This window comes from Danio rerio, chromosome 14, assembly GCF_052040795.2.
Source record: "Danio rerio strain M-AB ecotype USA chromosome 14, GRCz13ab, whole genome shotgun sequence".
In the NCBI taxonomy this organism is placed as follows: domain Eukaryota; kingdom Metazoa; phylum Chordata; class Actinopteri; order Cypriniformes; family Danionidae; genus Danio; species Danio rerio.
In genome coordinates, this window is record NC_141034.1 from 39,537,406 (window position 1) to 39,659,301 (window position 121,896).

General features: G+C 34.6%; 5 protein-coding genes and 3 long non-coding RNA genes across 11 annotated transcripts; 5 read left to right on the plus strand and 3 right to left on the minus strand.

Annotated features, from left to right (window-relative positions):
* Positions 1-53,738: 53,738 nt before the first annotated feature.
* On the plus strand, positions 53,739-75,806 carry clint1a (clathrin interactor 1a). The gene is given in 12 exon segments (NM_001003412.1): positions 53,739-53,876; positions 62,084-62,188; positions 62,283-62,379; positions 62,739-62,847; positions 62,961-63,125; positions 64,281-64,464; positions 64,651-64,870; positions 65,037-65,127; positions 67,395-67,472; positions 70,042-70,322; positions 71,934-72,114; positions 75,092-75,806. Coding segments are annotated over 12 exon segments (1,902 nt in total). The 5' UTR covers positions 53,739-53,835; the 3' UTR covers positions 75,442-75,806.
* A 5,174-nt stretch (positions 75,807-80,980) lies between these two features.
* Positions 80,981-88,945, minus strand: lsm11 (LSM11, U7 small nuclear RNA associated). Its single transcript, XM_087281817.1, has 4 exons — positions 88,474-88,945; positions 85,049-85,188; positions 84,863-84,946; positions 80,981-81,397 (listed from the first exon to the last, which is right to left on the minus strand). The coding sequence occupies exons 1-4, from the start codon at positions 88,922-88,924 to the stop codon at positions 81,086-81,088; spliced, it is 987 nt and encodes a 328-aa protein (XP_087137943.1). The 5' UTR covers positions 88,925-88,945; the 3' UTR covers positions 80,981-81,085.
* Positions 88,946-91,150: 2,205 nt separating this feature from the next.
* On the plus strand, positions 91,151-98,950 carry LOC147840855 (uncharacterized). Of its 2 annotated transcripts, none has more exons than XR_015507743.1 (12): positions 91,151-91,203; positions 91,483-91,625; positions 92,601-92,925; positions 93,088-93,117; positions 93,209-93,278; positions 93,365-93,398; positions 93,687-93,756; positions 94,117-94,161; positions 95,133-95,266; positions 95,345-95,476; positions 97,747-98,277; positions 98,446-98,950. It is a non-coding gene; the product is annotated as an uncharacterized LOC147840855 (long non-coding RNA). The 2 variants fall into 2 exon arrangements; XR_015507742.1 differs by having other exon boundaries at positions 92,892-92,925; positions 93,365-93,392.
* Positions 98,951-98,970: 20 nt separating this feature from the next.
* LOC147840856 (uncharacterized) lies at positions 98,971-99,850 on the plus strand. 3 transcript variants are annotated; one of them, XR_015507750.2, is made up of 4 exons: positions 98,971-99,036; positions 99,148-99,224; positions 99,382-99,431; positions 99,732-99,850. It is a non-coding gene; the product is annotated as an uncharacterized LOC147840856 (long non-coding RNA). The 3 variants fall into 3 exon arrangements; XR_015507751.2 differs by having other exon boundaries at positions 99,019-99,074; XR_015507749.2 differs by lacking the exon at positions 98,971-99,036 and having other exon boundaries at positions 99,091-99,224.
* Positions 99,851-102,235: 2,385 nt separating this feature from the next.
* On the plus strand, positions 102,236-105,494 carry zbtb3 (zinc finger and BTB domain containing 3). Its single transcript, XM_087281812.1, has 2 exons — positions 102,236-102,595; positions 102,745-105,494. Exon 2 carries the CDS (start codon positions 102,752-102,754, stop codon positions 104,396-104,398), a length of 1,647 nt encoding a protein of 548 aa, XP_087137938.1. The 5' UTR covers positions 102,236-102,595; positions 102,745-102,751; the 3' UTR covers positions 104,399-105,494.
* Positions 105,495-107,129: 1,635 nt separating this feature from the next.
* rnaseh2c (ribonuclease H2, subunit C) lies at positions 107,130-112,357 on the minus strand. Its single transcript, NM_001161377.1, is given in 5 exon segments — positions 107,130-108,056; positions 108,348-108,467; positions 108,553-108,665; positions 108,750-108,903; positions 112,068-112,357. Coding segments are annotated over 5 exon segments (414 nt in total). The 5' UTR covers positions 112,071-112,357; the 3' UTR covers positions 107,130-108,032.
* A 52-nt stretch (positions 112,358-112,409) lies between these two features.
* Positions 112,410-114,088, minus strand: LOC147840857 (uncharacterized). Its single transcript, XR_015507760.1, has 2 exons — positions 113,160-114,088; positions 112,410-113,046 (listed from the first exon to the last, which is right to left on the minus strand). It is a non-coding gene; the product is annotated as an uncharacterized LOC147840857 (long non-coding RNA).
* Positions 112,435-120,770, plus strand: tyw2 (tRNA wybutosine-synthesizing protein 2). The gene is given in 7 exon segments (NM_001077164.1): positions 112,435-112,561; positions 113,506-113,674; positions 113,757-113,952; positions 114,352-114,502; positions 116,074-116,183; positions 116,261-116,418; positions 120,246-120,770. Coding segments are annotated over 7 exon segments (1,227 nt in total). The 5' UTR covers positions 112,435-112,508; the 3' UTR covers positions 120,636-120,770.
* Positions 120,771-121,896: the final 1,126 nt, after the last annotated feature.

Genomic DNA, 121,896 nt, shown 5'->3' on the forward strand with positions numbered 1-121,896 from the left:
ATGTTATCAAGCTACGAGAATACTTTTTTTTTGCACATAAAACAAAAATAATGGCTTTATTTAATCGTTTTTTTTTTCTCCTGAGTGTCAGTATATTGTGCGCATTTACTGTATGAGCAATATGCACTGATGTCTTGCTCCTGAAAATCTGCACGCAATTTCCTTTGTTTGAAACAAAGCGCAGGAGTATCCAATACTTCAGCAGACAGCACTCTCATTAATGTTTTCCTATTACTATAAGGGGAAGAATATGCTAAATAAAGTCATTATTTTTGTTTTATGTGCACACAGAAGAATTATCATAGCTTGAATATATTGATTGAACCACTGAAGGAAGGTGGACACCAGAAGCACCAAAAGTACCACCCAAGTTGTACGAATATTTCTGTCTGTATACTACTGATTTGGTATATTAAGTTATTATTATATTCTTATATTGTGTAATAAATCCCAAATTTTAGTATGTGGCTGAATTTAAAAATGTAGAATACAGCATTGGCGGTCCATTAGAATCCAAATTGAAAATGTCAACCCAGCCTCATTATGAAAACGTACCCCTATATACATTTCTGGAGAGCACTAAATACGTCCCAGGAGCTACATTTTGTTTTGTTTTTTACAGTTTTTGTTTTGTAAATCTCACAGTGAACGCTTTTTGAGATCTCAAATTTCTTTTGCGAGCACCATTTGCACCTGCTGTTCTTGCAATAATCCATCAGAGGCTGCCCTCCACTCAACAAATAGTTTTTTTTTTATATAACACCGATTGACTCACCTACCCCCTTTCCTAAACCCAAAAAAACTGTTTCAAAAAGCAATGCAGAAAAAGAAAAGCCCTCGCCTGTTTTTTACCACGTTTTCAGATTTGACCACATTCTCACCCTGTTATTTACTTGTTTATTTTATTTTATGGATTCTGCTTTTGTTGTTTTTTTGGAACCATTTTTCACCAGACTCGTCATCGTGGTCAACTCCTCTTTGCATCTCAAGTCCACCGACATACATGGCAAGCTAACTGGAAAAACTGGTAACATCGGGAAAGCCATCCATAAAAAGTTAAGCAGCTGATAAGCGTAAAAAATGGCATCATGCCTCTTCGTAGTATTCATTTTAAAGATGAAATGCAGCCATACGTAGCTTTGGCTACATAATTCAAGACCTCCAGAAATGTATATAGGGCTAAGTTTTCAGAAAGAGCCTATTTTGGGAAATGTTGACGTAAATGCAGGTTGCCAGATTAAGGACACCAAAAGGAGCAAACATGCCTGACAATCAAACTTTAAAATGTGCTGCTTAGCTAATGTTTATGATTATAATATTTAAATTATTTGCTAATTAAAATCCACCTTTGGATTTTCTATAACTCATTATATGTGTGTCATTTTCGGAGGCTGTTACTGTCCTCAGGAGACCGCATTTTCAGCCATGCCAACATACATTGAGTCAGCCTTCATTCATTAATGTTCCTTCAGCTTAGTCCCTTAATTGTCAGGGGTCACCACAGCAGAATGAACCTGCTGCAACCCAGTACTGGAAAACACTCATACACTCACATTCTCACACACACTTATGTACTATGGGCAACTTTGTTTATCCAGTTCACCTGTACCGCATGTCTTTGGACTGTGGGGGAAACCAGAGCACCTGGAGGAAACCCACGCCAACATGGGGAGAACATGCAAACTCCACACAGAAATGCCAACTGGCCCAGTCCGGACTCGAACCAGCGACCTTTTTGCTGTGAGGTGACAGTGCTAACCACTGAGCCACCATTCCACCCTGAGCCTTGAAGTCTGAAATAAAATCTGCTGTTTTCCACCAAGGGAACCCAGGGTGCCGATATATAATTGGGTAAACTAGCAGTGGGCTGGTTATAGAGGCCAAAACAAGACAGACATTCTTACACACAACGCACATTTTTAGGAGAATAACTGATTTTAGCATTGTTTTTCATATATATCAGCACATTCACTCATGTTTCTTAAATATATGCAAACATATTATGGTATTTTTATGCTTTAGAGAAGTCAAAAACGTGCATACAGCATCTTCAGGATGCGTACCAAAGAAAGTGTGTGCTACAGGCTCACTATAGTCCAGTCATTCTACTGCGTTCTGAATCATTAGGGGTTGTTTGCACATTAAGGATGTTTAGCCAGAAGAGCATTGCAATAGGGGCATCTGTTGTGAAACTTGTGTTAAATGGCAGAATTCAACTTGAAATCAGCAAATTTGCTTCTGTTCATTCATGTTCAGCATCCTGTTAGGTGTGGCATATGCAATCCAGATTAAAGTAAAAGTGCCAGCCTTTCAGTTCATAAATTCAGTATTTTGCTCATCCCTCACAAACATGATCCCCTGTTACCAAGCACTGAGATAGCAGCAAGTAAGGGGAGGGAGAGGAAAAGGTGTAGTTCATTAAACCTTGAACTCCAGTTGGTGCTTCGGAGTTGTGAGTCTTCCTGACGGAGCATGGTAAGAAACATGTAAATGAGAGGGTAATGGTTGTCAGGTCCTGACAGCTTAAACAGCCTTTTAGTTCGCTGCGCTTATCTGTCATAAGAGGAAAAAAAACATTTAGAGAGCTCGCACAGACAGCCGAGGAAGCGCGGCACATCATTATCAGAAAATGGTGGGATTCTCTCTCCGCATTTGCAGGCTTGTCTGAGTCGGGCCGCGCATCTGAGACTCACCCCCGGCCGTGCAAACAGTGCTCTGCCTGTCAGGAGAACAAGACATGCACTGACACAACCACGTTTTTTTATTGCCAATCACATACTCGCTACATCACCTCCACCCAGGGAGCATGTGTTAAGACTGAGGATGATTTGTACTTATGCAACACACAATCATACAGCCGCGTTATGAGAATGTGATGTGTGTCAGCGCTGTTTTATCTCCTCCTTTGTGTGATTAACATCTTCATTCTGTTTTATTTTTCTCTCTCTCACACACATCTGTTTTCCCTTTTCCTCCCTACGACTTGTAGCTTTATTGGAAATGTGCTGTTTGCGAGGGGAGGGTTGGTAAATTAAATGAAAATTTAAGAAAGCTGTAATCTGTTACGTTCTGTACGCTGTCAGATTTGTTTGTCATTATTTTCGGGTTTCTTTGATTTTTATTAGCTGTTAGGAGATAATACAGTTGTAGGTTAGGGAATTAAAATAAACATAATTCAGACCAAGTTTATAATAGAAAAACAAATGTTGGTGATTTTTCTGTACTTAGGGTGTGTGGAATAATGCACTGTACAGAAAATAACTCTTCATCTAAACATTTAATTGTCATAAATTAAACAAATAGCCAATCTTCTGCTGCTTTAATGATTCAGAATAATTTGTAGACAATAAAAAGGTCAAAATATGTTTGAAATAATGTTCAGTCATGCAGACAAATAAGTCAAATCCTTTGGTACAGTATCGAAAATGACATTTAGTTATTATTTTAACATTTAAACACTTTAACATGTAATCAGATGATTCTTGTTTGAAATTTGACAACATTTTGGCATAACCTATTGTTACACTGAATAACTTTTTTTAAGCACAGGAAAAAATGTAATAAATTATGTGTAGGATGTACACTATCTGACAAAAGTCTTGTCGTCTATCTTATTTTTTGAAAGAGCAACAAATAATGACTTCTAGCTGATCATTTGGATTCTCCCAAAAGTGGCAGAAATTAATCATCTGTTGGGCTGCATTCCAATCGTCACAGATACTGCAGAAGACCTATTGGAACCCACATGGACCCAAGATTCTCACAGAAATCAGTCAAGTTTGGTGAAGGAAAAATCATGGTTTGGGTTTTCCTTCAGCGTGTGAGAGATCTGCAGAGTGGATGGCAATATCAACAGCCTGAGGTATCAAGACATTTGTTCTGCCCATTACATTACAAACCACAGAAGAGGGCAAAATCTTCAGCAGGATAACGTTCTTCTCATACTTCAGCCTCCACATCAAAGTTCCTGAAAGCAAAGGAGGTCAAGGATTAGCCAACCCAGTCACCAGACATGATTTTGCAAAAATAATATGGGGTAAGATGAAGGAGAAGGCGTTGAAGATAAATCTAAAGAATCTTGATGAGCTCTGGGAGTCCTGCAAGAACACTATCTTTTCCATTCCAGAAAACTTTATTACAGTTTTTTACAGATGCTAGGATACATTTCTCAATACTTTGGTAACTTTTGCAAAACTCTTCACACAATTCAGTTCAACAGTTCATTTCACATTCAAAATGCACTACAACTACCAAAACACTTTATTCATGTCTCAAATAAAGTCATTCTTCCAGAACAATAGGCAAAGGTTGACAGCCGACAAACACTTTGGCCCAATCCCAATTCTATTTTTGTATCCCTACCCCTTCCCCCTTAAAAATGAGTGTGAAGGGGACGGGCTTCAAAATTTACCCCTAAGAAATGGGACAGCACTACAGCACCTGCACATGCCATCATATGGCATCGCGATCTCTTGCTTCATATGAGATCAGATGATGGAGGCTGCTGTAGTGATTCCAGGTGTGTTATTTTTTTTTTTGGTATTTATCTTGAGGAAATCACTGAAGGCATATATCATGTTATCATAACAATTAATTGTGGCAATAAGATGGTAACTGTACTGTGCATTTATACAGTGGCCAAATTCATTTACTTAAACACACCAAAATCAACATTAACATTATAGCAGACAGTGTAAAAAGCTCATTTCCAGCCACTAGACTTTTCTGACAGGGTAAATGAGTGTCAGAATGGTGTGGGACTACTATACAGGAGTTATTATTGGGGATTATAGATCACACAATTGAGATTTTATTTTTGTGTTTTTTTATTTATATAAAAGCATGACGGTAAAACACAAACGCAGTTATAAATATATTAAAACGTGTTTGTTTTTTGTAAAAAGTCATAATAATGACAAAAAATACTAATTTGTGGTTCTCCTTACTTCCGGGTGTTGTAGCTTATGCCTTCTGGGAAATTTTCTTACCCCTTGGTTTTGAGTGTGGTCCTGAAAAATCCTTGTTCGAAGGGGTATTTACCCCTTTCGCCTTAGCCCTACACCTTCAAGCAAAAGAGAATTGGGACAAGGGGAAGGGCTAAGGTGTAGAATTGGGATTGGACATTTGTCACCCACAAAACAATGAACTAAAAACCCTAACAACATGTAGCATTACACAGTGTTTTCTTGTCTAAAACAATGACACATCTCTGTTTATAATTGCAATATATATTGCTTATAACTGCAATATATGTTACTGGAATGAATCAGACATTATGCAGAATTCATCAATATTTTATGTCATTTATTTATTTATTTATTTTGCACTAAGTAATTCCAAAATACAAGAATTTTTATACACACCATCCATTGATAGAGATACAATAGTAATGCTAATCTGGCTGGTTAAACTGCATTTTTAGATTTTAAATATGTTTCAATAAAATATTGCTGTTGCATTTATCTGTCTTATTCAGTTAAACATAAGTTTAACAGTTTTGAAAACAGTATAAGCACGTGCAAAATTTTCTTTATGTACAAAGATCTTTTGTCTGTTGTTGTGTCTGAGTGAGAAAAGAATTCATAAAATTTGAGAGATGTAGTCATTGAATGCATTTTGTGCCAAAGCAACTATAATTGATCCTCAGTTTAGCCCACATAGACTTCTGTTGTGCTCACTGTTTGAAGAGTTTTGCAAAAGTGACCTAAGTATTGAGAAATGTGTCCTAGCGTCTGTAAAAAAAAAACTGTAATAAGTTACTTGATTCATTGCAGAAATGTATGGATGCAATCGTCCAAGATCACGGGAGTCATACATAATATTATTTCTTTTTCCACTGCACCATGACTTTATAATCTATACTGTACATTATTTCTATTAGGTGACAAGACTTGTCTGAACAAAGTCAGACCTTACTGTTCTAGTTAAATAACTAAAAATCAAGGCTTGATCATATTTTATTTTAGTAAAATAAGTGTAATCTGGAGGCTTTTGCCTTTTATATAAGCCACTTCTGTCAAATGATCAACTAGACGTCAAGTTATTATTTGTTCCCAAAACTTTGATAGAGGACAAGACTTTTGTCAGGTAGTGTAGATTAGGGTTAGACTTAATGAATTCTTTAGCATGTGCTCATTTAGATAAAAAATATGCAGATTTTAATACGTGTATGTTTTGTTTGTGTATACACAATCTCAAAGTCTGCTAATGATGCTCCAAAACAAGTAACAAACAAGTGCCGAGACATGACATTTTCCCATTTTCTTTTCCTGCCGGTGTCGAACTCTCACACACAAACTAGTTACTAACTGGCTAAAGTTCAAAATGAGTTTAATGTGTTTGCAATTGTGCCTTAAGCATAATGTGATCAGTACCATCTAATAGCCTGCATTGCTTCAGTTCCACGGGCCCGACAACTTCAATACCAGGCGCGCAGAAAACTCCCCCGGGTCCCCGAGGTCCAGCTCTGTAAGACGCAGGTTGTTGTGCTCTCTAAGGTCACTGCAGTTAACCTCTGTTCACTGTCTAGTCTGCAGAATCCAGCTGCCCTCCTGGGACAAAACAGGAAAGAGGCAGAAGAGACAGAAGTTGTTTGTGACACCTGTCCATAACTCCTCGGGCTCTGGCCAATGAAAACTCTGGGTGAACGTCCCACATTAATGAGAAACTGGCTGATGGAATCGAAAGTGAGTGAATGACAAGGAGGCACCTGAATAAACTTTGTCAGGTCATTTTAACTGCTTTGTTTCTGTAACAAAAAAGTCCCAATTTACAGCAGTCACAGCTGTAGTTGCTGCAAATCAAACACTGGGAATGTAAGACTTGGGAACAAGGAGTTAGTGGAAACAAAGACTATTTGTTTTAGTTCATACGTGCACTGTGTTTTACAGAATACACTCAGAGTGTTTCATGAAAGACACTGTCTATTTTTTTGTCTGGCGTTTTTTACGCTTCTTTCAAATGCCGATTACAGTTTGATGTTTAAACCATATAAATGGTTATTGTTTTGACAGTCTATCTGTATCTATATACAGGTTATGTCTAGTAAAGAGGGTGAACTAATCAGAGCTTATTAATTATTCCAATTTCAGATTGTTTGTTTATTTGTTCTGAAATTACCAGGAAATTGATAATGACAGAGAAAGGAATTACTGATTAGCATTATATATACAATCGTGATAAAAGATTAATAGTTTTTATGTTATAGGACAAAACATAAGTACAGGTCTTAAAATTTACAAGATGAAAAGTCATATAAGCAACATCAGATGATGTCACACCATGTTATTATGTATTATATTGATATCTTAGGAAACCCTATGATTTTGATGCCTGAAGATCAACTTTTGGAGTTTTTTGCACAGCTTTCACCACAGCATTTTAGTCAGGATGTGGTCTGGGATCTGACTGGACTATTGCACACCTTATTGGATATTGGACACCTTGATTTTCTTTTTTTCTTTACTTTTTGGCTTCAGTTCAGTTGTGGATTTGCTGGTGTACTTGGGATCATTGTCTTGTTTAACCAAGGCTCATTTTGATTACATACTCCTATATACATTTCTGGAGAGTGCCAAATACGTCCCAGAAGCCACGGCCGCTGTGTATGCTTTTTAAAATCTCAAACTTTTCTTGCAAGTGCTATTCGCGCCTGCTCTTCCCACGTAAATACAACTGACCAACTGACAGATCCACCACCCCCTCCTTTCTCTAAACCCTACTGATAGTGTTTTCAAAAGCAATCCAGAAAAAGAAAAGCCCTCGCTGCAGCCTGATTTTTACCACGTTTTCAGAATTTACCACATTCTTACCCTGTTAATTACTTGTTTGATTCATTTTTTGGCTTTTGTTTTCGTTTTACCTGCTTTATGGAACTGTTCTACGCCGAACTTGAACACAGTTGTCATGGTCAACTCTGCTCTGCGTCTCAAATCCTCCGTCATATGCAACGAGCCACTGAACAAACTGGTAACAGCAGAAAAGCCGTCCATACAGAGGTGAGCGGTCAGCTGGTAAGCGCGAAAAACAGTGCTGCTAGACCACCCGTATCATAATTCACGGTTTCCAGAAATGTATATAGATTTTCAAAATAAGCCTATGTTGGCTCCAGATTAACAAACTGCTACAACTTCTGATGATGATCAGTTTGATTAGCCAGCCTCATCTCATGAGGAAACGTAACTATTTTACATTTTGTCACTTTGGTAGTACAAAAATGTATGATTTTTAAAAGGAGACAAGGCACCAAACACCACCCCTAAACCCAACCATCAATGGGAGATGAGAAAATCATACCAAACTGTATGAATGAAAATATGAATTAGCCGCTAAATCAAAAAGTTACGAATTGCAGTCAGATAGTATTGGATTTGCAGTGCATAAATTATTTTTGTTACTATGTATTGTTGTTCATATGTTATGGGTATGGTGATGGTATGGTGGCTCAGTGGTTAGCATTTTTTACCTCACAGCAAGAAGGTCACTGGTTCGAGTCCCAGCTAGGTCAGTTGGCGTTTTTGTGTGGAGTTTGTATGTTCTCCCCGTGTTTGCGTGGGTTTCCTTCGGATACTCCGGTATTTCCCACAGTCCCCAGACATGCTGTATAAGTGAATTGGGTAAACTAAATTGTCTGTAGTGTTTTTTAGAGTTGCTGCTAGAAGGGCATATGCTGCATGAAACTTATGCTGGAATAGTTGTTAGTTCATTCCACTGTGGTGACCCCTAAAAAATAATGGACTCAGCTGAAGGAAAATAAATAAATCAATAAATGAATGATCAAATACCTTTTTTATGTGCTAATGAAAAAAAAATGGAATTTAATAGGGTCTCCTAATTTTTTTCACATGACTATCTGTCTGATCTAACTTTGTCAGGTCATTTAAACTGCTTTGTTTCTTTACAAAAGTCCCAATTTACAGGAATCACAGCTGTAGTTTCTGCAAGTCAGCCATGCAGAATGAGAGACTTGGGAAAAAGAAGTCAGTGGAAACACAGACAGTGCAGAGGGGGGAGAGAGAAAATGGAGAAAAAGACAGATTTGACTTTAATGGAAAGAATTCAACCAGGCTATTTTCTCTCTTTGTATTAGTTTCAATTCATCATACGTGCACTTTGTTTTACAGAATACATCCAGGTTGTTTTAATGAAAGATGCTGTGTCTAATTTCATCTGTTGGTCTTCAGAATGCTGATTGCCGTTTGATGAATGTTTAAACTGTTTAAACCGTATTGAAGTACCCAGAGTTAAGGGCTTTAAAATAATAGAAGCACTCGGGTGCGTTTTGCGAGGCCCTCCATTAAATAAACATCTGGCTCCTCCGTTCGGCAGCATTATTCATGCCATCGGACAGAATTGAGATCTTCCTCTTGCTGTTCTGCCATGGGCTGCGTACTGTATCACCGCACAATGAAGTCATGTACGTTTCTACCATTCAAACACCACGCAGCGTGTGCCAGAGGCTCACTGCCACAGTAACAAGAGAAATAGGCATTACTCCAGTTTGCGAAGGGACCATAAATTGGCTGCTTAAGAGCTTTGTTTTTACAGGAAGCTCTTGCCCGAGATGTTGTAAAATCCACTACTGGCCCTGTCACCACATTATAGTGCAGACCTCACCTTAACAATACATCACTGTATCAGCACTGTCAGGCAGAGTTACATAAATGCCCACATGACCCCCAACTCTCTGCCAACAGAGACAGACATATATATCCAGAGATTCATACCACAAGCTTACAGTGTTATTCTCCAGCGGCTTCATCAAATGTGCATGCAAGAAGCAAACCTGGAGTGGAGAAGCGGAGCAGGTAAACTATAGCCAGAGTTGTGCCAAATTTAGACAAATGAGTGACATTTGCAATTGAATTTGCACAGAAAGTTGTATTTTAAAGACAGAAATAGAAAAGTACTGATAGTACTCTCTGACTGATTGTCTATCTATCTATCTATTAGGGGTGTAACGGATCATGGTTGATCCATGATTTGTTTGGATCACAATCCATGGTTCAGAACACACGTGATCTGAGAAATAATACTTTTTTTTGTACATTATTCCTAAATTTGTAAGAATCGCAGAGAGATTGCCAATCACATCATTTAAAGCACATGTATAAAAGCATTTAGGCTTTCCTGTAAAATGTAATGATGACAGAAGAAGTTGTGGTGGGTTATTCGAGATGTGCTGGGTTTCTTAGGTTATTAAAGGTGTTTTCTGTCACTACTTGTTTAGCCTGCATTAATGCATAAAGTGTGAACTGCATGATTATTCATTAAAAGATTGGGATCTCAACACCCACGCAACATAAATTACAAATAATGTTTTTTTGCATATGTTTATTAATCCTTCGAATTGTTTGAAAAATGCAAAAATCAATAAAAAGTCTTTAGTCTTTTGAGTTACAGTCAAATGACACAGAAGTACAGTTTTAAAGTTTATATATAACTACTGATGTTCATGGTAAAGATTAAAATCGCCATTATCAAACATTAACTTGATGCTCAAAGTCAGAGTTGTAGGCAGCAATTACATTATTTAACCAATAGGTGGCTGTCAAAAATACGCCCCTGAATAATTCTTCAAAAATGACACATCTAGCATTGAAACATGAAGTTTTATCAGTGAATAACTGAATCATTTATTAAAAATGAGTCTAGAAATAAATATGAATTATAATGTTAGATTTCTACATTTAGTGTATCAGCAGAAGTAGTAGTAACTAGTAGTAGTAATTTTAGTAGTTGAAGTAATTTTTCACAGTACTGAATTTTTTACTATTTATTTTCATTTAGCTGATTATTTCTTCATTTTATTAGTAATAAATTTACAGGTTTTAAGTTATGTTTGTTAAAACCAAAAGTTTCTTGGAGTACAGAGTTTTTGTAATAAATAGAAAGCAAATTCCATTTGTCTCCTCCACTTTTTGGTCGATCCGAATAACTTATTCATGTCTAAAAACACTATAATGAGACTGCTTCAATGTCACCTTTAAAAAGAGTTTTCCTCTATATGTGTGGTTCATGTAATTTTAATTTAAACATAAAAACAGGGTGGGACATCATGTGTCTCCTGTCCATTAAAAAAATAAATTTTGAAAATGCTTTTAAAATATTGCTTTTAAACCAATTAGTTGACTTTACTCTCTAAAAAGTGAGTAAACCCTCTCTTACTCACTCTCTCGCTCACTCACCTTCCTTCGCCTTATTCCCTGCTTTATCAAGGGTCACCGCAGTGAGTGAACCCATTGTCTTAAGTCAATTGTCAAGTAAATTGTGTAGTAAATAAACTGTTCATTTTTACAAAAAAAAAAAAAATATATATATATATATATATAAATATTTAGGTCACCTGAACACTTCCAAGTAACAAGTGATTTACTCCATTTGATTAAAGTAAAGTCAGCTTGCTGTTAAGGCCATGGGTTTACTTTTTTAAGTGATAAATTGCTTGTTACAGTGCAATAGCTTTTGGTTTCAATTGCAAGTTTTTCTATCAGGGCCATTGCGATATTATGCATCTGCCCCATGACAGTCACTGTCTATAATAGTAATGCTGGGGCTGCAATTACACTAGTGCATTTTTGTTGTAAACAACAGTTTAGAATGAAAACAAAAACAAGTTTGGTCCAAATATACAGCCTAAAATCTAGGATTTGTGACCTTTTATGCCCACTGGGCATGCGTGCATTTTACCAGCATCTGCACATGCAATCTACTGCATGCATAAGCTTGCATATTTGAGAAAACAATACACAATAGTCCCGAAGACCAATCAGAGGGTGATTGTGGATAGACACATCTGTTTTCAAAAGTCTGTTTCAAAAGTCCATCCAGTGAAAAAGAAAACCCTCATTTCCAAACTAAACTAAAACGGCCATTATTAAAAAAAAAAAAAATGCTCCTGATTTGTTGGTTAAAGAAGCTGGGTGGAGACCAGCAATAACCAAAAAAAAAATTATCATCAAGTGTATTCAGTGTATACACTCTTACTTGTGAATAAGTAAGTTATTTCAGCCTTGTCTTGTATTGTACGGGAAGCTTCAGATAATAGACAGAATTTGAATTAGAAGAATGGATAAAAAGCTGAAATGCACAGAGATGTCATAAAAATGTTGATTCTTATTGATGGAGTTAAGACACTGTAGGTTTTCAAAGCATACATCTTCTAAATCCATATTTTGGTACTTTTATTTTCTTGAAGAAAACTAGCTTGACACTGTCTTTAAGAATAGCACATTGATACTAACGCTTTCATTTAGATTTCAGAGGAATAATTGTTGGTTTGAAGAAAACTAACAATCTACAGTATAGAGCTGGATGGATATGGAGGATGGATGCTAATGTTTTTCACTAATCCATTGATTTCAGACAAACAACTTTTATTTTGAAGATAGCAGTAGTAGACAATTTGATGAAGTTTTATTTAGTACAAATATTTTTGGGTAAATGTAATTCTAATGGGTTTAACCCCATCCCATGGTGCCAGGCCTCTGCTTGGCGTGTTTTTTTTTTTTTCCTTGCGGTGGCATTAGAGACAGCTGCTTTGAAGCACGTCATGATGACATTGGCTGTCAGACCTGAACTATGGAGGCTTTTGGGTAATGTCTTTGTCATGATGGCTCAGTCACCACTTGCACATAGTTTGTCAGTGGCGCGGAGACACATGTGGCCCGACTACTCCAAACAAAGTTTTAAAAAGAGCGCTTCTTGATGGCCGGCTCACCGTGAGGGCACAAATGAAGGGGGAGCTCAGCTAAATTCTTCTCTGACTGACAGGTGAATAGCCGGCCTGTCAAATACTGCGAAACCCTGTACCAAGGGACATCTGCTGGCAGCAGGAGAACAAACAACTGTTGAGCAAATATGTCTCAATTAGCCTGATAGGTGCATTAGGACTGGCCTCATTTTGGCCTGCTTAGACACTGTACAGTCACATCAGCTCACAAATGTTATGAGTAGACTGAATGGGTTGAGATGATTAGAAAATGTGCACATTGCAATCATTTGTTAATGAAAATAAGCTTAATAATATTAATATGTTATATTTAAAAATATAATAATAATATTTAGAATTGTATAAAGATATTTTATTTATGTTTAGGAGTTGTTAATCCATCAAAATATACATTTTTGCATAAAAATATGCAATCAGATTATTTTCTAAATTATTTTATGAATAAACTGGGTTTGGCTTACATATTATAGACTAAATAAAATAAAATAAAATAAAATAAATGTATATTCTATATAAATTCATTGTTCATTCATTAATTTTCCTTTAGCTTAGTCTCATCATTTATCAGGGCTCACTAAAGCGGAATGAACCGCCAACTTATCCAGCATATGTTTTACAAACCGGATGCTCTTCCAGCTGCGATCCAGTACTGGGAAACACCATAAACACTCATATTCACCACAACCATTTAGTTTATTCAGTTCACCGATACCGATCTTTGGACTGTGGGGGAAACTAGAGCACCTGGAGGAAACCCACACACATTGACCGTATGAGTCCTTTGAACTTATATTATGTTAAACTGACTTAAAACAGCTTGTGAAACTTATACAATTAAGTCAAAGCATGATTACCTTAGTTTAATAAACTACAATGAACTAAAAACATGTGCTGTCATGACTAATTGATCATATCATTTTTACAGTGCATGCGAACACGGGGAGAATATGCAAACTCCACACAGAAATGCCCACTGGCCCAGCCAGGACTTCAAAAGAACGTCCTTCTTGCTGTGAGGTAACGGTGCTAACCACTGAGCCACTGTGTCATCCTTAATATGCAAATATTTGCATAAAAAATACATAATCTGCTTTTTTATTATTTTATTATGAAACATACTGTGGCTTACATATTATAGACTAAAATAAAATAATAAATGTACATTTTATTTAAGTTCAGTATAAACATCTAATTAAATTATTATAAAATATGAACTTACTTTTTTAAATCCTCCAAAACATTGTTAATTATATAATTTAGGCCTAAAGTAATGCAAATTGATATTTTATAAACATTTATCATAATTTATAATTTTTGTAAATTATATCCAATTTGATTAATTTTACTAGTAATTGCTTTAATTTTACAAATGACTATTTGCACTTCAAAACTACTTTAGTAAGGATATTTGTCATTTTCATTCATTCATCTCTGAGCGTATTCTCTGATATCAGAGGACGCCTCAGCGGAATGAACCGTCAATTATTCCAGCATTTGTTTTATGCAGTGGACTTTCCAACTGCAAGCCAGTACTCAGAAACACCCATACACTTTCACATGGCCAAATTAATTAAGCCAATTCACCTATAGTGCATGTCTTTGGATTGTGGGAAACCCACGTGAACACAAGGAGAACATGCAAACTCCACACAGAAATGCCAACTGACCCAGCCAGGACTTAAACTAGTGACCTTCTTGCTGTGAGGCGACAGTGCTAATCACTGAGCCACTGTGTCACCTGTGAGGCAAGTTCTTCTCATAAGGTTCATACTTAGAGAGGAAAAGGTGCTTAAAACAACATAGAGCTCGAAGGATCAAAATCGGCACTCAGATTTAACTGATGACCATGACAAAGAATTAGTACTCTGTATCAGCTGCAAAAATCCTGATTGGAGCATCTCTACTATTTTCTCTTTAAAACCACTTTAGTAAGAGTGTTTGTCATTTTATTTTAAATAATGACTATTTAATTGTGCATATTTAATGTGCATAATCCTCTTCTGCTGTTCTGGGTGACATACAGTGCTTAGCATATATGAGTACACCCCTCACAAATCTCTCATTTAAATTGATATTTTCTATAAGATGCTTCCAAAATGAGCCTGGGTTGGATGCTTTAGAATATTATATTTGTGCATATACATTAAATTAGTCAGTACTAAAGCCAAATCTGAAAAACAAAATAACTTACAATAACAGTCCAAAAATTTGTAGCCCAAATTTATGTTAGGAAAAACATATTAAATACAATTTTTAAAAATAGCAAAAATCAAAAGAAACAAAAAATATATTCAATTTTGTGGAAATTTTGTAGTTTTATCACTTTTCGCAATATTTTGCATGAATTTAGTTGTATTATCCTTTCATTTCCAAAGATGTTCTGTGACTAAAACATTATTTTAATAAATATATCTGTTTAATAAATCTGTTTTGTTTAAATTCCTTAAAACACATTGCCTATATTCACTTTCAAAATAGGGTGTACTCATACATCAAATCAAAGTTTATTTCTAGAGCACGCGTAATTACAACCTTTGGTCGGCCAAGGTGCTGCACAATAGCAGTAGCAGGTAAAAAAAACAGCAACACACGACAATAAAAACAACAATATAAAACAATAGTAACAACAGTAAAAGTTTCCAAGAAAGAAGCAATTTAGTATAGCCTGGAATTGCCATTAGGGAATATTAAACACATTTTAAAAAGATGAGTCTCTAACATTGATTTAAAAATAGAAAGAGTGGGTGCCACTCTGACTTTTAATAGTAACTTATTCCATAGTTTCTGACCCACAACTGCAAAGGCTCTATCACCCCTGCATTTGAGACGAGATCGAGGTATTGATCTAAGCGATTAGGTTTGGGCCTTTGTAGTGATCAGATCAGAAAGATATGATGGCACTAGGTTATGCAAGGTTTTCTAAACAAAGAGTAAAATTTTATAGTCTATTCAGAAATGAACCGGCAACCAATGTTGTGACTGCAATATTGTGATATGGTCATTCTTGTGGCTTCTTGTGAGCAAACGGGCTGCCACATTTTGGACCATTTGAAGTCTAGAAATAGAAGATGAAGGTAGACTAATATATAAAGTATTACAATAGTCTAATCGCTTGGGGGAAAAAAGCATGAATAGTCCTTTGCTTAGGAAGAGTTTCCCTTTGGCTAGTCGTCGTAGATGATAAAAACTTGAACTTACTATTTTACTTATTACTTATATTTGCTGAGCACTGTATAATATTCCAAAATAAACATCTATAAAAACATTGTTTACTTAAAAACAGCCCTATTTTAATATAAATAACACACTTCTACAATATACATATTGCCTTTTCATTTATTTATTCAGTTTAATATGCATATTTAATTTCCCTCTTTCTGTGCATCGATAACACGCATAATATAGACTCTTTAAAAGCCATTTTAATTCTTCCAACCACACAGCATGCTCATATATGCATTGTTACCACACAAGTAAATGCAGGTGGGCTTCAGGGACACACTAGTAAGGGCATATCAAATGAATTAGTAAGCATTAATACATTATGAGCGCTGTTCTGGCTCGCTACAGCATGTCGGGGCAGGGAGCTAATGGGCGTAAATGATTTCCATGTCTCAGCGAGGGTACACAAGCTCTCCTCCTTGTCAACTGGGAGCGATTTTGTAACCCATACTGTTGCAGAGCCGTAATGGAAGATGGCTGGGTGAAACCTTGGGGTCCGCATTAACCTTTAAAGTGTTGGCCCAAAGCTGAAGAGAGGCCGTACAGGACCAGAGTTTAATGTCCAGGCCTGGGGAGGGGGTGCTGCTGAAAGACCGTACACACCAGCTGCCCCCTGCTATTTTTGAAGGGGCATTTGTCCCATCCTTATCCCTTGCTGGCTGAGTCAACTGAAAAACACGAGTTCATAACTGAGCCGAGTTCAGCCCGTATATACCTGTGCCTCTCACACGCCACCTGAACCGGTTAACCCTGTTAGCCTTCGCTCAGAGCAGAGAAATACTCACTTCTGGAAACTCTTTTCACTGGAGTTTGTGTTACAGATGACAAAAGCTGTTTGCGAACGTCTGTATTTCACATTATTACTTTTGCAAAGGTGGAGTCTGTTACTGTTGACATTGTTTTTAGGCCTGCTTAATGGAAATATGCTTGTGTTTTATGTAGATTATCTTGTTTGTTTGTTTGCTTTATTAATATTTTTGGTCACACTATATTTTAATGGACAACTTACACTATTAACAAAACCTTAACTAAGACTTATAGCATAATAAACAAGTAATTAGATGCTTATTAATAGTTAGTTATTGTGTTTAGGCCTGCTAAATGGAAATATGCTTGTCTTTTAGGTAGATTATCTTTGTTTGTTTGTTTTATTAGTATTTTTGACCACACTTTTTAATGTATATTTTGCACCATTAACAAACCCTTAACTATAGCTTAATAAACTAATTAGCTACTTATTAATACTAAGATGTTGGGTTTAGGTATTGGTAGGTTTAGGGATGTAAAATAAGAGCATACTTAATAAGTGCTAATAAACAGTTAATATCCTAATAATAGGCAGGTGATAAGCCAGTAGAAAATGGTGTGAATTGCTTCTTAAACCAAAATGTTATCATATATATATATATATATATATATATATATATATATATATATATATATATATATATATATATATATATATATATACTATTAATAAGAAGCTAATTACTAGTTTATTAAACTATAAGTCATAATTTTATATATATTAGTGTAGTTTACCTAATACTGTAATTTCTAAATATTTTGTAATAATAATAATAATAATAATATATGTTCAGTAATGTAATTTATTTTGTTGTAATAAAATGTTTTATTTATAAATAAATACTTTTCACACATTTAGAGTTTCTAAAAAATATGTAATATATTTTTTTGAAAACATTATGTTAGTATTATTAATGATAAAAAAATATTGATAGCATTGAAAAGTGAATACAGCTTTACTTTGTATGACCATGTTTATTATAGATACTAGCATTATTCATCATAAATAAATACATAAATAATCTTCATCAAGTAATTAGTTTGTTTGTTATTGAGTTAATTGTTTATAATTTGTATAATAATGTAATTTATTAATAGCACAAATGTATAATATAATAAATAACAAATGACGAATTATATATAAAATTATAATTATAAACAAATAAAGCAAGCTTATTGTTATGAGATCCTTCTCTTTCATTATAATTTTTTATCTTTAAGTTTCACCTTAACAGTGAAAGAATACAAGTAGCACAATACTATTTGACAGAGTAAATAATTAACATGAATATAACTGCAAAGTAGAATGATGCAAACTTATATTTAGCTGTTTTGTGATTAACTTTTTAAACCAAGTGAACCATTTAAATTCATGTGAGAAGAAGTGTTGCAATAAATGCAAGGCCTTGTCTTTCAGATGTGAATATAAAACATAAGTGAAGTATGTTTTAAAAGTGCATTGTTTTAAATACAAGAAGCTATTTAATGTTTAAATGCTTGATGTGAGACCAGATGAGAATAGACATATGGCACGATATAAAGAAAATGTTAACAATTTCAACTCTGACTCTGCACCATTCTCGCATCTTCCCCAATTTTAGGCATGTACAAACAACAAACAAACCACAATTTGCACTACAGCACATCAGATCTGTCAGCGTTTTGAAATGCCAGCGATTATGCCATGGCATGATTGCGCCATTTTTCAACTTAAAAACGGGGTCCGTCGCGCGTAAATAAATAGCAGAGCCCTGGCTGGAATTGTAAAAATGTCACCACAAACCAACAAGTGCCGCTGATGCATATAAAGCCGCTTCGTTTGGAGAAGAATGGGGAGGAAAATGCGATACTTAAGGGTCATTAAAGTTGTATGATGTTGTGCTGCACGCAAGTCAAATATGACTTCTCCGTTCGCTGCAGAGCGGGAACATAAACAATGCCGAGCGTCCATAAATGTCTGCAGAATAATGTTTACATCTCCAGTGATCTGTCATCTGCAGGAGCCCCCCTGAACCATCATCTGCCCCACATGCCCTCATAACTAAAGATGCTGACAGAGGAGACTTTGTCAACCAAATATTCTCTTGCTTTTATTAAAAGTGCTGATCAAAACATGAGGAGAATTTGTGTCTCTATTTGAATGACTGCATATTTCAGACTAGCAGGTCACATTATTGCTCTAACAAACAAACATTTTATATATTTTTTTCTCATATATTGCATAAACGATCGTTTATTTTGGTTTATTTCAGTGCTTGTTTGTAATAAACTCTCGACTCCAGTTAGTTTAGTGGAAAAGAATGGAAATGCAGTGCTGGGGATATTGTTTATCGCCAATACACTTGTAAACTGCTTTTATTGGCTGTTATGGGACGATAATATTAAACACAAAAATGTGCATAATGGGATATTAAATGTGGCTAAACTGTAGATCAAAAACATTGCAAATGTTAATCTGGAATTATTTTGTTTATTTGAATAAAACGTGTTTGTTAGTTAAAGGTGATCATTAGGCAGAGTGTGTTCTGGTGTGTGTGTGTGTGTGTGTGTGTGTGTGTGTGTGTGTGTGTGTGTGTGTGTGTGTGTGTGTGTGTGTGTGTGTGTGTGTGCGTGTGTGTGTGTGTGAGTGTGTTAGTACGTTTTGTCAACATTGTTTATTTAGGCGATTCGTTTTATTTTGATTATTCGTTTTATTTTGATTATTCGTTTTATTGATTATTAGCAATTCACTTGCACATTTTTGTGGCGGTAAGCTGTCAAGCGTCAGATACACTCACAATTCACTGTAGTGTGTGCAGTAAAATCCATTGATGAACTACCGCAATTTTACCCGAGCGCTCGATTGAAGGCGCACGGGCTGATCAGGGGATGACAGACGGAGTCAATACAGCACTGCCCGGAAAGCTCTATGCTGCCCTCTTTTGGCTTCATCTGGTCATGTCGTACCAATTTCACAGAAATAGTTTGGTCCACTGTAAATTCCAACAGTCAAATTTATCAAATGAAATGAGTGTAGTTAACTCAAAATTTACTGAAAGTTAATTCTACTCATTTGAAATTCTGCTTATTAATTAAATAGCTCATTACTTTAACTTAAATGTAGTTAGTTCACAGTACTCATAGATTAGGGATTTTTTTTTAAACTAACTTAGTATTAGTTTTTGAACTTAAAGGGTTTGTTGCAATCAGTTTGCTCAAATGGTTTGAGTTACCCTAACCTTTTGGGTTTTACAGTGTATTATTAATAATATAATAATGGCATATTTATTATTTATTAAAATGACTTATTCAACGAATAAAACAGCAGCTCACATCTTTTTGTCTGACCTCATTTTATTTGTTCTAAATTATTTCTAAACAAAACAAACAAATAAGTAATGCTCAGTGTTTATTGCTGACTCTTGGCTGATTATTCATTTATTTGTTTGTATGTTGATTAGTTGAATTTATTATAAAGAAGTAAATAAAGCAAGTTATTTTATTATAGATTAATTACATCATTTATTTTAATATGATTGTGTGATAGAAATTTCCTAGTATTGAGTTTCAGTCAGGCATCTGCTGTGTAAAACATGCTTGATAAGTTGCCTGTTCATTCCGCTGTGGTGACCCCTGATTAATAAAGGGAGTAAGCCGGAAAGAAAATGAATGAATGTTTGATATAAAATTATATTTATTTATTTGTTTGTTTAAACACTTTTTAAATAAAACGAAATATACAAAATATAAAACCCATTATAACTAATATAACTATTAATGTTATAAATCAATGCAATCCTCAAACAATGCAAGAGTCTTCAATTTAATGAGTCTTTTAAATAGACTAGTGCTTAACAATTGGAAATCACCTTTACCCTCCTCATTCCAGAACTTAATTTCTGACATGATATTTGTTATTCAGATGGAGAGACAACATAAGAACATTTTTGGCTTCCTGGAGTCAATTTCTTGATTCATTTGTCAAATCTATATCTCAAGAGCAATTCCAGTGACCCCTCTGAGGTTTTTGTTATATGCCCTTTCTAGTTTTGATTGTATGTTTTGTGACAGATTTTTTGTCTCTTTTCTTTTTTGTTTTCTAGTTGCTATGTCTACAGTATGAGCCAATGTTTGTTCTTGTTCTGTGTGTATATACAGTGCTCAGCATAATTGAGTCCACCACATTTCGAAAATGAATATATGTATCCATTTCTCAGTGAATATAGGCAATGTATTTTGGTGCATTTAAACTAAACAGATTTACTAAACAGATATATTTATTAAAATTATATTTTAGCCACCAAACATATTTAGAAATTAAAAGATAATACTATTAAATTTAAGCAAAATATCGGGGAGGGGGGGTGGTGATTACAACCTTCTAAATTACAACAATTTTATTATTATTATTTTTTTTTTTTTGCTTCTCTTAAATTTTCATGTTTTGTAAATTTGTATTATTGTATTGTTAATATTTTTCTATGACATATAAATTTGGTTGTACTAGTTTTTGGACCATTATCGTAAGTTTTAGTAGTAAATAAAAGTAATAAAAAAGGAAGTAATTATGTTCAAGTTTTTATATTTTGTGTGATCTAATACGTTTATAATATATTTTAATATGTTTATAAAATAGATACATACATTTTTAAAAACATGTCCACCGTTCATCAACATATAAGGCGCTTCTTATTTGTTTATTAATGAGTTTCTTAATAAAAATAGATTTTGTGTAATAATAGAATATACAGTGCTCAGTATATTTAGGTACACCCCTTACAAATTTATCTTTTAAATTCATATTTTTAATAGGAAGCTATACACTATTATATTTGTCCATATACATTAGAATAATCAGTACTGAAGACAAAACTGGAGCTTATCTAACAAAATAACTTACAATAACTAGTCTAAAAACTAGTAAACCCAAATTTACAGTTATAGAAAAATATTAAATACAAATTTAGAATAGAGGAAAAATCTTTTGAAATTTTGGAGGTTGTAATTTTGTAATTTTGTAATTTTTTTTTTTTTTTTTTGTAAATTTTTTTTTTTGCAATAATTTGCTTACATTTAAATTCTATTATCCTTAAATGTATAAATATTTTTGGTGACTAAAATATTATTTTAATAAATATATCTGTTTAATAAATCAGTTTAGTTTAATGCACCAAAATACATTGCCTTTATTCACTGAGAAATGGATACAAATATTCATTTTCAAAACAGGGTGTATACAATGATGCTGAGCACTGTATTATATTCAAATATCTTGTATATAAAATTATAAAATACATACACTCACATTGCTTTTAATACAGTAGTTATAAATATTGTAAGTATTTATTCATTTGTAAATAAATAAATAAAGTATATATATAATAACTTATATTTGATTGTAACTTTACCTTAATTTGATTGTAATTCAATAGTGTGCACCTTTTGAAAAGCTGCTTTGAAAGAATTAACAATCATTTTTGTATAAAGAGGGCCAAACAGTGGTGCGGTGGGTAGCACAACCGCCTCACAGCAAGAAGGTCGTTGGTTTTAGCCTTGGCTGGATCAGTTGGCATTTCTGTGTTGAGTTTGCATGTTCTCCCCATGTTTGCGTAGGTTTTCTCCGGGTGCTCCGGTTTCCCCGACAATTCCAAAGATTGAAGGGTGAATTGGGTAAGCTAAATTGAGTGTAGTGTATGTGTGTTTGAATAAATGTGTATGGGTGTTTCCCAGTGAAGGCTTGCAGCTGGAAGGGCATCCGCTGCGTAAAACATATGCTGGATAAGTTGGCGGTTCATTCTGCTGTGGCGACCCCAGATTAAAAAGGGGACTAAGAAAATGAACGGATGAGTTTTGTATAAAGCTCTATACAAATAAACTTAAGTTGAATTGAATCGAATTGAATTAAACATCTTTCTCTGAGATCATTTTCATTCATTCCTGATTGAGTTTCTGATGAAAGAATCCTTTTTTTGACAATGTTTGTGCCTGAAAAACCATATTTTACATCCGATTCAAGCAAAAGTAAACATACAAATAAAGTGCTGTATGTATTGCTTTACATATTGTCCCTGCAGTTTTGCACACATGAGCTTGTGTGGGCTTTCAGAGCAAGATTTAATCACACACATTACCCTCCTCACTCATCTAAGTGGTCTTTCTCCAGCGTCAACAGCCCTAATCTGTGCAGCTTTGTGAAACAGCGGCCATTCATTCACTCTCAGGGGTCGAAATCTGGCCTAGTCGCCCTTCTTTGAGCGCTGACAACCAGCGAGCTCCTTGCCACCCGGGAGGGACGGCACTTGTTTGGAGGCCCCGAGTCCCGCTGAGGACGCAAAGAAGAGAAAGAAAGAGACTCCATGTGTGTGAGAGAGGAGCTGATCCGATTTTGCTTTCGTATACTTATCAGTGGCATTTAGGGGCCAGTAATACAGACGCACAAAAACAGCATTAGCCGGGCTGCTGTTTTGGGAGGAGAAGCAGAATAGCTAATCATGACTGGGCAGCTTCTCCTTGTGTGTTCTCCAAAGACCCGACACAGACGGCCCTCGCAGCAACAATGCCGTTTGTCCTGCTAGCATATGGGTGCAATGGGTGAATTATGTAAATAGAGATGGAGCAGCTTGTGAGGCTGTTTTTTTTTTTCAACCAGTGTTCAGACACACATGCGTGGCAGGTCAGCACCTCTCGCTCACGTTCTCAATCTCTCCATTAGTGGCACAACAAAGGGCTGGCACAGATAGTAATGGACGCCGAGTGATCTTTGATCAAGTGTCTGTCATTTGAGTGCATTAGATGTTTGACAGAAGAAAAAAGTTGATTAGTAATCAGTTTGCGTGATATACAGTTCAAAGTTTGGGTTGGAAAGAGTTTCTGTAAATCTCTTTATCTCACCAAGACTCCATTCATATAATCAAAAATACTGCAAGAACAGTAGCATTGTGAAATACTCTTAGTGAAATAAGTTTCTATTGTAATATATTAAGAAATACTATTTATTTCTGTGATGGCAAAGCTACATTTTCAGTATTCATTCTGTATGCTTTGTGGCTTTATTCACCTGTTTGCTGTGTGTGTCTCTCTTTCTGTCTCATCTATTTATCTATCAACTATCTGTCTGTCTGTCCATCCGTCAGCCTATGTCTCAAACATGCTGAAGTAGTGATAATATTCACTGTGAAAAATAATCACTAAATTAGCAGTTTTTTTCACCATTTATTAATGATTTTGAATTGCATTATGGAACCTTGATCTTTTTACCAATAATTTTTACCCTTAAAAAGTTTTTAAAAAGGGACGTTTATTACAATTTTTAATAGTTTAAAGGGAAAATACAAGGGCTTGGTGTTGCTTATTACACTACAAGAACCTTGTAATAAGCCACGGTACATCTTCTGTTTTTATCTTATTTTTATTTTTTCCTTCGTCAATTGGTGATGTTTTTCTCCTCGTCACTGTTGTCACTGGCTTGCTTGGTTTGGGACTTGTGGAGCTTTGCATCAATTGATTTGATCTTCAGTGTTTGGACTTTCAGCAGTGACATTTAATCTACACTGAACTGCACTAAACTGAACTTTAACTCTGAAAACTGGACTGACCCAATTTACTAGAACTTCTATGTAAAGCTGCTTTGACACAATCTACATTGTAAAATTGCTATAGAAATATAGATGAATTGAATCTAATTGAATATTCTAAAGACTTATTTCTCTATATATTATTTCAAAGTACTTACCTATCAATAAATGTCACTTTGTTAAACTGTAGAGGTGAATTTTCAACATTAGAAGTCGACTGAGCATAGATCAACATCCCATAATGCAATTCACAATCATAAATAAATGAAAAACACTTGTAAGTCACAAAATACAGAAACTGTAAATCACCAGTCACATTGACCAATTACATTGATGTTAGTTCATACTTATTCCCTACCCCTGAACCCAACCATAACAGTAAATTATTCTCAAAATCAGAGGAGAATAATAGTTAACAATCATGTAGAATTGTATAAACTTAACCTTAAGTCTAAACTTAACATAATCGCGAAATGAATCCCTTCATTCTGATTGGCTGATTGGAATGTTGTTCCAGGAACATGTCCTACTTGTTGAAATCAGCTTGGCGATACTGGCAACTACACCAAATAACCTAGTAACCAATCCACCCTACACTCACAAAAAAAGGTACACGGTGGTACAAATAATGTTCCTTAAGGAGCAGTCTTGTACCTTTGTAAAAAATTGCACCTTATATGGTATAGAAAAGACCTCTTATGGTGCTGTTCTGTACCTTTTATGGTACAACTATAGGGAAGGTACACAATTGTTCTCATAAAAAAGGTACAAAAGTGTAGGACAACTCCTTTATTACAATATCTATGAAAATATGACTGGAAAGGCAAAGTGATTTTACTAATAATTTCCATATTAAAACATAAATCATTTAAAAGCATATGTTTTAAAGAAACTCATAAACATTAATTATTAAGTTCAAAACTAATTTAAAACAAAACAAACGGTAAAACAAAACTATAGACATAATCTAAACATTTAAGGCATTTTTAATAAACATTTGGTGAGCATATTCTGATAAATACATTTTCATTTTTGATATCGGCACCTTTTGGTGTTTATTTTCCACTAAGTAAATGTAAATTGTAAATGTAAAAAGGTGCATTTACACAAAAAATAAAAAAACTTCTTTAAAATCTTTGTTTAAAATGTATTTGATGTTTTATGTATACTGAAAATAAATTGACACATTTTGGATATAGAAAATGCCTATAAATTGTTCTTGTAGAAACACATTTGACACTGTTAAGGTAAAGTGTCTTGTAACTGTAGTGGTACCTTCATAGATCAGATTTGTACCTTTGATGAAGGTACAATATTTTCTCTGAAGATTTTGGTTTCCCATGGTACAAATAATGTCCCTAAAAGTACAAATGGTACAAATTTGTTTCTTTGTTTTAAGGTACAATTCTGTTCCATTGAAAGGTACTGCCCCAGTGACAAGGGTTTGTACCTTCTTTGGTATAACATTATACCATTTTCTTTTTTTTTTTGAGAGTGTAGGAAATACAAAAAACTCAGCCTTATATGTTGTGAAATAATATCAGAATTTAAAGTGTAATTTATTCCTGTGATGGCAAAGCAACATTTTAACATCCATTATTCTTATTATTTATAACTCTTCTTTGTATCTTTGTGTTAATCGTGATACATTTCTTTCAGGATTGTTTGAAAAGCATAATTTAGTTGTTTTTTTTTTATCTTCCCATCTATATACTTATTTATGAAACATGCTAAAATAGCAATAATACATGTTAGCTACTGCATTATCAACACACTGGCAACTATACAGAACAGAGTAACCACCACACTTAACCTATCAACACTCTAGAAACTGTATAGCAACACTGGCAACCCCTTAAATTGTCCCAGCAGCACTATAGCAACCACATACAATACAATTCCTATTGTAATGTATAGTTGTGCCATATTTTTTAAGCTAGTGCATGCCTACAAAGTCTGAATGAAAGATAATATTGAAAAAGGTTGTACCAAGCAAGTATCACTTATTTCTATAAAAATGCAACACTGTATACTGCAAAAAAGTTTTTATATTTTCCTGTAGAAATGTGTACATTGTAGAAAGATTTGCAGAAAATATAAAAAATAAATAAATAAATAAAATAAAATAATAATAATAATAATAATAATAATACAAACTTGTATCCAACTTTAAAAAGATTATTATATTGTCTGGATTTGTATCTATTTAATTATTAGATTAAAAAATAATCCATTTATTGTCATTTTAAACAATTTGTTGACACTTAATATACATCCTACTTGTAATCATGCCCTAGCAACACTAGCAACTGCCCAGAAAACATTTCTATTTCATTCAGATTTTTGTAATATTTTTCAATGCCAGTTTATGTGTCAGCACCTGTAATTTCCCAAAAGGACATATTTGTTTATCCCAACAATCCAAAACAATATGAAGGAAAAAAAAACTAAGTCTTTAGGGTTTCCTAAAACAATAATAAAAAAAGATAATCCGATCCTATCATAAATATTCAGGTTCGGTGGTCATTGAGGCGTAGACGTCTCTCGGATGTCTTCTCCATTGCTAAGTGTTAAAAATGCCCAGAAGACAGATGACTTGATTGAATTTCCCTTGGATGTCAACTCTAGCGGAGTGTTGCGTTCACGGATGCGCGGTGCGTTCGCATAATTGTTTGTGATGGGTTTTGTACTAATTACCACTATGCCGGTTAATCTCCCAAGATTACAGCAACCTGTCACAAACGCCTCTCTGCTCAGACTGCACAGTGTCATGGGAGAGAGTTTTGTCATTTTTTTCTGGCGTGGTTCTGTGTGACGATGATTAAATATGAGGTTAATTCCTCCTGCCCCTCACATTTCGTTGCGTCCCCATACATACAATATTCATTCACCTTATGCTAATTGAAATCAGTTTTGTTTATTCACCAGCTGCTTAAGCGTATTTTGGAGCAGAACTATTTGGATACGATTTCTTGAAATGTACAGGTGAGTTATAATACTGATAATGAAGGTTTAGTTTAATAGTTGTATTGCTTCCATGTGCAAAAGCAGCTGAAAACACCATTAGGAGTTTAGATGTTAGCGTCTTTATTTGTGTTTAAGATTTTTTCCGTCTTACTGCTAGCAGACAAAGCGTAGGTACTGAAGTAAACAAATAGACAAGGTGAAGACGAAAGCAGAGTGTGTTTGTTCTGTTACAATTTTCCAGAGACAGCAGAATATATAACAAACAAATCCATCCACTAATGGGGAGTGAAACTCAGAGCTCAGAGTCTATTGACATAAAGTCTGGATTTGTAAAAGTCTTAGATCTTCCCGATGTTCGCAGAATGTGTTTTAATAGCTGTAATATGATTGAGCTGGGAGATGAGAAAAATGCTTACATGCTTTGGACAAAAGATAACATTGAAAATCTTTGCACCAAGCAAAAGCCAGTGACACAACACTTGTTTATAGGCAAAAAAAATGCAACACCATTTACTGAAAAAAATAGTGAAGAAATATGTACGTACAATTTGTATGTTGTAGATTTTTTTTGTGTGTGTGTAGTCTCAGATTTTTATATATTTTGACTCTTAATTAACCCCAAGTCAATATAGTCATTTAATTTATATATTTTTTATTTTAATTTCTGTTTTTTACATTTATTCTAAAAACATCTTGAAGTTTTTACATTATCCTGACATAAAGTTAAGTTTAACCTTTAAAAATTGCGTTCATACAACAGTTTGACGGCATAAGTGGATGTATAAAAAAATCAAACACGGAGAGTCTCAAAACCCTTTTGTAAGAGTTCTTCCGCTGTTCATACACACCTGCACCTGACATCAGAACAGCAAAAACCGTTGCTCATTAACCAACGTCACTTTAGAGCTAGTATTTGAATGATTCTCTAGCGTAATTTCTAGGTGATTTTGCTCACATTTTAAGATTATAAGGCTGAACGGCATGAAATTTCCCAGTATTTCTCTGTTGCAATTGAGAGATCACAATATTACTATGGGGTGAAGCAGTGGCGCAGTAGGTATTGCTGTTGCCTCACAGCAAGAAAGTCACTGGCTCAGTTGGCGTTTCTGTGTGGAGTTTACATGTTCTCCCTGCGTTCGCGGGGGTTTCTCTGGGTGTTCCGGTTTACTCCACAGTGCAAAGACATGCGGTAGAAAGTCATTTACTTGTTTATTAATGATTTAACCAGCTGTAGTTTAAAAGTACGCTGGTTTTCTTTTAGGGCTTATAATGCGTCACTGTTGCCATCTTGTGGATGGGTGCTCCGGTGGTGGGTGATGGGTGGGTGATGGGTGCAAAGTTGCAATCTAAACCACTAAATTCTCGACTAAAAAAGCCTCAAAAGTACATTATGTTGTCCAACAGCTGCAATATTTATCCAACTGCAGTGTTCCCCTGCTGTATGCGGGCGGAGTAATACACAAGGGTGAAGGGTTAAGAGGCTAAACGAGTGCTGTTATTTGCAGAATATCACACAGCTATCAGCCAATCAGATTCAAGAACCAGACAGAACTGTTGTATAAATATATATATATATATATATATATATATATATATATATATATATATATATATATATATATATATATATATATATATATTCATCTTTCTATCATACACCCAAAATTGCTTTAATTCATTGCAGGGTACAGATAACAAAATGTGTCCAGCATTAAAAGAACGCATGATGTATTTTGTACAAACCCTAATCTAGACGGTCCCCTTTAAACATGTTAGTGACTATCTACAAGAACGTCTTATTCTACCAACCCTAAACCCTAATCAGTCCTTACATACTCCATAAGAGAGCAAGTTAATATATACTGTAGCTGCGCAGTTACTTAAAGTCAACACAATGTAAAACAGACCCCATCAAAATAAACGGTGACCACATTTTTCATTACTGCTGCACTAAAACTAAAAGTGACTCCAGAAGTCGAACAACTTGTGAATCAGCGCGCATGCCATATTGAGCTGGGAGAAAATTTATATGCAGACACAAAGGCCCGGACCTCTGCTTGTACTTTAACACTCCACGGGATCATAATATGTTGTCTTGCCACATACGTAATTACATACCTTTTTACCCCCCACCCGGGACAGCTGTACATTTCTCCGCTGTCCCAGCACGTCACCACCCATCTGTGCTTGAGCGAGGCATACAGTGTGCTTAAAACGAGGCTGTTTAACATCAGTGTTCCTCAGGTCTGACCTTGGCTTTGACTGTTAGACTGACTCACAGCTTCATTGTGACTACTGGAAAACAATAAGCGTGCAGAGACAATGGCGTGCTCCACAAAGACTCCCCCTGTTTACCACCTCGCCAATAGGCCCTTAATTCCTCTTTTGTTTGCAAAATGGGAAATGTGCGAGGATCTTCTTAACGAAAGGCACAGGATGAATGCATTCATGGCTAGGGGTCTCTTGTGGAACGCAGACGAGCCCTTTTCTGTCTTTGGCCCTGACACTTCTCTTTAATACACAAAAAGCTATTACGGCCTGGTTTCCCCAAATGACAGGCTTCTGTAAGCTGCTGTCCCAAAGGCAGACGCGCTGAGAGCTGTAACTTATTTCCCACATCTCCCTAGTATCTCTTGCTGCAAATCAGGATTAACCGAATGACTGCCAAATGCGAATTCAGATAACGGTGGTAGACTGTGGTATGTGGTGGTACTGTGGTATGTGTGTGTTTAGTAGTTAAATATCACTCTGTTTTTAAATAATGTTATTTATTAAAAATATTAATTATCTTTTGAAGATTTGTGGCATTTTTTGGGTTTTGACTGTATATGTGTGCATGCATGTATACAGCTGTCACTCCTCCATGCTAGCCGGGTCTATTAAGAGGAGCAATTAAACAGAGAATATCTTTCTGTAAGCAGTTAATGAGGTTTGGTCCCTGGAGGAGGCGGCTGATTGGCTGAGACTGTGGACTGGGGGAAGTCAAGGGCACCGTGCTAAGCAATGCATTGTGGGAGACGATGACATTATGCACCAAGGGACTGAAGGACTTAAACAATATCATTCTCTTGCCTTATTTCCCAGACACCGATTCTTATAATAAAGGGACTGAAAGTATGTCAGTTGAAATCAGGTTTTTGCTGTTTTTGTGAGCTTGTAACAATGCAGACACCCTGTAAAAAGGCTGGTTTCTTTAACAATATCTTCATTTATTTTTTACAGTAATGGAAAAAGTACTGGAAAATCATACCTAAGTAAAGGTACCATTACTTGCCTAAAAATGTAGTGCGAGTAAAAGTTTCTGTTGTGAATATTATTCAAAGTATGAGTGAAAAGTAGACCATTCAGAAGTACTCAAGAGTGAGTAGTGAGTATTGCGCTGTAAAAAGCTGATGCATTTACATGTAATTTATGCATGTGTGTGTGAACGTAACATTTTGTAGTGCATTTAGTTATTGCCCAGCAGGCACACAACGTCATATGACGTTAATATTAGATTAGCTTTAGGTCGTGACATCAGGTGACCAAAATTTTATGCCTAGCCAAAGTGAAGTTTACTATAACAGGTATGACAACCAAAATACAACATCTGATAGACGCCATAGTGGTAACATCCACACAACGTCAACATTATTAGGCGTTGAGTTTAGGTTGGATGTTAGACGTTGATTTCATTCCATAACAAAATGCAACATCCCCATGAGGTTGGGGTACAGAATAGAACATGTGTATTTTGGCATGCTGTCCGGGGAGATGGCTGTGAGCTCAAAAAGACACCCTTACTCGTGTTATTCCCCTTATCAGGATAGAGAAAAAGATAGGGTCCAAGCGCGGTGTCTAGCTTGGCTCCAGAACGCTCCCCCCACGATTTAAGTAGGTATTGGGTTTAATAGAGTGAAGTTGGGGTGATGGAGAGATGCTGAAGTGGAGAGAAAACAGAGATATGGTTGTTTGACTATTTATAGGGGTTTGGTCTTGAGCTGATTGGATAATAGAATGATTGTCTATAATGATTGTCTAAGATGAATTAGCCTCCCAATATTTGTTTATAAAACTAAATTTATAAACACTAAATTTCTTGGTCAGGAGCCAGTGGTTTTAATTTTTCTTGACTTTTACTTTTTTACTTTCATTTTATGAAACACCAAGGACCATATTTTTAGCTAAAATGGCTTGAAGGTGAGCAATTTAACAGCAAATTTAGATTTTTACGGTGACATATTCACCTAATGCATTGATTCAAACATCTGCTAAAAAGATATTCCAGCCTCCACTGCTGAGACTGCAGCTCTGCACAAGACTTTTGGCCAGCGAAGAAATTAAAATGGTCGTGCCGAACTGACTCTGGTTCTCTCAAGGTTTTTTTCTTCACTCTCCTATTGGTGAAGTTTTTTTTCCCTCTCCGCTGTCGCCACTGGCTTGCATGGTTCAGGATCTGAAAAGCTACTCATCGATGAATTTGCTCTTCAGTGTTTGGACTCTCATAATGACTTCAAACCACACTGAACTGAGCTAAACTGAACTGAACTTAAACACTAAAAACTGAACTACCCTGATATAGTTACTATGACCATTTTTGTGAAGCTGCTTTGACACAATCTACATTGTAAAAGCGCTATACAAATAAAGCTGAATTAAATTGAATATTCCAGGGACATTCTGCCAGAAATTTACATTTTCACTGATAAAAAATGTGACAGGGCCAGACTTAAACTTGTCTTTCTCCAAAAAATCATACAAAAACAAGCATAGATTCATACAATTCAATGACAGAACACATCCTTGATCACGGTCAGCTTCCTCTCAGTCAAATGATGTCACTTCTAAGTCATGGCTTTAAATGTGTAATGCATGTATTTTATGTTAAATTTAATACAAAGGACAGGACGGACGGAAACATGGGGACAATTGTACATTTATTTGTATTATATATTTGTAGTATTTATTTATTTTTAATTTTATGTTTTTAATCATTTGATGTGAGTGATAACAACTTGAACTTGCTATTTCTGAAGAATTTTTTTCTAAATAAAAGTTTTTAGCATAACAAAACTATCAAAGCTTTATGTTCAATTGGGCTGAGGAGAAGGACAATGACAGGGCTTGTACATTTGTGAAGTGGTTTTAATAAAGAGAAAAGATCTGAGAACCAAATAAAGACATTTTCCTTTACAGAATAATTCTAAGAAATCCACTTTCAGTTAATTTAAGTAATGTTTAGAATAAAATACTTTTCATTCACTGTATTTGTTTTATTTCAGGGACAAATTATGTACGTTTCTGGTAGAATGTCCCTCCAATTTTATTGTAAAACTCATGCATTTAAATGAATAGTAATGTAAAATTATTCACCTGTAATTTCAACAAACGCAAGAATATAATGTGCCAATAGAAAAAAAAATTAATCTGAAAAATGTACTGTAAAAAAACAGCAGCTGTGGTTGCTGAAATTTTACCATTAAAAACATGGAAGGGTTGCAAAAGAAATGACAATATTTTATAGTATATTACTATTTCATAAATTTATAGACGTATTCATGTTTTGAATTTCTAACATTTGCAAAACGTAACTTTGTTACACTGACAAAAAAACAACCATGAGCATATGTGGGTGAGAAAGTCATATGATGAACCAAAGCTCATCACAAACAACTTTTACAAGCAGAGAAGCATTCTAATTTATAGGGGCACACACGTAACACTAAAGTATAACAATAAACAGTACAGTTAAAGTCAGAATTATTAGCTCCCCTGAATTATTAGCCCCGCTGTTTATTTTTTCCCAGTTTTTAACGGATAGAAGATTTTTTTCAACACATTTCTAATCATAATAGTTTAAACAACTCATTAATAACTGATTTATTTTATCTTTGCCATGATGACAGTACATAATATTTGACTAGATATTTTTCAAGACACTTCTATACAGCTTAAAGTGACATTTAAAGGCTTAACTAGGTTAATTAGGTTAACTAGGCAGGGTAGGGTAATTAGGCAAGTTATTGTATAACAAAGTTTTGTTCTGTAGACTATCAAAAAAAATATATAGCTTAAAGGGGCTAATAATTTTGACCTTAAAATGGCTTTTTAAAAAAATAAAAACTGCTTTTATTCTAGCCGAAATAAAAGAAATAAGACTTTCTCCAGAAGAAACAATATTATCAGACATACTGTGAAAATTTCCTTGCTGTACCGCATGTCTTTGGACTTGTGGGGAAACTCACATGAACGGGGGTGACCATGCAAACTCCACACAGAAATGCCAACTGACTCAGCCAAGGCTCGAACCAGCGACCCTCTTGCTGTGAGGCGACAGCACACCAATTGAGCCACCACGTTGCCGTTCAGAAGACATATATTTGTCAAATCAAACTTGGAATTCTAAATTATTAAAAATCAGACTTGTTCCATTTCCGCTCATGATTATAAAAACATTAAAAATTGTGAATATTCATTCATTCATTCATTACCTTTATTCTTTGTCATGAATGTTGACTGATGAAAGGTGCTAAAAGGTGTTAGGGAAGCAGTGCATGATCACTTTCAGAAACGTTAGACTGTTCCGATTGTACGCATGTACAGCTCAGTTTCAGAAAAAGGAGACATAATATTAGGCTTGTATCAGACATGCTACAATGAGGAGTTGAGAAATCAAGTGTTTTATTGGTTTGTGTTTGATTAAACCTTGATTTTTGTTTTTATTTTGTAAGCTACTGATGACATTTCTTTCAAATTTAACATAAAAAATGTTTTCATTTAGAACATAAGATAACAATCGGTGCTCATGAATGTCAGCATTCATTTTTAGAAAACTTAATACCAATATTTTCATTTCAAAAGAATTTTAAAAATCCATATTTGTTAAAACTTAGACCAGAAATTATGAGGCTTTTTGAAAAAAATCTGACATTTGTTCCGTTTCTGCTCATGATTATATAAACATCAATTAAACTGTGTATGTGGATATACGTTTATTCTTTGTAATGAATGTTGACTGGTAAAAGGTGCTAAAAGGTGAATGGAAAAGTAGTGTATGATCACATTCAGACATGTAACACTGTTCCCATTGTAAGCAGACCCTCTCAGGTTTCAGAAAAAGGGGACATTAGGGTTGTTTTAGCCATGCTACAATGAAAAGCCCCCGCCAATATCCAAGACCTACTACTATTACAGGCTCTAGCAGAGAGCAGGGCAATTACAGGGGCAATTAAACTCAAACCTGGAGATGGGAGATTGGTGGGACCCCCAAACGCTGCAAGCATCAAACGAGAATGAATGCTGGAGGTCAGCAGTCTACCTAGGTCAAATTGCTCATGTAAACATGAATGTTGGTTTTAGAGGGGGGAAACGAAAGGAAAATCTAAATGTTTGGGAATGCGATAATATAGAAGAGTTTCAGAATTAAACTCAGAATTAAACTCTAAAAGAGATGCAGAATTACTGTTACTTTAATATGTATGAATTCACTTAATTATAAAACATTTATAGAATGACTTGAACCCAACCAAACCCAAATAAATACTTTCAATATGTGCTTGAAAGCATAAACACATTTACCCGGGGGTGTTCTTATAAATAAGTTAATAACTTTTTAATAATTTCTTTAAAAAAAACTTGCATTGTGGTTTTAACAAGAATGTCTTCTGTTTTTGTTTATTCCAAACAGATTGTAGGTATGTGCATAAGTGGTGGGCAGATCTGACTGAATCCTTCAATCAACAGATTTGTTAATAAATAAATAAATAAATAAATAAATAAATAAATAAATAAATTTCTTTAAAGGGCACCTATTTTACCCTTTTTAAAGATGTGAGATAGGCCTTTGGTGTCTCAGGAATGTGTCTGTATAGTTTAAGCTCAAAATACCTATCAGATTATTTATTATAGCCCCCAGAATCTGCCCATTTTGGTGTTTAAGTACATTGTAGCTGTTTTTGTATCCTGGGGCTTCAAATTCAAATGAGCTGCTTCTCCCTGCCCACCCTTTTCACATGCGTGTCTGCTTCTCAACATGCATTACGTCAGATAAACAGCACAGTGACAGAGACAGACTCAAATAAAGCTGCTCATTAGTCAAAAATAGTCCAAAAAAGTGTATTTAATGTATTTGTGGTGATGTTTATTCAAGCCTTTCTGAAATGATGAGTCTTACACAAATGCCTTTTTTAGTGCACACACAGACACATAGTAGCATTTACTGACACCATGTGGCCGTGGTGATTATAGCGGTTAAGAATTACATAGTAATTTTACTTTATTACAAACATGCTCTGTTTTTATATTTTAAACTTATAAATCTTATAAAAATCACAGAGAGTTGTAACAAATATTTCAATCCCAGTTTATTTACAAAAAATAAATGCTCTCTGGACATATGTATACATGTTATTATAGAAACATGGCACCTGTCAATTAATTTGGTGGGCGGGGAAACCGCACTCATACGTCACTTTGTGTTGTACCTCAAAATCACTGAGATTTGGGTCCTATTGTAACATCAGGAAATAAAAAAAAAATCAGGACTTATTGTGTTTATGTCACTCCAATATGACTGTGGACACACTATACCTACACACAGTTCTTTCCAAACAGCTTACAAAAGTTGATTTTCATCTTAGGTGCCCTTTAGGCAATGAAACTAGCTTTTTTCTATGGATCACTGAATTAATCACCATTTTTTATTTAATCACCAAAGTGCTGATCAATGTGGAAAATTACTGTCACTGATTGAAAGAGATCTATATTTAGTTTTTCATAACCAATTATATTGTACTAACAAATATATTGCTTAAAAATAAGCTAACATTTAGAAAACTGATATATTATCTGTTAAAAATGTTGCTGATTTAAAAGGAAAAACTAAAAAATGCTACTTTAAAAACTCTTAACTTGGTTAACAGTACATTTCCTTAATTAAGCTATTATCACCATGTAGGACTTTCCAACGCATTTTGCGTCAGGATACTCCACACAGATGGCTGTTTGACACTATTATCTACTACCGAGTCAATAAATGACCACAGACAGACACATTGTGAAATGTGGAGAATCAAATTCCATTAAAACAACACTCTTTCACCAGTCCTTACATCATTCTTACATCCAATACCTCAGTTTGTCACGAGGGCATTGGGAAATGTTCCTGAATAAAAGTCAAACTGCCAAACTGCAGTTAAACGTAGGAAACATAGCATGGTGACACAGTGGCGTTCATTGAATTATGTGCTATAACATGTAAAAAGGGATCATGAAAGTAACATTCAAAAAGCAACTCATGTAAACACCTTAATCATATTATTTTCTTATTCAGATTAAGGCAAATTATTCAATTACTGATGTACATGTAAACATAGCATAGCTAAGACAAGCCTACTGTCTCCTTTCCTGAAACTGAGCTGTACATGCGTACATTCGGCGTCTGAAAGTGATCGCTGCTTTCCCATTCACCTTTTAGCACCTTCCACCAGTCAACGTTGTCATTACAAAGACTAAATGAGTATCCACATTACCGAAGTACATTAAACTGAATTAATGTTTTTTATAATCACAAGCAGAAATGGAACGATAGTTTGCCTCATTATCTCATTTTTCACAAAGCTTTGTAATTTTGGCCCAAGTTCAACAAATTACTTCTTTTTTCTTTTTTTTTACTTCTCGTTCCCACTTCTTCCATGCACTCGGAATTCCCAAATCCCTTCCCTCTCTGATTACCATATCATCTCAACCCCTTCTCACCCACCCTCTTCCTCCCCTTCCTCTTCTCTGTCAGTAAAGCTGCCCCATTAGCCCCTTTGCAGGAGTGTTAAGAGTAATGGCCCTGCCAATGTGAGAGCCAACACAGGGGAAATAACGCTTCCCTCGCCTGGCCTGGAAATCTCAGAGCAGGGTAATGAATCCTTATGAGAGCAAGGCAGGGGTATATTGTTCCCTTGTATGGGGGAGGGAGGTGGGCAACGGCAAATTGAAGAAACTCACAAGCCGTTGTTGTTTTTGCAGGTCATTAAGTCTGTGTTAATCATCTCGGAGCATTTTCATAAGTTTGCGGGGGGAAATGAAGACCAATGAAGAGATGTGCTGATAATGGGAGAAAGAAAAGTTGGGGAGAGAGCGAGAGCGGGTGGTATTGATCAAAGTCACCGTGGCCTTAGGTAACTTCTGAACAGTGCTGGGTGAAATACACAAATCGAGTACTTGAGGGAAAAGTACAAATATAATAATAAATAAAATATTACAGCTGTAAAAGTATAAAAATTCTAATAGTACATTTAATTTTATGTAGTAGGGGCGAAATGGTGGCTCAGTGGTTGCCTCACAGCAAGAAGGTCACTGGTTCAAGCCTCGGCTGGTCCAGTTGGCATTTCTGTGTAGAGTTTGCATGTTCTCCCTGTGTTTTTGTGGGTTTCCTCCGGGTGCTCCGGTTTTCCCCACAGTTCAAACAGATGTGCTATAGATAAAGGGCATGCACTGCGTAAAACCTATGCTGAATAAATTGATTCATTCTGCTGTGGACTAAGCCAAAGGAAAATAAATGAATGAGTTTTATGTAGTGCATTTAAAATTTGCATCTCAAAGTATTTTACGTAAAGTATAGGTAAAGATGCATATTCATAAAAACAACCAATTCATTTTTGAAAACATTTTATAACTAATTACATTTTAAGTAATAATTTAAAAGCATTCTGTATATCAGAGGGCTGAGAATTCAACAATTCAGGTGACAATGAAGAGATTGCTCGATCCTCTATAGATTTTAGCCGTGTTAACAGTTAAAAGCCTGGAAACAAATCAGCATAAAGCACTTGGAGGTGTGTAAGGTTTTAAAAGCTCAGACCAGTATATTAGTGCGAGACCATGCAAGGTCTCATAAGTTAGCAGAGGAAATTTTAAATTATTTCAAAAGGTGACAGGCGGCTAGTGCAATTTTTCCAAAATAATACTGATAACTAATGATAATTAATACTAATTTAAGTCTGTAAACAAGTAAAAATGGGCGACGCAGTGGGTAGCACGTTCGCCTCACAGCAAGAAGGACACTGGTTTGAGCCCCGGCTGGGTTAATTTCTGTGTGGAGTTTGTTCTGCCCGTGTTCGAGTGGGTTTCCTCCTGGTGCTCTGGTTTCCCCCACAAGCCCAAAGATGTGCTACAGATGAATTGGGAATGCTAAATAAACCGTAGTCTATAAGTGTGTGTGTGAATGAGTGTGTATGGATGTTTCTCAGTGATGGGTTGCGGCTGGAAGGGCATGCGCTGCGTAAAACACTTGCTGAATAAGTTGGTGGTTCAATCCGCTGTGGTGACAACGGATTAATAGAGAGACTAAGCCAAAAAGTAAATGAATGAATGAATGAATGAATGAACAAGTAAAAATAACAAACTATTCTGTGTAGCCTATAGTATGTTTAATAAATTGTAGTACTATAGCCCCTTTCACACAGTGATAGCAGTAAATATCCGGAAAAGTACCGGAACAACTTTACCAGTAACTTAAAATCAAAAAAGCGCTGTTCCAACAGGCGATAATGTTTCCGGGTTTTTCTGGAAAAGATCGTTCATACATCCATTCCAAAATACTGGTAAGTTTTGACATCATCAACCAGATGACCTCTAAAGGCTCCTCTTGTATTTGTAATTATTGAAGGGGTCTTTTGTTGATGATTTCATTTTTTTTTGCGCGAACCACAGTTAAATGTTTACACATTTGACTACATTACAAAGTCTGTGGATGGATAAGTATTGTGAACAACTTTGATGAAAACATATGGAGGAACACTTTCACATGTATAGATGTACATAATGTGTGTTATGGCAACACAGTCTCACGGCAATTCGTAACTTTTTTTATTTAGTGGCTAATTCGTATGAATTCGTACAATCTAATTCGTACAATTTAGTACGATTTGCTTATCCCCCAATGACGGTTGGGGTTAGGGGTGGGGTTAGGTGCCACGCCTCCTTTTTAAAATCGTATCATTTCGTACGACTGAAATCGTACGAATTTGTACAAATTAGCCACTAAACTGGGAAAATTACGTTTTCTCGTGAGATCAGGCTGGTTCTGGTGCTCACCGGCTGCTTCACATGCACACACGTCAAGCAATTGGGCCTGTTCACACATACTGACCTTTCCAGCATTTTTCTGGTAATTTAATAGAATAGGTCTGTATTTGTGAAAGGGGCTTATGAAAGCAGAAAAGATGCCTGATTATTAATTTGTGTTATTTCACTATTTGAATCAGGAAATGGTTTACGGGAGTCTTTTTCAGACTGTATCATTTGAATCAGTGAATCAGTAACTGAGACTAACTGACTAAATCATTTAAATCAGTCAATCATTACCTGAAAATTTGGTCTGACTGTATCATTTGTATCTTTGAATCAGTAACTGGAGATTCACTGTGTCCATATAATCGAATTAGTCACTCGCTTGCTTTGACTGCTTCATTTGAATCAGGATATCAGTATCTGGAGACTTACTGTGACCAGAAAATTGAAACAGTCAGTCGCTGACCAGAGGTTTGCTCTGAATGTTTCATTTTGATTGGTGAATCAAAAACTGTGACTCACTGTGACCAGGTCATTCGAACCAGTCAGTGGTTAAATGGAGACTCACTCGGTTTGTATCATTTGTATCAGTGAATCAGTAACTGGAGACTTAAGCCCTGGTCAGATCACACTATTTTTATTGTCGATTTCGAAAGTTACTATGTCAGATTATGCAATTTTTTTTATATATATTTATTTATTGTAAACCTTGTCTTGTCATGGGTAACAATAGTGCCAGACTACATGTTCGTTCACGATCAGTCATCCCGTGCATCTACGACGAGCGTTATTTCCCAAAGCAGTCACAAGTGTCACTATAACAATATTTCTTAATTTAATTTTTTTACATTTGTTGCAAATATTTCAATCTCAATAAACACTGATGCTTGCAGACAATTAATAACTACGTTATTTAAGGGCATACCTTACAACATGGATAGGATCAAACTTATGATTCCTTTTTAATATAAGATATAAATGTATATGTATATTTTCCTGCCATGGGTTTCTTATTAAACACTCACTCGCCTGAACTTGCCGCAAGTGAAATGGAGAAAATTAAAGCACATAAGCAGCAGCAAGGAAAAAAATCAAATACTCGATATAATCTTTAAGATAACAACATATTTTAAAAAATTGCAAATAAATAACTGAGATTTGTGATACAATCAAAGTGAAGCAGTCATTAAAGCCTTATTTTCTGAAGTTGAGTAGTGAAGGGCCACAAACAAAAATAAAATACATATATTTTTTTTTTTTAATAATTTTTTTAAACAATTTTCATTTGCTACAATTTTTATCTTAACTTTAATGTATCTTTTGTTGGTCGATTATCTATCTATAACATTTAAGGTGAAGCACTTCAAAACAAGTTCGCTATATGTGCCAAAACACAAATTGCCGTGAGATTGTGTTGGTTTGTTAAATATAATAATAATTTAGCCTAAATAAAATTAAAGTAATAAATTCTCTATTTTATAAGCCTATATTAAAATGTTTTCACTATTAATGACAAATTTGAATAAGCAGCACAGGCTTTTGCAATGTAGTCGCAGCACTAAACATTTTCCCAGATTACCTCGGAAGAATAAACTATGTTGGAAGGATGAGAGAACTCAGAAATTCATTGTGAGAATGAAGATGTCTGCATATTTGCCAGTCTGTCAAATAAAATAGTTTAAAACACTTTAATATTATAGAAAAGATAGTTAAAGTTTGCATAAGCAATGATTGATTGTATCCACCGGTGACCCATAAGTAAATATTCAGCCTGTTTTTTGATTACCTGACTCGTGCATTATCGCCAACACCCGCTGAGATAACAGAAATGATGTGCTCTTATTGCACAGTCACCCATATGACGAAACTCGTCATGAAGGACGAGGAAAAAATTAAACATGTTAGACTTTCTGCGATGGTGTCGTGAGGCGTCGCAGACATGGTATCAGTTGTCGTGAAATATGCCTCATTACTTGTGTCAGGACGCCCATTTGTGGTTTATGAATCCCTACGACACCCCACGTCAAATAAATCGTACCAAAATTGTGTGATCTGACTTGGGCTTTACTGTGACAGAATCATTTGAATCAGTGAGTAGTTGACTCAAGAACAGATTCAATCAGACCTGTCCAGTTTACAAACAAATTGCTCAGTGTGACTTGAAACAACTGTTAAACATTCAAGATACAATTATGGATCAAAACTTTGGTGTAAAACAACTGTAGCAACACAAAAGTGTCAAATTTAGTCAAGTGCCATTCTTTTTTGAGACCCAAATAGTTAATGACAGTGGCAAGGAATAAAGTCTGACAAGAAAAATCACAAAAAAAAAACAGATGTAAACCGAAGGGAAAAAAAATAGCAACATAACAATGGCAACATATAAAGATCTGTTTTATATACTTATTAGCAGCTGCATTACAAATTGAAGGCCTGATTTATGGTGCCAACAATGAGGAAAGTGGATATGGTATTCAGAATAAACTAAGCCTTCCAACACCACTTTTTATATGCGAATTCATACTAAATAAACATAATCTATTCATGAATATAGCCCCCCATGTACGTTTGCGCTTGCTTTTAAATATTTTCCGTGTCGAGAGCATGTCTAATTGTAGCCTGGCACCGCGTCTCTAGTAAACCTTGCTCAGTGAACCCATGCTTCCTAACCGCAACTCACTATCTTTATTTCTCTGGCTCAATAAAACACTGCCGTTTATGTGAAACCAACAAGATTCGAGTGACATCATTCACACTTTTCACTGTGTGTTTTTTAACTCTATACTTACCACAAAGCATTGCATAACATGACAGGGTTCTAATTTGTGCTCTGTTTTCCTTTTGTTCTCAGATCCATTTGTGTAATGCTCTAGGATGATAGAGATTATGCATGCATTGTCAAATAGGTGTAATATCACCTCATGGACTAATTAAGTAATGGTTGTGGGTGTAGATGAATCGCTCCCCATCCTCTCTGGAGTCTCGCCAATGATACCTTTCCACAGCTGGGTCTTGTTTGCTTGTCTTATCTCAATTCCCCTTAGTTTTTCTACTATGGAATCTTTCCTTCTCCTCACGCCAACAATACCACAGTCTGTTGTGTGTGTTTTTTTTTGTTTTAGTGAATCGGGGCATTTGGGGGTGTGAGAATAGAAATGATTTCACATCCAAACCCCATGCACCCATACGCTTTCCTTTTTTTTCCCTCCTCCGAAGTCTTTCAAAGTGCATTCTTCTGCGAGGTCCCTATAAACATGACATCTCCCATTTTAACCCTTTCTGCAGCTGGATAAACTTGACATGCCATGAAGTATCTCTGAGCCAAACGTCCTTGAACATTTTACACGCGCCATATTTTCCTATCATACCTTTTCCCAGTTTATCGCATTAACATGTAACGGCTCCAGATGTTGACTCCTCTTTTTTTATTCAGCTTAATTACTAATTGAATTTGCCCATAAAAGAGCAGATGCTTTCTGCTTCAGAACACAATGTGTCAGGGGCACAAAAATGACAGGAACATGTTGGGAATTGGACTCAAGCTTTGAGTGGATTTTAACTCTTTCTGTGCCAAGACTCTTTCGTCATGCTGTGTGGGAAAGTGATTTTAAAAGACCCGAAATAATGTGTTTGTTTAGTGCAATACGAAGAATAGTGATGCTTATTAAGGCAAGGCATTTCAAAATTACTAGTATTTATTTTCTAGTCAGTTAAAACTAATATCTACTAATAAATACTAGTATCTAATGATTAAAAGGTGTCTATTTAATAGGCACTATCTAACAAATACCTTCTGTAGTATTTAATATTTAAAACCAAAGTCTAATGGAAAAGTAATATATTTGACCTACAATCAAAATGATAAGCTCTAATGTATTATGCCTTTTTGTAATATAATATTGTAATTTTTTTGTTGTGTCTTTATTATTTTTATTATTATAAGTGTTATTATTATTTATTTGTTTATTTAATAACAATTAAATTTTATTTAATACTATTTTTATTTTATTTTTATTTTTCATGTGGGGGTCAGAACTCAAATTACATATAAGACAGATACTATCTTTCTACTCAATGTAATTTTCTGACATGTTTTTGCACTAAAAATGTTTAATAAAAATATATTTGAAAAAAAAAATAATAAGCTCTTGGAGCGAATACATTTTAATTTTCATGTAAAAAAAATATCCGTACTAGGGCTGCACGATATTGGAAAAAAAAAAAATCAGATTTTGCGATATTTTATTTTTTCTGCAATAAATATTGCGATGAATACGGTTTCATAAGATGCTTGAATGCTCTATTTGACAGTTTCCTGGGGAGTATTCAAGTACAGAAATGGAAAAAATTACAATGCAAAAAAAAAAAAGGCTTTTCTAACTTTACCTCATCTTGAATCTGATTGGCTGATAGCCGTGATATATTTAAGTAATATCAGCACCTGTACAGCCTTTTTACCCTTTGTGTAAAACTTCGCCCACATACAGCCAGCAAAAAGCAGACACTACAGATCTTAAGTTTAAAAGATGCTTGCTCAACTGTTTAACTGTCAGCTTATGATTTGAATCTAACTCTGAAGAAAGTAGTTCCTTATACAATAGGGTTTTTGAGACTCTCCATGTTTGATTTTGTTTTTATATATACAATTATGCCGACAAACTGTTGTATAAACGCAATATCATCACAATTACTTTGGACAACCAAATGCATTTGTTTAAGTGTTTTTGCAGACTTGCTAATTTTCAACACCTGTCCACGGGGGGCTTGACAAAATGAAAATAAACTAGATACTTATACACAACATTATAATTCTCTACATAAAATTAGCAAAGGCGGCATGATCGAACAAACTAATAGTAGACTATTTGTGCAAAAGCTGCTGTTTTGTTTTTAACACTACTAAAAACATTTATATTATTTTATAATTTTAGGCTAACAGATAAATTATTCCAAAATTTGGTTTCCTTTAGAGAAAAAAAAAACTGATTGACCTATAGAGGTCTTACACTATGGCACTAAGCAGTCACCATTAGCAGTTGCTCGTGTGACTCTTTGAGTAGATTGATGCCTACTGATTAGATCTGAAAACAGCATGGGAACATGATTATAATAATTTCATAATTTTAATCTGTCCTTAATTAATTTATTTTATTAAGTAATAATATAATAATTTTCACCCTCAGAAGAAAGATGTCAAATTAAGGGTTTTTTCTTTAAAACAAAGCAAAGGTATCTGAAAATGGGATGAGTAAAATATTCAGATTTTCACTGTGAAATGTAGATATTTGGACTAGAAATAAGAGAAAAACTTTTAATAAGAATTTTTTTATATATAAATCGTGTAAATACTAATCTTTGTTATACCTCCAAACATCATTTTTTGGACCTAAATATTTTACTCCCTCTTGAAATGCTCAGTCACAGGCCTTAAAAACACGCACTAATGATAAACTTTCACTCTTATATGGTAAAACACAGCAGGGACTTTACAAGTCAGATGTGTTTTGTAGCAACTACTCTGATCAACTATATTCACACTCAACATTGCATATCTTGCAATATGACTTTGTGGACGTGCACATTGCAATGCTAAAATGATATATTGTGCAACCCTATCTGTTCACTTCATTTCATGATTCATGAGTGTTTTGCATTTATTTGCAGTTATGAATTACATTATGAGACCTTTATCTCTGCTCGGTCATGAAGTTTAACAAAGTGACTTTTATTGACATTTTATTAATATATTGTATATGAAATAATATAGAGAAAAATATGTACAGGGCTCAGCATAATTGAGTACACCTCATTTTGATAATGAATGTTTTCATCCAATTTTCTGTGAATATAGGCAAGGTATTTTGGTGCATTTAAACAAAACAGATTTAATAAACATATATTTATTAAAATAATATTTTGTCACCAAACATATTTAGAAATTGAAAGATAATATAAACAATAAAAAAATTACAACCTACAAATTTTCAACTAAGTTTTTCACTTTTTTTTGCTTCTCTTGATTTTTCCTCTTTTTAAAATTTTTATTTATTATTTTTCTATAAAAAATAAATTAGGGTGTACAAGTTGGATCGTTACCGTAAGTTATTTTGTTAGATAAGCTTCACATTTGGCTTCTGTACTGACTAATTTAATGTACATGCACAAATATAATATAGCATCCTATTAAAAATATCAATTTAAAAGAGAGATTGTTTTGACAGGTGTACTTATATACGCTGAGCACTCTATGTAAAATAACAAAGTAAGTAAAATAACATAAAAAGTACTGGGTGTTTAATATTAGATTTTTGTACTGTAATTTACAAAACTATATATATATATATATATATATATATATATATATATACACACACACACACACACACACACACACACACTGTATATATTCAGAAACTGTTAATTTGCAGACCTTTTACAGTTCAGTACTTTAAAAAGTACAATCTAAAAAAGAAGTACTAGCATAGCATGAAAATAGATAGAATAATAAATGTTGAGACACTTGCCATACACATTTAAAAATTATTCTTATTTAATACACTGGAAAAAAAAGACAATTCCTTGGATTTACTAAAATTTTTAGGCTAAGTGATTGTAAACAATTTATTTGGGCTGAATTTAAACAAACAAGTTAAGTTGAACATTACTAAGTTTAATTTGTTGTTTAAATTTAACCCATATAAATTGTTTGCAACAATTTTGCAGAAATCTTTTTTTTTTCTTTTTAGTATAAATGCCCAACGGCAACATTTGAGCATTTTTATTCAGTGGTTTTTACTGAACGTACATTGACTGTAAAAACATCCACTAATAATAACATATCAAGTGCAAAAATATCTAAGCTGAACTGAATTCTTGCCTGCAGTTAGTATGCAAGACATTATATAAAGGCTGGCCAAATTTATTTTTAAAACATTCAACGAAGGGTTATTTTCAATTCCAGTCAACAAGCTGATGTTGACTGGACTAATAAACACAAAGTTGAAGTCAAGCTTGGGTCAGCTAGCAAAAAAAAAGAACAATTCAAGTAGGAATATTTTGAAAAGAGAATTTGAGCGGATATGAACGGTTTGTACTAATTATTAAATAATCATTAGAACTGAAATGTATTATTGACAAGCAGCATTCTGTTAGAATCATTAAAGAAAAACAGCCTCGAGAGGCCTGTGAAAATGGCCTTAAATAAAAGAAGACCATGGGACAATGATCACCAGTTAATTTCGGCCGTTTATGCTCTAGCGTTTCCCATGAAAATGTGGTCAGCACATCATTTCAGAGTGGGAGTGGGAAATCTGACATTTTTATTTATTTATTTTATTCCCCACACATGTTTCCAATCTGCAGAAACTCGGGATACTTGGGTTTTTCCCCTTTTTACAATGCCATTACGAAACAATGTTCATTGTTTGTGGCATTCGCTCTAATTTTACAGCTCTTGCTCCATTTTGTACCCATTGCTTAAGTCTTGCTCTGGACTGGCGATGGGATACGGGGACTCTTTTCATGCTGTTTTATTTAAGGATGTTATTGTTGGCCCTTGCACAGGCCACAGTCAGCCCTTGGGTCTTTTTCCCAAGCGATAGAACCACCCACACGTCATCCATCATCTGACCTCTCTCTGCATGACAGGTCACTTCTGCTTTTCCACCAGGATGCACTGTGTTTGTGTATGTATGTGTGCATGTATGTGTGTGTGTGTGCGTGCGTTTATGTGCTGCGAGGCAGTTTTGGGACAGTAATTATAAGATGAAGTAGAGACAGAGCTCATAATGCAGATATGAAACTCTATGTGGTTTATATGGAGCTGTAAAACCTCGTCTAAATACGGTCCAGTGGAGCGGCCTGCCAAGAACATTGTGCTAATTATATGCTATTATCTATAATTACAAATAGGTTGGCTATTATTGCACCTATTCACCAACTATTATTGCATCATCACAGCTCGGGTTGTTTATAATGATAACAAACTGAAACGTACAGAATGAAATATGATTATGGCGTTTCTTACGATGATGATGGGGATGATGATAAGAAGGAATTGGGAGCATATATTTATGTAGTTAGACAGTGCCCCCTATCGAAAGGTTTGGGTGGTGTTTTGATTAATCATATTTCCTGTGCTATTTTACTCCCATCGTTCATTTCTAGCAAAATGTGAGACCTTGTACTTTCAAAACATTCTTTTGAACATGAATGCTGATTTTTGGATTTGATATCAAATATCATAGTAAGAAGGGCTAAAAATATTCTACTTTATTTCATGGACCATTTTAGACAATTGGGCCTTTATAGATCTCCCTTGTAGATTTCACTTTTGAAGTCTGTGCAGTTTACATTTCCCCTGTTTGAACTTGTCTCAATCATTTTATTTTATTAGTGTTGCTTTGCTTATATCTAAAGCCAAACCGGATAACCAAAAATATTTTCCCACCTACATGTTTTAGAACCTACATAGTCTAATTTTAATGCTAACACATTTAATTTAAAACAAACCTGAACATTACATTTTAAAAATCATTTACATCTTCATAACACGAGCTTTGACTACAGTTGTTGACAACATGACTGCATGTAGCAGGAGTTTTGCGGCAAAATTAAGGTCCGATTTCTCAAACCAGAATAGAAAGACTTAATTTCAAGTCTTAAAGTTGTGGCAGTAAATGTTGCACACACACAAATAATAATAAAAACAGCCAACATTATCAAATGACGTAAGTGTAGTCAAAACTCAAAAATGAAGTGAATTCTACTGTATGAGTTCTACTTCTATATGAGTTAAATAAATACATTGCTTCATCTTAAATGGAGTAAGTTCACAGTACTCATATAGATTTTTTTTAACTCAAATGGTTTGTAGCAAACGGTTTCTTCAAACGGTTAGAGTTGCCTTAGTTGGTTTGAGTTTTCTTCATTTATTGGTTTTACTGTGCTCAAACTGCTTCATTTACTCAAATGGATTAAGTTCACATTACTAATTAGGTTTAGTTTTTGAACTTAAATCATTTGTTGCAATCAGTTTCCTCAAATGGTTTGAGTTACCTTCATTTATTGGGTTTTACAGTTTAAGAAGAAGAATGGAAAAACATTGTCTTCATATTTCCAATTATTCATTCATTTTCTTGTCGGGTTTTGTCCCTTTATTAATCCGGGGTCGCCACAGCGGAATAAACCGCCAACTTATCCAGCAAGTTTTTACGCAGCAGATGCCCTTCCAGCCGCAACCCATCTCTGGGAAACATCCACACTCACATTCACACCCACTCATACACTATACGGTCAATTTAGCCTACCCTATTCACTTGTACCGCATGTCTTTGGACTGTGGGGGAAACCCCCACAAAATAGCACATTATTCAATTAATGTCCTTGCGTCACAGCAATATCCACATTTTCTTCAGACTTTCATGTAATTTCGTGAGTGTCATTTTAAATTTGTCGATGTTAAATGTAGTTTAGCACTTTCACTTTCATTCAGGAACATTTCATGCATGCCCCTTTAACAAACTAAAGTATTGAATGTGAGGACGAATTAAGGACTGGTGGAAGAGCGTAGTTTTAATGGAATTTAATACAGCATGCCGAATGAGAGAAAAAAAAATTGCAAAATGCAGGGAAAAGTCTTACACGATGGTAATAGTTTGATTCAGGTTCGATTAATGTGTTTACATGTCTGTACTGCACTTCAATAGTGTGACTAAAATCAGCATACTCCGCATGTCTTAATCTAATTGGTCACACTTTACAATAAGGTTCATTAGTTAATGTTAATTAATGCATTTACTAACATGAACAAACAATGAACAATACATCTACTACTGTATATGTTGATGTTAGTTAATGTTAGTTAATGAAAATAGAGTTGTTCATTGTTAGTTCATGTTAACTCATGGTGCATTAACTAATGTTAACAAGGATGGACTTGGATGGTAATAATGCATTAGTAAATGTTCAATTATGATTAATAAATGCTGTACAAGTGTTGTTCATGATTAGTTCATGTTAGTAAATGCATTAACTAATGAACCTTATTGTAAAGTGTTACCATCTAATTTCTGTTTAGTTCAATTATGACATTAGTCGGATTAAATGAATCAAAAATCACTGTTTACATAGCAGACTCTTAATCAGAGTATTGCCTTAATCGTATTAAACTGGAATTATTGGGGTCCATGTGAACATACTCAAAGAATATACCAACAACTAAAGTGTAAGATGATTTTTTTATTTTATGGTTGATCAAAGCATAAAAATCACTGCTTGTGGTAAGTCTGTATATTCTTCTGTAGCTTTTTCTTTTGTTAATAAAAAATTATCTAGCAAAGACACGTGATTGTGTCCAAAGGAAAATGTTTTCTGAAAGATTCCTTCTGCATTTCCCTCACAGTCGCGATCTTCACAGTCAGACTGTCTATGGTTTTCTTCAGTGAACTTGCAGCAGTAATTGAAGCAGTTCCCATGGGTGTAGTGCATTTGGGGACGTTAAGTGCTGTCTCTTGTCATGCTATGTTTTTGTAAAATAGGTTCTTTTTGTCAGTTTCCTGTGATGTTCTTTGTTGTTTTTTCCCCCATTTATTTATTTATTTTGTGCAAGAAGCCCCTAATGCTTGTTTTCCATAAGAGGTTCTCCTCTTTCCCAGGGGGCTGTCATTTGTGGAAGGGCCTCCATTTTCACCCGTCAGTGAGATGGCCCATCTACCAAAACACAAAGTCTTGGCATCTCAGATCCTGAGAAATGGACTACCTATTGGAGCTGACACCCAGAAACTTTCTGCTTTTCCACCATGTTAATGTCTCCTACTCGTCTTCAGCAGATGTGACTGATAAGACTTGGCAGTGTCATACAGTGCCTTGAGTTTGTCTGAACAAACTTTATATGTTTTCTATGTATATATAGATCTTTATATATACTTTCACTTTCATCTTTTTCAGTTATTCTAAAATAATGATTATTTTCTGTATACAAGTTATGTATGGTCATTGAATCATTTAGTTTTGTTTACATTATATTTTTAAAGCTTTCCAGTATTTCACTTGTATTATATGTTGGATAAAACAAAGATAAGCTCATTGAACACAAATTATATTTTGCACTTTAAAAGTGACCTACGTATGTAATTTCAGCCATTAAAAAGTAAGATAATGAAAAACACATAAAAATATATATAAAGTACCAAAAGATTTGTATTTTTCATGTGCACTAAACCCAACAGTCAACTTTATCAAATGAAATGAGTGTAGTTAACTCAAAATTTACTGAAAGTTAATTCTACTCATTTGAAAAGAGTTTAGAACTCAGTGTTGAAGGTGAGTTAATTAAATACCTCATTACTTCAACGTAAATGGAGTAAGTTCACAGTACTCATAGATTAGGTTTTAACTCAAATGGTTTGTAGCAATCAGTTTCCTCAAATGGTTTGAGTTGCCTTAACTTTTTGTGTTTTACAGTACTCTGTTGATTTGAGTTCTCTTCATTTATCAGGTTTTACTCAAATTGCTTTGCTTACTCAAATGTTCACAGTTAAAGTCCACAGTACTCATTAGGATTAGTTTTTGAATCTAAATGGTTTGTTGCAATTGGTTTCCTCAAACGGTTTGAGTTACCTTTTTGGGTTTTACAGTGTATATAAATGATTCACATGAAAATTACAATTCTGTTGGTACTTTAATTAAGCTGGAAGTATATAAAAAGTTGCACAGCAAGTGTTTTAACTAATATTAATTTATAAAATGAATTTGCCATTGTAGTAAATATTATTTTCTGGCATGAAGTTGTAAATAATGTGTTTAATTATTAAATTATTATTTATTGTATTTAATTATTATTAATTATTTAATGTATTTAATCACATCTAAAACACTTATAGCTTGTTAATTTTACTTTTGCCCCTTTAAATTAAAAAAATGGAGTTCTGCTAGGTGTTTTAATTAAAATTAAGTAACTAATAAAAACTAAGTTGTCTCAAAATAAGTTGTCCAAAAAAAAGTGTTGTCCAAAAATGTTGCCAAAGTGTATTATGATTAATATTGGTTTATGATTTAAAGTCTCTCAGAAATAAAGATACAGGAGCTGTAACTGGGCCAGTCAAAAGTTTCAAAAGGTATACATATTTTTACCTGAAGGGTCCATAATTGTACTTAAAAGGTATGTTTTAGGTACATTTAGCACTAATATGCACCATTGAGGTACCACTGTGGACTCTTTGAATACGAATGTGTATCTTTTGAAAAGGTACCGTCCCAGTGAAAGCTCCTGTACCTTTATTTCTGCAGTTTATATATTCTGTTTATGAAGGCAGCATTCAATGTAAAAAAATGTTAAATTGTTAAATATTTTTTACAATTTTAAATAGCTTTCTTATTGTATGTAGTTTCAAATGAAATTATTACTCCAGTCATTGTTGCTTTTATTACTAGTATTATTGTAAATAATAATAATAATAATTATTATTATTATTATTAATAATAATAATAATATATAAATTATTCAATTAAATTATAAACTACTTTTGAACAGTTAATTTATAGTGCAATAACATTTCACAATTTTGCAATTTGTACTGTATTTTTGATTAAATAAATGCAGCCTTGGTGAGCAGGAGAAGCTTATTTTAAAACATCTGACAATCCAACTGACCCTAATCTTTTGACTTTTGATATATATATATATATATATATATATATATATATATATATATATATATATATATATATATATATATATATATATATATATATTTATCAAAAGTCAAAAGATTAGGCTCAGTTGGAGATTGCAGGTTCTCCCCGTGCTGGCGTGGGTTTCCTCCAGGTGCTCTGGTTTCCCCCAGGAGGTATAAGGGAATTAAGTTGGCTTAATTGTCTGTAGTGTATGAGTGTGTATGGATGTTTCCCAGGGTTGCAGCTGAAAGGGCATCTGCTGTGTAAAATATATGCTGGTTAAGTTGGCAGTTCATTCCGCTGTGGCGATCCCAGATTAATAAAGGGACTAAGCCAAAAAGAAAATCAATGAATAATATATTATAATTATTATATATTAATTTATGATAGGGCGAAACAGTGGCGCAGTGGGTAGCACGTTCGCCTTACAGCAATAAGGTCAGTGGGTTGCTTGTTTGAACCTCGTCTCAGTTGGCGTTTCTGTGTGAAGTTTGCATGTTCTCCCTGCCTTCGCGTGGGTTTCCTCCGGGTGCTCCGGTTTCCCCCACAGTCCAAAGACATGCAGAACAGGTGAATTGGGTTGGCTAAATTGTCCGTAGTGTATGAGAGTGTGTGTGAATGTGTGTGTGGATGTTTCCCAGAGATGGGTTGCGGCTGGAATGGGCATCCGCTGCGTAAAAACTTGCTGGATAAGTTGGCGGTTCATTCTGCTGTGGCGACCCCAGATTAATAAAGGGGCTAAGCCAAAAAGAAAATGAATGAATAAATAATTTATGATATCATCAGTAATTCATTTAACAAGTGAAAAATTGTGAAAGCTTACCCCCTTTAATTTCACCTCTTTACATTTACACTAAAATATCAAATCTGTTTGGTATTACAGTTAAAGTCTGGTAACTTAACTGGAATTAAATTTCATTTAAATTCAATTATTACGTGACAACTACACAAACGTATTCTTATTGTATCTTTGTCTGAGCTGTTTTGTTGTTTCCCAATTAAAGTTTTTGTCAAATAAACCCATCACTTTACTTTAATCTTCTTCTCTACATACGTTTTTATTAATGCATATAACATACAAAACAATGCCAGAGGTGTACTAAAAATATGAATGAAGTAAAAATGAAATGAAAATATGAAATAAAATAAAATAACACACATACAAGTGGTTTCTGACTGCTAAATTTACAAGGATGGAAATGAAACATGGTAAGTATAATCAAAAGATTAATAACAGAAGATTCATTTTCTAACTTCTAGTTAAAAAAACAAACAAAAAAATATAATCATACAGTAAAAGAAATTTTGACTGCACTTTATCTTTTTTTTTAAATTTAGATAGACTACCTTCTTCCACCATAAACTTTTTGTATACAATGGTAGAAAATATGAGGTACTGTTTCTGGGTAGGCTAATGAACAGAACGAAGAATTGACATCAATTTCTTCAATGAATCTGGTTAAAAAATGCTTAACAGGGTAAAGTTTATGTAGTATCTTAAGTAAGATTTCTTTGATTTTCTTTGAAATTATATATTTAATAGATACCCAGAGTTTCCTTCAATTAATATTCCTTCTCTACCATTTTCTGCAAGGTTACTTTAAAGTATATTATGTCATATCCTCATCTTGAAAGGATGTAGTGTTTCTGCTGAAGCAGCCTACGAAATTTCCGTAAGTGACGGAGCATTTCCGTAGAAACCTGTGTGGCCTGCGCTCCTCCGCCGTAACTTTAGAGTTCATGCTTCGGCTTTCGTGACAGCTCTACTGGCACGACCAGCGGATTTCAAGGGCTGGAACACCTGTTTACTCGACCGAGAGCCACAGCGACACGGCCAAGATGTTGAATATGTGGAAAGTGCGGGAGCTGGTTGATAAAGCGTGAGTATTTTGGATGTTTTCGAAAGTATTTCGGCGTCTTGCCTCGTACCTGTTGAAAATGAGACACGTACGCACTCATTGACGTCACATCGCACTCTCGAGACTGGAGCTAAGTTAGCACAGCGGCTAACAACAGCTTTGTGTTCCCCTTAAAAGTCTTGTATTTCACCAGTGCAGATTTTTCAATCGGTTTTGTTACTTTACAAGAGGTCTAAACTTGTTTATTAACGCCCTAATATTGCACAGGGATCCTTAATATCAACACATTGGCTAATTTTATGACACTTGCTAAACTTGTGCTGGCTGTCAAAACACGGCGCTTGTGTATCAAAGTGCTTTCCACATAAACTAACCTTGCGATTGTTTATCTTTTTAAGTGAGAAAACTGTTGTTTAAAACAGGAGTATGCGTTTAAATTTATATATGAAGTGACTTAAACTTTTTGTAACGTTCGGGAGTCATTTGTTCAAGCTAACTAGTTAGCCTAATATGAACAACAGCTCATTGTTCATATTTGTGTGCTGTGTGTTTACTGCCGATTATTCAACAAACTGTTTACATTTTTCAAAGCCATGGATGTGTCGGTGATTATACAGTAATAGAGGCCACTGAGTTTCATGAAAACTGCAGCAGTTAAACAGAAACTTGTGTTTTTACCCCTAAAACGAGAGGGACATCAAACACTTCAGAAATATAGTTTCTGCTATGCTTTAGTACAAACCAAACTAATACACATTTGTTCAGAAGAAGAAAATGTATCTCCAATGAAAATAACATTTTAAACAAACATAAACAACATTATACTCAAAGGTCAAAGAAATGTTTTACATGAATTGGTTTATATTTAGTATTTTGAACTAAATTTCAGCTGGGACCCACTTTTAACATGTTTCCAAACCATTTAAATCTTGCATGAGGTGTAAGTTCCTATAAAATTAACATGGTATTGTGACATTTTTCTATCTGAATTTGAATAAAGGGCATTGTTTTATTAAAGTATTCCTTCTCACAAACTTTTGTGCACAGCAAACTAACAGTTGTAGAGAAATGGCTTATGGTGTTTTACTTGAGCTGTCTAACAGCCTTACAGAAGGATAGACATTGAAGAGTGGAAACAAATTTGATTAAAGATTACCAAAATTTCTTGCAAAGAGTAATCATTCACCTCAAGAAGAGCAATGTGAGCCATTAAAATCTATTTATTTTGGTTTGTTGCAGACTTTAAGAGTTTTGTTTTTGGCTGTGCTATCTAAAATCAAACTGTCAGTTACTGTTTAATGAATAATTTACGAGTTTGTTTATTATGAAAGGATTGCAATTTAGAATTAAATGTGCCAGTCAGAGATAACTCAAATCTGTAGCTGGTCACCCCTTATTAAACAGAAACTTTGTGACATAAATGGGTCAGTGACAAAACAGGTTTGGCAAGATGGGAAATTTAAAAATCTTTTACAAAGTTGATTTAAAAGCATCCGTCAGATATTTTAAAATGTACAGATTGTATTCATGTTGATTTTATGTAATTAAAAATAACATTTACACCATTTTTTACAGACATTAAGACTGAATGCAACTGAAAATGTCAAATGGTGTAACTGCCAAAAATTGTGAAATATTAAAAAATGTACTCCTCCTAGATGATATGCAAGTGTACACACTGAAATAAATACTTCATTTTAAAATACCACAATAACATTTATTGTATTCGCATTATCTCTAAATGTACATTTTAATGAGTTTTTGCAATATTCGGCCAGACACATGCTAAAAACACTTCTGGTTTCTAAATAATCTTTGACAAATTATGTAAAAAATGTTAAAAACTATTTTATTACACTAAACTAAGTGTTTTAATTTTAATTTCACATTATTTCCATGTACATAATTATATTTTTATGTAAAATACTGGTTACACCAATTGACAAAAACCAGTTACACCACCTGACAGTGTTGCTTCTACAGCCAAAGATTTTGAAATTGACAATTAAAATCAATTCAAATTAAGAATGATAGTCAACAATTTCAGTGGGATTGTCATTGACAAATGTGTTTAGAACAATGAAACCAGGTTGCTGAACTTTAATACACCAAGTAATAACATCCTTTACATTAAATGTGTGGCCCTCATCAATAGAATATTAACAAACTAAAGAAACATGTTTAACATTTAACACCTTTTCCATCACTGTTTCTTTTCAGTTGGCTTAATTAAAATAAAAATAAGTAGATGATATTAGAAAAAAATCCACTATTTTACTTTTAAGCTATTTAGAAACAATTTGCCAAACACTGTACGTAAATCACTAGTACGTAAGAACTGCTGCTTACTCGTTGTTGCCTTGGTGCTGGGATTAAAGGCCAATTTTTGTAAGCATACACGACTGACTGACAACAAATAATTTCATGAGTGTATCCACAACTTATCCACAAACTATTTATTTTATACAGTTAACTTCAGAATTATGCAGAATTATTATTAGTCCCCCTGAGCTATTAGCTCCCCTGTTATTTTTTCCCCAATTTCGGTTTAACAGAGAGAAGATTTTTTCAACACATTTTCAACACATAATAGTTTTAATAACTCATCTCTAATAACTGATTTATTTTCTCTTTGCCATGATGACAGTAAATAATATTAGACTAGATATTCTTCAAGACACTTCTATACAGCTTAAAGTAGCATTTAAAGGCTTAATTAGGTTAACTAGGCAGGTTAGAGTAATTAGATAAGTTATTGTATATCCATGGTTTGTTCTGTAGACTATCGCGGGGAAAAAGCTTAAAAGGGCCAATAATTTTTACCTCAAAATGGCTTTTAAAAATTGCTTTTATTCTAGCCTAAGTAAAACAAATAAGACTTTCTCCAGAAGAAAATTTTTTATCAGACATGCTGTAAAAAAACCCAAACAAAACTGATTTCAACTGCAATTCATTTGTTTAGCAACTTCTGACTTGTTCTTCACAACTTTTCATCATTAAAGTTCCTCCGAGTCACCTCCAGTTGTTAATAATAATAGTACAACAGCAAGCGCATCAAGTATGAAAACCTCCAAAACTTAAGGCTGTGTGCACTCAGTCTATAGAGGCTTGTCAACCTTGTTTCATTTCCCATGTAAATTTTTTCTTTTATTTAAAAAAGAAATTCCCAAGTGCTCTTTAACAGAGAGAATATTATTGTCAACACATTTCTAAACAAAATAGTTTAAATGACTAAATTCTAATAACTGATTTCTTCCGTAATCTTTGCCATGATGACAGCACATAATATTTGACTAGATAATTTGTAAGACATTAGTATTCAGCCTAAAGTGACATTTAAAAATGTAATTAGGTTAATTAGGCAAGTAAGATCTATTGGCCAAGTCATTGGGTAACTGTGGTTTGTTCTGTATTTAAGAAGGCTAACAATATTGACCTTAAAAACTGCTTAAACATTTTAAAAACTGCTTTCATTCTATCCAAACTAAAAGAAATAAGACTTTCTCAAGAAGAAAAAAAATACTTACAACATTTCAAAGGAGGGTGATACAGTGGCTAATGTGGTTAGCACAGTTGTCTCACAGCAACAAGGTTGCTGGTTTGAGTCCAAGATGGACCAGGATGGCTTACTGTGTGGAGTTGACATGGGTTTTCTCTGGGAGCTCCAGTTTCCCCCACAGTCCAAAGACTTGCGGTATAGGTGAATTAGAAAAACTAAATTGACTGTAGTGTATGAATGTGTGTGTGAATGAGAGAGTGTGTACATTATATTGTGTGAATATAAACATGGATTAACATAAACAAAAAAAAAAAATTTATGTTGTGCAGTAAAATAATTTTATCCTATGTTTACAAAGCTTTAATAGTAAGGTTGTGGATTAAGCACCTATTTCTCAAACAAAAATAAATAAATAATCTACACTATGAACACAAATAGTAGTTTAATTTATGTCGCATTTTTGATCAGCATCATGAACTAATGATATTTGACTAAATTTACCCCTGACAGAAAGACTCCTGCTATATGAGTCAAATGGTGTAACCAGTTACACCCCTTGACATTTCAACTTAAAATGAAATTTGACAGGCATTATCAATAACATCTATGTAAGCACATGGGCTTGGTGGGAATATTTCAAATTTAACTTTTAAATATAATACTTATTTTTATAATTATGAACAATTATCAGTGCATTTCTGGGGTCTTACCATTTGACATGCATATCTAAGAATAGCTGACCATACCTTAAAAAGGTCAAAGTATCTCACATTTTAAAAAGAGTTACTAACCTTTGCATGCAGCAATTAGTCTTATCAAGAGTTCTTCTCTGTGATTCAATTTCCTGTCTAACTGTCTTGTGCACAATATTAACAAAATGGCTCAATAAATGGTGGTTACACCATCTTGACATTTCAGAAATTTGAGGTGACAGAAAAAATTCCCCAAATGAATTATAATATTTAAAACAATTGTGCTATATTTACCTTTATTTACTATTAAATATGTCTAATGTAAAATTATGCCAGACTAGCCGATACAATGTTTCATTGAGGCTTTCACATTTTTTAAACAAGGTAAACTATTTGGTACCAATTTTTTTTGGTTACACCACATTGACATTCTTGCAATAATCCCCTAAAAATTTTCTTAAAATGGATTAAAACCAAAAAATTAAACTTGGTCCTCAAAATAGAGAATGTATGCAAGTAATTTGCTTATTTATTTTGAAACTGTAACCTACTTGAATTTATTTAAAAGACATGGACACAAAAAAATGAGCGTCACGTCATTGACCCAAATATCATTTTAATTTTAGAAAGTTTAATCATTTTAATTAAAAAAATAGAATAAAATGATCTGTTGTATGGTGATCATTAATTATTGTGCAACTCTCAATCTAGTTTTCCCCCCATTCTTATCTTGCTATTTTCTCATAGTACAGAACAGCGGTTGTTGAAGGCTTTAATTCACAAATGAGAGTTTGTGCAAACTTTTGGGTGTTACCTATCTGGGTATGTCTCTGAAACTGTGTCATTTACATGAAACTATGTGATGATTTACAGCTGACATGGCAGCATATGCTGTTGGAAGATAAGTGGTCAAGCTTTAATGTCCGAAGTGACCAAAAAAATCTGCATGTTGTGTACTGGACTGTATAACATAAAATATTGAATATCATCTTGACAAACACGATACATCATGACCCGAAAAAAAGCCATTTCCTGTTTTTGCAAAGCAACTTTGGAGACAGTGTGGCAAGCAGAGTGAATTTAGATGCTTGCCTCCAAAATCATTCATTTCCAACAGTGTGACCTTTTAACAGACAACTAGAGAAGTGTAGCCATGGGTGGACCAATGGGGAATGTAGCTTCATGCTGGTAAAGTGATGGACAGCTTGTTCAAAAATGGTGTGAATGTCACAAGATGACAAAGAAAGACTGTAGTATCAATATTTAGTACAGTAAATAACCAACAACAGGTATCATATAACCTTGGAAAAGATTTTAGTTGCAGCTAAGAAAAAAAGCTGTGTTGTCATCAAGCTGTGAAACCAGTTAATGCATCTGACCGGTCTGGTGTGTTTTTAAAGAATCCGACACGTGTGTGTTTATCCCAGATTTTTTCAGATGATGGCAATTACTGCAACCTGTAAGCTTAAGAGGACTGATTTCCTGTCAGTCACCTCATATAATGCCAGATTCATGTGTCTGCTAGTTTTTATTTATTTATTTATTTATTTATTATTATTATTATTTCTTCTTGGTCATTATAATTTTGTTATTGTCTAATCTAATTAACTACACTTTAAAAAAAAAACAAGGAAACATGGATATAGGACATATTAAGTTTTTGACTTGTTCTTGCTAATTTGGGTTTACATTTCCACTGAGTAAGACAATACCAAGTTATTTTCTTAATATACTATGAACCCATAGACAATTGACAATTTTTAAAATCAAAACCCACAGAAATTCAGGAATAGGAAAAATTGAGGATGTGTTCGTTTATTTGATCCACCCTGTATTCTGTTGTACACCCCACCCTTATACTGAGATCTTGTGTATCTTGTATAACCACTATTTATCTCACTCTGGCTCTGCCGCTATTGGGCTAAACTGGTTTCATGTAAGTGCTTTTGCTGAATTGTCTACTTGGCTACCTCAGCATGATATTTAGATGAAGGAGGAGTTTGAGGTTTTTGATTATTCAAGTAACTGTTCTGTAGGTGTGTGTGATATTCATCATCTGCAATAATAATGCAATTGTTGTTTTAATGATATATTATCTGATAGGGCTGCAGTGCACGATGTTGAAAAAAATCTGATAATTTTATGTTTTATTTTTCTGCAATAAGAATACAGTTTCACTAGTCATTTGAATGCTCTATTTGACAGTTTTCTGAGGAGTCTAACAGCACATAAATGGAAAAAATCACAATGCAAAAAAATGCTTTTCTTACTTTGCTTTGTCTCGTTTCTAGTCTAAATATCTAAATGCTTAATCAAGTAAAAGTATTGTTTTGCTGAAAGAAGTCAGAATTAAGGGTTTTTCTTTAAAACAAAGCAAAGTTATCTGCCAATAGGGTGACTATAAGCTTATTTTCACTGTCAAATGTAGATATTTGGACTAGAAGCAAGACAAAAACTTCAAGTAATAAGAACTTTACCTTTTTTCCAGGTAAATCTTTGTTATACCTCCAAACATATTTTTTGGACCCAAATATTTTACACTCTCTTGAAATGCTCAGTCACACGTCACAGGCCTTAAAAAACCCATGCTAATGATAAATTTTCACTCTATTATGGTTAAAAAGTTATTAAATGATGGCAGTGAATTCACATGTCAGATGTCTTCTGTAGCACCTGCTCAACTATAATTCAGACTCAACTTTGCATATCTTGCGATGTAATTATTGCGGATGCGCACATTGGAATATCGATGCTGAAACGATTTATATTGTGCAGCCCTACAATTTGACAACATTGAGTGTTACTTTATTTATAAAAGCACTTTGTGAGAGTCCAAACACATTAACTGTATGATGAAGCCTATTAAATTGCCCTTAGCAAAATCATGAAAGCAAAATATATTTCTGTTTGTTTGTTTTTGATATTTATAAAGTATATTTTGGTAATATCAGAAAATCAAATGTGCCTCATTTTAAATATCATCACATGAGTGATATTGCAAATGCGATTAGCATTTTAGACATGCCATAGATTTTCCTGTTTTGCCAGGGAATATAGTTCCAAACAAAGCAAAACTGCAGGGTTTCATTTTCGAAAGATGGTGTTCTTGAACAAACTGAGTGAGCTAATATTTCAGTGATGCTTTTATAGTCATTTAGTTTGTTATTAAATGAATCAACCAATTTGAATGAATCATTTTAATTTAAATAATTATTTATTGAGGAACTTACAAGAACCAATGGCCCTGATATTTTAGAAAGTGTACTGGCCGGTTTTAAACACCACTTCCTTGATGTCATTAAATCTTTCAAAGTTTGACTTGTCTGATAAACACCATTGATTTCCTAAACTCTAAACATTCTAATCTGAAATTTAGTAATGGTGACGATTGACTGATAGGCTGTCGGTTCATCGCGTTTTGTTCCAACCAAAGCAGTTTGTTTTTATTTTATAGTGAAGATACCTCTGACATTTTGTTTCTTTTTTGTTAGTATCTCTCACTTCTACTATTTTAAAGTCATTTCTTTTTAATAGGTAATATAAATATGTCTTCTGGTAAAAGTGATGTAACCTTAGGGGCTTTTTAAATGAGTTAATCACTAACCCGACAGCATCATACACAAATATAAGCCTATATAGCTTTATACGTTTAAATAGGAAGTGATTTTCTGCGTTTACAATCACTGCTGTATTTATAACCATTTGGACAGAGTGGAAAATGTCATTTGGTTTGGATAATCTGCTTTTTAATACAAACTGTCTTTCTTTCAGCTGAACAGCCCCAAAATAACTCCCATTTTTCTTTTTATTAATTACAGTACAAATGTCACTTGCACAAAACCATTTCCTGCAGCCAAGGATCCATATTTTGATTAATGTCTTACCATGTTGAACAACTAAAGTATTAAATGTGTGTGTAATACAAAATCTAACTATATTTATTCTCTGCTGAAAGGCTTGTACTTGCAGATATCCTTTATAACAAACACAGTTTGACTCTTCTAAAAGGCTGTTGTGCTTTAATCTCTTTCTCACAGAACCAACGTTGTGATGAACTATACTGAAACTGAGTCGAAAGTTCGGGAAGCCACCAATGATGACCCATGGGGACCTTCTGGACAGCTAATGGGAGAAATTGCGAGGCAAGTGGAGGGGAATTTGGTGATTGATCTGCATTTATCTGGAAAGCAGTTGAGCGTGCATCCTTAGATAATCTTTTATTTTGGTTAATTTCAGGTGCACATTTATGTATGAACAGTTTCCAGAGGTAATGAACATGCTGTGGACAAGAATGCTCAAAGACAACAAGAAAAACTGGAGAAGAGTTTACAAGGTGTGCAATTATTGATAAGTATTGGGTTTTTGGTTAAACAGTAGTGTCTTAGGCAGCTATTTACCATTTTGAGGGATGTTAACAAAAATAATGGTCCCAACGGGTTTCCTGTTTGACATTTTTAATTCCTATAACTTCTGAGAATTCAAACTTTTTTAACATTAAGTTATAATTGAATTGCCAATTGTTATGGTTATAAAATTGTTTGATTACAAGCAGAAAATGTTCATGGGCCAGTGACCTCACCATATTGAAATGGTCCATTGTTTTTTTTTGTGCTGAGTTTGTGCTTATTGCAATATTGAATGCTTTGCCTGCACTGTGATCTGTTTTGAGCTTTTCTGTCTTCCCTATTTCAGTCTTTACTGCTGCTGGCTTACCTGATCAGAAATGGGTCTGAACGCGTGGTCACGAGCGCAAGAGAACACCTGTATGATTTGCGCTCAATTGAGAGCTATCATTGTGTCGGTGAGTAAACTACACAAAGACGAGTGCTCGTATAATTATTTGTCTGTCATGAACGCTGTTTGATGTTTCTCAGATACAGGTCAGTGATGGATGAATGGGTTTTTGTGTTTCAGACGAGAACGGCAAGGACCAGGGTGTCAATGTGCGTCAGAAGGTGAAGGAGCTTATAGAGTTTGTGCAGGATGATGACAGATTGAGAGAGGAAAGGAAGAAGGCTAAGAAAAACAGGGACAAGTATATAGGCGTGTCCTCTGATAGTATGTCAGGCTTCAGATACTGTAAGTACCTAATGTCTTCTCTTTTCTTAACTTGCACACACACACCCACATCTACACAATCATATATATATATATATATATATATATATATATATATATATATATATATATATATATATATATATATATATATATAAAGCTATTCAAGGTGTTTTACATCATATACATTAATCATGAGGAATTTATCTAAATGGGACCCTCTAAAAACAAGGAGGTCTTCTGTCCTTCTCTCCACCGTTATTATACCTAGGGGATTTGCATTGCCAGATGAGTGAACTATACTGTAGGTTTATTTTAATACCCCGCATAGCTGCTTTTTCACATGACAGTATAAATTATGTTTTTGATGTCCTTGATTAGGAAGCAAAAGCAAAAAAAGCTTGCCTTCTTTTTGCAGTGCATGATTTGTAATGGCTGTTTCAGATTTAACTGGTATCTTGTTTTAGTTTAGTTCTGACAGTCGTTTAGCTCTAAAGCTTAATGAAACTTGATATGCGTGTATTTTAATGTGTTTTTGAGTTTGTGGCTTGCAAGTTATATAGTAATATAACCACAGTTCTAAGATATTTTAGAGAGGAAGCATCACAGGCTTATTTCGCTTCTCTTTACATTCACATAAATTATGATGAATCTTATGATAAACCAAGTTGTGTGTCCCCTTAAAAGGAAAAAGGATTATATTTTAAATTGATATGACGTTAAGTCTTTTTACAGTACCAGTTTTGGCATCTTTTTAGTATTAATTAAGCAGTACTTAATAAGAAGTGTAATTAACAAATGAGCATGGTAATTAAAGTAAATGTTTTGCTAATATGTGTTGCACTGCCTACGTTTATGCTAATTAGGTAATTAGAATTGGAATAATCATTTAGAATAATAGAAATCACAAAAGTGAACTTACTTTTTACTTTCAGTAAAAGTAAAAAAAAATCACAAAAGTGAAATTAGAACTGGATTGGAAAATGTGCTTAATTGTCATAAAAATAAATTAAGGAGCATCATTTTTATTTATGTAAAATAAATTTTAATTTTATTTTTGATGACTCAGACATGTTTTTATGATGCAATTTTCCCCCTTAATTTCCTGTATTTCTTGAATGTATGCTGTGTTTGTGTATGTGTATAGCAAAACACACTGTTTTATGTATCCTACAGCGGAGGACAGGTTTGATTCCAGAGAGCCACGCTCAAAATGGGATGATGACTGGGAAAAGAACAAGGGAGCATTCCCTTTTAGTGAAAAACTGGGAGAGATCAGCGATAAGATCGGAAGCACCATTGATGACACCATTAACATGTTCCGCAAAAAAGACAGGGAGGATTCGCCTGACAGATTCAGGTCAGGACCCCTAGGCCATCTCACCTTCCCTTCTCAGATCACCTGGAAAAACCTATTCTTCTCACAAAATGCAAATGCATAAATGTTACAACTAATTTAATCAACAGATTGTTGACAGCTGTTTATAACCAAGTGAACCGATCATGTCATGGACTGTTTTCCTCATTTTTAAAAAAAATTCTATAGTGAGGCAGATGAGGAGCGTCGTGGAACGAGAAATGGGCAGTCGGGGAAATCTGAGTTCAAAGATGATGAAGAAACTGTGACAACCAAAAGCGTCCAGATCGTCCAGGCCACAGAGACCACTGCCACTCGTAAAAAAGGCGTTCCCTCAAAAACGATAGACCTTGGAGCAGCTGCTCATTACACTGGCGACAAATCCTCCAACAATTCTAACACAAACCAGGTAAAGAAGCACTACACAAAATCATTGGCTTTATAGCTAAATCTCTTGGTTAATAGAGACATTCGTTAATAAATAATGTGAATTTTCATGTATTTTATAATATATCGACTCTACACTGACATCTTGTGGTAGCTGTTAAGAGTGGTTTCTCTTTTTGTTAATATAGACTACTACGACATCAGCAGTGAGTCAGCCCAGTTCTGGATTGGTGGACCTGTTCTCAGCAGATCCTGCACCTGCTCAACCAGCTTCCAAAGGTACATAGTCATAATAATAATAATAATAATAATAAATGTTATTTGTTATGTGTCTTTCTCAAACTTAAAGCGCTACAAAACATTAAAACAGTAATACAAAAAAGAAAAAAAACATTGAACACCATAATGCTACAAATAGTTCAAAATGACAGCAATCCTCATAAATTTAAAGCAATACTAAAAAGGTGAGTCTGAAAAAGGTGGCATTCCTGATGGTTGTAGGTGAAGCATTTAATAATTTAGGCACGTGGTAGGAGAATGCCCTACCTCCCATAGTGTTGAATCTACAATGAGGCTGAAACCAAGTGAGACTCAGAACTTAAAATATCATACGTAAAAAAAAAATATCACAAATATTACCAGGAGCAAATCCATGAACTGCTTTTTTTAAAATTAAAGTTTTAAAATCATTATGTGACTTGAAACGTAGCCAGTGTAGTTGCTGAAGTACTGGGGTAATGTGGTAATGTGACGAAGGGTGTGTCAACACACATGCAGCTGAGTTTTGAACGTACTATAATGTCCTGAGAGAACTAGCAGGAAGACCCCCAAAAACTGAATTGCAGAAATCTAGGCGGGATGTGATGAAGGTATAAACAAGCCTCTCAGCATCTGGTGTTGGAAGAAAGGGTCTAATGCGTGCAATGTTGTGTAGATGAAAAACTGCTTTTGTTAAATGGAATTTTAAGCTAAGCTGAGCATCAAAAAGTATGTCAAAATTGTACATCTGTGGAGAAGGTGACCATTGAAAGTCATCGACTGACAGCTTAAAATTGCTAACTACTCACCATTAGGAGTGCCAACCAATAGAATCTCAGTTTTGCAATGGTTTAATTTAAAAATATAAGTCTGTGTGTCGTCAGCATAGCAGTGATAACCTACACCAAATTTTTGCAAAATTTGTCCAAGAGGCTGCATATAAATACTAAATAAGAGTGGACCAAGTACTGACCCCTGACACAGGGAGACTGTCCGTGATCTGACCACCCAAATAGACAAACTGAATGTTCAAAGAGATTTAAAGTGAACCAACTTAACACTGTTTCAGATAAACAAATCCAATTTTGAAGTCTGTCCAACAATATACTGTGACATTTAGTGTGACAGTTTTTCACCTTTTGCAAGGTAAAGTCTGGCAGATTTACAGTTTTAGCAAATCTTTAGAAAATATTGTGGATTATATTTTTATATCTCGTTCATTTGCTTTTTGGTTGAGTACTTGATCAGATTGAAATCTTGATTCAAACGCGTACACACTCTTGACAGTGAGTCAACCATAGTAATGCAATAAAATCTGCATTTGTCCTGCTTGTTACTCGAGAGACAGAGATCCGTTATGTACAATTAAAATCATGACTGGTTTTAGCCACACATTATCATTATTTCCGTCACAAAAACACAAATCATCACAAAAATTGGTATTTTAGTTCTAGTGTAGGAATCAAAATGGTTTTAAACCAAGAGTCCATTACATCATTAAACCAGTAGATTGTGACAAGTAACTGTGAAGAAAATGTATTTTTCATTGAATCATTTGTTCAGAAACACTGATTCATCCGGTTATAAAAGAAGTAAAGTCGTTCATTCAAATCGATTGATTGATGTTGGCATAAATAAACACTGATGCATGGTGTGAGTCATAAAGTAAACCAACCACGCTGTCAAACTACTTTTCTGAATAATACTAATAATAGATATTAGCCAGGAAAACCATGGTTGGGCGGTCTTGAAAATGGATGACGAGATAAGTAAAAGTAGAAGAAAGCATTTTGCCGTTAGTCATGCGCTATGGCCATGTCCCGCTGAAAGGGAGGGGGGCACTGTGAAGTTTAGCATATGCACTCTCCTGTGCTCCTGCTGCCTGCTGGAACATTTAGTCACTGAGGCCAGATGTCAAAGTGGTCCCTGGTGGGTGTATAGTGCTGAGCAGATGCGCAGCTCCCTCTCCTCACTGTCCTGCTCCTTCCACCACCAGCCGAACAGCTGCATCTGTCCTCCTCCACACAACTCCAGCTACAGGCTGCTGGAATGTAATGTGACCAGAGAGTGTGTGTGTGTGTGTGTGTGTGTGTGTGTGTGTGTGTGTGTGTGTGTGTGTGTGTGTGTGTGTGTGTGTGTGTGTGTGTGTTTGTGTCCCTCAAAGATGCCAACAGATGTTTCTTGTTTTTGTCTTTTCCATTTTTGTCTTTTCCTTAGGACATCAGTGAAGATTGATATGTTTGCAAATCTAGAATGTCATAATTGAAGCTCTCTCTCGTTCAATCTAGGTCTCAGCTCTGACCTGATTGGAGGTTTTGCTGATTTCTCCTCTCCTGCAGCTGCAGCCAGTCTTCCGTCATCAACTGGTATGTTTATGTAACCTCCTAACACACCATAAGGTCAAAAATACAACCTGAGAACTCTTGGTTGAATTTACTTCTACTTTCCTCAACAAAAGTGCACCAGTGGTGAAAAGCTTAAGCTTGGTAGGGTTTTCTTTGAAAACGACTAATTAGTTTTCATTAACAACAACACATTATTTTAATACACTTTCTGGCCACTTTATTAGGTACACCTTACTAGTACTGGGTTAGACCCCCCATTGCCTTCAGAACTGCCTTATTTCTTCATGGCATAGATTCAACAAGGTACTGGAAATATTCCTTAGAGATTTTGGTCCATATTGACATGATAGCATTCCATAGTTGCTGCAGATTTGTCGGCTGCACATCCATGATGCGAATCTCTACACCACATCCCAAAGGTGCTCTATTGCAGTGGTTTTCAATGTGGGGGTCTGGACCCCCCGAGATGTCGCAGAACAATGAAGTTCCAAAAATCTATTTATTTTAATTAAACCATTGGAATTACCATAATTTATCCATAACCTACTCAAAAAAAAAATATATATAGTCATTTATAGTATACTATCGTAGCTTTATAGTTACTAGTTCTATTGGATTGCGACCACTGGGTAATTACATCATACTAAAGACACAGCAATAGCATTAGATGCAGCAGATTAATTTTATAACACCAGGTTAAACTTTCTGGCACATTTATAGCACTGACATGCATTAAAAAAAAATTCAACGTAGAACAGACTTGGGTCTATTGGTGTGTGTGCGCAATTGCATGCAAAGTTTCTGTATTTATAGCCACCTCAGAAGATATTGGGGGTCGCAAGTCACTGGCATTGTAGTTCTGGTGACTGTGGAAGCCATTTAAGTACAGTGAACTCAATGTCATATTAAAGAAACCAGTCTGAGAAGATTCATGCTTTGACATGGCTTGTTATCCTGCTGGAAGTAGCCATCAGAAGATGGGTACGTTGTGGTCATAAAGAAATGGACATGGTCAGTAACAATACCAAAGTGTGGTCTTCAGCTGCTGTTGCCCATCCGCCTCAAGGTTCAACGTGTTGTACTTTCAGAGCTGCTGTTCTGCATACCTTTGTTGTAACAAGTGGTTATTTGAGTTACTGTTGCCTTTCTATCAGTCTGGCCTTTCTCCTCCGACCTCTGGCATCAACAAGGCATTTGCCACTACAGAACTGCTGTTCACTGTATCTTTTCTCTTTTAGACCATTCTCTGTAAACCCTAGAGATGGGGGTTTGTGAAAATACCAGTAGATCAACAATTTCTAAAATCCTTAGACCACCCTGTCTGGCACCAACAACCACTCCACATTCAAAGTCCCTTAAATCACCTTTCTTGCCCATTCTGATGCTCGGTTTGAACTGCAGCAGATCGTCTTGACCACGTCTACATGCCTAAATGCATTGAACTTCAGTAATGTTATTGGCTATTTAGAACTTTGAGTTAAGGAGAAGTAGAACAGGTGTACCTAATAAAGTGGCCGGTGAGGGTATATAAACCAAAACCTTAGTTTAGAAAAAACATTGTTAAAGAAAAAAAATCTGTTTTAGTGAATGCTTTTTGTGCTACTTTTCTATTTATCGAAAGAAACTCAAAAAAATGAAAAGAAAATGTCACAATAACAGTTTTCAACACTGATAATAAGAAATGTTTCTAAAGAATATATTTTAAAATACTGTGTTTTACTGCTTGTTTTAGGTCAGTTAAAATCAAAGCTTTGATCGATAGTATTTTTAACAGTATTAAAGCACCACCACCTATAATATCAGAACTACTAACCTTAAAAATATAGATAAATTTATTTAGCAATCAGTTAGTTTTCCATCATTATTAGTTCAAAATATCTTGTGTTTTTTTACAGTAAATAATTATAACTCCAACAAAGAGACTTTTATTTTTTATTTCTGCCAAAACTAAATTTCAGTTTTTTTTATGTATATAATTAAACTTGCATGTTAAAATGAAATGCTTAAGGGACTGCAACTTGAAAGACACAAAGTGGTGATATGTGTGTGTTTTTTATATGGTTATTTAAATGTAGTTCTGGGAATATAACAGAAGGCTGTTTGTTTTTCTGCTGGACTGGAGTTTGCCATCCTCAGCTGCCTGTTTATGAAATACTCCAAGCAGAAAGCTCTTAAACAGTGAGAGGAGGGGGCAGCCATATGGTGGGCTGCTGTGCTAAAAGCTAATGAGCACAGACACATTTCAGCTCTTGTTGTGTGTGACACATCACCCTCTGCATTTCTGGCACTGAGCTGAAGTGACTGAGAGTCTGAGATTCTTTTGATATTTATGCGTCTTCAGTGCCCCGATAGTTTCATTACTGTTTTCCTTGCATTTCTCTTGATTTTTGTGGCGCTCATTTGCATGCAAATGCAAATCCTCTGCTTTATCAGCCAGATGATAAAGCCTGACATGAAGCAAGGTTGTGGATTTTGTGCAGTTATAGCACAAATATGCCTTTTGATCAAAATGCTTCAGAACTATTACAGCTTTCCTGTGCTCTCCGTGTTATCTCTGTGCTCTACTTCATCAGACTGTTTTTTTCCTTAGCCCCTGCGTCTAGTGGGAATGGAGGAGACTTTGGGGATTGGAACGCTTTTCCTGCAGCCCAACAAGCCGTCCCAGCAGCCCAGCCTGTGAACCCTGCAGGAATAGACCTTTTCTCAGGTTTTCAGACGGCTCCTGCCCCTGCTCCTGTATCCACCGCTCCCTCATCTGACCTCTTTGACCTAATGGGCTCCTCCCAGACCACTAACTTCAGCACCTCCCAAAGCTTGAACTTCTCCATGACCACCTCTCAGACCATTGGCATGCCAACGTCCAAATCACAGGTGCCTACTGCATTAGAGATTTTCTTCTATACATCATCTTGAGGCATAATCTGAAATATTAATAATCTTCTGAAAGGTTGTTTGCTTTTGCAGTGGTTTAGTATGCTTTCACAAGGAAACAATTCAAATACTAAAATGTGTTTATGCAAGTCACATGCCAGTAGTCTGTTCCTCATTGGTCAGAGTGCACCTATTTACATTCCTCGGCATAATCCATCTAGAAGGATTGACAAGTCCACTTTGTGGGCTTATTGTTGCTGGGTGTTTAGATGTTTATAATGGGTATTTAGCTCTCGTTTTAGCTTTAATTGTTAAATTATGTTTTAATATATGTGATATTATAGATAGAATTTCTAAACTGTTTAGAACAGGGCTCAAAAGCTTTTTTTCTAGACATCATTCTTGCAGTTCCACACCAGTTTATGATGAAGAGGCTCTCTTTGATTATCAGCTGCAATAACTAACATGCTCGCTCACAAAATCCCACACAGCTGCTTTTTATCAAACACATTTCCAGTTATGAATTCTGATACTGCTTAGTTCATTGTTCCTTTGGGTCAGTTTTAAGTTCATGCTTAATCAGAACAAGATTCAGGAAATATTGTAGTGGTTTATTTATTTGATTGTTGTAAAAAGGCTTGATGCAATTTTTGATTAAAACCAAAAGTTTAATTCAGAGTCATACTTGTATCTTACTTACAAATGTTTTACAGTGCATTTAATCAAACATCACACCTGTATTAAACTTCTTTTTTTTTTTTTTTATGTATGTATTGCGGCCCCTTGACATCACGTTTACAACATAATAAAGTATAAAGATGAAACCGAGTGATGTAGAGCCTGTGTTGCACATAGATGATGTGGTTTTCATTCAGATCCCCCATCTGTGGAGTACTTAATGCAGCTCATCTAAGTGGAACTGCACACTAAACACTATTTACGCAAGAAAAGACAATTCTGGACGAGGTTCAGAGCCAGCGGTTTAGAGAGCAAGCAACATGAAAGCGAAACGAGCGAGGGTTAACACGCAGCATCGGCACAATTTTCCACCCACCCCCTCCTCATTACCCATCAACCCCAGTCCCCTTGGGACTCCCATCACAGAGAATGGCAGAATGAGGAGGAACAAGTTTAAGTCAGAAAACCATTAAATTGAAACAAAAGCCTTGCACAAAGATAATATTTGCATGCTAAAAGCCTGACCTACTTTAAAATGGCAAGTTTTGTTTGGCTAAAGAAAAAAGCAGCCCTCCCCCCCGATGGTATAATTAGAGGGACTTGAGATGCATTTTAACATGCTGAAATAATTTTAGGAGAAGACAATGCCTCTCAACCAACATTGCTGTCTTGTAGAACTCAAGATTCCTGATAACCCTGAAAACCACACTGTAATGTTCTGGAGAATTAATACTGTCTTTCATCTCCTCTGACTTGTGTCATTCTGCCATTGGCAAACATGGGAGAATTTTAATTATCATGCTTGAACTGCTACAGAACAGTATGATCTTAACTGGATCAGAGAATAGCATCTGAAGATTGTTTTTGATCATATTGGCATTATCGTAAATGGTTTGTTTTAAAACTAACTTCATTTTCCTTTGGTCTTGGCAGCCACTGCAGACTATGGGCGTCCCGCTGATGCCCCAGCAGCCGATGGCCCAGAAGCCTAATCCCAAAGCCCCTGTGCCCTCAACCTGGTCCAATTCTAATGTAGACATAAGCCTGGACTATCTTGGCCCTGGCATGCAGCCGCCCAAACCTTCTCAGCCTACACTCAGCATGATGCAGCAAGGTAAGCATTGATATGAGAGTCACAGGAAAGATGAAAAGTAATCAGACAGCACCAAGTAGATTACTTCAAATAGTAGTCTTTTACTGCTATTGATTATAGAGTACAAGTTGCATTTAGTATTGCAATCAATGATACTTGTTTCATGTGATATATTCTGACTACTTTTAGATAACATTTTATCTTGTTTTAAACATTTTATTAAACAATACCATATTAAGAGTCGGAAAAAGTATTATTATTGTTTTTTATATACACAACGAGTCGAATCGGTAAGATTTTATTTTAGTTTGTTTTATTGTAAGCTTATGCTCACAAAGGCTACATTTATGAAAACAAATACAGTAAAAACTGAAATTGTGATGTTATTGCAATATTATTATGTTTATTTATTTATAACTTATATAAATTCTTTTATTTATTTATAACTGTTGTTAATTTAGTTTAAAGCGTAATTTTAAGCATGATTAGTCTTCAGTGACACAATCCTTCAAATAGTTTATCATCGTGATCTGCCCTAGAAACATTTATTATTTGTTTTTGTTGTTTGAGAAGTTTAGGAGTGAAAGTAAATACATTTAGAATGCAAAAAAAAGTTTGCAAATAAAATTCACAACTGATAAATTTAGGAATTAGGGCTGCACGATATATCGTTTCAGCATCAATATCACAATATGATGATTCGCGATAGTCATATCGCAAGCTTATGCAATGTTATGTCTGGATTAGTTATCATTATGCATGTTTCACAACTGCGTAATGGTTTTAAAAGCATTTAGTCATAAGAAAATGTACCGTATGTAACTTGTTCATAAAATGTAGACTATGTAATATTATTTTACATTTGATTATTCAATCGCTGTATACCTGAATACATTGGGACTCTTTGTAAAATAATAAAATACTGTTTATATAATTAGCATATTTTTCTTTACTAAATTCATCCATGTTTGTAGATTGCTATTTTTATGCGCGATTTATATTATATAAATTATATGCACAATTGATTATGATATTTTATGCACAATAACTTTTATATTATATTACATTTTATGCACAATTTAAATTGTTATGTTTTATGCACAGTTTATATTTAATGCCCTACAGAATTTTCCTAATCAATCGAAAATTATAGGTTCTTTACAAACATTTATTCAACTCATCTAGTGAAATTGTATTTATATCGCAAATATTCGCAGAATAAAAAAATATCGCAATGTTTATTTTTTCCAATATGGGGCAGCCCCAGTAAAAATCATTATTAGGGATTTTTGCACCAATAACTGGTCATAATAAAACAGCAAATCATCAGATTATAATGATTTCGTATCACATGACACTAAAGACTCATAAAAAGAGAAATGAATAACATTTTAAATTACATTCAATAATACAACTTGCTATTTAAAGAGCCCCTATTATGCATTATAAAATGTCATATTTTGGTTTTGGGGTCTTTAACAACAGGCTGATATGCATGCAAGGTCAAAAAACACTTTCATTGTCTTATTATATGCATTTAATTTTGCTTAATTATCCCAACAACTTCTACATGATTAGTTCAGTGATTTTATTTATTCCTAAACCCATCAAAGCAAAGCTAATCTACGCTGATTGGTCCGATGACCCAATCTGTTGTGATTGGTTGACTGGGTTCAGCACAAGACAGAGAGAAGCGTTCACCATGGTTATGAAGTAGCACAGGGTATGTGAAAGCCCAATGCAGGAGTGCAATAAAGCAGTGCAGTTAAATACCAGCATATACTCTACTCCTAAACCTAACCTTAAGTAATAACAACAACACACATTCAGTGTTAATCCACACAGTGGCAAAAGTTCAATTATTTTGAAAATTGACTATGCTGCATGTGTCAGGAATAGCTGATGCTGGCCATAGCCAAGGCAAACGGCAGAGGATCGCAAGTTCAGAAACGCATTTAAATTGGTAAAGAAAGAAGCACATCAGGTTTTAATCATGGTTTTGCACGTGAATGGCCCCTTGAAGGTTTACCCTGAGAGAAACAGTACAAACACTGATCTATAGATAAGTGATTACAACATGCAACACAATTAAACACGTTTTGCAAAGTACACAAAATGAGGCAAAAATTGTATTTACACTTGTTGATCCGGAGAAAGAAGAAACTGCTTTATATGAATTGTAACAGTTACTGACAAAGTCCCATACATAAGTCTCTGCTGCTCCTTCAATAGCAAATGGCCAACGAATCTCACACTGCAGCATAGGTTATTGTTCCTGTCATTTTTCGGATTTTTGATACAAACAGCACTAGGTTGACTATACTGTGGTATTGTTGTGAAATGAACTTTAACCCTTTATTCTCTGCAGCCAAATCCCTATCTGTCAGTGATAATTATCTTCGTATCCCTTGATCCCCCGTGCTCCACTAGTGTCTGAAGGGAAAGGCGCATTCACGTTTTTACCAGAACCGGCACTTCATGTTTGATGTACTTTATTGACATTTATGTGTTCAAGCAAAAGATCTGAACCCAACACGAATCATTCATTCGAATCGAGAGTCGACTATTTCGTTAGTTTTAAATACGACACACTTTCAGATTTACACCTCGGCTAGATGTTTTCATTCACTTAGAGCTGTGTTTTACACAGCATGGAAGGTCATGAAAGACCATAATATCGGCTCTTTAAAAATGTAATAATATTTCACAATTTAACAGGTTTTACTGTCTTTTGATCAAATAATTGCAGCCTTGCTGAGCAGAACTGGCTTCTTTTAAAACTTATAAAAAATCTTACTCATTTCAAACATTTGACTGGTGTTAGTGTATAAATACAACATAACATTAAACTTTATTTTACACCATGTTTTTCCCGAACAAGCATTAATATTAGCATATGCAGACATTGTTACATAATTGCATAAATAGTTGTTGTTGTTTTTTTTTTGATTACCAGACCCTTCTTTCAATGTATTTTGTCTATTGTGTCCTGCAATAGGAGGTCAGACTCCTGTCAATATGATGACTCAGGGCTTTGCGGGCATGAATCTGGGCATGCAGGCTGCCCCTTCAATGGTCAGACCGCCCACCAACACCATGGTGGGAGGAATGAACATGAGCATGCAGCCTGGCATGACCTCTAGCCCCATGTCTATGCCACAAATGGGAGGGATGCCAGTCAATCAGGGCATGATGGGAATGAATATGAACATGGGCATGTCAGCAGCCACCATGGGCATGCCAGGAGGTATGGGCATGGGTACGGGGATGCCAGGCATGGGAATGAGCCCTGCCATGGGACAGCCTAAACAAGATGCCTTTGCAGATTTCGCCAACTTCGGGAAATGATTAGCCGAGTATTACACGAACAGTCCTTTTGGAGAGGTGACCATGAAGAAGCTATGAAGAGCTAGAAGACAAAGACTACTTGAAAATGAAGCCACGCAGGAATTGTTTGTTCATATGATGCTGATGTCCAACTGGATGATTATATTATTTTCTGTGTTCTTCTGATCAGCTGTACCAAGGAGCCCCGTCCAGGGTGGCTGGTTTGTTCTGAAAATCGTTTCAGTCGTCGCACACGCACTTCCCACGTTTCCATGGGACATCGCTTTAAGGAATGTGATGATAGTGAATGACTCCAGTTGACTTTATTCTCTCACTGAACTTCTTCATTTAACCCATAACGTACTTGGGTTTCTAATGCTGTAGAAAAAAAAAACAAATCATAATCAATTCTGGCCTTTTCTCTACTCTGCCTTAAGACGATAACCTGTAAATATTCTTTCGCGCCGCAGACAATAAGTTATTGAGTTACAAGATTAATGAAATTATGATGAGGGTAAGGGTTTTCCTATGGAGTAAAGATTGTGATCACATACCATTTTGTATTTGATTTTTATTCGAATGACCATTTGCTGAAAAGAAATGAAGAACTCGGACATCAGAATGATGGATGGACGATTCCAAATCAAAACCATTGTGGCCTTAAATAGTTCATGTGTAATATAATCTACTTTGCATCTTTTTAAAAATGCAAAATCTGTCCTTCGAACACATGGTGCCTGTCAGTCTCTTGCCTATTTTTTCCTAAAAAAAATATGACTATAATATCACAGTATTTATTAAAGGTACTGTTAGAAAGAATAATAAGAAAGAAAAAAAACAGTTTTTGCATGGTTAACTTATAAGGAAGAGTTTGGGAGACTAAAATCATTTTATACATATTTGAACCTGATACGGGTTCATATTTTTATGCAGGTCTGCTCATGCGGAGTGTAGGCTGTGTTTTGGTTAAGCCTTGTAGCACAGAGTTGGATACTGCAACCAGAGGACCATCACTGTATTGTCGAGATCATCTGTTTCTGTCTGCAGTGTCCGCTGAACCTAATCAAGCCCCTTTCTTCCAATCCATGGCTTTTTATAAGCATCATGACCAAATTCTTCTTTTCTTGCTTCTTTTTTTTCCCTGAAGGGTTGGTATAGGTTTTTGTTAGTCAGTCTCTGTAGGATCCTAACTATTGAGCGGTAAAGGGCGTGTTACAGGAAACACTATGTTTATGCAAATCAGCAGCAAGCAACAAAAAACAAACTCTTTCTTCCACTGAGAATGTTTTCGGTTTCATACAATGACTTGATTGTACTTATGATCTTTTATGAACGACAATAAAAAGTTGATTTCCATTTTCATCATAAGACTTGTGTTTGTCTCCTCTTGTTAAAAATAGAGCTCCAAGGACTTGACAACATATGTTAAAAGAATAGTTCAGCCAAAAATCTAAATTTGCTCACCATTTACTCAACCTATATAGTGATTCCAAACTTTTATGAGTTTCTTTTTTCTGTTGAACACTATAGAAGATTTTTTGAAAATGACATTCATAGTAGAAAAAAATCAGTCAGAGGATGCTGGTTTGCAGCTTTTTTATTTTATTTTATTATTTTTCCTTTGTGTTTAACAGGAAACTCAAACATGTTTGTAAACAGTGAGTAAATTAGAGATTTTAAATTTAGTTGGTGAACTATCCCTTTAAACTTGCATGCATTAATGGGATGAAGCAGTACAGCCATGTCCTATTTTTACTACTACACTGTAAAAACCCGAAAAAGTTACGGTAACTCAAACCATTTGAGTAAACCGATTGCAACAAACTATTTAAGTTCAAAAACTAATGCTAATGAGTACTGTGAACAATCCATTTTGAGTAAATGAAGCAATTTGAGCACAGAAAACCCAATAAATTAAGAGAACCAACTGAATACTGTTAAACCCAATAAGTTAAGGCAACTCAAACCATTTGAGGAAACTGACACAACACAAGAAGGTCACTCTGAGCCTCGGCTGGGTCAGTTGGCATTTCTGTCTGGAATTTGCATGTTCTCCCCGTATTGGCATGGGTTTCCTTCGGGTGCTCCGGTTTCCCTTACAAGTCCAAAGTCATGCGCTATAGGTGAATTGGGTAAGCTAAACTGTATGTGTGTAAATGAGAGTGTTATGGGTGTTTCCCAGTGATGGGTTGCTGGAAGGGCATCCACTACATAAAACATATGTTAGATAAGTTGGCGGTGTATTCTGCTGTGGTGACCCTTGATTAATAAAAGGACTAAGCTTCAATGAAATAGAATGAACAAATGTTGTATTCCTGTGTTGTAAACTAGCAGCGTTTGGGAAAAATATCACCAGAATGAACAAACAGCCAACAGATTCAAAATAAGATGGTAAAAATGTACTATGCACTATTAGGAGTACTGTTTTTAAAATGGAAACTTGTTAGGGTATAAGAAAATGCAAAACCATGTGCTACATGTTCAGTTTATAGGCATTGCAGATTACAGGACGTTATGTGTGGAACAACTGTTTGCTCACAGTGACAATACCAGCTACTGGGCTGCCATGCATAATTAGTCATGTGAACAGAGATTGCTTTGACAGTTCCTTTATTTAAAGCCTTTCAAAAAGGCAAAGGAAAAACAATTCTGCTGTTAAGCTCACAATTGTCATCTAAATGAACCCTTAATCTATTTTGTCTGTTGCAATTAAAGTCACTCCAAATTACATTTAGACTGTTTACACAACAACAATGTACTTAAAAATTGAAAACCTTTACCTTTGCATTTTCACTAATTTGCTTCTGGGTTTTTTGTAGTTTTCCAAACAATGTTTATAGACTCCAAAAACAGCAGTGCTTCAAGGTTTATAAACATAGTTTTTTTTATAAATTAATGTCTAGTATTAAAATCATTGTTTAACCGTTGTGTATTGTTCAAATCAACCCCCCTTTCCTTATGTTCATGGCTGTTTTCACCCCATTAACTTGACCGCAAAGCCATGACACCATATAATCATGCATTTTTGATTGTTGGTGATTTTCCTCACAAGGTCAAATTTAGAGGTAAATCAGTTGGCACCATTAACCCTTTAGTGTGCAAAAAAGTTTCCCAAACCAACAACAAAAGATATGGTCTATGGCAGGGATGGGCAAACTCGGTCCTGGAGGGCCGGTGTCCTGCACAGTTTAGCTCCAATCCTAATCAAACAAACCTGCTTATAGATTTCTTGTGATCTTAAAGACACTGATTAGCCTGTTCAGATGTGTTTGACTAGTGTTGGAACAAAACTCTGCAGGGACACCGGCCCTCGATGATCAAGTTTGCCCATCCCTGGTCTATGGGTTTGGGTATCAAACTAATGGAAGTCAATGGGAAAAAACAGCCACACACATAATAAAAACAGTCAGTTTCTCCAGAGTTGTCCTAAAATGTGTCAAAATAAGATTTATCACCAAGAATCTTTCTATTTGGTGAAACACAGAGAACGTTGTGGCCAAATTGAGACTCAAAAATTTAACTTTTGCCTCATGCATTTTACCCCATTGTCAAGCCAAATTATACTGTATGTTCACTTGACTTTACAGAAAAAAGTGAGTCAACCCCATTGCCTTAAGCAAATGAACTAGGCTGTAAAAAGTTGTTAGTTACTTAAGCAAGTAAACCAATTGCTTTAAAAGCAACAAGTTGACTTTACAAAGATAATTTAAGTAAACTCATTGTAACTTGGAACTGTTAAGTTGACTTTATTTTTATAATTATGCAAATTGTATTCACTTTTTTAAAGGCAACTAATTCTTTTTTCCAGTGTCAGATTATTTTAGCCCTTCAAATAATAACAAGTTCAAATAATTTCAGTATTTATTACAATACTACATATTTGGTGCTTCATTAAGTCTATAAAATCTACAATTATAGCTGAATTTAGAAGACACACTGGAGTCTGGAAGAGCAGCTTTAATGTAGTTAATGTCATTTTGCGAGATACAGAAAAGCTGGGAAACAACTAATATAATAAAGGTGTACTGGAAAAAGTGATTAGTTTATTTTTATTTTTTTAAAGTGAATATAATTTGCATAATTAAGTCAACTTTAGAGTTCCAAGTTACAATGAATTTGCTTACATTATTTTCGTAAAGTGAACTTGCTTCTTTTAAGGCAATTTGTTTACTCGCTTTAAATAACTAATCACTTTTTACAGTGTATGTGCCTAAATATAAAATTTAAGTCATCAAATTAGTTTAAAGTTAGTGTTAACTCAATTTTTTGTCAACTTGGTGCTATTAAGGCAGTTTTTTTCTTCAATTAATCACTTTTTACAGTGAAAACACTTTCAGATGCATGCATTTAAGATCACTTTTAAAACCTGAGGCTAAAAGAAACTACCCTGGAAAACATTACTTGAGGGCAAATGTTATCTCCTTAATGCATAGTTCACCCTTACTCACTCAAAGGGTTGCAAGCTTTTAGGATTGTCTTTCTTCGGTTGAGCACAAAACAAGACATTCAGAATGTTGGTAAAAAGCAGCCACTGACATCCAGAATAGGAAAACAATAATATGGAAGACAATGGCTGCTGCTTTCCAACATTATTCAAAATATCTTCTTTTGTGTTCAACAGAAGAAACTCAGGTTTAAAGCAGTTAGTTAATGATGGAAGAATGTTCATTTTTGGATAAACTGTCACTTTAATGGAAGGTCATCTACTTAATTTCTGACCTCGGTATATCCGGACATAATGTTTTATATGTTAGCTGTGGATATTTTTTAATAGTCGCTTTATATCCCTCCATCTGGACGTGTTCACCTTGCCAATTCTAACTGGTGATTTTTATGAATATGCAACAAAATGTAGGATATTTTCTTATAAATATATTAAATATTATAATATATAATGAGTTTTTTTTTTTGCATTTCTACCATTCCACAAAGAAATCAATACTATGGTGCTGGGTTATTTAGGTTAGATAATAATCGAGCGGGCAATCTGACCCGCTGTTACTGTTTAAACTCGAGTCTCTGGGTACTTGAATAAGGTAATGCAAAATGTCTTGTATCAAGTGTAGGAATAAAATGACGTGAAGCAATGCATATTGACATGTGACTGAATAAACCGCACCATTATAGTTAATGTATGCAGCAAATGAAAATCACAATCAGACGTCAAGACAAAAAAGCCTTGAGTGCCACATGCAATTTCCAGCCTCAAAAAGCCCAATTAACCCATTTATATGGTTTTACCAAAAATCCATAGAGACCTGCTGCAATTTGTGCACTTAAAGAGAGAAATGCCTAACAGAAAACTATTTAAGTGTGACATGAAAATAGGAGCATCTACTGGCGAGCCTTAGTTTCAGTGAGACTGACAGATTGACTTTCACTTTGAATATCAGCAAATGATTTCATAAATGTATTAAGATTTCCTCTTGATGATTTATAAAATGTGTAACAAAATAGACTTATGCTTACTGTGCATCAGTGTTTTACTTCCCCCTAGAGGTCATTCAATGCAAAAGCAAACGGTATGTCTGTTTAATAGATCAACAAATTGACCAAACACTATTTAAAAAGAGTTTATTTTACTCAATTTTGAACAATTTCATTCAGTGATTTACATATCAATATGATACACAAAACATTTCTGGGTAATTTCCAAAATAAGTTTTTAATCCTGTTGTATGTTCACAAGTAGTACGTTTTCTCCTCGTATGAACAGCTGATTGACGTGACGCGTGTGCACCCTTCCATACTCCACTTTAGGCCTGCTTTCAGGTTTTTGCATCTCTCTTGATGATGTACTCTTGTCTATCTCGGAGAGCTCGGGTTTCTCCTTGTTGTGTCTGGAGTCGGATCTCCTGCTTTGGTCTTTGAGTTGAGATGAACCGCTCCGTGGGTCTGACTTTAGGAGCTTATCTCCTTGCTTCCTCTCCACGGCACTGAGGGCTGCAGTCTCTTGCACTTTTAGCTTTTCAAATAGCTGTAATAGAAGATTAATTAGATTTCCAAAGCAATAGAATTATTTTCAAAACTGTAAAAAAAAATAAAAAGCTTTTAATCCTTCAGTAAAAATTAAATGTTGATTAAAGATCAAAATGTTAGTTGTAATGGCGTTTTCTTCTATGTTGTAGTGTAAATTTGAGTGAAACTGCTTCCCAAGCTTGGCTTTCTTTTCAACTGGTAACACTGATTCTGGAAATATATTTCACATTAATTTTCTCTTAGCAGTGTTGGGGGTAACGCTAATTGTGTGATAATATTACAACGAAAGAAATAATATTGCTAAATAAAGAGTAAAAGTAATGCATTACTTAAAATTATTAAGTAATAATATTTGAGTTACCTTTATAATTTAAAAAGCAAAGCCGGTTACTTTTAAGTTGAATTAACCCTCTCAGGCTCAAATAAATTTTTAGAAACAGGAAAAATCTGATATTTGGGGAAAATTATAATATGGCGTAATCCTGACTTTTTTTTTTTTAGAGAGACCTTCACATGCAAGGCGTTCTGGGATGTTGCAGATTTGCAACATTGGCTCAGTGTGGTAATTAGACACTGACGACTGAATATATGAACAAAAATTTTTTTTATATATACAACTTTTTAAGCAATGTAACAAATTGCTTTTCAGTGGCAGAACAACAATAAAAACAATATGGGATCTAAATCCAGTATCTCAAATCCTCATCGAGTAGGTCATGTTTCCAAGTCACTTTGTCATGTGGTACTCCAAGAAACTTTTTTTTTGTGTGTGCGTGTCATCTGGTGAGCAAGTGGGGAAACTTTTTGTTGCAAATGGACAACCAAGTCCTGCAGTGGTACTTCTGAGTAAAAAAACTCATAAAATATGTATCTGGAGTAATAAGGTAGTTCATTTTTAACTGTTGCAAATCTGCAACGCCTGCCTTGAAAGGGTTAACTTTAAAAAGTACTTATATCTAAAATTTATGTAGTTATGTTGAGTCAATAAGAGAATGTTCTCCCTGCGGGAACAGACAAATGAAAAAGCCAGACACTTATAATTCTGCAATGGAAGTATTCTCATTTTTGTCTCAACGGACAGTGATTTTACTTAACTAATAACTAGGCCCACACGGCATCTGCGCACGCAGAATTCCAGATTTTTAGCCCTTCATTGAGTCTGTTTATTTATTTGTGTAAATTTATATTAATTCAGTTTTTTAATTAATTTCAGTAATATTATTGGCTAATATGAAAATATTCAAATGATTTATTTAAAATATAGTTTGTAAAGTAATATGTTCTGCCTTTTAGTAGAGATATTATATGAGAGACTTGCTTTGTTTACCAAGTGGATCTAATTGGATTTGCATTGTGAACATTAAATACAAGTTAAATTACTTTTTTCATATATTAAGGTTTTAGTTCAAAATTCAGATTTCTAACAAAATTCTAAGCACAAATAGCAAAAAAATGTCTGCAGATTTCCAGCCCATCAATGAGTCTATTTATTTACTGGTGTAAATGCATATTTTTTCAGTTTTCAAACTAATTTCAGTAATATTGACTAGTATGAAAGTGTTCCTTCCTGTATAAAGTGTGTAGTGAGGAGTTTTACAGCTTTAAAACACCTATAAAAATTGTAAAAAAAAAAAATTAAGTGGACAACTTTGCGGATTTTGCCTATTGCAGGTTATTTTTGGAACGTAACTCCTGCGTATAATGAGGCACCACTGCAACTTAATATTGTGATGCATTACTTTCAAAAGTAACTTTCCCACAATGCTTTCTCTTAGGGATATACTCTATATATACACACAGTTGAAATGAAAAAAATAATGAATAAAACCAACAAGAAACCTTACATATTTGTCACAACATTACAAACTTGAATTTAAATCAGAATAAGAAAATGGTACAAAATTAATATATTACGGTACTTATTGTCATACTTTAAACAGGGTAAGAACTAAGTTGAATCAAATATTAATTTGCAGACAAATTAAAACACAAGAAAATCTTTCCTTTACGGCTGTTGGTTGCATCTATAGAAAATATATTTCAAGTTTATTGAAATATATGTCGCACATACGCAAATGTTTAAGTACCTTTTGAGTATGTAGCGAGACAATAGAGTGTATGCAGAAGTACTTTTAATTTTCAGCAAGCAAGTTAGAGTGCATTTGGTGAACTGTATGTAGTTACAAAAATTGGCTCGTTTAAGGTCTGTTTTCTTTAAAAATCAATGATCTTCACTTCCTGATTGATATTCAATATAAAAGTGGGTCTCAGACCGGACAAGAAGCACTGCATTCAATTTCATTTTTCCGCACCATGTCTTTAAAATTCATTCATTCATTTTCTTTTCGGCTTAGACCCTTTATTAATCTGGAGTTGCCACAGCGGAATGAACCGGCAACTTATCTAGCATATGTTTTACGCAGCAGATGATATCCACACAGAAATGCCAACTGACCCAGCCGGGGCTTGAACCAGCGACCTTCTTGCTGTGAGGCAAACGTGCTACCCACTGTGCAGCCCTGTCTTTAAAATATGAAAATTTATTTTACCTCAGTATTTTCAATGGAGTTTCTGTGCTAGCCTGCTGATTCTGACGTTGCGTGCGTGTAAACGGCTTTTCATCTCGTTGCATGTTTGAACAACTAAATAAATGCTCAAGTCTGTTTAATGGATTGTATTTTAATTACATTACAACATCCATGCAGTAGGGAACTGTATTAAAAATAATAATAATAATAAAATAAAATAAAAAACAGTCAAGTTAACCGTTCACCAGAAGTTTATCGGTAGTGGTAAGCACTAGCTGTGTATGTACCCTATTCATTTGCATCTCATCATGAGAGTGGGGGAGCTTAATATCCTTTTGGGCACACTGCTTGTTGGGATTCTCAGATTGGTGGAATTTTTTTTTCACATCATCACACGGGTAATATAGCTTTTTCTGTACTGCTTACCCCAGGGATGGGCAAACTTGACCCTCGAGGGCCGGTGTCCCTGCAGAGTTTTGTTCCAACACTAGTCAAACACACCTGAACAAGCTAATCAGTGTCTTCAAGATAACTAGAATCTATAAGCAGGTGTGTTTGATTAGTATAGGAGCTAAACTGTGCAGGACACCGGCCCTCCAGGACCGAGTTTGCGCACCCCTGCCTTACCCCATTAAACAGAACACTGTTAAAAAATAAGATAAATGTGAACAGATAGGTCAGTCTTTAAAAGTGTATCGGTTGTTGTGAATCAATCTCCCTATAGAAAACAAATATGTTTTATTGCTGAAGGCCTATTGTTGTGCTTTTATTGAAAATGAACTGCACGGGTATAGTTTGCTAATGCTATAATCTCTTGAGTGACCGGCTGCCCTTCCTCACACTGGTAAACCACACAAGAACAGATGCTGCTATGCACATTTTTTTGTATTCCCTATTTTGATTTCATGCTCATTTTAAAATATGAAATTAATTACCCTTGTGATAGTAAGCGCTTTCTCATGATAGAGTGCTTGTCCCAAAAGTGGCTCCCTGTACGTTTCATCCACATCCACCATTGCCTGGAACCAAAAGGTGAGCAAGGTTAAAAATGGAGTCAAACATTTATTATTGAGTATAAACAAAACAAAAAAGGTAGTTGTTAAAGACAGCTTCATACACACCAGGTTCCAAAACTTATCAAATGCCACCACAAATCCTGAACACACTCCCCGGAGCCCTTTAAAGGTCCTGATGTGAACTTTGACTCTGATTTTCTCCTGAACACATCGGTTCAGTTGTCCTAATGGACTGCCTGTGTGCACTGCAAAGAAAAACAGAACATTGTGAGATTACTACCTAGCTAGCTCCTCAGGCAAGTTACACAGGAGTATACACTTTTTTATGCACTGGTCAATTTGTAGATTTTGAGATATGCAAAATATACTTTATAATAACACAAATATAAATATATTCTAAGTGTTTCTTGTGTAGCTCTTTATCAGTTTGCGCATGAAGATTTCAATTACATTCTATGTATGAGCAATTCCAGCGTTATGGATGTAAAAACTCAAAACATAATTTCACATAGAAAGTATATGTTGACATTATATCGAAACTTCTGTTTATATTTTCCAAAATAGCTCACCACAGAGTTATGGGAGCAGAAAAATATCAATATGTAAACATGTTTTATATTTTAAATTAGGAAAATAAACATGCGTTATGGATGTGACAAAAAAAGTTTGCGAATTTACAGTCGACAAAAGATTATTTCGAAATTCTGACAGTTAAACTGCACAACCCAAAAGAAACAATGCTCATCAAACAGGTATGAGTCGGCTCACTATAGAATTAAAACGATTGATTTTGTTTTATTTGACATTTTTGCATTTATGAAGAAAAAGTGTCGTTATGGATGTGACACATTTCGGTTATGGATGTGACAGCTGTGAAATTGCCACTTGTGTGATTTTGGCAAATTAAATATAATAGTTTGAAATACTGACAGATACATTCACGAGTATTTTTACAGTACTGTAAAATACTTGCTAAAACAAAAAATGTAAAAACGGTTTGTCTATTTTGCTGAAAACTAAATATTTTTTTATGGCAAGGTTGACATTTGCGTGGAATTGCTCATATCAAAAGACTGCTTTCTCAAAATTAGTTTTGTTTTCTAATGTGCTGAAGCATAATTATGCAGTTTTAAAACTTTATATTATATTAGATATTATATCTTTATTTATAGTTTATTCATACATATAGTGTGAAGATTTTTTACAGTGGGGTGTTAAACAAATAATGTACTGATTATATATAACATTTAAACTACAAGTACAGTAAATCACACAAGTTTCAACATGACCCTTTAAATGTTCAAATTGTGTGCTAAAATGTATGCAAATTAGCACGCATTTAAGAAACAGTTCACCCAATAATGCAAATTTACTCTCTCTCAAGTGGTTATAAACCTTTATGAGTTTCTACTTCTGTGTTAAAAAGAAAGAAAGAAACTCATAAAAGTTTGAAATAAGGCTGAGGATTTGATGACAATTTAAATTTTTGGGTGAACTATGCCTTTAACAAAATATTCCCTTATATGCATATTCAAAAAGAAAAAATAATACAAATAAACATGTTTGCAATTCTTGATGTAACCTAGAAATCAAATAGGAAATTTACAACTGTAAGTATTAATTTTACACTAGTTGCTAAAGAAAATTTACTCTCAATGGTTATAAACCTTTATGGGTATGCATCTGTTTACCACTAAATATTTTGAAGAAAGCTAAAAAACATATAACCATTAAATTCCATAGGAGTAAAAACAAATACTATGGAAGTCAGTGGTTACAAGTTTCCAACACTCTTCAAATTATCTTATTTTGAGAGCAAAAGAAAGAAACTCAAAGTAACAACAGTAAGAAATTAATGATATTTTTTTAGGGTGAACTATCCCTTTAACTAAATAATCCCTTATTTGCATATTTAAACAACATTTTAGAAAAACTAACACAAAAATGTGTTTGCAATTCTTGAGTAGGTAGTGCTGTCGCCTCACAGCAAGAAGGTCGCTGGTTCGAACCTCGGCTCAGTTGGCATTTCTGTGAGGAGTTTGCATGTTCTCCCTGCGTTCTCGTGGTTTTCCTCTGGGTGCTCCGGTTTCCCCCACAGTTCAAAGACATGCTACAGGTGAATTAGGTAGGCTAAATTGTCCGTAGTGTATGAGTGTATGAGGGTGACAGGCCCAGACGACAGGCCGGCCGGAATGTGTAAAAAAGTCGTTATCATATGGACAAGTCTAAAAGGGCTTGTTCCAAACAGCTGACCCCGCAACCATACAGGACTAAGGCCAAAGAAGAAGAAGATGTAACCTATAAATCCACTAGGCTGGGTTTATAGGTTACATCCGGGGAAAATTTAAGAACTCTCTAGTGGTTATAAACATTTATGAGTTTGTTTCATCAGCTGAACACAAAATAAGATATTTTGAAGAAAGCTGAAAACATGTAATCATTTACATACCAAAAAAAAAAAAAAAAAAAATACTATGGAAGTCAGTGGTTACAGTGGTTTCCAACATTCTTTAAAACACCTTATTTTGAGTTCAAAATAAAGAAACTTGAAGGTTTGAAACATGGGTGAGAATTTGATGACAATTAAGTTTTTTTAATGAACTACCTCTAAAAATAAATAAATAATCCCCTATTTCCATATTTAAACAATGTTTTAGAGAAACTGTAATACAACAATATGTTTGTAATTCTTGATGTAACCTATAAATCAATTGGGAAAATGACTTTGAGTTTGTCTTCTGTTTAACACAAAATAAAATATTTTAAAGAAAGCTGAAAACCTGTAGCCATTGACTTCTATAGTATTTGTTTTTCATACTAATTCAAAGGTAACAGGTTTTCAGCTTTCTTCAAAATATCTTAGTTTATTTATGTAGTAAACAAAGACAAAGATGCAGATGAAAACAGATGAAGCTGGAGCGTGTCTAATGCGGGGTGGAAGCTTGACCAGTATTTTGGGGCGATAACAGCAAAAGCCAGATCTCCACTTTGTTTTGATACAGAATGAAAAGACTGATCAGATGACCTTGACCTACCAGGATTATATACATGTAGGAGATCTGATAAATAAGATGGTGCCAGACCATTTAAGAATTTATAAATAAAATGTAATAATTTAAAATCAATTAAAAAAATGTAATCAATCCGTGACAGGCAGCCAGCCCAGAGAGGAAAGAACTGAGGATATGCTCATGCTTGCGAGTCCCTGTCAGAAGTCTCACATCTTTTTGTGTTCAAAAGAAACTCATAAAAGTTTGAAACAAGGGCGAGAAATTGATGACAGATATTTAATTGAGCAAAATATCTCTTTAATTAAATAATGCCTTAGTTAGCTTATTTAAACTGTATAACACAAATGTGTTTGCAATCCTGGATGTAATCTAACGTTACCAATCAACAACAATTAGTTTATATTTTACCCTATTCGTTCACCTGTAGAATACTGCCTTAAAAGACATTATTCAGCCATTTTGGTTTGGTGTATCAACAGTTAAGTGTTTGTTGCTTTATCACTAAAGAGATGAACATACGTGGCATCCTCGTGAGCACATTTTTGGCCGTTTTTCTTTGCCGCGGCGGCCGCTTGACTCCGCTCCCCTCTCCCTCCTCCGGCACCGGGTTATTCACCATCAGTCTCTTCAGCCTCTCGATCCTCTCCGGATCAGCTTTACCTTTCTGAGCTTTTCTTAGTCTTTTCTCCACATTTTCGGGTTTGGCTCGGCCTCGACCCCCTTTCATGAAGCTCTCATATTCAGCGATGTTATTAAAGCACTTGATATTGGGGTAAGGCAAAGGCACTTGAGGGGAATACAGAGCGAGCAGAGGGTCAAACTTATCCGATCTGATGTCCAGCTTAGTTTCGACGTCGTCTTCGTCAGTCTCTGGGTTTTGGCCGGTGGATTCTGTAGTGTTTTGCTGGTCAGATGTTTGGGAAGATGCTGGACAGCGCACACTTTCAGACTTTCTCTCACCCTCCTCCATTTTTGAATGAGCCGCAGTCAGGCTGTGCGGAGGATCATGGGTAACTTTTGAGTGTGTGAAGCCGCCGATAAAACCATCGATGACGTGAAGGCTTGTTGTTAAATTCACTTGTAACGTTACATGGGTACCTGTCTTTGTGCTTTTTTTTAAGACATTGACATTTTTACATCGTTGATTAAATATTGGCGATTCAATACTGGCTAATAAGAAAACTATAAAACTGTCAGAGTTTGCTATGGACTTAAAGGAATAGTTCACACAAAAATAAAAATACCATTTACAATTAGTCACCCTCAAGTTGTTCCAAACGTATATGAGCTTCATTTTTGTTGAACATAAAACAAGATATTTAGAAAAATGTTAGAAACATAGTAACCATTGACTTCCATAGGAAAAACAAAGTCAATGGACGTTGGTGATTTCAGGTTTTTAAACATTTTATACCCAACAAACACACAACGTTGCCTCAACGTAGCGACCTTCCTACAACGTTGTACCAACATTGCAAAAAGGTTGAGGATTCTACGTTGTTGCTAAAGGTTGTCACAACCAGGCCCGGATTGGCTAATCGGGAGGACCGGGAGAATTCCCGGTGGGCCGGTCTGTTTTTTGGCCGCGAGGGCCGGTGTCCCTAGCTGCTTGCACTCTCAGCAGTCACACTTTTTTCTTCTATTTATTTTTTGGCCATAGCTTTACTCTTTTTAATAATTATTTTACCGTAGTGCCGCTCTTTTTATTTATTTTCTCGCAGCCCCGTGAGAAAAATGCAGCCTGCAGGTTAACTAACGTTAATGATGATGATGTAATGCAACTAATGCGGCACCTTAGTGAATATAAGAATTCGAATAAAATGAATAAAACACCTGCTCAATGAAAATCAAATGATTCACTACATTAATAAATCGGACATAACTTGATCATAAATCTAAAAATAGAAGAAAAAGATTGAGCCGTCAAAAGAAACAGTTATTACAGTTTTTACTCTCACTGTATAGCGCCAATGTGGTCCAGTGGTAAGCACATTGCATTTCAATGGTATAGACCTGTGATCGAATCTCCCATGAAAAATCTTTTTTTTTTTTTCGATTTTATTGTTAAGACATAAAATACTGTTAGGGCTGTTGAACATTTGAATTTCTAAAGCAGCAGTTTTCTTGAAAAAGACGTGATAGTGCCATTAGTAACTGAATTGGAATCAGTCGTGAACTGAGGTGGGCCGGTCTGGCTTGAAACTCCAGGGCTGAAAATGAGTCCCACTCCGGCCCTGGTCACAACGATGTCATAAGGTTGCCATTTAAACATCATGAGGGTCGCATGCTTTAGGTTGTGCTTAGGTGGCGTGGACGACCACTGTACAACATGTACTGGTCACAGCTGAATCAGTTTAAATTTCAACAAGCCGTCGTCTCATTCATCAACGACCGAGGAGACGTGAGTATTGCTTTATTTCTTCTTGCTAAATAAGATACGTAAATCGTGAATATTCAAACAAACCTACGATTTCGACAACAATCTTTTCCAACATCACATGTTAAATCTCTCGATAAAACATTTCCTGATTATTTACCTACGCCTTGTCTTTAGTCAAATGGACAATTATGTTTTTGAAGTTCAGTTTTTTCCATATCCATCGTGATCAGTTAGTATGACACTTCATCACATGAGCCGACCCACTTTTTACAAAACACACAAAATAACTTTTAAAAACAAAACACCTCTGTGCAGATTGCGTCCCGTTAAAGGGACAGTTCACTCAAAAATGATATGTACTCACGAATTATTTGCCCTGTAAATAATAAGTGATTCCAAACCTTTAAGTTTCTTTATTCTGTTGAACACTAAAGACTGTAAGCATTTGCTTTCATAGTAGGAAAACACTATGGAATTAAATAGTTACAGTTTTCCAGCTTTATTTAACATATCTTCTTTATTGTTTAGCAGAAAAAAAGCTAAATAAGTTTGCAACAAATAAAGGATGAGGCTAAAATGGCAGAATTGTCAGTTTTGGGTGAGCTATCCCTATAAGTTAAAGTATATAAATTAATGTTCATATGCCTAATTAATATAGATAGTAATTAAAAGGTAAGCTACACTGTAAAAAAAATCTGTAAAATAACAGTTAAATGACTGTATATTTTAACGGATTTTTTTCCGTATACACGTATTACGGGTGTTTTTCCGTTTATATACATTTTCGAATTGCATTATGGGAAGGGGATCGCAGCTCAGGCTGCGTTTGATGGACACCGGGACATATTTCTTCCTCTGTTTTTTCCCTGGTAAGTACGATTAATAAAACATGTAACAATATTTTAGTTAAAATACTGCTTTATTACATTTGTATCGTTATTTAAAATGATTTTTGTCTTGTCTGAAGCGGCCATGGAAAGTACAGCAGTGAATTACGTTTAATATTGTTAATAAGATCGACTTTATATCATTAAGATCAAACTGAGCTATGAGTGGTTAAATGTAATTTAAACAAGCATTAATCTAATGAATTTTTACCTTTTTATGCGTTTTCCTCATCAGTAAATATGATATCTGTACATTTACAGTTGTTTGTCCGTATTTTTCTAAACTGCCGTGCGCGGGAAGTGATGTGACGTCCCAATCACCCACTCACTCCCTCTGCACCTGCGTGAGTCTGACTGGATTAAGTTAACGGTAAAACGTCAGCTTGTCTGTGAGAGTGTAAAAGGTATGTTAATTATTTAATAGAAATATAAATTTTTTCTTTGTACAGTGCATTGAACAAGGGATAGCATTCAAAGTTTGTGACACTGTGTAGTTTGGTTGATATAGTGCTGAAGGTGTATATCGATGACTGGTTAACGTTACCTTTAATGATCCCTAACGTTAACCTGTTTCAAACGCTCGTAACACCTGACCGTCTGTGTTTGTTTGCATATTAATAACTAATTTCATATTTTTACTGACGTTATCAAATGTTAGCTTTAGTTTGACCGACGTATTAAGGCTGTGTGACCGAGTTTCAGTGGAACAGCTTTGCTGGTTTTTAAGTATAAGTTAGACCCGCGTGAATTTGAGGCATTGTGTAAATCGGTATGAGGGGAAATACACACTCATAAAGTTATTATTAGTGGTGGGCCCTTATCAGCATTAACGTGCTGCGTTAACGCGAGACTTTTATCGCACGATAAAAAAATATATAGCCGTTAATCTATTCTCAACGTTGGGTTGGGAGCTGAGTGACTTTCATACTTTGGTAGTTTAGCGCGGATGTATACCTGACTGGTGAGCCGTCTGACAAACAAGTGCCCTTATGAATCAAATCAGCAGGATGCCTGACTTTTAACTGCAGTTCGGCAGTTTCACTTTAACTCATAAACATTTCATTCATCCCGCGTGACAAACTGGGGTAATAGACGCAAATAAGAAGCAAGAACTGATGAGAGTGTTATGGAATTCAATAACGCTCGCCAAATGGAGCGAAAAAAAAACTTCCGCATTTCGCGACGTGTGTTTGTGTGTACAGAGACAACAGAGTGATACAGTAAGTGTGTGACATTTAAAATTGTATATAGGGTTTACACTGTCATGCGTTTTAGGCCTCAAATACAACGTGTACCTTAAAGCACACAATTAAATGTTTGTTGTAGTCGCGTTGAACTGTCATGGATATTATACTTATGAACGTCTTGTCAACTTGCAGATTCAGCCAAGTTCACTTTTAAGAACCTCAACAGCTGCTAATATGAAGATATAAAGATGAGTTGTTCTTCCACAGTCTTAAAATTCTTCAGACTAACTGTCAGTTCGTATCATTATAGCAAATAATACTTTCATTACTATTAGGAGATCAGGAGTTTTATTTTATTGAAGCCTTGATAATAGAGTGAACTACACATGGTGTTATCACAAATGAAATCTTTTTATGTAGATTTTGAGTCTGAGTGTTTTGCACATATAAGGTTCACTGATATTTTGTTTTGTTGACTTCCAGGTTCTTTCATTTTGGTTATAAGTACATGGTACAGGTAAATTCTTAGAATCAATCCAAACTGAATTTGAATTGATATGGACAAATGAAATAAAATACGCCCGGGATTTTAAATGTTTTCATTTTTTTATTATTCACAATGTTTTTGAAGTTTGAATGTATACTGTCTCAAACTGAATGAGTGATATTTTTGTTGTAGGTGTGTTGGTGTAAAAATTAATGCTGACTGGTTAGTACTGCATTTTTAACCATAAAAATAATGATTTATATTTAGCATTGCATCTATTGTCATTTTACCAAGAATGTGTTTGCTCTTTCAGAACTCAGGCAGTTGTGCTGGACCTTCTGTACCTTATACAGGAGATGACGGTAAACTTTGAAGTTTAAGAGGTAAAATGTTCAGCGTTTTTTCTGTTTGATTTTGAGTGTTTTTTTATATGTAAGGTTCACTGATATTTTGCTTTGTTGACTTCCAGGTTCTGTCATTTTGGTTATAAGTACAAGGTACAGGTACATTTTCACAGCAATCTAAATAAAAATCTTAAATCTTACGTTCAATCCAAACTAAATTTCAATTGATATAGACAAATGAAATAAAATACACCTGGGGTTTTAAATGTTTTCAATTTTTTATTATTCACAAAGTTTGTAAAGTATAACAGTAGACTACATGTTGCATGTTTCAAACTGAATGAGTGCTATTTTTGTTGTAGGTGTGTTGGTGTAGAAATTGATGCTGACTGGTCAGTACTGCATTTTTATAAATAATACAAAAAAAATATGTTTTTGCTCTTTCAGTACTCAGGCAGTTTTGCTGGACCATCTGTACTTCATACAGGGGATGACAGTAAACTTACAAGTTTAAGAGGTAAAATGTTCAGCGTTTTTGTTTGATATTAATGCTTTTATTTTTATTATTTGGCAAAACCAATTACTTGTACCTATATTTTTACTAAGTGTTTACATGAACACATTTTGCTTCAGTAATTTTGAAATTTTGTTAACATGTATTCAAACTAAAAGTACTGGGTTGATGTGGGTGTTTTATCTGGGGTTTTTTAAGCTGCTACTGTAATCTGTTAAATGAACAAAGCAGTTATTTATTATTATTGTTATTTATTTTTTACAACATTTAACATGTTACAAGTTTTTTATTTTGGTTATGTCTGTTTAAAATGATAAGGAAATAACTGGTCCACTGCTGAATCTCTTTTCTTTTCTCTCTTAGCCACCTGATGATGAGAAAGACATTTTCAATGTAGGCATCTTGATGGTGAGCCAGGCCTTCATGCTGATTTTGTGACCGTTTAATCTATTTATCGTGATTGTAATAACATTTTTTCAGGATGCAAAACTGGCTAAAAATCAACTTTAAATTTTAACATTAATTGTATGATAGTGTGGTTGATTTAACATTTTATTTAATGTTGGGTTCATTGTAAAAAATGATTTAATTTTGGTTGAATAAATGCTGATTTTGGGACAGTTTTTTCTATTTATCATCATAGAATTAGCATTATTTCAGGGTGGAAAACTGCCTAAAAATCAGTGATGACTTTTAACATTGTTTCAATGATAGTTTGATTGATGTTTTAACATTTCAATGTTAATTTAACTTAGGTCTGCTATCTGGAAAAGAACTCATTTTAAAAATGCAAAAAACTTATGAATGTGCCACTTGAATTTGGTATCACATGTAATTGGCATTGGCATTCCATGTTATGGAATTTAACTATGGCAAATAAGTGAGAGGAGATGGAAAGCTTTGATGTCTACACGTTTTCCTGAAACATTTGCAAGGACAATTCTTTCTTGCATAAAGATAGTGGAAAAGAAGAAAAAGTATAACAAAATGGTTTGTCGTTCTTTTTATTTTGTTTTCTTTCCTTTATTGTTGTTTTTTGCCTTATTTTTGTTTCTGCACTATATTTATTTCTTGTAATATTTGATTAAGTAAATATATTTTTTAAAAATTTCTTTTAAATTATGTAGCAGACATGTATTTGAATAATTTTACATAATAATTACATTATTTATAATATTATTAATAATATTAATAATTTAACATATAGGTGTGCATATATGTACCCATATATGTACATATAATATAGGAAAACAGCCAATTTTATATGTGTCACATATATCAAAAACCTATATTAAACCATATGTTTATATAGGTTCTTTCCATGTGGGCGTGTACCAGACCCAACACACAACTCACTTTTCTTTTCTTTTTTTTTTCAGAAGAAGAGTCCACAGTCACAATAACAAGATCATTGAGCTGTCCCCTAATTGTGGTCAGCTACCTGTTTAGTCTCTTATGTGCTAAACATTATGTAGCCTAAGGAAGCAGCCCTGACTCTGTAGTTTATATGAAGGTATGTTTTTACATTTTTAAGTTTATTTCATTTTTACAAGACAAGTAAGGTGATGCATGTTTGTTGTATTTAAAACAGGAGCATGCTGAGTAACTATCCAGAACGTAGGTCCAAAGCAGAAAAAAGGGCACCAAGCAGAAACATACCATCTAAACTCCTTCGATTCCTGTCAGACCAGAAAGACTTTGAGAATCCTTGGAAGATTTAAAGGTAATTAAGCACACCGGTAACACTTTATAATAACTAAACACTATTGATTAATTTATTAAGCATTAGAAAAAAGTTCTGTTAAGCATTGACTCTAGATTAATAGACCTTAGTATACAAGTTATAACTACAGCTGCAAATGCTGTAATCTTGACTTATAAGCACATCTATAATGTGCTTAATTATTTTGTTTTCATATTTTGTTAATGATTAATTTTTCATAACTAAATTTAGTATCGCATTATTTACAAACCAGTGATTTAAGAATAGTTGGTGTGTTTTTTTTCTAATCATTCAGAATGTTTAAGTAAATGGTTAACAAACTATTCAAACTAACATTTATATATCTTATTATTCAGGCATATAGTAATAGTTGGGCAGCACAGTGGCTCAGTGACTAGCACTGTCGCCTCACAGCAAGAAGGTCTCTGGTTCAAGTCTCAGTTGGCAATTTTGTATGGAGTTTGCATGTTTTCCCCGTGTTGCCGTGGGTTTCCTCCGGGTGCTCAGGTTTTCCCCACAGTCCAAAGACATGCGCTATAGGGAAATTGATTAACTAAATTGGCTGTAGTGTATGAGTGTGTTTGTAAATAAGTGTGTATGGGTGTTTCCAAGGGCGTACTCATGCTATGCAGAGTTACCTTGAAACTGGAAGCGTGCTTGTCTCCCCGACGACCCGCACTCACATTGCATTCGAGCCTGAGCACGCTTACGTCATCGATAATGTGCTGTTCAGTTTAACAAGTGCTCTCACTCAGCACAGTGGAGATTTCTTTATATTGTTATATCGTTTTAGTTGTTTAATATGCAGTGACACGCAGTCAAATATTTCGCCGAACAGATCAGCCACTTTTGACGCTCATAAACAATCAAAGTCATCGTGCTGCAGGTACTAGGAGGTTTGCTAAAGGTGCAGCTGTTGTGCAGTGAGGGGTTTGTGTCTTTTGTGACAGTTTGCAAGGGACGGTTTGATTTGGATAAATTAACCACTATTACTGTTCAGTAAACGCAAACTGTCGTTGATTATTAAATACGCAAACCCCTTACTGCACCACAGCTGCGCCTTTAGCAAACCTCCTATTCCTGCAGCACAAGGAATTTATGATTGTTTATGAACATCAAAAGTGGCTGTGCTGTTCGGCGAAATATTTGACTGCGTGTTACTGCATCCCAAACGACTAAAACAAAATAATTTAAGAATTCTCCACTGTGCTGAGAGAGAGCACTTCTTAAACTAAACGGGGCATCATCGATGATGTAAGAGTGCTCAGGCTCGAATGCAATGCGAGTGCGGGACGTCGGGGGAGACGGTAGGGAGGACAAGCGTGCTTCGGCCTGGTTCAAGGCAACTGTACATAGTGCGAGTACACACTAAGCTGAAGAAAAAAACATGAATGAATAGTAATAGTTATACTTGTATATAAAGTATTAAAAAAAAGTATATAAAGTATATACAATATATACAATAAGTGCTTTTGTTAACTTCATCCAGTTTTGTAGCCTAAAGTGAGGATTGTTTATGCTTTGTAAATCCCCTTATAAATCACAATTAAAGGTTCAGTTATATTCTAAAAATGAAATTCATTTTATTGTATTAAATGAAAAATAAATCTTATCTAAAATAAAATTACTGTACAGTTTAAACATAGCTAAATAACACTGAAATGTTGCATCGTAATATATCATTAAATTATTTTATTGTTGTTTTATCCAGTTTTATGTTATATTTTGGCACTCCTGCTATTCAGCAAGGTTTCATATTTACAGTAATTACATTTTTTAGATAACACTGTAATGATTTATTGTTCATTTAATACTGAGTCTTTAACTGTCGTTTATAAGGATTTATAAATCATAAATAATCCTCACTTTAGATTAGGCCACCAAATTGGAAGAAGTTTTGTAAATAATGCAATATAATATAATATATATATATATATATATATATATATATATATATATATATATATATATATATATATATATATATATATATATATATATATATATATATACATTTTTTAAATTTTTTTTTTTAAATATAAAAATAGTCATGTAAAATCAATCATTAAAGTTTGTTAGCACAATTATTAAGCACATTATAAATGTGCTTAAGTCAAGATTACAGCATTTGTAGCTGTATTTATAACTGACTACTAACATCTATTAATGTAGAGTCAATGATTAACAGAACTTTTGATATGCAAGGAATCACCCCAGTTGTGAGTGAAAAGTCATTAGTAATGTTTTTTTTTTGTTTGTTTGTTTTACAGCCATTGAAGTATCAGTATTGGAGAGGAAGAAGACCCAGTTGTATCGTCTGTTTCCTGCCATCTTGCAGTTAACCTGGTTTCTTAATGTAAAGTACTTGTAATTTGCCCACTTGTCCTTAATTATCTTGAAGCTAACATTTAAAACTAATTTGCTATGAGATTATTTGCCAAGACTTCTCACTGTGTGATTCACATGTCAATATGTATTATTGTGTGTATAACTGGCTATTTGGAATTCAAATGATTTGTATTCATTAAAGAATCTGTTTTAATTGCAAAGTTGTTTTTGTACTGCTTCTCTACACACACAGTATAGAATAAATGTTTTGTTTTACTATTGTAAATCATTTATAGTGTATTTCCCATATGTATATGTTTGTCCTTACCAATTGCCATTTCTATGCTGCTTGAAGAGCATTAAATTAGTAAAATAATTATTTTTTGCAGTAGGTATCCCATTAAAACAAAGAATCTGTTCATTTTTTCACTGTAGGTATACTATTAAAACCCAAAAAACTCTCTTTACAGTAGGTATACTATTAAAACACAAAAAAGTCCTCTTTTTACAGTAGGTATACTATTAAAACACAGAATCTGTCTGTTTTTTTTACAGTAGGTATACTATTAAAACACAGAATCTGTCTGTTTTTTTACAGTAGGTATACTATTAAAACACAGAATCTGTCTGTTTTTTTACAGTAGGTATACTATTAAAACACAGAATCTGTCTGTTTTTTTTACAGTAGGTATACTATTAAAACACAGAATCTGTCTGTTTTTTTACAGTAGGTATACTATTAAAACACAGAATCTGTCTGTTTTTTTACAGTAGGTATACTATTAAAACACAGAATCTGTCTGTTTTTTTACAGTAGGTATACTATTAAAACACAGAATCTGTCTGTTTTTTTACAGTAGGTATACTATTAAAACACAGAATATTTCCGCTTTTTTACTGTTGGTATACCCTTAAAAACACAGAAAATAACCGTTTTTTTATATAGAAAACCCTTAAATTACTATAAAATGGTTGGTTATTTTACAGTAGTTTAACTGTCAAAAAACGGATATTTTTTTGTTTTTTTAATGTTGACACACTGTTAATTAACAGAAGTTTTCCGTTTTTAATTTACGGTAAAATATTTGTGTAATGAGCTGCCAGTACATTTTACCGTTTTTTTACGGAATTTTTTTTTAGAGTGTAGTCTAAATTTCTATTTTGGTTGGTCTTTTGATGTTTTATTTAAAACCCACTCTTTTCTTTACTCAACAGGCTATTTTTACATGGAGGTAATCTTCTATTGATAATTTCTGGATTTTAATTATGTGTAAGTTGCATAAAACTCTATTGTTTAACCACTCACTGTTGTTTTCAAATTACTCGTGTAACTTGTCTTTCAGAATGTTTTCAGCTGTTGAATTCACCTCAGATCAGTGTTGCTGTAATTCCTGATCTATGGAAAGAAGAATTGGATGAGGTAAGAAGTATACTATTCTATTTACTATTAAATGTAGTTATGTTACCTAAAACAGCATGTCCATAATGTGGAAAATAGATCATGCTTATGAAAAAATACTTTATTATTTTGTACAGCTGTTATTGAAATGACACTAAGTTTAACATTCCATTTACAGCGAGCAACGCCACAACTACAGGGCCTGTTCTTTCTCTTCTCATAATTTAAGTAAGTATTGGGAGACTAACTCTGACTTCTGTTAACTCAAACCTGTTTTCCCTGTATCTCTAAATTTATTTAATTGTATGTAATTTTGGTATATGATATATTATGAAAACAATAAAATAAAGTATAGGCTACATAATTACTCTGGAGATTTTATATGTAATGAAATTACAATAAATGTCTGAAACTTCAATAACTTGCTAGTCATAGTCATTTCCTGTGTAGTGCTGTTGTGTCAAGCTCTGATCTGTCCTCTCTTGTTCACTGCCTATTTTGACTTGTGTCTGCTGTGGATCTCTGAAGCTGGATTATCTGTTGAATTTGTTTCTTCCTCTGACTGCTTTCTCCATACCAACAACTACGACTGGTCTTCAGCTGCGCTCCCGGTCTGCTGTATTCTCCAGTCCAGAGCTTCACTGCCCAGTGTTTGAATTTTAATTTATATATTTATTTATATATTTATTTACATTTTAATGATTTCTTGTTTACTTTTCTTGTTTGTTTACCCTTTAGTTTAATTATATATATATATATATATATATATATATATATATATATATATATATATATATATATATATATATATATATATATATATATATATATATATATATATAATCTAAACTTTATTTTATACTGTTTGCTTATAATTAGATACTGTATGTGTACTGTATGTATTAAATGTTGTGAAATATATAATAAAAAGTTTGATTATATTCATTTGTGTGGCATTTTTACACTTTAAAGTTTACACATGCAATTGTTAAATTAAATAGGAAAAATAAATGAATAATGTTTCATATTTAGCAATACTGGAAAAGAATTGCTGCTTATCCTGTATTCTAGGCAGTATTGATAAACTGCCACAAAAAAAAAAATAATACAAGTAGTAAGAACGCCGCCTCGCGGTTGCTGAATGTCGCACGACAACGTTGCTACAGCCTTCTCACGTCTTACATTTCTACGTTGTGACAATGTAGCGAGCACGTAAGAGACAACGTTGCCTTTAAAAAAATACAACGTTGTGCAGACATCGCTACAACGTATATGTGTTTGTTGGGTATTCCCTAGAAGAACAAAAACTCTTAAACGTTTAAAGCAGGTAAATTGTGAGTAAATGATGAGAGAGTTTTCACTTTTTGTATGAACTATTCCTATAAGGTCTTTATTTAAGAAATCATAGATAACAGCCTCGTATATGCACAGCTATTGTTTTTCAGCCCATGAACTTCCGGTGAAAGTTTTATGTGACTATTTTCAATTTCATAAGGTTTCTTTTACAGCATTGATGTTGTAATGTAATTATAACATATTTCGTTACATAGACATTTGGTTGTTAAAGCAAAAAAAAAAAAAAAAAAACTAAACAAAAGACCGTTTAAACGCAGGTGCTGTCAATTGCGGCAGGCTAGCGCAGAAATTCCATTGAAAATACTGGGGTAAAGTTAATTTCCATATTTTAAAGACATGTCACAGAAAAATATAATTGGATGCAGTGCTTCTTGTTTGGTCAGATACCCACTTTATGTATCTCAGCCAGGCAGTGATGATGGCTGTTTTTAAAGAAATCCAATCTTAGCCTTGAGGCTGGCAGACTGACATTTAGTGCTGGGCAAAAATAATCATGGTTAATCACATCTAAGATAAAAGTTTGTTTGACAAAATTTAAGATTGTGTGCTGTGTATATTTATTATGTGTATATAAATACAAACACATGCATATATTTAAGAAAAAAGTTATTTATGTTTGTATATTAATGTAAATATTTTTGTAACAAAATTGTTTTGTTTGTGTATGTGTCACATACAGGTAATAAATATATAATACAAATATATTATTAAAAAATGTATATTTTGAATGTGATTAATTAAAATAGCTATTGTAAAAGCAAACCTCTTCAGAGCACTTCTCCTTTTCCCCTTTTTATATTTACATAACTGCAACATAAACACACACACACATATTTTTTTTTTACATTTAATGTCAGAATTATTAGCCCCCTTTTGAATTTTGTTTTTCTTTTTTTATATTTTCCAGATTATGCTTAACAAAGCAGGGAAATTTTCCCAATATGTCTGATAATATTTTTTTCTTTTAAAATGCTTTTTAAAAAATTAAAAACGGCTTTCATTCTAGCCGAAATAAAACAAATAAGACTTTCTCCAGAAGAAAAAATATTATCAGACATACTGAACTTTCCCCTGCTCTGTTAAACATAATTTGAGAAATATTTAAAAAAGAGGGGCTAATAATTCAGACTTCAACTGTATATGTTAACTGAAAGGAAATACTAGTTTGTTTTGCTGTTAATTGAAAAATATTAATATATGATTATGAATTTATGTATGGTTTTAGACTTTTCTTAAGCAAAATAAAAGGCTAAATAGCTGAATTAATAATAATGTAAATAACATATGGTTTTACTGATGAGCAATATTATAATATTAATAGTAGGCATAACTATTTATGATTGTTATTGGTGGTGGTGGGTTGTTGTTTTCATTTTTGTTTTATAATTTCTCATACTGTAATTTTTATTTTTCTCGTATATGACCCCAACTTACAACAAAATATGTGCCAGATAAACTCACATTATTGTTATTATTATTAATAATAATAATAATAATATACATAGACATTATCGTTTCAAGCTTATCAGTGTCAATAAACAATAATATATATGTTTGATATGATAACTTTCTTGCCTGCAGTCATCCAAACCACAGCTTCTGCGTTCCTCCTCCTCGTCACGTGGCGGCAGTGCACGCTCGTGTGTACTTTCCGATCAAAACACACGTAGAAATGTGTGTTCGTGATGTATTGTCCTAAAGGCAAACATTCCCCTATCGCGTATACGTTTTAAAACTAGTCTTTAGGTATAGAAAATCAATATACCACTTGCTGCTCTCTTGGCTAATAGATATTTTAAGTATATTAGGCGCCGCTAATGATTTTTTATAACCGTTCCCATGTGGAGAATTCATGTGCAAACCATCGTAGAAAGATGTAACGTGAAGAAAACCCGGACATAATTGATTAGTTCGAGATTCAACTATACGCATTCACCGGTATGGATTTCTGAACTGTCACCAAGAGTGGATTAATAGATGATGGTTCATCCAAAAAGCAGATCTTGAAGTGGACTTTGTCAGCACTGGAGAATTCAGTAAGAAACATTTCAGCTGTAAAAGAATAGATGCTAATATTGTGATTTACGAGACATTTTGTTTATATACACACACAGCATAAGGGCTGTTTATAAGTAATACTTTATATCTTATGGGGTATGACATTAATGCATGCTGTGTTTTCTAGGTTGCCCATGAAAATGGAGTTTCCAGGACACAGTCAGCATCTCTTGGCAAGCTTGCGCTCTCAGCGTCTGCAAGGTTTCCTCTGTGACTGCATTGTGCAAGTCGGCTCAACTCATTTCAGAGCCCACCGTGCTGTACTGGCCACTTTCTCCCCTTTCTTCCATATGTTTTACTCGGATCAGTCAGTGGGGAACTCAACCACGGTCAACGGAGGACCACAGAGAGACACGGTGTGTATTAATGGAGACATCGTGACTCCTCAAGCCTTTGGGCTCCTGCTTGATTTCATGTATGAAGGGGTACTCCTTCAAGCAGCCCACCCGCCTCCAGAGGATGTGCTCGCCGCTGCCAGCTTTTTACATATGAATGACGTGGTGAGGGTTTGCAAGAGAAGACTGCAGGGTCGAGGGCTGGCTGAGGCCGACAGCACAAGAGTAGAAGTTGGTACAAATGAGTCCGCTAAACCTGGAGTACTCGACCACTCTCCTGGAGAAGACGCAGCTGGTGCGGAAAGAGATGGAGCACTGGCGCATTGTTCCCAGTCCAGCCAGCAGATATCACTTTTTATCGATGCCAAGAGTGCAACGCAAGCAGGAATGCCTAAAATGCTCACACACAGTGTGGAGAGTTCAGAAATGGCAGACACTACTCAACCAGGAATGGATTCACAACCAGCTGTTAGTAATTCTTCTTCCGGTCCATCCGCTTCACCAAAACCAGACAAGATTAGAATATCAGCACGGTCCACTAGCCTTGAGTCGGCTCTTTCAAGTCCTTGTAGTTCAACAGAACTGATTCAAACAGAAACACAACCGGTTGTAGCCACTGCCGCAGCTCTGAATAGGGTGGAAAACAACACCAAATCTGCTCCAGAACATGAACCCAGTGTCTTTATACACGCTCAAATGCTAAAAACCCAGAATAAGTATAGTGGAAATCCTGGCTCATCACAGCAAATCCAGAACTCGAATGAACAGAGAAATAAGAGCACTGCAAGAGTCATGCAAAATAGGTGTAAAAAACCTCCGACGTTAGTTGAGTACAGTGATGAAAACGGCAAAGTGAAGGTGGAGGCCATTGTGATTTCTGATGAGGAGTCTGATGATGCAGAAACTGTGGTCATGGATGACAGCCCAAGGATGAATGCAGATTTAGATCACACTGACGATTATGATGACAGTAACCACGATGTGGAGGAGCTCACTGATACTCAATTCATACCTGCACACCAGTTAATTCATCTTCCCCATCAAGAGCCCCTTTCTTTCCCTCCTTCACCGCAAGGCCCTAATAATTCCACGGCAGAATCCAGCAACTTCCCGTCATCCATTTTTCAGACTGGTTCCCAATCAGAACAGCAGGCCATGTACCTTGAGGATTTTCAGGACTCGCTTGGGAATTATGTGGACGATGTGCCTACTTGTAGCACTTGTGGAAAGACCTTTTCCTGCGCGTACACCTTGAGGAGACATGCCATTGTGCACACCAGGGAACGGCCGTATGAATGCAGCTACTGTTACCGGAGTTACACTCAGTCTGGAGACTTATACAGGCACATCAGAAAGGCACATGATCAAGGCCTGCCAGTCAAACGCAGCAGAGTCGAGTCAGACCCTCCATCTTCATCGCCACCTCCAAATCCTCCTCAGACATAGCTAATATTTCCTGTCCTGCAGAGTTTAGCTTTGAGTATAGATAACATTTGAACCAGCTAATCAAGGTTTTGGACTTAAAGGCAGATGTGGTAAAGCTAAACTCTGGATGAGCAGGATTGGACACAACTGCTCCTTCAGGAAATTACACATATACATCTAAAGGTTTTGGCAGATGTTATGAATTATCATGATATTTACCTAAATCATATCTCTGTGGCTCATGCCTTAAAAACGGTAAATGCATTGAAAAGGAAACCACTTGATTGCTTCCATGCAATCAACCAATTGAACTAAATTATTGCATTTTGTAAGTGGTTTTAGTTTTTCAGGTTCTTGAACCTTATGATGTTGCACAATCTGGTTTTACATTTCATCGCTAAAGCGAATGGTTTTAATGTAAAAAGGGGGAAAAGAAGTATCAGTGAATTATAACGGACCGTGAGTGGTCAAACAAAGCCTTTTTTAGCTCATAATTCACCCCGTACTGAAAATTCTGTAGTCATTTACTCACTCAAGTCATTTCCAAAAAGTGTTTCATATTATAAACAAAATATTATACAAAATAAATGTAAGTAAATTGACAATTAAATTGTGATTTTAATTTAACTTTTAATTCTAGAAAAACATGAATCAGTGGAAATAAAATCTCAATCATACATGCGAATAAAAGCCTGATCATTATAAAAAGCAATTCTGTCCCTTTTTAAAATTATTTTTAAATCTGTTGAAACATGCGAACGAGATGAATTAAACTTCTTTAGATTCCATAGAAATATCTTCATCTATTTTCCTATGATGAATACATTTCTTGAGGGTTTAAACTGGAATGACTTGAGGCTGAGGAAATGATGATAGCATTTTCATTTTAGAGTGAACAAAGCCTATTTATTTCATGGTGATGTTTTACAGTTTTGTTGTTTGTTTTTTATAAAGAATTATATCTGTTATACCAAGAATAAGCATTTCGATCCTTTAAAGCAGTTAACTGACTATCACTTATGGAAATGTTTTGCTGTGTATGTGTTTTGTGCTGTTTTGTGTGAGAGTGAAATCAATGCTTTTATTCGCCAGTGATGCATTAAATTTGTTCATCCAATTTGTTCACTCGTTGTTCGTCCAAAAATCTTACATGGAAAAAAAAATCCTTACTATCATGTGACAGATTGGAGTAATTTAGCTGTGAAATTAGGTACAAGACAGCTATTTCAAAGGGCACCTATGATGAAAATCATCTTTTGTAAACTGTTTGGACAACTGTGTGTACGTATAGTGTGTCCACAGTTATACTGGGATTGATAATAGACAATAGGGGTCCGTTCTTCGTACGTGGATTACTCAGTTAGCTGGATTTGGATGTTGACGATTTGACACGATCCAGGATCGTTTCGTTCTTCAAAGCTGATCCGAGAGTTGTTGTCATGGCAAGAGTTCTGCTAGGTCAAACCTGATCGGGAGCAGGTTCAATTTATATAAACAGGATTAGATCGGCTCAGTTCAAGCAAAGATAATACAGAAAGTATGTTCCGAATGCTGATATTTTCTTACAGTAGTAGTTATATACACTTGGGAAAATGGTACATATTTTTTAACTATATATATGAAGTTATAGTCATTAATAAAATTAAGTTATACATATTAATAAAACGTATGCAATCTGCACCCTCGAAATGAAAGTACAAAGACTGCCACCTGCTAGTGCAAAGAGAAAACTTATTGAAATGAACTTTTTAGATCGCTTTAGTACAAATTGTGCATAATAGAAATGCAGAATATTTGACTTTTTTTAAAAGAAATAATACATTTATGCAGTCATAAACATGTTTTGACAGTTAATATGTCAGTGATTTGATGCTTCACAAAAGTTGCAGACGCCTTTACCAATATGAAAATGCTTTTGTAAACAACCAGTTATTCTTTACACCGATTAAAAAACGGCTACTATAATAAAGAAAATCTTTTCTAAATGTGGAACTAAATACATTGATTTGGATTGAAATACATGATGAATACTCTTGACACATGAAAGAGTAAAGCCTGCAGCTCACAACAAATGTGGAAGGTTATTGCGTGTCATATTTAACAAGACGTTTACTGCTAATTTGATGTATTTTTGCTCACGTGGATAATTGAATATTAATCAGATGATGTCATTATGCTGCTGTGCCGTCAGCCAATCGTTGCATTGCTGATCATGATTTCGAGGATCGATAGATCTGTCCTTCACAACACACGCAGCGATCTCAGATCAGTTTATCCAGACATTCTAATCTGATTCGTGAACTTGTTTGAAGAACCAAATTAGCGAGAGATCAGTTATCAAGATTAAAAGATCCAGGATCTGCCAAATCATCTTAGATCATTTAAGCGAGGTACGAAGAACGGACCCTAGGTCTCAATGTTTTGAATCTCTTAACATTAAAATAAGATCTAAATCCGTCCCATTTTGAGGCCGACCGCAATGTGACGTAGGAGTGTGGTTTCCCCGCCCACCGAATTGATTGACAGCTGCTTATTAACATGTGTCCGTAGTAATATGTCATATCAACAAGTCAGGACATGTGCAAAGCAACTGGGATTAAAGATCGTCATCAAGAATGAGTTTTACAAGTTTAAAAGTTTTTCAAACAGTGCATGTTTGTAATGAATTACAGCAATTTTACCTTATCTTTAATTTATCACCACAGCTGCTTGTTAGTATAATTATAAAAGAAGACGCTTCAATCTCGGTTTGTGGATGTTAAATCAGGTTTATTTTGTACATTAACATAACAGATATCCATATAGCGGTGGATATTAACGTTTATATCCTGTCACATTTGCCATGCAAAAGCAGTGTATAGTAAAGCGTGCGTTCTCTATGTATATCTGTGTGCGTGAACTTTATAACAACATTGTGTGTGATACATTGAAAGGCTCAAAAAAACTGCACCCAATACATCAAAAAATCATTGGGAAAGTTTTCACTATAGAATTTCTCACAAATGTTATGTGAGATCTGCTTCCTTCATGTCTGTCACTGTGCTGTTTATCTGACACAGTCGTGGGGAAGATTAAGGCACACTCTGACAGGCCTGGTGGGTGGAGAACGGTGGGTGGAGGGAACCAGCATTAAAGGCACAGGCCACAAAAACAGCTTCATAGTGTTCAGAGCAGAACATTTGAATATTCCGAAAGGGATAATAAATAATCTGATTGGTGTTTTGAGCTGAAACACATTCTGGAGACACGAAAGACTTATCTTAAATCTAGAAAAAGGGGTCAAATAGGTGCCCTCTACTGATATTTCACAATATTACAATCTTTACTGTATTTAAATCAAACAAATGTAACCTTGGTGAACACGAGACTTGTTTCAAAAAACATAACTGCAATCTTTTATCACTAATGAATATCAAATCAAAATGTATTGTTACTATTAAATAATGAGCAGCTACATGGCAAAAGTAAGAGTTTGCACAAGGGAAAACAATAAAACAACACTTTAATAGATTGTTAGATTGTGACATTCATGGTAAGTGTGGTAAAAATGGTGGTCTTCCAGCAAAAGATTATTTTAACATTTGTTTTACTGTAACCGTGTACTTGGAGGGGAAGGGGGGGGGGGTAGATCTCCATAATAAAACAGCATCCGTTATCAGTCATCCACTGGTCCATGTATCTGCAGGAAGAGGTATTGATTTAAGTTAATGCAGGTGCCCAAACTCAGAGGGCCGGTGTCCTGCAAAGTTTAGTTCCAAACCCAGTTAGACACACCTGAACCATTTAATCAAGCTCTTTCTAGGTATCAAGCAGGTGTGTTGAAGAAAGTAAACTATTCAGGACACCAACCCTTCAGGACCAAGTTTGAGCATCCCTGCTTTAGAGAATTTGAATTGGCAGAAAATGTGTTTATTACATTATTATCTGCTGTGTTAATGACAATAAATAAGTGCTTCAGAAAGTAACTCACCGCCTCTGCTAACTCTGGCCATGCCATCGCCATCACAACTCCGTCATCAGATGTGGGAGGCGTCTCCAAATTCCAGTATGTGAAATGATGAAACACTGAAGAAACTTTTACTACTCTGTCCTGGAAACAATTGTTAGAAATCATTAAAGATGTGTTTCCTAGAAAGTAGACATCTAACATTTAAACATGTTTGATTTGCAGGCACCTCTTGATCAGATGCCGGCTTCTGGACCTCTTTCAGCACCACTCCTGTGTATCCTTGTGGGCATTGCAACTCCTGACCCTTCAGCCCTCGGCCTCTGAATGATACTGTGGTTTCTGCCAAACACAATGTTATCTTTATCGGGTGGAGTGCTAAAACTTGAGTTGTAGTCTCGAGGTGTGTGCTGGTGTTTGACTAACCATGTTTGCGTTCCTTCACTGTGGGATTAAAGAACTTGAAGACTTCGGCGGGTCCGTCATGCTCTACTTCACAAGGTAACAGGTGGATCTGTGGTTTGTCAGCTTGTTTGATGGAATCACGTCGGATGGATGTCACACAACTATTTGCCGTCATCTAGTAAAACAAACTTGTTATTAGGATTTCAAGTATTTTATGCGAGAGTGATACCAGGCAGTCCACATGTGGCTTTGTGCACTTATGAACATGTTTTGTTGTTATAATGGTTCAAGTTAATTGAAGTAAAGTTGGTTTTATAGACCATTTTGAGGCATGTAAACAAAAACAATGGTCCTGTTTCCTGCTTTACATTTTTAATTTCTATAGCTTCGAGAATCCAAAAAGAGCCACATATTGATAATGTCATGATAGCTGTTTTACATTAAGGTATGATTGAATTGCCTCTTGTTACAGTGATGAAATAGTCTGAAAACCAGCAGGAAATATTCATGAGCCAATGACATCACTACATTGAAATGGTCAATACACATCAGGGCTCAACAATAAGGACTGCCCGGTGGCCCAGGGCCGCCGTGAGAGACACTTGGGACAGTAGACCGGATCATTAATGGCCCGATTGGGACAGTGCTGCCTTGTCACTAATATTTAATTTGTCTGTGACTATTTGTCAATTGCATGCATTTTAAGTTTGTGCTTTTAAATCTTTAAATGCTACCTTCTCTGTAATGTCGTAAACAACATATTGCTTTCCGATTCGTCTTATCGGATTGATTTGACCATGCTATTTTTTTTTTGTAACCTGGTAACAACCAATACAGCGTAGAAACAGCAACATAGCGGCAACATCAAATTAAAAGGCTAAACGAAAATGTCTGTCTCTAACGTGTTGGAAGTAGACATTTACATGGAAATAACACGACAAAATAATAATGAAGTGATGTTATGCATAGTTTGCCATCACTTTGACATGTCAGCCACCTTTTTTTTTTAATAATTTCAAACTGCAATAAAATGCCTCCACATTTTCCATACTGCTCTTTTTGTTTGCATAACACTTATATTTACAATTGTTTTTTAAGTATTGAAATTCTAGATTTACAGACTTTATTTTTGACACATTGTTTAAAATATGTGGTTAAAAATAGCTATTAACTTCCCTTTTTTTTGGTGGGGCCAGTGAAAATTTTGGCAGGGCAAGTAAAAATCTAAACCACTTGCCCGATCAGACCAGTAGAAAAAATCCTTAGCGTTGAACCCTGCACATTCTGACTTTCTCCTTAATAATTTCAGAAAATTAGCCTTTGCAATTTATAAATAGTGAAATTATATTAGCAGCCCACGATCAAAGTACAACATCAGTCCATAAAATAGTGCTAATGTTGTTTTGTAGTTGCACTTACATGAGATTTTAAACCGAATATTCAAAGTCTCATGGTAAACAAAATAGGGACCGTGTCAGAAGTTGACATTGAACCAATGTGCGGAAATAAAACCTACTTTACCTCAATTTCAAGTTTCAATATATGTGCTATAAATTGATATACACATTTGTTGTATTTTGGCTTTGACATTAGTGCTTAATTTACACAAAAGCCTATGCAAAGCTGTTCAATGGCAGATTGCATTTTAACAATGTGCCAAGACTAACAAAATCCAAACCTTTTGTCTAAATGTTTTACAGAGAGCAGTTTAAAATAAGACACGAAGGCCAGGTGAACAATCATTAAGTATTAAAATAAATATATACAGTTCAGTTATTGAAAGCTATTATAAAGTTAAACTTAAGAGTGATACTGTGTTTCAAACAATAAAATCTACTCTGAAAAAGCTACTTATATCAACAACAAGAATGTTAAAAGTGTAATATAGTATGGCAACAGAATTTTTTCATCTAGAACAAATGCAGTGATATATACATTTTAGTGCTCTGTAATTAATCAAACGGCAATCGAAATCAACATTCAGAATCTATAATGGATCAAATTCTTGATCCATGTCAATTTTTTTAATTACTTTTCTTACCGCATGTGGAGTTTCGTGACCACGCTCTGTTAAGGCTGATTTATACTACTGTGTCGAGTACACAGGTATGGTCTGGCGCAGCCTTCGTGCAGTTGAATACCTGCGCACCTTTAAAAAATGAAACTGCACGTTTGCACTACATTGACAATGATTGGAAGCTTTGCCAGATTTGCCCTGAGATGGCTTATTCTCCTTTACAAAAAAAAATTATTATTTACATTAAAATATTTGTTTACAAAAGATTGAAGAATAGTGCTGTTTAAAATGTTATTCGCGATATATTCCAGTTATTTGATTTAGAAGAGATGCTGCTAAATTTCTACTTTAATATGAAAAACATTTTAAATCATTTATTTTGTTTCTAAAAGTTATTTATTGCAGACGGGGTGGCGCAGTAGGTAGTGCTGTCGCCTCGCAGCAAGAAGGTTGCTGGTTCGAGCCTCGTTTGGGTCAGTTGGCATTTCTGTGTGCTAAAATTGTATGGGTGTTTCTCAGTGATGTTTTGCAGCTGGAAGGGCATCCGCTGCGTAAAACATATGCTGGATATGTTGGCTGTTTATTCCGCTGTGGTGACCCCAGAATAATAAAGGGACTAAGCCGAAAAGAAAATGAAAGAATAAATTAAGTTATTTACTTACACTTTTATAGGAAAAAGTGACTCTTGGTTTTATGCAATGTATGTTTTCAATTTCAGTTGTTCAGCGATGATGTTCACCTTTCATTCAAAAATCTCACATTTGTAATATGTGAGCATATTTACTGTACATACCTTGTCGGTAAACTGAGGGCATTACATTTTAATAATTAACCTGTCATTTTTTTAACACCTTTTTTCCAGCTTTTCTTTTTTGCTTGTTTTATTATACAACAAAATCACGTTCTTTAACAAAAATTAAACGAGTAAAGACATTAAATTACAATAAAGGAACCAAGGAGAGGGTACGAAATAATAAAATTGCATACAATCATTTTTCCAATTGTAGTTATTAACAAGAGTTATTAAATGCACTTCTACAACAGAAAATACATGTATACAAACATTATTTTTATACTTGTAAATCACTTTTCTACACATATTAATGTCTTTTTCCTAGCACAGTAAAGAGAGGCTGCTTCTGGCACAATTAGATTTGTGTATGTGAAACTTACAAAGTAAGTTCATTATAAAGCCATCATTTTTTAAAGGGTGACCTTGACCATAATTATCCAAAACCACGTGTTTATAAGATAAGAAAATGTTCAAAAGATATTATGAGCAATAAAACCTTCAACATTAATACAAAGCAGCGATATCTTACCATGCTCGTCGTTTTAACACTGTTTATAAGTGTCACATGGGTCAGCTGCGTTTACTTTGATTGGACGCGATGCATTTCTTCGTCAACACGTTGTTCCTTTTCGCGGTAAAATCCAAGGCCTTCTGCCACCTACCGTTTCGTAGTAGGTGTAGAGTTGATAATGACAGTGGTTTTTCATAAATATTATTAACCGGACGTTTATAAAAACAAAGAGCGACATATACACAAGCAATGATGTAATAACGTGGTAAATATTTGGTCACAGCTCAGTGTTTACAAGCGCCCTGCAAGTGCAACAGTCATTATAGTCCCACTAGGAACTGGGAAGGACTAGGAACTACATTTCTCTATGGCGAACGTGTTTTGCTCATGCCTTCACTATTCGATAGCATCTATAATGTTAGTTAAGTTAGATAAGTGATTCCACTATCTGTAGGGAAAATGGATGTAGTTCCGTGTTTAAAAGTGCCGCAGCGTCACGCACAAATCCACAGGTAGGCAGACAGCAAACTGTTGTTTTGCGTTGCATGTTTATGTAAGCAACATGTTAGTATCATGTTCTTGCGTTATAATATTCAACCTATATTTGAAATAAACTTGATGTGTTGTTATTTTTCTGTAAGCCTTTCATGTCGATATTTAAAAGGTAATATTGATATTTGAAATTCTGAAGAGACAATATCAGTAGTTTATGGGACACCACCAGCCCCTGAAAATAATAACATAAATACAGTGAATAAAAAGTATTTCATCACACAAAATTACTAGAATGGCCTGATGGTGGATTTCTGTGAGTTGTTCTGTAAAGGAATATGCCATTCATTTGGTTCTCAGATTTGTTTTCTTTACAGTACAGCTGTAATAGTTCTGTTATGATTAAAACTGTTATTTAGAAATAGGATATAGCACATTTAAGTTGTTTTCATTCACATTGATTAATTAAAAACTTGATATTATGAAAAAAATCCTCAAATAAACACTATTTAACCCCCCCCCCCCCCCCCCCCCCCCGTAACATTTACATCAAATTTAATACAAAATGCGGCCAATTAGGGCTATGAATTGAGATTATTTGATGGAGGAGAAGCTGACAGTGATCAAGGATGCGTTCTGTTATTGAATTGTATGATTTTATGCTTGTTTTTGTATGATTTTTTGAAGACGAAAAGCTTATATTAGGCTCTGTCACCTTTTTTATTGTGAAAACTTACCTTTTTAAGTGAAAATATACATTTCTGGTAAAATGTCCTTCATAAAGTAAAACAAAAATGAAAACTTACTCAAAACGCACACCTTTTAATGGAAAATCCCCCCCCCCCCCCCCCCCAAAAAAAAAAAAAAAAATGCGAACTTTCTTCCTGTGCTCTATATATTTTTACAATTGTCTGTGTTTATTTTAACAGCTTATTGTTGTATTAATGTGTTTACTGCTTTTCAGAAAATACTTAGAGTCACAAGGTGTTCTGGACCGCAGGTACGGTGCAGAGAAACACTCAGATGGCACTGTAACACTTCCGGTTGTAGCATCTGCTTTGCCACAGCTTGATCTGGTGGCACTAAAGGAACATGTCGCACATGACAGCTTTTGTGAAATTGTTGATATCCAGGTAAACATAAACAATAAACTGATATTTGCACCCAAATCACTGAACATCTGAACTGCAAAATAAAATATCTGCATTTTTTTAGGCTCAGTTGTCAAAGAAGAGCAAAGTTAAGTCAGTCCATATGAAGCTTGTAGAGGCCGCACGGTCCTTTCTGCTTTCTAAAGGGAAAGAATGGAGTGAAGATCTAGGGAGAGACATTCCTGGCCGATGGCAGTGTCATGGAGATCTTGTGCTGTTTACTGAAGGCTGCTTCTCCAATGCAGTATGGAAAGAAATTGGTGTGTGATATTAAATCCCAAACCCACTATAGTTTCAGCGTTGTGTTCATATCCACTGCACATATACATTTGTAATTATGTTCATATCTTTTTGCATACCTTTGATTATTAATAGCAGCCTGTACATATATTCATCTATTGTAAATCTCTGTTCATAGTTAATATAACCTTGATGTAATATTTATAGTACATTCATCTGTTAATATCACCATAGTTTTTCTGTGCACTTTATACCTATATTCTACACTTGCTGCTATTGCACTCCTGGTTAGACCTAAACTGCATGTGTAATGACAATAAAGTTTAATCTAATATATAATAATAGTAATAATCTATGTCCTCTGTTAAAATTGATCTACTATGTCTGATTGCATGCACAATATATTTTGTTTGTTTTAGGGTCTGAATTCTGGACTGCAGTTGCGCTGACGCTCGGAGTTAAACGTATTGCACAAATTAAAAAGATTTCCCAGGATGGTTATCGAACACCTATAGTGACGATGCTTTTAGGTGACAGCAGCCATGTAACACACATTGATAACCACATTAGGTAACTAATATTTTGTCTTGTTATTTAAAATATGCATCTCAACATATATTAACCCTTATAAAAAAAATTTTGTAAGAGAAAAAAAGCATAATTTTTGGCATAATTAACTACAATTATTTTTCATTCATTCACATTTTCCCCCTGTTTTTAATGTTTTGTGTTGGATCATTTTGGAACAGGGCGAATGTCAAGTATCTATAGATGTCTGAAAATATTTGTGCAAAATTATCTATTAAGCATTAGTGATCTCAAAAGTAACTTCCCCATATCTCACACACTTCTGGGATTGAATTTTGTTAAAAACATTAATACTGTATACTGTATATGCCTTTTGACAAACATTTGAAGCCATGAACACATCTTTATCTGAAAGAGATTCTTTATGCAAGTGAAAATTGTAGTTGAAAAAAATAGAAATGTAAAGTATCTATAAATAATATTAGAAAATTAGAAAATATATTAGTAATGTTAGTATTTTATATTAGATAATAGAAGTATTATTGATCTCTAAAGTAACTTTGCCAAATCTCACACACTTTTAAGAGTGAATTTGGATTTTGAAAAACGTGAATACTGTGTCCATCAACAATGCCTTCTGACAAACATTTGAAATCGTGAACACATCACTTTTTTATCTGAAAGGTATTCTTAATGCAAGTAAAATTGTTTATTTTGTTTAAAATCAGGCAAAAATGTTGTTTGTCTTGAATCAGTCATTTCAAATGTGTTGTTAATGGTGGTAGTTTTCAGATTATACATTTATTTTAAAATGTGTTATATTATAAAGTTGATATAATAATGTGAGAAATATACATTTTATCCAACAATAAATTCAGATTTCTATATAGAAGCCAACAGTATATACATTTTTAATATTTCTATGTTCTAGTTTATTATTTAAAGCAAAAAACTTAAGAAAAATCTGAAAATAATACAACTTTAATTACGTTAGCCCGTTTTTCACATTCAATTATTATTAAGAAGCTTCGTGTCAGATAAAGTATAGTTTTAATTTATATATAGTTATGACATGATTCATCAGTCCCTGATTACAAATATACTGTACACACTGCAATAAATTGGTTTTCTTACTTAGATTTTTTTGTCTTCTTTCTAATCTAAATATCTAAAAATTCTTATATCAAGAAGCATTTTCTTGGCAAACAAAACATATGGTCTGGTTTTCAGAAATAATATGCCAAAATTAAGTGAGTTTTTATATAAAACAAGCAGAATAATCTGCCAATGGGGTAAGCAAAAAAATCTTGTTTTTCCTTTTGACATAAGATTATTTTTCTTACCCCATTGACAGATTATTTTGCTTGTTTTAAGGAAAAAACTCACTTAATATTAGCATATTATTTCTGAAAACAAGACAATATGTTTTGATTATCTAAAAAATTGTTCTTGATTTAAGAATTTTTAGATATTTATACTAGAAACGAGGAAAAAAAACGAAGTAAGAAAACCATTTTTTGAAGTGCAGTCGAATGCAGATTTTGAATGCATTATAAGGATAAAATTAATATTAACATAAATGATTCTTTCTTTCTGTCTGACTGAAATTTTAGGTATGAGTTTGACGTCACCAAGTGCATGTTCTCCTCTGGAAATATCACAGAGAAGCTCAGAATAGCCTCGTTTGACTGCAGTGGAGAGACAGTGATTGACTTGTATGCAGGTAAAAGTTACTGCACTGGTGAAAAGCAGGAGTTTTACAAGACAAATGGTATGATCATACTGTGCTCTGCTTTTCAGGGATTGGCTATTTCACTCTTCCATATCTGGTACATGCCAATGCTGCTCATGTACATGCCTGTGAATGGAATCCAGATGCAGTAGCGGCTCTTCAAAGAAACCTGGAGATCAACGGTGTGTCAAACCGCTGCACTGTCCATCAAGGAGACAACAGACAGGTGAAAACATCTTGCACACTCAGACACGAGTGCTGAATGTCAGTATTTCTTTCTTGACACAAATATATGTTGCAATGTGGCATTTAACAATTGTTGAGCAAACAAATGACTGTCATACATTTTTATCATGATTTACAGAAGATAATCCCACAATATCACGCCATTCTGTGTAACTATAATTGATATTAGGGCTGCACGATATTGGAAAAATCAAACAATGCGATATTATGTTTTACTGCAATAGATGTTGCGATATGAAAACAACTTCACCACATAACTTGAAAATCTCAAGATGATTCTGTTGGGGAGTGAATCATGCATACAATATAAAAACTATCTATGATCATAGATAAAAACAATAGAGAAAAATACCATGAAATAAACTGTGTTTTTACCATTTTAATAGAGTCTAGCGGCATTCAGTAATTCAATAATCACGTGTGAAAATACTGCATAGTCTTCATTAAATAAATAATTCACAAATAAAATCATAATTAAAGTTACAAATGGTACAATTTCTTATGCCTGAATGCTTTTCAATCTACACAGTCACAGGCCTCAAAGACACATGCAAATAATAAACTCTAATCCAGATTCAACATTGCACATGCTGCGATGTGACTATTGCGAATGATCATGTAGGGTCCAGCCAGTTGGTCCAATGACGGTATCCACTGGTGGATGAAGGTTCACTGCATGTTCGGTCATTCCAGTGCACAATGTTGATTTATATTAAACTTAACTCATATCTGGCTCCAATTTTAGTATGAGACGGTTTAGAATATTAATATATTTATTCTCGTTTTATCTGACTCCAATTATAAAACATTGATAAGATTATTTTGTTTCCTTTCACATTATTTTAGATTATGATTGAATATTCTTTTGATTTGTTATTATACCTTATTCTCATTTACTCAGATTCCGATAGCATCTCGAGTCTTGCACCGGCCGGGTATAAAATCTCTTAATACAAGCTTGTCAGTCTTGGTCATTAAACAGAGGCGATTAACCACTCTCCTAAAAAGGCAGAACCCTACTTACTCAATTTAGGAGATTTTTATGTGGTCCCCATAGATCTGTTATCTACTTAATCAAGACAAAGTATTTTAATAATAATCGCGCAGGATTATACTATTGTAGATGAAGGCCTAAATATCCACATTTAAAGTAGTTTCAACAATATCTTGTTGTTCTAAATAGTTGGCCTTTTACAGTCCAAGTATACATGAATAAATGCCAATTTGTTAGTCGGATCTCTACCAACATTGTATAGCGTGCCACGCTGCTCCGTCTAACATGTTTTAGTCCGTTACTAACCTGTACAGTGGATTGTAGTGCTATGGACAACAACATTTATCAGTGATAATAACACGAGGTTTGAATAATTCAAAACATAATTTATTAGTCAGGTAAATGTATTATGACAAATTCAATCAGTCAATTCATAAACGATCAATACAAAACATCAAATTATCAAAGATAAATCCAAGATTAAAAGATGCATTCCTGACTTTTTACATAACGTGTAAATTTTACATAACGTGGAGCCTAGGCTCCATGTTATGGGCTGATCTGGGTAGGCAGAATCGCCCTGAATGTTTCGCGGACCTTACCTTAAATAATCCAAGAATTCCCTCAAGGAAGGGGGTGTGAACAAAAGGCATTCACAAATTGTTGGAAAGTCACACCCTTCACAGTGGTTCAAAAGATGCCTGAAGTTATATATTTATTGTTCTGATTATGTCTATTTCTGAGAGAATGAGACCATTGTACCAATCGCACTGAGACATTTCAAATGATAACAAACATGATAGTTAAAGTCAGTTTGGTTAATTCTAGAACATTCAAACGTTGAAATGACCATATGTGTGAGTTGGGGGGATGAAGCTGAGTTTCAGCATACTCAGATGCAAATGCAGCAGGAACTGGTTTTTCCCGCATTCCCCCTTGCTGGGTTGTGAAGTTACCAGTCTCTGTTTTCAGCTCATGTTTTGAATTGTCAAAGATATCAGAATATTTGCAATATTTCAATTCTTACAATCACATTGCGGTATCGATGCCAAAACGATATATTGTGCAGCCCTAATTGATATACCAGAAATGTTTGCCAGACATGATTACAGAAATGACATATTAAAAGACTTTAAATAAAGTCTGCATGAAATCTATTTACATGTCTATTTTGCAAGCGCACATTGTTAGTCTTAAAGGTGCAGTATGTAAGATTGACTGCATACTATTCTGTGGTTTTGAATGGCTGCTATTGGTGTTTCATCTTGTGCAGATAGCCAAATAGCTTGTCACTGGAACGTAACCTGCTCAGCTCAAGTTTAAATATCTATTATTTATTTTTTTTGCTTATAAAATTGCACCTTATGTGGATATTTAGAACTGTGAATTTGAGTCTCATTTTGGAGGTTGCTACAGTGCTTCCTCTGGAAGTCATGTTTTCGGCAGCAGCTGCATACATTGATGCAGCCTTCATGACTGAAATGAAATACAGCGGGTTTTCCACCAGGGCAACCCAGGGTGATGATATATAGTTGGGTATACTGGCAGTGGGCTGGATAGACATTCAGACACTGAATGCACATTTTTAAAGGAGAGTAATTGATGACTTCAGCATTGTTTTTTAGATTTAAAAAAAATGTAAAATGTGCAGTTATTCCATGTAAGTTAATCCACTGAAAAAAAACTGTCTATTTTGATCATCTTTAATCAAAATCTATCTATTTGCTTCATGCAGTCTTTAACGATCACATTACAGCCCCATAATACCAATTAATTGTCATGTTATATTGTTATACCTCACAACCATCCTTTAAAAAAAATATATTTTTTACCTATTTGTCAGTTTTTGCTCGTTTAAAATATGATGCAATTTAGTATAAATATTTATTAATTTATACATGTTTAATAAATACTGTTACACTGATTAACGATAAAACATTATTTGACCCATTATTTTTTTTTACTAAATTTACAAAAGTCTGTAAAATTTAAACGTTTTACTTGCATTTTAATCTGCTGTCTGTGTATAAAATTGCTTATTTAAATGTAATTTGATGCCGACACCAAAACATTATTTTTTATCTTTGACCCAGAGATTATTTTTCTCATTGTGTGAAGTTTATTTATAATTTCAAGAGGATCACTTGCTTATGTCCTACGATTGATTCACCAATCAGATGATTTTTAATACACTATAAATAACCAGAGTTTCTTATCTCTGTATCTTCGTCTTGAATAATCAGCCCCTCACCCACCCTTACTCCCCCTTCTTTATTGATTGGGTGACACGGCTGTCCAATGATTAACACTGTTGCCTCACAGCAAAGATGTCTCTGGTTGAAGTCCTCACTGAACCAGTCCACATTTCTGTGCAGAGTTTGCTCATTCTCCCTGTGGTCACGTGGATTTTCTCCAGGTTCTCTGGTTTCCTCCCACAGTCCAAAAAACATGCAGCCTAAGTAAAGTGAACATATCAAATTGGCACCATAGTCTATCTCCTAGCAAGCCATATATCTCTACATAGCCATCCCTATATCTGTCATTAGCCAGAAATAAGTCAGGGTAGTTCATCGAACAGGGTAGTTCATCGTAAGTCACCTTACTTGCCCTGCTAATGGTAGGGAGCCCAGGGCTTGAGGATCTTATAAGCTTAGGGCTCTCTCCCGGGACAGCGTGCCAACAACATGTTTATTACCAATCATCAGCTAAATGTGAACTCCTGAAAACAACAGTGTCTGAATGTGCAAGTAAAACAAATTCAGTTCTTCACACATGATCATTTGAATAAACAAAGTTTTTCCTATCTTATTTAGCTTTCTTTAAGTGATCTTGCTGACCGAGTGAATTTAGGCCTCATCCCAAGTTCAGAAGAGGGTTGGCCAGTGGCGTGTCGACTGCTGAAGAGAAGCACTGGCGGAATAATGCATATTCATCAAAACGTCACTACACCTTTTCACCATGAACCATCTGAACTCAATTTATCTGTTGAAGGCTCTTCTGTGGAGGTATCTCCTCTGAGGATCCAGAAAGATATGCAAGTGTGGACTGCCTGGGCTTCAGAGACTGCCAAACGCATCTGTACACTGTTGTTAGACATCACCGGAAGTGAATGGAAGACAAATATTAGACACATAGAACATGTTAAGACTTACGCACCACATATCAGTCATGTAGTTTTGGACTTGGAGTGTAAACCGCTCTGATTAATGCACTCATTCATATAGAAAGTTGTTTTAATTACACTGTGAGACTTTTTTAAATGTGTGTACATGTTTGAGATGCAAAATAAATGTAATTTTTTAAAATGGTTTTTTATTAAAAAAAAAAAAAGAATTATGTAATCTGCTTGTTGTGTTGGTTTATGTGATGATTAGCTCACTTAATATTTAATGACAGATTTGGTCTAACATTAACATCATATAAGAAGTGGCTAGGGCTGGGCAATTAATTCAAAAGTAACCTTGCAGGCACATGTGATGTCTGGTCAAGTAGGATGGTGAACCCTTTCCTGAGTCTTGCTTTGCACTATGATAATAATTGCATATTCTCCATTACCAAAAATATTTGTTTACAGAAGATGCAAGAAACGTACTGTTTAAAATATTATTTACAGGATATACAAGAGTTAATTTATTTAGAAAAGGTACTTTTTAAACTGACATTGTTTTCCAAAAGTGCAAGTTTTTTTCTTTCCATTTTTTATAAAACAAAAAACAAACAAACGTAAACTCTGAAAACTGAACTACACTGTTTCAATTTACTATGATCTTCTATGTGAAGCTGCTTTGACACAATCTACATTGTAAAAGTGCTATACAAATAAAGGTGATTTGAATTGAATAAGAAAAACATGACGGTTAGTTGTATGCAATGTGTGTTTTAATTTCAGTTGATATTTAAAAAAATAATCCTACATAGTACATAGTGTGTTTCCTCTATTATTTTAAAATCAAGTAATGCACCCTTCATTCAGAAATCTCTCACTTGTAATATGTGAGCATATTTATTGTACAAAACCAGTGAACTGTCAGTGAACTATGAAGACAATTAAATAAAATAATTGTTCATTAATTTTAATCGAGTTAAAATGTTTAGTTAAACAGGATTTTGATTTTAGGCCAAATTGCCCAGCCCTATAAGTGGCCATCAATAATTATTTTCATGGTATTCTTCCATTCATTCATTCATTCATTCATTCATTCATTCATTCATGCATTCATCCATTTTCTTTTTGGCTTAGACCCTTTATTAATCAGGGGTCGCCACAGTGGAATGAACCGCCAACTTATCCAGCATATGTTTTACACAGTGGATGCCCTTCCAGTTGCAACTCATCACTGGGAAACACCCATACGCACTCATTCACACACATACACTATGGACAATTTAGCTTAGCCAATTCTTTTTATTGTCTATTAGTTACATTTTGGTCTGGAAATGTTGATTTTTTTAAAGCATTTTTAC

Excerpts from the sequence above, each read along its gene's own strand:
- lsm11 (XM_087281817.1), bottom strand. The coding sequence starts at position 88,924 with ATGGAGGAGGGTGAGAGAAAGTCTGAAAGTGTGCGCTGTCCAGCATCT. Across the intron at positions 85,189-88,473 it reads TGTGCTCACGAGGATGCCAC|TGCACACAGGCAGTCCATTA; the intron begins GTATGTTCATCT and ends TTTTCTTTGCAG. Across the intron at positions 81,398-84,862 it reads AAGCGCTTACTATCACAAGG|CTATTTGAAAAGCTAAAAGT; the intron begins GTAATTAATTTC and ends CTTCTATTACAG.
- zbtb3 (XM_087281812.1), top strand. The coding sequence starts at position 102,752 with ATGAAAATGGAGTTTCCAGGACACAGTCAGCATCTCTTGGCAAGCTTG.